The sequence below is a fragment of the Martes martes genome (genome assembly GCF_963455335.1).
Source record: "Martes martes genome assembly, chromosome: 5".
In the NCBI taxonomy this organism is placed as follows: Eukaryota; Metazoa; Chordata; class Mammalia; order Carnivora; family Mustelidae; genus Martes; species Martes martes.
This window is the reverse complement of record NC_137892.1, coordinates 53,013,530-53,157,708: the sequence shown is the minus strand read 5'-3', so window position 1 is coordinate 53,157,708 and position 144,179 is coordinate 53,013,530.

The window sequence follows — 144,179 nt, the reverse complement described above, 5'->3', positions numbered from 1 at the left end:
AAATGGCAAGGGTTCAATCTTTTTGATGGCTGAGTAATATTCCATAGTGTATATATGTGTGTATGTGCATATGTATGTGTGTGTGTGTATATGTGTACATATATATACACATATACATACACATACCACATCTTTATCCATTCATCTGTCAATGGACATCTAGGCTCTTTCTATAGTTTGGCTATTGTGGACATTGCTGCTATAAACATTGGGGTGCATGTGCCCCTTCAAATCACTATTTCTGCAACCCTTGGATAAGTACCTAGTAGTACAATGCTGGGTCCTAGGGTAGTTCTATTTTTAACTTTTTGAGGAACCTCCATACTATTTTCCAGAGTAGCTGCACTAATTTGCACTCCCACCAACAGTGTAAGAGGGTTCCCCTTTCTCTGCATCCTCACCAACATCGGTTGTTTCCTGAGTAATTCACAATCCTTCTTAAGAAGACAGCCCAGGGAGCAACTACCAATGGATCAGAGTTAACACAAGAGATAAAAATCTTTTTACCACCTAAGTGATTTCACAGAGATATGCAGAAATAAGCTCTCTGTAAGTAAGAATATCTCTAAGATATCTCCTTGTCAAAGCAGAATCCAACATATACGAGATACACACACACACACACACACACACACACACATATATATATATATATATATATATATATAACCCAGCTACATATCATACAATGTTATATGTGTATAGCTTTTACCCTAAATATAAAATAAATTCCTGTCAATCATGCTGTGCCTTCAAAGCTATAATCAGGAAAATAATCCACCTCAGTCTTTAATTTTTTTAATTTCTTTTCAGCGTAACAGAATTCATTGTTTTTGCACCACACCCAGTGCTCCATGCAATACATGCCCTCCTCAATAGTCACCACCTGGCTCCCCCAACCTCCCACTCCCCACCCCTTCAAAACCCTCAGATTGTTTTTCAGAGTCCACAGTCTCTCATGGTTCACCTCCCCCTCCAATTTCCTTCAACTCCCTTCTCCTCTCCATCTCCCTATGTCCTCCGTGTTATTTGTTATGCTCCACAAATAAGTGAAACCATATGATAATTGACTCTCTCTGCTTGACTTATTTCACTCAGCATAATCTCAGTCTTTAAATTTTAACAATACCAACAAATAGCCTAGTCATGGTATAGAAATATAAAATGCCAGAAGGAATACAGAAGGCTTCATTCCAGCTTTCAACTTCCTCTCTCCTGCCTCACCACGAAAAACTCAAAGCAGGAATTACCAGCTTCCCTGACAAACCCGTCAGCCCACTCCACGCCTAATCATGCAGAGAACAAAAATCTCCTGCTACACAATATTCTGTGGCTGGGGGAGGGGGGCAGGATTTCTGCTCGAGATCAGAAGAGCAAAGAATTGCATTTGTCCTAGAGAAGGCACTTGCAAAGTTTCTGCTGAATTGAGCTTTACATGCGGGTGGAAAACCTAGTGTAAGGCATGTGGTTGCATTAATTATAAGATTTCAATTTGACAGTTTAATTAGGAAAAGGAGAGTTAGTGTAGGGCTTGCAGAATTCATGATGAATCACATACTCCAACAGACTTCATTTTCATATTTCAATTACACACATTTCTAACTGATGAACAGCAACATAGCATTTTCTGTTTAATAAATGTGATATCTGTTGGAATTGATAACATTAGTTCAGTAATTACTGAGCCATTATTGTCAGGCTTTTAAAAAACATGGAAAGAAGCCTTAGTTATTAAAGTTTAGCATCAGCACAAAACTACATTTTCAAATGTTCATACTAAAGAGCTTTTTAACAGTGCATTAGCTATCCCTTACAGGGAGAAAGGTAAAACTCAATAGCAGGTATTTGCACGGAACTGATTTTGATCTAATCACATCTATTTGATTCCCTGACATACTACTGTGGTTATGTTCCTTCTAAATCTTTATTCAAAATTCAGGACAAAAAAAAACCCCCAAAAACAGGGGAGCAGAACTTAGATTTGAGTGACATAATTTAATGCAAAAATCATGCAAAGATTCTCATATTTGCTTAAAATAATAATAATGATAAAATATAACAAAAAACTTATTTTCATCAATCTAAAGATAAATGTAGATTCACAGGAGGGCTAACTTTAAGTGACTCCGTCTGTCAAAACATGTGGAAACTTGAGAGCTCTTTCTCAGAGTGCCGGCTTGGAGTTCTGGGAACAAAGTTGAAAAGCTGGGTATGTTCATGGATGCATTAGGGTCTTTTCTTTTGCATGGGGTTATGGACAAACAGAAGTTCATTAAATCAAATACAGATGTCAGTTTCCTCTGAGACTAAGAAAAAGATCATATCCTATAATAACACAACTGCATATACTAAAAGTGAAGCACAATTCTGTTTTTAAAATTACTTCCAAATTTGTTCATGATGAACTTGACTTCTATCTACCTGAAATACCTGCTTATTACTGTTTATCTTGCAAAAATCTGATGATATTTTGCTTAATAAAGCACATTTATGTGTTTGTGTGTGTTACATATATGCATGTATTTGTAAATGTATCAAAAGTGTTTCTAAACATTCAAGTCACAAAACATAGCTTAGAAAAACAGTCTTATAACATATCACCTATTGCATGTTAGAATTACACATGTAAAGGATCTGTGTTTTATAGTTTCAAAAAGGAAGTCCTATTTCTTTACATGATTGGTAATTCACTTCCATTAGTTTAGGGAGAACCTTGTGGAACTGAGTATTTTGTTGATGACGTCCGAATGTTACATGAACTCATGACCTTAAAGTAGCTAGCATACTGCCTAACACATTGCTCAATAAATGGTAACTATAATTATTGTTAGCAGGCCTGATTTTCTTTTATAAAAATTAAAATAATATGAAAATATAAAAGTATAAAAATTATAAGCACACAAAACTAAAAAGTTCAAAAATTATTTCAAATTTAAAAAGAAAAATCAGAAAGAAATGGCATTCCTATCCACAAATGGCACACCAGTAAGAAAATACTTTAAATGAACATTCTTAGTTCCTTTCTTGACATGAATTACAGCTTGAATAATGGGCAAAGGGCTATTTCCAGGACTTAGAATTGTTCTGCCGTGTCATTTAATGGCAATATGGAGGCAAACAGAAGAAAATCAGAAAAGTTTAGCATTTAAGGGCTAGAGATTTCTACTTTCTCTAGTTTCATAAATAACTGAGGCCTAGAGAAGCAAACTCCTTTTTTCAGAATCAAAATAGCTGATAAATATCAGTCTAGATTGTTCTGTCCACTTTAGCAACAGTTGCCAAAATATGGCCCACAGAGCTCTGGGAATCCCTACTTCCCTTCAGGGTCCATAAACTCAGAACTAGTTTCCTAATAATCCTAAGATATTATTTTTTAAATTAACTATTGGCATTTGCACTAATAGTGTGAAAGAAATAACAGATAAAACTGCTGTACCTTTGAATCAAAGCAGTGGCACCAAACTCTCCTAGTAGTCTCTGTATTCATCACTGCCACACTCACTATAAAAGAATAAATAAAAAGCCAGTTTCATTAAATTTCACATTTTGAGTACACATTTTTTTTAATATTCTATGTGACAAAATGGGAAGCACACCTAAATCCCTACTGCATATTTAAGATGACCATATAATGGTCATCTCTCAGAAAAGCACCACATGATTGTTCAAGTTTCCACTAAACTAGCCACTTCTCTTAAGGGAACAATTTTTTTTTTACCTGAAAGAATGAACTCTGGTTATTCAGACTTGCTTATTTGGCAGACATTGTTTTGGAATTGACAAAAATGACACTGTCACTTCAGGGAAAACTATCTGGACAGTATTTCTTGCCAAAAGTAAAATTTAAGCTTTCAAGCAGAACTTACAACTTTGGAAAATTTGCATCTGTCATCATGACAACATCCCAATACTTAAAAACTTTTCTGATTAATTGTTGGTGACATCAATGAATGCACTTTATTGATATTATAAAATAAAATGTGTCAGCCGTTGGTAGATATATAACTTAGTAGACCACTGTTTTCCAAATCATCAATAATGATGTTACAAATCATGTATGGGTAAAAGATAAATTTAAAGTATAAAATAGTCCAGTAGAACTTAATTTAATGAGTACAGAAAGTTCTTGGCATGTTTTCAGATTCTACAATTCAAATGACCTTTAAGATTATTAGCACTTGTTGAGTTTTGGTGTAATATCAAAGAAGAATAACCATAATTGTCTGAAAATGCTATTAAAATATTCTCCCTTTCTAACTATATATGTGTATAATACTAGATTTTCTTTATATAACTTTACCAAAACAATGTATAACAACAGATTGAATGAAGAAGCAAGTTATGTTTTCTATTAAACCAGACATTAAAGATATTTATAAATATGAAAAAGAATGCCATCCTTCTCATTAAATGTGCATGTGTGTTGAAAAACATAGGTATTTTCTCATAAAAATATGTTATGCTACTTTGTACTTATATCAAGCAATGGCTTTAAAGTTATTTTTAAATAAATCAATTAAAGTTTTCAGCTTTCTTAGCTTTAATTTCTCATATGGTATATATTGATACTTCTCACAAAAACAAAAGGTCTTTTTGATCTTCAACCATTTTTAAGCCTATAAAAACCTCTTGAGTCCAAGAAGTTTGAGAAGCACTGCACTGTGCTTTCCTGTAGAGCTGACAAATGGGTTTCAAATAGCATATAAACTTGGATCAGTTGGTAATGACTGCATGGAATTGATAGAAAAGGACCTTAAACCCATGTTTTGAGCTACGAAGATAGAAAATTAGAAAATGTGGTGTTCAACATTCCAGATCTTTCAGAACATTCCAGATAGTCCAATGTTCTACTCAACTTTCTCTTCCTCACAGTGTTAAACACAGTACATAGAGCAGATTAACAAATACTTACAAATTTAACTAAAACTAATAAAAATCATGCCAGTAACTCTTTTTTACAAACTCTGATACAAGTCAGAGTGCCTATGGTTATGGTTCTAGGAAACAAATGCCAAAGAGGAAGTCTTAAGATGAGGAAAAAGAGTAAACAACTACATAGGTTGCATGGTTTTAAGGGAACAGAATAATCTTAAGAAAACTTATTTTTAAACCTCTTAATTAGTACCTGAATTCATTTTTATAATTGGAGAGATGGCCTTTCATTCCACAATGAAAATGTCAAAATACAAATATTCTATGGAGAGGTAGCATATCATTTGAATTCATAATAAATTAAATATTATTGATATTATCCAGGTTTCAAAGTGTCACGATCAAAAGTAAACCCCAAAAGAAAGACACTAAGGGAAGGTAAAAGAAATGACACTAAGTGGAAAAATCGAAGGTTCAAAAGAAAATTTTATTTATTTCATAATTTGATACAAAGCCAATTGTGTTTTCAGATTCCCTAGAATAGTAACAATAAAATTCTAATCATGTATTTTCCAGCCCATACAAAATACTGTAACCTATACAGAATAAAAACCTACTCAATAACATCCCAAACATAAATCTAGCCTACTAGACCCCTACATGGCAGCTAACATTCTATCAAGTTACCGCGCTGCATGTCTAGTATGCAGACTTCAACAAGACTTCCCTCTTGCAATGAAAGGAAAGAAGGCAGACTTTCAAATACGCAGTGATAATTTAGCATAATGGAAGAGAATGAGAGTAGAGATAAGTAACTTGAGTTCAATCCAACCCTGACTATCCATAGTTAGCCCTGTGACTTTGGGCAAGTTTTTTTATGCTCTCTTGGTCTCAGTTTTCCCTTAAGGGAAAGGATCTAATGATCTTTTTTTGAAATATAAAATGCAATAGTTTTAAATTTAATTATTTAGATAGGAAATTAACATTTCTGTCACAGACATTATTTTTAGCATGTCTCATTGGAATTTTGTAGAACAATATTTCCTTCAAGGAAAATCAGAATACAGAATATTAAAAGCATTTTAATGAGACAAATTATGTGAGGAGAAAAATCTATATTTAAGCAACTCTTTTGTTTATCTCAATTTTTCATTAACCAGTTAAGAACATATACTTTCTCACTCTGCTTTCCCAAGCAATGCCCAAAGGGCTATCACCTGAATAATAAGAAAAATGCTTATAAAGAGTTTAAAATGGGAATTTGTTTCTATCAAAATCCATCTCTGGCTATTTCCTAAGGGAATTTTAAGAGTTCAAGATGTCAGAATCATGCATTTTTCCAACCTTTATAAAAATGTTATACCATATCGAATGAAAATCTACTCTTTTCCTCTTTCTGTTACCTCAAGAAACACCAAAAATAATTTTGTATGGTACAGTGTTTGTCATTTTAAGTCTGTTGACAACTATGTTTAGACAATGTTTCCCCCATTGTTTGTTGAATATGACTCCAATCCTAGAGTCACTTTAGAAAGAGAAGTCTTTTTTATTGTAAGGGCTAGTGTCACATTGTGAACTCTTCAATAGCTTTAAAAATTTCCCTCCCGGGGCACTTAGGTGGCTCAGTGGGTTAAAGCCTCTGCCTTCAGCTCAGGTCATGATCCCAGCATCCTGGGATCGAGCCCCGCATTGGGCTCACTGATCGGCAGATAGCCTGCTTCCTTCTCTCTCTCTGCCTGCCTCTCTGCCTACTTGCGATCTCTGTCTGTCAAATAAATAAAATCTTTAAAAAAAAAAAATTTTCCCTCCCACTTTTAAAATGTGCTGTACCAATTTTTAAAAAAATACACTCTACCAATAACAGCTATACACTAGATTTCATGAGACCACCAAAATGACCCATCAACCAAATTCTCTACCTGGGCTAAGTGTGTCAGTTACTAACCCTAATCCTTCCTTTTACTTTTTACTTCTCTTTTTTATTTGAAACTCTTTGACATCTGTTGATATTTGTATGAATTTCCCTTAAGCTTCTAAAAAAGAAAAGGAAAAGAAAACCTAACAAACAAAATGTAATTAAACATCAGAAAACAGAATGGCTGTCAAATTATCCCATGATTACAATAGATTTATTGGGAGAAATTTTCCCTCTTACTTGCCAAAGGCTGTATGACTGACAGAATTATTGACTTGGAGTGTGAAATGAAGAACACTTGTCAATATGGAGCATTTTTTTTTAAGCCAGTTAATCAACAAAGATTCTTATTTGGTCTTCAGACAGAGTAGTGCACAGTAATAATATTTTAGGTTATAAAATTTTCTCTGTGTGCTGTACTGCATATGGGCCATTGTCTTTGTGCCAAAGATCTCATCACTCACTTTGGGTTGGGGGAGGGAGATGACTTTAAGAAGATAAAGTCTAGAACTGGGCTGGTCACCATGGTAATTCACATCCAGAATAATTGAAATAATGGTCTCCAGACTTCATTTGTTTCTTACGTTCTTTTTTTACTTGAGTTTCTAAATTATTTTTAAAATTCCAGGAAAAGCATTTGAAACAAATATAGAAGGCCTCTAAGATTTTGCTGTCCTTTAAAATACAAGTCAAGGATCAATTATCAAAACAAACTCATCCCCTTAATCAGTTTACGAAGGTGCAAATTATTTGTTCAGAATACAATGCCAGGGAGGCTGCTTTGTTTAATGACAATCCTAACAGCAAGAATCCCTGGGGCAGGAAGCAAGTAATCAAGAATCCATCTCTGAAACTTTGAGAATGCTGGCAACAGTCTATTATAATGCATAGTTACAGGGAGACCTTGTACAGAAAACAATACACTGAAATAGACCAGACTTGTTATGAAACAATAAACTTAAATATAGCTCTGGACCTGACACCACTATGAGATTTTTGCCTTCTAGGATCGAATTAAACACTCTAGGCTAAACATTTCACAAAGATTTTTTACTGTCCACTTCGTATGTTTGAATGTATATACCTTAATGACATCTGGCATGCAACTTTAACAACCGTGTGCCCACAGGGGTTCGTGACATCATTAAAACCCAACCTGAATGGCGAAGGAGCTGATGTAAAGATTGTTTGGTCAGTGAAACAGACTATTTGAATGCTTCCAGTACTCAGTCTATATTAGAAGAGATAAAGGAGAACAAAAAATTGTTTTAATACATTCCACAAACACGGCAGCAGGAAATTTGTATGCACGTGAAATATCAAGTGAAAAGAGTCACAGGAAGGGAAAGAGTGAGGCTGAACTGAAGAGTTGGGTTTTGATTGATCTTAAACATTAAATAGGCAGAGAAGCAGCTGCAGCAGACATTGAGGAAAGGTGTACAACTGCACATTACGTAGAACACAGAGTGAGTCTACCACCTGGGCTGAAAGAAAGGGTCCCAGAGAAAGAGTAGTAGAGGGCAAATCCAGCAAGGCAGGTTGAAACGCCATTGTGCTGGCCTTCTGAACACAATTTCCTTTTTTTTTTTTCCAGCACAGTATCTCATGGCTTTGGGAGAATGCTCTGAGGGTTACATGACAAGTATTATTTTCCCCAGCTCAGAGGTGGGGTCAGGAATGCTGGGAAGAGGTCAGGGTCACACAGAGAGTGACACAGGGAATGACAGAGAGTCCTGTTTCCCAGTCCAGCCATCTCTCAGCCAAGATACACTACAATCTCCCTGCCTCTTTCCCAGGTTCCAAAATACTGAAATGGAATGACCGTGCTGGAATGAGCTAAAATGCTGGAACCGCCCCTTATTTTTTCCTTTCTCTGTGACGAGAAAGAAAAGAGAGGAGGACTACTGAACTTTAAACTTCCTGATAAACTCTAATGTGGGAAAGTGCCATTTTTAGGTTTACATGAAGGAGTTACCTCTGAGAATGGCCTCTTGCCCTGTGAAAAACTAGAAACATCCCAGGAAGTCACTGAAATGTTGTAGCACTGTGAGAATTTGTATAAAAATAAACACTGGATTATTTCAGTCCTTCTCCCTTGAGAAAAATGAACCAGAATTACTCAGAACTACTAGCCTAATCTTGACGGAACAGAGGAAATTAACAACTGAAGCCAGATTTCTTTTTTCCCTTCAAAAAAAAAAAAACAAAAACTATTTGTGATATTTTGGAAAATGAAAAAAGAACCAGGTTAACCATGTGATTCAAATGACCCTGAAACTAAGATGGCTGAGTTTCCTGATGAGAGAATGCAGTGCAGACCAGTGCTTCTTAGAAGGTGTCAGCTGGAAGCCACAGAAGCAGGAGAGCTTCAATTCATGGATTCAAAGAGCCGCATAATTCAGCTCTCTGTAAACTCTACTCTCTAGAGCCTGGTAGATGTTTTAAAGCTTTGCTCAATTTCTTTTTTTTCCTCAGGAGAAATAATGATTCAAAAGCCAAAAGAAGCACACACTATGTCACTGTGGAAGCTGCCCCCAAGTTGGACTAAAGTGCTTCCTTTCCACTGAAAAATAATTTCCCACTGAATCTCTGGTTTGAAAGAAATCTCTTCTGGGTTGCCAAGTCAGCCCACAATCTAATTCATATTTGTAACAAGAATGACTAAACAGCGGCTCAGAGTCATTTACTGAGATGTTGAAGACAATCACTTCTCAGCAACAGCACATCATATGGTTTCTTCCGTTCACTCAGTACAGCAGGTATAGCTCCATACCTTCTAGTGCCCAGCCCTGTTCCTTCAGCTATGAAAGTGTAAGCCACAAGCCTTCTGTTCAAGAAATTGGCCACTTCTACATATAAGCAGAACTGTTAGACCCATAGCTTCCTGATTTGCACCTTTCTGGAGCCACAGAGACAATCGAGGGACATAAAATGAAGCAGAGAAGGAAAATGAAGTCAAGGCCATGCCCCCTTATTCCTTACACCTAACTAAGAGCTCTTTATTCCTGATGAAGGAAATTAACTCATGAAAGAGAAAGAGATCACAGGAAATGCCACAAAAGAAGACTGAGCTTCTGCTAAGACTAAATGATTGGCCAGGTAGTTTGGGGTTATTATGTTTAATCACACAGAAAAATGAGACCATAGGTGGCTTTTTCCTTTCCACCCTTGAGTGTGCCCCTGAGAAGAGCATGTTCCATTCAGGAACCAGGATCTCTACCATTGAGAGCTCAGGTGCAAGGACGTCTCTGGCTACTTCTTCCAGACAGAGTAGGTAACCAGGTGCACCACTAGAAACTCTAACAACGGAAAAGTTGTCTCCTACTACTGTCTGAGTATAGCTTGTAAAGCAACCACATCCATTTTTGGTTTGACCCACATAATGAACCAGTGTATTTGATTATTTAGTGAGGACTCCATTCATTATTTGGGCTTTTTCCTCTTCCTTCAGCAGCTTAAAGGACATCCCCAGATGACCACAAATACGAGCTGAGGAAGGGTTCTGGCACAGACAAGGGGGGAGAGATCAAAGCTATCTGCCCATGCAGTTTTCTTGTCCTTTCTGTTCTGCTCAGGCTCAACACAAATTTATTATTTATTCTGACAGTTCCACCCAACTTAAAACCTTCAGGCACCTGACAGAACCCAGCTTATATGGGTCTCTGTCAGGATCCAGTAACATCTCAGGAGCTATTTCCCCACTGCAGAGGGCAAGGCCTTGCTCTAGAATTGTAGGGCCTTCAATATGATTCTCCCAGTGGGCTTCCCATAAGCTGTGAACTGCATCTTTTCCCACCACTGACACCTCAAGCATCCTAGAGTCTGCCAGAAAGTATACCTCAAGAGGATGTTTACTTGCCCTATAACCTTAATACGCCACAAAGACCTTTCCTGTTCTAGGCCCCACACAAAGCTAAACCTTTTGTATCATTTACATATCTGTTGGGACATATTTCAAATATGAATGTATCACCTCCAGAACACAGAGGTTTACCAAATATTATGCCCTGTTTGTGGTGAGAGAATAAGTAGTCATTTGTCTTTAATTTTAGATGAAATATCCCAGCATGCCCTTGACTACTGTATCTTTAAGATTTTACTTATTTATTTGAGAGAGAGAGTGAGAGAGAGCATGAGAAAGGAGAAGGTAAGAGGGAGAAGCAGATTCCCCATGAAGCTGGGAGCCCGATGCAGGACTCTACACCAGGACTCCGGGATCATGACCTGAGCCAAAGGCAACTGCTTAACCAACTGAGCCATCCAGGTGCCCAACTATGGTATCTCTACAAACTACAGACCTATCAGGTCTCTGAAACTTTGATGGGTTTGTTTCCCACCCTTTGAGGCACATGCGTCTTACTGAGACCTCCAGCATGCTAATCACATCTCTCTCATTCTTCCTTATCAACATATTATTAATATAACATAGATCAATGTGATGCTTTGTGGCATGTCTAGATGTTCCAAATATCTTCTGACTATATCATGAAGAGAGTGGGAGAGTTAATATATACCTGGAACAAAACATTAAATGTATATTATTGCCCTTTCCACATTACTACAAACTATTTCAAATCCTCCTTTTGACTACAATAGAATAGAACAAATTTGCTACATCAAGCCACATGTCATATACCTGAGAATGTATTCCTTTACTTAAGCGAAGATAGCACATCTGGCAGAGCAGTTTCACTCAGGTCTCTACTTGACTGAGCTTCCAGCATTCTATAGTCATTCTCAAAGGTCTATTGAGTTTCTGCAGGGACCAGACTTGTGAATAGAAATATGATACAGACTGCCACTCCTGCATCCTAAGATACTTAAGGGTGATTCTAGTCTCTGTAATCCCTCCCAAAAGTCAATACTGGTTTGGATTCACTGTCTTGGTGGCAGGAGGAGGCAATTCCAAAGGCTTCTACTTGGTATCCTCCACTGTAATTGTGCTTACTGCATAGTCCAGGGATTCAGCTGGTGTTATTACAACTGCTAATTATCAATGTCAGTTCAGACCCTGTATTAAATAGCCCTGGAAATATCTCACATTTCCCTTTCCCCAATGCATGGGCACTCAATTAAATATCCATAGATCCTCTTGGGGAAAGATTAGGGGAATTATTGCAGTATATACTTGACACTGTGTTGCCAAGGGGTCTTTGAGTGATCCGGCCACCTCATCAATCATTGGACTCTGTGTCTGGAAACTAACTCAGGTACCAAGATTGGGTAAGAGAATACAGCTTCTGTCTAGAGCAACCACCATCAGATACCTTCTTATCATCCATTCTTGTCTTTTATGGCATATATTAAGTAGCTCACATGAGAGCTATTTTGACCCCAGAAAGCCATGTTCTATTAACCACAACCTTCCCTGTGGACAACCTCCTTAGCCTCTTACCTTGCCTTAACCCCTCTTAGCTTGCCAATTCTTAAAATAATTGCGACATCCCTGGCTTTTAATGGTTAAGCACTGCTTATTGTCTCAGAGATCCATTATTCTCATTATTATCCTCATTATTCTCAAGAACTCATGAAGATCCCAGATCAATGACTCCTGCCATCAGCTCCAGCCTACAGAGAAAAGCTACCACTAAACCTCAGGGATTCTGACACTCCTCTCACCAATGAGTTTCTGATGGCCTTGATGAATGGGGTGTCCCCTGGAACCTCCCTGCAACATAATTTTCTGGTGGGTCTTTTGACGTCACATAATACACACATTCCAGCATGCTCACTTCCCTGAGCCAATTCCTTCCTGCACCACTTACCCCGGCAATTCAGGAATTTTATTTTACTAAGTAAGGGCCATTACTGCCTTCAAGCTTGATCAAACACCCTCAAAATCCAATCCTGTGCCTCCTACCAGTACACGCTAGCTCATCCCTCAATAGTTCCCTCAATATGACTGCTATAAAAATGCCCTTTACCCTGATCCTCAAATCCCCAAAGCATCTTTTATTTGCCCCCAATGGCATTAAGATCAAGCCATCAATCACACACTTATAATAAAGAACACAGCCATTCAGTTTTGCCACAGAAGTATTTAATTTTAATTCAAAAAATTGTATCTGTTCAGATACTTTTAGAGCAGGCCACGGATAACCCAAAATGGCTGTGGCACCTGGGCCAGGCTGCTGCTTTGTTTATATCTAGAGGGAAAGAGATAGAAAGAATTTTTTTTTTTTTTTTCCTGTAAGCAGAGATAAAAGCCTTGTTCTCCAGCCTGAAGAAGGCCACTTGGCCAACATACCCACCACTGACACTGGACCATGAGAATAACTGGGAACTGCTGTGGCATGACTGGCTTTGCTTTGATTAATTCATTAACTCCAATCATAGTAGGTAGGTGGTTTTGTCTTTTTATATAGCTTTTGTTTATTTGTGATATTTTGGCTTTGTTGTTTTGTTTTATTCTATTTGCACAGCTATATTCCCAGTACATTGAGCAGTACCTGACCATAACTGGCACTCAGTAAATATTTGTGTAATGAATGAATGAACTGATTGATTAAAATGCCCTTCTAAAGCTGAGGATAGGGTGAATTCCTGAACAGAATTGAGGAACTTGTTAGGGGAGGTAAACAGACATAGAGCAGCCAACAAACATAATCTGCCTTTCTGTTTTGAAGCAGACTTTGAGTAAGTAATTTTTTTCTCAAGCTGAGGCTGCACATACCCATCTCAATAGGAGAAAAACACCATTTCCACTGATGAGTAGAACTAATCAAACAAATGTTCTTAATCCCCACGAGCTAGTTCTGCCTCCATTTGGAAATATTCAGTTTTCTTGGTATTAATTAAAGTTAAGGTACTTTTTTTTCTATTTAAAATAACTGGTACTTACAATGCTTTTAAGGAAGTGTACTTTTAAGACTATCATATACTCATATGTCTGATAATCAAAATAATCACTCTCAAGCAATATAATATCTAATGTGAGAATTCAATATCTTCTGCCATTAACAACATCATTAATAACAAATGTCTGTTTAATTACTCTTGCTAAGATTAAAAAGGCCATTATTCTTGTAACTTGAGAAATTCATTAGCTGGAAAAGACTGTTTAATGCCAAATGCATTCCTTAAAGATGCAGTCTTCGATATTTGAAGGTATTTCTGACATTCATGCATTTGCATTACTTTAAAAAAGCACTACCCAACTGTGCTGAAGATCATGCTGTGACAATAAGCAAGCACTGTAACATTTCAAAATCAGAAATGAAGCTACAAGACATTTTACAATACCATACAGAGTCTGTTCTTTGGAATATTTAAATTCCACACACTGAGCCCATTATTCATCATTCACCTCTCACTAATTCTGTGCTCAAATGAGTCTTGTACCAACACAGTGCATCCTAAGGTACAGTTAATATTCATAAGCACCTCCTCCAAAGGGATTCAGAGCCATAACTTAAGATCTCTGCAAGTCAATTTTAAAGTTTGAGACTTCAAGGAATTTAGACCCATTAAATGAAAATTACAAGATGGGATTTAGAACAACATCTTTCTTAATCCACTATTTCAGCTCAATATATTTTTAGCACAAAAACCTGCTTAACATTTAGTAAAAATTAGATCAGTGACAGTATACTCACAGAAAGCAATTCAAATTGCTTCAGTAGTAATGGTTATATACAATATGTTGTACAATTCTTTCACTTTTTTGCCGTGGTGAACAATAAATCAGAGTCATAAAAGAAGCTACAGTGAAGCATATCTTCTTCCTTCTAGGACCTATCAACTTACTGAATGTGATTTACATTTCATACTCATGTTTTGGGCTCTAAGAGACAAGATTTCAACAACAGAGGGGCAGGAGAATGGCAGAGTTCCAGCCAATCAAGGTGAATTATTATCTGGAAGGAAGTTGCTGTTCAGGAAGAGGAACAAGTGTCTTGCAATAAGGGAATGCTTCCTCTTCTTTCCTTTCTTCACAAGTAGAAGTAAGTAGAAATTAAGTACCTCTTCAGGGTCAGGAGTCAGCCCACCACCTGTTCAGAGCTGAATAAGCCACGGTGCCTGACATCGTGGAGCTCTTACAACCTGGGTCAAGTTGCTAAACCTGTAGGCCAGTAGATGCAATCGTGTTTTGAGTGCTGTGCTAGACATGTGTGCAGAACATAGTAGGACACAAAAAGGAAGGGAGGAGTTCTGTAGAGTCGATAATAGCATATAAAAAAAGCACAGAAGAATTCAATTTAGATGGATCTTAAAGGATCAAAGAGAGCTTTGGTTATTTTTTTCTTACTTCTCTTTTATGGGATAGGGAAGAAAATGTGAAGGGAGAGTCTAACACTAACCTCGAACTTTTTCCAGTGAGTTTGATTCCTGCTCCTCCTTGACACAGGAGCAGTTAGTCTTATTTTGTTTGTTTGTTCATTTCCATCTGTTTGGAAAGGCACTAGACCCAATAAGCTCATGGTTTTAGCACCATTTGCCACATTTCTTCTTGGGATGCTTCCCTTTGAGAAAGGCAGGGTCCTTCAAACTTTGTCTAATCGTTGCTCTCTGTTGTGGTGTCCTGGTGCTCAAGGTATAAACTTACAAGGATATTAACCAAAAACAAGAAGCTTGTTTTTCTTCCTTTATCTGCTTGAAAATACATGCCTATGTGATTTTAAGCACTTGGGAGGATTAGGTTCAGCAGTGATGTTGTAACAATTTGTGACAATAGTCAAGTGAAAGTAACATGTACCCAATTATGCAGAAAATAAGAATAGCTCATTTTAAGAAGGAAACTGTTAAAGTCAGCTGTCCATGGAAAAGACTGCTTTCTAATTTGCTCAATTCCCTTATATTAGAGGTAGGAAAGCCAAAGTTCAATGACATTAATTAGAGAAGTTGATAAATACCTCTATTTTAGAAAGGTTATTTGAATGACATAACCTGCCATCTCTAAGATTTTTACCATTCTTCAAGTACTTAAAAAAAAGGAATTCCTATAACAATAATGTTTTGTTTGGGTTTTGTTTTTTTTGTTGTTGTTCTGTTTTTTGTTTATTTTATTTTATTTTATTTTATTTTATTTTATTTTATTTGAGAGAGAGAGAGAGAGCACAGAGAAAGAGGGAGAGGGAGAAGCAGACTCCCTGCTGAGCATAGAGCCCAACATGGTGCTCAATCCCTGGACCCTGACTGAGATCATGCCCTGAGCCTAAGGCCGATGCTTAATGACTGAGCCACCCAGGTGCCATAGCAATCGTCTCCCTGGTCATTAAATTTTTCAAGGCAGCAATACCGGTTTTCTCAAATACAAAATGCAGGTAACAAGAAAAGTACATTACTCTTGGCATGTTTTCTTACTTGGAGCTTTTTACCAACTTAATGCTTATGAATTTTAATGAATATAAGTAATTAGGGCCAAACATAAGATACTAAGTGGCATTTTCATCTGTATTGACAACACTCTAATAAACACACATACAGTGTTTTTAGTTGATGACATGAATTGCTCTTTGACCCTGGCTGGAGCTTAATGTCTGAATTTAGCTATGCTACCCATTCCTGAAAGAAGGCCAAGAAATAATAGATAGAGCTTTATCAGGGATACTTCAGCAGTTAGAGTTCTGATAGGGAATCAGAACAGTTTATGGCCATGGAATCCCCTCAGGCTTTTAAGATTGCAAATAAACACAATCAGTCCCTTAGGACTGAGACACCACCCTCATGAAAAACGTCCAGTATCTGAGAAGTGTTCGCAGATGGGCTTGAGTCAGTCCAGGTATCAGCTTCGTTCTGCTTTTGTTCTACCTTATATTTTTATTTTTGAAGTTTCTAGTGAAGGAAATCATATACAATTTTTCAAAGAATGAAAACTTCAGAAGATGCATTAAAATAATTCAAATATACCACATGTTTTCTGGAGAATTTCCCCTTATTCTGCTTCAACTTCCAACAATCCTAACCCCTTGAGCTTGCTCCACAGAGGACAAAAGCATCTTTCTTGCCAAACTTAATCTGATTTCATTGTCAGAAACAGAGTATTAGCCTACATGACTGGTGCTTTACTCTTAGCATGATTTTCCTCATACACATATACAAACACATGCACACAGATATTTTAAACTTGAGTTTGCATTTCCATGGGAACTAAATAGACATTTATAGTACAGATAAAAATGAAAAGAGATGAGATTTTTTTTTCTTCTATAAAAGAATCATTTTTATTCTGTGAAACTCTACTGGGAAAATTTAAAAGGTAAGAGTGTAACTTCTTAAGTGGAAAAAAAACTTCAATTTTTGCTATGAACATTAAAATTCACACCAAATTGGTTGAAAGTCTAGCCTAGGAGAAGAAAATGTGTGTGTGTGTGTGCACGCGTATGTGTGTATACATATGCATATATATTATAAAAATAGACAAATATGTAATGTTCCAAGTTATTTAAAAATTGTGAAGTTTTTACTTTAAAAAAATCCATAGTATAAAACATATTGAAATATTTTACATGGAAATTAATTTTCAGAGAAAGTGATCAAGCTTTCACTTCATGAAATAAATAACCTCACAAATAGCACAAAGAGCTTCATATTTGATAAACCACCTAGAATTTGATGTTTTGGTACATGGTTGGAAGACTTTGGAGGAAAATTTTGACCGAGGGTCACAGCTTTGTATTCAAGATACAGAAATAAAAAAAGGATAGAATGGACAATGTGATTGCTCGTATAGTTTTAATAGAAAACCTTTTAAGCTAGCCTCATGAAAAAAGGTGACATTTAATATAAGGTTAAAGGAATTCAAGAACAGAAATGCAACTGAGCTTCAGGAAGAAATACACTGAAAGCAAGGACTAAAGTGTTATACGTAATGTGGGAAGTCATATCTCCTAATCTCTCATTACCTACATCTTTTTACCCATATATTTATTCTAGTCAAGATCTCAGTCAAGACCAACTCTCTTGGCTTCCTAAATCATTTAAATAAAAAAGTTCCCTCCAGTTCTTGATTTTATAAAAGAGCAGTCAGAGTGAAACACAACGTAATAGGTATAAGGACATGGTCAAAAACTCTGATTGAATATTTTGGATAACATACCTAACTTTGGGCCAGTCAACTTGGCAAGGTGACAAGAGACATGTATGCAAAATGGTTGCCTCTGCTGTTACTAGGTGGGCTGAAAGGAGATAGCAGGGTTCAGAAAAGTGGCAGGCAATAAATTCAACCATCATCCTTGTGCAACACACAGATTTCAAAGGCCATGTGAGTGAGAAGTACACTCAGGGGGCAATCATAATAAGCAAGGAAGGAGTTATGTGGCCAATTATTTAGCTATGGATTAAGCAGAAAGTCAGAAACCTATGCTGGAATCAGAGTACTAGGAGATAAACTATGGCAGGGAAAATTAAGCAGTTCTAAAAAATTACCTGTCAACTACTTAAATAAATAATGGAAGGAAGAGCACAAATATTAATGTATACAGTGATGTCAGAATGTCACCTGGGAAAGTTCTCATGGGAAGCCTCAGAATCACATAGATTGTCTTTGAGAATTTTCCTTAGGCATGGCCTTGTTCCTTAAATCTGCAGGCTCAGACACTTAACTTTAACTTTTTGCTTTCAGGATCTGAAAGCAAAGTCATCTCTCTAAGGCAGATGCATGTTAAATCCTCCTCTAAATCAGTCATGAGACAGTTATATAAGCTCCAGTGCAACATAACATCACAATTCACATATAGTTATTGATATATAGATATACAGTGTGACATAAACCCAAATGCAACACACATTTACATGTGCCATAATACTCACGTGAACATGATCGACATATTCTTTCTTAAAATTAAGACACATGGAAAGCAACTTCTTAAATTTATCTTATGGACATCATTACAGGTGTTTAGAAAATATGTAAAGGAGATGTTTATAGCATTATCTGTATAGCAAAACATAGGAAATAAATAAACAACATGTTTGTTAAGTAAGCAAAGAAAAAAAGAGACAAAAAAACAGACTCTTAAAATACAGAAAACAAGCTGGTGGTTGCCAAAGGAGAGATGGATGGGGGGCTGGATGAAATAAATGAAGGGGGTTAAGAGTACACTTATGGTGATGGACAATGAGTAATGTATAAAATCACTGAATCATTATATGATCATTGTACACCTAAAACTAATATGATACCATATGTTAATTATACTTCAATTAAAAAAATAATTCAAAAAAGATGACACACATACACACAAAAGTAAATAGAAAACTATACAACCATTTAAGAAATAACTATATATTCCAAATCAAAAATCTCCTTCTTTTTTAACCATATGCAATACTACCTTTTAAAACAGACATGTGGGAAATCAAACCGTAATCAGAATACTAAGTTATTAATTTACAGTGAGAAATATATTTATTTCAGCAATAGAATCTTGTCCAGATAACCAGTCAGTTTTCTGCCTAAAAGCAGACCTATATGGAAAACCAAATAACAACCAAGAGTTTGCTCAATGAGCATGGAATTAGAACAAGAGAATTTAGTTAGATCAATGTTTAATGGCATCAGGATAACAGAACTTATGTCTCTATTTGTAGATAAAGCGGATGGTCTTATATCAGGCTTAGAGTATATGATGGTTGTTGTTAACTACAAGTCATTGCAGTCTTTCTCTCAGAAATTATGGTTTAGTAAATGGGACCACACAACCCCAAAGCCCTTTAGCTAAGGAAGGCTCCCTCCCTTGGGAAAGCTGCGTGGACTTCCAAAGTTTATCTCTGTGACTTTCCTTTCCTTAAACTTCACAGCCAAATACTACCTTTATTGTTAGACAATTTTTTTCTTTAGTACCTTCATTCAGAATAGAGTTTCCCATGGTGTATCTCTGAAGCAACTTAAGATTCCCCAGTTTTGATGCAGTTGTATAAAAATGTTAGTTTGGAAGGCAAGGGGAAGTTGGTGGCAGAGTAGGAGGACCCTAGGCTTGCCTCATCTCATGAATACAGCTGGGTAACTATCAAATCATCCTAAATACTCCAGAAATCAGTCTGAAGACTGGCAGAACAAACTCCACAGCTAAAGGTACAGAAGAGGCCACACTGAAGAAGACAGAAGTATGGAGAGAAATGGATCACAGCTGCTGTGGTGGGGAGGGAGCCATGGTCATAGAGAAAGGCAAAAGATGGACTAGCATACATGGAAGTGCATGGGAAATGAATCCCCATAGCAATTAGCTTGGAAAGTGAGAAGCCTGAATTTTCTGAGTTCTTGTAACTAGCGGCATTTAAAGCCTGTAGTTTTAAAGGTCACTGTGCTGGGGTCTGGGAGAGCTGGGAAGAGATGGGAGCTACTCTTAGAGAAAAGGCAGGGCAAAGAGCCTGCATGAAGACTACAATCTGAAGAGTGCCTGGGGCACAGAGTGGGGAGGTTAATTGCTTATCTTGGAGTATGTCCCACAGAGGCAGTGTTCACAGAGCCCTCTCCAGGAACAAAGGAACTGGAAGGTGCCATTTCCCTCTCTTGCCTGTCAGTATGAGCATAAGGCCACCTTCAGGAACCAGTGCAACACCAACACTCCCTATCTAACTTGCTTAGACCCCCCACCTCCCACACTCCGAAGAACCACCCTTCCTACTCATACTTGCCTCAGTCTCAACACAGCAGGCCCCCTCCCTCAGAAGAGCAGACCAAACCCCTCCCAACACTGTGTCGGGAGTTTTGCAGGGAGTTTTGTAAGGCCTAGGCGTTTTGCAAGGCCTCAATTTGGCAGCAACCAGAATTGGTTGCAACCAGGTCTCATTTCACAAACAGACCTAGTTTAATACCTAATTAAAATGCACCACATTCAGGCCTGGGACCAAACACTACCCACAACAGGCAAAGAGAGCTTCTGCAGATGACTTGCCCAAAGGATAAAGCACCCAGGACACAATAGAAGATTTTAGGCAGCACACATTAGAGACACTCTGGAAGTGCTAGACCTTGGGGAATAAGGGAATTTAAATGGCAGGACAACAAAGGACCTCTTCTTCACAAGGCCATTACCCTCAAGACAGAGATGTACCTGACTTTCCTAACACATAGAAAAAGGCACAGAGACTTAGACAAATGAGAACACATAGGAATTTGTCCCAAATAAAAGAACAAGGGAAGGCTAAAGCCAGAGAGCTAAGCAAAACAGATATAAGTAGCATGCCTGGTAGAGAATTTAAAACAATGATCATAAGGATTCAGTGGACTTGAGAAAAGAGTGGAAGACATGAGTAAGACCCTTAACAGAGAGATAAAGAATAACATAGCAGAGATAAAGGGCTCAATAACAAAATGAGAAACATGTTTGATGAAGAGAGCAGCAGGATGGAAGAAGCAGAGGAATGAATTAGTGATCTAGTAGATCGAGCAATAGAAAGTAATCAAGCTGAGTAAAAGAAAGAAAAAAGAATGATGTAAAACAAAAATAGACTTAAGGAACTCAGTGATTCCATCAAACATAATAACATTCATACTATAGGAGTCCTAGAGGAAGGAAAGAGAGAAAAAGGAGGCAGAAAATTTATTTGAAGAAATAACTGCTGAAAACTTCCCTAATTGGGAGAAAGAAACAGATCTCCAGATCCAGGAGGCACAGAGGATTCCCATCAAAATCAACAAAAGCAAACATATTATAATTAAAATGGAAAAATATAGTAATAAAGAAAAAAATTTTAAAGCATCAAGACAAAAAAAAAAAAAAAGTCAGGAACTTATAAGGGAAAGTGCATAAGGCTAGCAGGAGATTTTTCAACAGAAAGTCTGCAAGCCAGAAATGAGTGAAATGATATATTCAAAGTGCTAGATGAGAAAAATCTGCAGCCAAGAATACTCTATCCAGTAAGGCTATCATTTGGAATAGAAGGAGAGATAAAGAGTTTCCCAGACACACAAAAACTAAAGGAGTTCATGACCACTAACTTAGCCCTGCAAGAAAAAAGAAAGAAGACTCTCGAGTGGAAAGGAAAGACCAAAAATGTCAGTATGGAGCTAGGAAATAGAAAAGCAGTAAAAATGCATATTTCTGTAAAACATCAGTCAAGGAACTAAAAAATAAAAGGATCTAAAATATGACACCACATGTGTAAAACTTGGGGAAGAGTAAAGAATAGGATGAAACGTAAATTACCATCAACTTAATATAGACTGTTATATGCACAAAATGTTATATACAAACCTAACGGTAACCACAAATCAAAAACCACTAACAAATTTGCAAAAAGATAAAGAAATCCAAATATATCACTAACGAAAACCAGCAAACCATTAAAGAGGAAAAAGACCAGAAAGGATCATAGAAAGTCCTCAGAAACAATCACAAAAGAAGCATTAAATAGCAATAAATACATATCCATCACAATTACTTTGAAAATAAATGGGCTAAATGCTCCAATCAAAAGACACAGGGTGACAGAATGGATTAAAAACAAGACCCATCTATATACAGTCTACAAGAGACTCATTTTAATACCTAAAGTCACCTACAGATTGAAAGTGAGGGGATGGAGAAACATTTTTCAAGCAAATAGATGTCAAAATGAAGTCAAGGTAGCAATACTTACATTGGACAAAATAGACTTTATACCAAGAGACAAAGAAGAACATTATATAATAATAAAAGGGTCAATCCAAAAAGATGATAGAACAATTAAAAATATTTATGCACCCAACATGGGATCACACAAATACATACAACAGTTAATAACAACCATAAAGGAACTAATCAATAATAATACAATAATAGTAAGGGACACGAACACCCCACTTACATCAATGAACAGATCATCTAAACAGAAAATCAAAAAGGAAACAGTGGCTTTGAATGACACAATGGACCAGATGGATTTAACAGATATATTCAGAACATTCCACCCTAAACAGCAGAATGTACATTATTTTCAGGTGCACATGGAACGTTCTCCAGAACAGATCACATATTAGGCCACAAAACAAGCATCAACAAACTCAAGAAGATCAAAGTCATACCATGCATCTTTTCTGAACACAATGCTAAGAAACTAGAAGTCAACCATAAGGAAAAAATCAAGAAAGACCATAAATACATGGAGGTTAAACAATATGCAACTGAGCAATGAAAGGGTTAACCAGGAAATAAAAGAAAAAAATAAAACAGTAAACAGGCTAACTAGAAAATAAAAGAAAAGAATAAAACCATACATGAAAACAAATGAAAATGAAAACACAATGGTTCAAAACCTTTGGGACACAGCAAAAGCAGTTCTAAAAGGGAAGTTTTTAGGAATACAGGCTTCTCTCAAGAAGCAAGGAAAAAAAAAAAGCAAGAAAAATCTCAAACATCCTAATGTTACACCTAAAGGAGCTAGAAAAAGAACAACAAACAAAACCTAAAAACAGCAGAAGGAAGGAAATAATAAAAATTAGAATAGAAATAAATGATATATAAGAAACTGAATCAATAATCAAAACACTCTCAACAAATCAAAGTCCAGGACCAGTTGGCTTCACAGGCAAATTCTATCAAACATTCAAAGAAGAGTTAGTACCTATTCTTTTCAAACTATTCCAAAAAATAAAAAAGGAAGTAAACCCAAATTCATTCTTTGAGGCCATCCTTACCCTGATACCAAAACCAGTTAAAGATACCATTAAAAAAAAGAACTACAGGCCAATATTCCTGATCAACATAGATGCAAAAATCCTCAAAAAAATACTAGCAAACCAAATCCAACAATACATTAAAAACATCACTCACCACAATCAACTGAGATTTATTCACAAATCAATCAATATGATACATCACATCAATAAGAGAAGACTAAGAACCACATGATTACTTCAATAGACCTAGAGAAAGCATTTGCTAAAATACATTCATTCATGATAAAAATGCTCAAAAAATTAAGTTTAGAGGGAACATATCTCAATATCATAAAGGCCATATGTGAAAAACCCACAGCTAATGTCAACTTTAATGGGGAAAGATTGAGAGTCCTTCCCCTAAGGTCAGGTATAAGACAGAGATGTTGACTCCCACCACTATTATTTAACATAGTACTGGAAATCCTAGCCACAGCAATCAGACAACAAAAAGGAAATAAAAGGTATTGATATCACTAAGGAAGAAGTCAAACTTTCACTTTTTGCAAATGATGTGATACTACACACAGAAAAACCCAAAAGATCCCACCAAAAAACTGCTAGAACTAATAAATGAATTCATGGAGTCACAGATTACAAAACTAATCTACAGAAATCTGTCATATTTCTATACACCAATAATGAAGCAGCAGAAAGAGAAGTTAAGAAAACAATCTTATTTGCAGTTGTACCAAGAATAATAAGATACTTATGAATAAACTTAACCAAAGAGGTGAAAGACCTATACTCTAAAAACTATAAACACTGATGAAAGAAACTGAAGGCAACACAAAGAAATGGAAAGATATGCCATGTTCATGGATTAATGGAACAAATATTGATAAAACCTCTATACTACCCAAAACAAACTACATATTTACTGCAATTCCTATCAAAATACCACAAGCATTTTTCACAGAGCTAGAACAAACAATCCTAAAAGCTGTACAGAACTGCAAAAGACCCTGAATAGCCAAAGTAATATTGAAAAAGCAAAGCAAAGCTGGAAGTGTGACAATTCTAGACTTCAAGTTACATTACACAGCTGTAGTAATCAAAACAGTATGGTACTGGCACAAAATCAGGCACACAGATTAATGGAATGGAACAGGAAGTCTAGAAATAAATGCATAATTACATGGTCAATTAATCTTTGACAAAGCAGAAAAGAATATCCAATGGAAAAAAGACAGGCTCTTCAACAAATGCTGTTGGGAAAACTGGACAGCTACATGCAAAATGACGACACTGGACCACTTTCTTACACTATACATAAAAAAACTCAAAATGGATGAAACACTTAAATGTGAGACTTGAGAACATAAAAATCCTAAAAAAGAGCAAAAGGAGTAATTTCTCTGATATTGGCTGTAGCAAATTTTTTCTAGGTCTGTCTCCTGAGGCAAATCCCTCCTGAGGCAAAGGAAACAAAAGCAAAATTAACTATTGGGACTTTATCAAAATTAAAAGCTTCTGCATAGCAAAGGAAACAATAAAACTAAAACGCAACCTGAGGAATGGGAGAATATATTTGCAAATGACAATTCCGATAAAGAATTAGTATCCAAAATATGTAAGTAAATTACAAAACTCAACACCCAAAAAACAAATGATCCAATTAAGAAATGGGCAGAAGACATAAATAGACATTTCTCCAAAGAAGACATCCAGATGGCTAACAGACACATGAAAAGATGCTCATCATCACTTATCATCAGGGAAATGCAAATCAAAACAAAAATGAGATATCACCTCACACCTGTCAAAATGGCTAAAATACAAAACAGAAGAAAAAAACAAGTGTTGGTGAGGATGTAGTGAAAAAGGAACTCTTGCACTGTTGGTGGGAATGCCATTCTGTTGGTGTAGCCATTCTGGAAAACAGTATGGAATTTCCTCAGAAAGTTAAAAATAGAATGACCCTACAATCCAGCAATTGCACTACTGGGTATCTACCCAAAGGATACAAAAACATTAATTCAAAGGGATAAGTGCACCCCTATGTTTATATCAGCATTATTTACAATAGCCAAGATACAGAAGCAGCTCAAGTATCCTTCGACTAATGAATGGACAAAAAAAGAAGTGGCATATTATTCAACCATAAGAAAAAATGAAATCTTGCCAATTGCTACAACATGGATGGAACTAGAGAGTATAGTGTTAAGTGAAGTACGTCAATCAGAGAAAGACAAATGCCATATGATTTCATTCATATGTGTAATTTAAGAAAAACCCCAAATGAACAAAGAGGAAAAAAGAGAGAGGCAAATCAAGAAAACAGACTCTTAACTATAAAGAACAAACTGATGGTTACCAGACGGGAGGTGAGTGGGGGAATGGGTGAAACAGGTGACAGGAATTAAGGAATACATTTGTTGTGATGAGCACTGGGCATTAAAATAAAAATATAATTGAGTGAAAAAAGCAAATTGCAGGAAAAATATTTTTGGTTTAAGTTTCTAGGGACAATCTTACTTCCTTCTCTTCCAAATTCTTCAGGAAGCTTCACTTTAAACCTCATGTAATCAATTTTCAGATTCTCTTATACTTTATTCTTTGGTTCCATGGGAGTCCATTTTAAATGAGAGAAATTGGATAACTGATTACAGGATGTTTAAAGTTTCACATCTCACCCTAGCTGACTCAACTACAAACCATCCAAGAACCTTCACGGTGAACCACAAGAAAAAATGTAGAACCACCTAGAAATAAATCCAAATATAGAACATAACCCTGAAAAAGACAGTTCATGATTCACTTCCAGAGTGGGCACGACATCAGGAAGACGCAATATTTAAAATAATATGGATGGCAAAATCATAGTGCTGAGTGGTATATCTCACCTTAGATTAGGAACTCAGTCAGTGGCTAGATAAATGTGAAAAGGTGCCAATTTTCAGAAGGAAAGTATACTGTTAATTCCCAGTAAATAGTAAACAAAACAAAGCCGACATAGCAAGACCAATAGCAGACCAAATAAAATTCAAGGCAAATAAAATAGTATTATAGATATAAAAGGGAACCTACATAATATTAAGACAATTCACCACTAAGATATTATTGACTTTACATATACCTAAAAAGACAACTTTGAATAGAATTTTAAAAAAATACTTACAGAATTACAAAAAAAATACTGACAAAACCTCAATCAAAATGGGATATTTTAGCATTTTTCTTTCTGAAACTGACAAAACAGACAAAATAAGTAAAAGAGATATATAAAACTTGAACAACAGATTTAGATGACTCCATTTGATAAATTTAGAAAACTGTACTCCCCAAAATATAAAACATATATTCTTTTTAGGGACAGATGGAAACTTTTACATATATTGATCAAGAGTTAGGTCACAAGGCAATCTCAACAAATATAAAAAAAAAATTACTACCACACAGACCATGTTGTCTGACCATAGTTGAATAATAAATGAATAATAAAAATACCATACAATATGTGTTTGGAAACTGAAAACACATTTTTAAATAGCTCTTAGGTTAAACAATAAATATCTACATTAAGCATACAATAAAGAATAAATCATGAAATAATGCATTAGTTAAAGAGTAAAGGGGAACTTATGAAATATTAAAAATTGAATGGCAATGAAAGAATTGCATTAAAAAACTAGTGGGCTGCACCTAATGCAAAATTTAAAGGTTAAGTTTATAATCTGAGATAGATTTGTTAAAAATAAGTATGATTCAAAATAATTGGTGTAGAATTCAGAAAATCAGCAAAAGAGTGAAATGAAGTTAAAGAGCTAGGCAAGATGGTAAAAGTTAAAAGAGAAAAAACTATAGAAATTATCAGTGAAAGTTGATACATTAGAAAAACTAGTAGAAAAATACTTAGAAGACTAATCAAGAGAGAAAAAATTGCAAGTACTAGAAGTTTAAAGGAAGATGAACATAGAACATAACCATGGAAAGAGTAAAGATTTTTAACATCATAATGCTATAAGCAAATAAATGATAATATATTTTAAAATTTCAATGAAATTTAATTTTTTAGAAAAAGATACATTATTGGGGCACCTGGGTGGCTCAGTGGGTTAAAGCCTCTGCCTTCGGCTCGGGTCATGATCCCACCGTCCTGGGATCGAGCCCCGCATCAGGCTTTCTGCTTAGCAGGGAGTCTGCTTCCTCCTCTCTCTCTCTGTCTGCATCTCTACCTACTTGTGATCTCTCTCTGTCTGTCAAATAAATAAACAAAATCTTTAAAAAAAAAAAAAAAGAAAAATATACATTATGAAAACTAACTAAGGAATAAACAGAAAGTTAAAAGGGTAATGAATATTCAAAAACACAAATCATTAATCCAAAAGTAGTTCCCATGAAAAAGATATGAACCAGAGACACTTTTAGAAATGATTCTACAAAGCCTTCAACAAACAGATACTTCCTATCTTATGAAATCTGTTTGAGAAACCTGGAAAGAGAAAAGGCTACCCAACTCATTTCATGAGGCTAACATAAGTATGATTTCCAAACCAGATAAAACTATTCGCGAAACTTGAAAAAAAAAATGGATTCTGAAATTCATACCTAAGAGTAAAGAGCCAAAAATAACTGGCAATTTTGAAGAGGAAAGAGGAGGAGGGGTTTACTGAACAATGGAACATAACACAGAGCCCAGATATGTGTGTGCACAAATGGCAACTTTATATAAACCAAATTTTACACTTTGGTGAGAAGAGAACAGATTATTTAATACAAGATGTTGTGTTACTTTGCTAATTAAATGGAAAACAATTTCCCATTTCTCCAAGTATAGGAATATCAAGTAGAATAAGGAAACTGGATCTCTCTACACAACACTTACAAAATCAATCCCAGACACCTTAAGAAAGTAGTATGTAAAGGAAAAAATTTGAAAACTTTCAGGAGGAAATTTGAGCAAATTTTTAAGGTCTTAATAAAGAAAAATATGTCTTAAATACCAAACATAAAACAGGGGGAAGAGTAAATTGACTACATTAAAAAAAATTTTTTTTAATTGACTATATTAAAGTTGAAAAAATTAGGCTATGACAAGAGTCCATAAGCTTAGCTAAAAGACACATTCATTTAATTTTGAGACACATGCTTGGAAAACATAATTGTATCATGTATAACAAATAAGACAAAAGCATCCATAATATATAAAATACAAGTATGAAAAGTAAAATTATCAAATAGAAAAATGGGCCAAAATTATATACATTCCCAAATGGGGAAAGCTCAATGTTCAATAAATACATGAACATGTACCTAACCTTCCTCTACTTGAATGAGGGAAATTCAAATTAAAAATAAAATGATGTATCAACATGGATAGGACTGGAAGAGATTATGCTGAGTGAAATAAGCAGAGAGAGTCAATTATCATATCGTTTCGCTTATTTGTGGAGCATAAGGAATAACACAGAGGACATGGGGAGATGGAGAGAAGTGAGTTGGGGGAAATTGGAGGGGGAAACGAATCATGAGAGACTGTGGAGTCCGAGAAACAAACTGAGGGTTTTGGAGGGGAGGGGAATGGGAGGTTGGGTGAGCCTGGTGGTGGGTATTATGGAGGGCATGTATTGCATGGAGCACCGGGTGTGGTGCATAAACAATGAATTCTGGAACACTGAAAAGAAATTTTAAAAAATAAATAAAAAATTTTTAAAAAACAGCAAAAAAATAGTAATAATAATATAGCATCTTACCCCAAAATACTGACAAAAAAATTTAAATGGATCTGGTACACAACACAGGTAACAGTATAAATTTGAAAAACAACTTGGTAATCTCATTAAGTTAGATATGTATATACAGGGGCACCTGGGTGGCTCAGTGGGTTGAGCCTCTGCGTTCGGCTCGGGTCATAGTCTCGGGGTCCTGGGATTGAGCCCCACATCGGGCTCTCTGCTCTGTGGGGAGCCTGCTTCCACCTCTCTCTGCCTGCCTCTCTGCCTACTTGTGATCTCTCTCTCTCTGTCAAATAGATAGGTAGATAGATAGATAGATAGATAGATAGATAGATAGATAGATAGATAAAAAAAAAAGATGTACATACATTAGGCCCAAGAATTTCACTGCTGGGCATATGTACTAGAAATAAATCTAAATGTACATACAAGGTGACTTGAACAATGATGTTCACTGCAGCACTTTTTGTAATTGAGAAAAATTGAAAACAAGTTAATACCCATCAGTTGGATAATGATATACATATACAGTAGTACGTTTCTAAATAGGACAACATGGGTTAAGCTTAGTAAAACAGATTACATGTATTAAAATGGATTGATTTTGAAAACATAATGTTGAATTAAGGAGTTTACAGAATGATGCATAATTCACCTATCAATCACACAACCAATATTCTGTTTTTCATAGATCCATACATAAGTAGTAAAAGTAAAAAAGAGGAAAAACATTCTTAGGAAGGATACAAACCAACTTAAGGAGAGTGGTGATTCAAGAGTGGGAAGGGAACGGTGTGTGCAAGGACTGCAGCAAGGAGGCCATCAGTTTTATCTGTAATTCTATTAAAGTCTGGAGCTAAAATAGCAAGTTATTAAGATGCTTAAAATTTGGTGAGTAATTATATGGGCGCTCGTCGCATTAATCTTTATAATTTTTTATGTTTTTAATATGTCATAATTTAAATAAAAATTTGAAAGCTTCAAAAAGAGAACAAAGAGATGTAAATGGCCTCTGTCTTAACACAATTCCTTAGGTATTGCTTATCCAAACCAAGGTACCCAGAACCCAGGTAGCACACAATACTGTCCTGGGGACTCATCAAAGCCACATAAATAAGTCACATCTTTCAGGAACATCAGTGTTGTTCAGGCACTGGGGCTGGTTCAGGCACATAATTATAATAGTATAAGAAATACAGATTTTCATGAGTAAGAGTTTGAGTTGCTTTTTATTGTCTCTAACCTTCACACAGGTATCTCTTTCATTTTACCCTTTCATTGCAAATGTCCTCATTATTACCTACAGCTACCATTGGAGGTATTTCTGCAGAAATATCTGCAAAAGTAATGCCTTAGAAGAAATCACATGATCCCATCAAATTCCCTTAAAAAGAAGAATCTATACCAAAATGAAGAGCCCAAAGGGAAGACATAGGCTCATATGGATTTACCCAACATTTGAACTCTTATATTAACAATCCCCTTTCTTCAGCTTCATAATTTTTATGTTTATTGGAGGCATAATAGCCTGACAAATGCCAGTGAATTTCTTTTATGAATTGTGTTTTGGTGTAATGGGCTAATCTTATATCGAGAGACATTGTAAACAATCTCACAAAATTCTAAGAACACTGCTGAAAATGTTCATGATATTACATAATGTCATTTTAAGAACACTCTCAAAAGTAATTTCTTTCTGATCTCATTTCAAAGAAATCTTTGTTTCCTCTAAGTCATTGGTTTATCATTACATTTTGAATACAGTGAATTGTGGCACACACCACACTTCTTTTTTGAGTAAGAGTGAAATGTGGTCACCCAGTGTAGGTAATGCTGTTCGGTGCCCTTTTCCTTTATTATTATTTTTTTAAATACAATTTTCATTTATTTATTCACTTATTTATCTTTTAAAGATGACTTTAACATTTTTCTATTTTGTTTAATTTTATGGAACTTTATAAACTCTCCTAAGTCTGAATAAACTATAGTAAATAGATAACTAATAGCCCATAGCATAAAAATACACACTTCATATGTATGAACTGCAGATATATTTTTTACTGCTTAATTAACCAGTTGGAATTTTTTTACATATGTATGAACCGCAGATATATTTTTTATTGCTTAATTAACCAGTTGGAATTTTTTTAATCAAGTAAATTTTATAATTTTTATCCTAAAATTCAGTGTTTTTTCCTTTTAGTTTATTTTTTATTTGTTCTTAATGTGACAGCTACTAAACTTTTGGGTCAAACGAACAATGTAGAAGGCATTGATATTTGAGTAAAAAGTCATGAAATCAAGAACTGACTCTGCCACAAATGAGTTATATAACTTTGACCGTCTTAGTGGGATTTTTATAAAGCACATTTTCCTTGGCAAAATATGCCCACAGGAATGTTTTTATATAAAGTAGATAATGTATATAAATCATATTTTAAATCATGAAGTTGCCTGAAAATATAAACCATAGGAAGGAAAGCAAATATCCCAAGTTTGACATATAAAAGCCTAAATTTAACTTCTGCTTCCATTATTTACTAGCTGTGAAGCCTTGGGCAAGTCTCTTAACCTCTAAAATCTCTGAAAAGTAAGGGTAACAAGCTACTTCAGAAATAGCTATGAGAATTCAGTAAGGAATATACATAAAAAGATTCTGTAAAATACAAAACTCCATAAAAATAAACCACTATTTTTATAAATCATCCTTCACAGAATACATGATGATTAATTTTGTATTGCCAGAGCTTAAGACATTGCTTAAAATGTAATTGCTATTTACTAATTAGGGTAAATTGAATTGAACTACTTTTTAGAACATAAAACACTTGTGAAATGGACCTAGTTTTTTAATATATATTTTATCTCAGACTGGTTTTCTGAAATAACTGACTGAAAGCAGAGAAAGAAAGAAAGAGAGAGAGAGAGAGAGAGAAAGAAAGAAAGGAAGAAAGAAAGAAAGAAAGAAAGGAGTTCTGTTTATATACACAATGATTTATCTGGTATTTTTCCAACTACGTTGATTCGTACATTAACTAGATTTCCAAACAATGTTAAAATAATTCTTCTGGAGGAAAAAATATCTAACACCATATGAAATAAAAGCAACCTCTGTGTTGTAAATGGTATTTTTGGAAATAATCTCCCTACACATATTTCCTTTCAGTAAATCAGTTTATCCTCCTGCATATCATCCAACATTATCATCTGTTCATCTGACAAATGTGTGTATGCATGTTGACTTCATATGTACATATGTATGTGTGCATATTCATTATTTCTTACTATGTGCCAGATACTATTCTACTACTGGGTATATAACATTCAATAAAACAAAATTTCTACTCTCATAGAGTTTACATTCTAGTAGGGGGAGACCGATAATAGAAGTATATATACAAGTAAAACATGATATTCAGATGGCTAGTACTATAAAGAAAGAATGAAGAAGGATAAAGGGAACAGAGAGTGGAGTATGCTAGGGGGAGGGTTCCCATTTTACCCAAGGTGGAAAGGAAAGGAGTGTATCACAAGATGATCTTTGAGCAGAGACCTAAATAAGATGAGGGAACCAGCAATGCTGGTATCTGGTACATGTGAACTTTCACATAATAAGTAAAAAGTCCTGAGGCTGCAGCCCCTTCATATTTTTGGAGAGCAAGAGGAGGTCCATCTTCTGAGAACAGAATGAGCAAGAGGAAAATTATTAGGACATAAGGTCAGAGAGGTGCTGAAGGATAAGTTCATAGGGCACTTGATGGAACTGTATGGACTGGGGGGGGTGGATTTTGAGTTAGATAAAATAGGAAGAATGTAGTGAAACTAGAAAAGAGTATAGAACTATGATTGTTAAGTTTATGCATCAAGTTGACTAGGTGACAGGGTACCCTAGACAGGGTATTTGGTTAAACATTATTTCTGGATGTGTCTGCAGAGGTACTTCTGGATGAGATTAACATTTGAATCTGCCAGCCTTAATAAAGCAGACTGACTTCCCCAATGTGGGTGAGCATGATCCAATCCAGTCAGGGCCTGTACAGAACAAAAAGTACAGGAAGGGAGAACTCATTCTTTCCATCTGACTACTGAATTGCCACATCGCTCTTCTTCTGCCCTGGGACTATGACTTATATACCATCAGCTCTCTAGCTCTCAGGCCTTTGGACGTGGACTAGAAGTTATATCATCAGCTCTCCTGGTTCTGAGTCCTTTGGACTAGGAATGGAACTACATCATCAGCTTCCCTAGTTCTCCAGCTTACAGATGGCTGAGGCAGGACTTCTCAGCTTCCACACTCTTGTTTTCCAAAGATGGATAGAAAGCTAGAGAGAGAGGGCAGGGGAGAGGGAGAGATACTATTGATTCTGTTTCTCTAGAAAACCTTAATATGTTGACTTACAGTAAATTATTTCCACATATAAAGAGAAAGTAGAAAGCCCTCCCCTGGTGGCCTTAGTGGAGTGAGGATCAAGATGAGAGCCAAAGGTAGAGAAAAAAGTGATCAAACTTGAGGAGGGGTCTATGGAAACTCTAAATGTCTATGAGGAATTTGGGAACATTAAAAAGTTGCAAGTCTTGGGCAGTGTGGAGGAGGAAAGGTAGTGCAGCACCAGTAAAGAGAGGTGGCTAGAGATATTAGCCAAAGACAGTGCTCCTAGTTACCAGTGGTCTGCATGTAGGGGCTTATATATGCCTTGGTAAGGAGTGATAGGGGTTCTGAGGGGAAAGGTGAAAGAGCAGAGGCCTGGGATCAAGATCAAGAAATTTTAGGATGTGAGGACAATCTGGCTATGACATCTGTCACCTCATGGATTTCCAGGGCTGATGTGGCTATCTGGCTGGCTAGGTAGGTGTCCCCTTCCCCCTTCACCACTCCTGTTCATCCTTCCCATAGCCGTGTGCTCAGTCTAAGAGGATGACCTTCCCTGACAGAGGAGGACTGTTCTTCAGTCAAGGGTATACCAGTAGCTGCGCTCTCCTGCTAGAACCTCCAAACAAGCTCTTGATGTCTATTTGTAGGAGAATAGAGGGTAGTCAAGCTTCTAAGACTTCAGACACATCTAAATGAGGCACAGTATATGGCAGTTTGCCTTTCTTTTTAAATACATAAATAAATGATTTTTAAAAAATTTAGTGAGCTTTTAATATGTTTGTATGCAAATAACTGGGACCATGGACTTTAGTAGTGGCTTCCTTCATGACAACCGTAGAGGCCATATGGGACTACTCACACTCTGCTCATTGTCATCTATCATTGCCAGACAGATGCCATCTGGGGGTAGAAGAGGAAATTCAGAGGACTAGCATTTTTACCAAAGAGACTATTAAATATGAAGAGGCCAGGAGACCACTGATTGTCAAGATTTCTTCCTACCACCCCTCCCTGCACACTAGTGAGTGATGGGGTGGTCATGAGAAAGATTACTTACAGACCACACAATTCAGTCACAATTTATCAATTGGGACCCTGCTACATACCACAATTTGGAAATCTCAATTTTATATATTGTTTATCAAAGACCTATGCCATACACCAAAATTAGTTTTCCACTTTATAAGAGATGTTATCAATAACATCTAGTTAAAAAAATATGTTTAATATTAACTTGACTTTATAATAAAATCTAATTTAATGGTTTGAAAATTTAATAGGGCATCTACCACATACACACATACTTACTAGGCAAAATCTGTTGCCATAGGTCATTTGCTAGAGTCCCCAACATTTCTCCCCACACCTCAACTTACTGAATGGGCCTACCAAAAGCATGAGCTGTTATTAGTCCCACAAGGGATTTTTTAAGTATTAGAGTAACTAAATGAACTGCTTCTAAGGTTTTTTATTTTTATTATTTATACTCAACAGAAAACAAAACACTGGATCTGAAGCTAAGTGAGGAACTTTATCAGTTTCTTCCTCTTCATTTAAGTTCAAGTCAGATAATATTTTGAAGGTGATATTTACTTGGATAAAATCAGAAAACCAGCCTAAGCGAGGTCCTTCTCGTGCTATTATTCCATTGCTATTTTTGTATGCATTTTTTCCCTCTTCCTTAAAATCCTTATAACTTAATCCTCACTGGGGTTCTTCTATGTTAAAGCAGACAAGCAAAAGTGAATCCTTTATTAGCCAGAAGGCAGCAGGCAAGAGAAGAAAAAAAGAAGTAGTGGTCACAATCGAAGGACATGCTTTTCAATAGCGATTCAGACATTTTAGAAAAGCTTACTCATCTCCTTTCATATCTGCTAGTATGACCACCTTATTCTTCTTTTTCAGATTGCCTCCAGGGTTATCTGCTGTTTGAGTGTCATTACAAAAGTCAGGTCTGCTCAGGATCATGTCAAATAATTTATCCCTGTGTCCTTATTTTAACTCCCCATTGCTTCTTCCCAGCCCTGCACTCTGGGTCCTAACCATACATCATGTAATATGTAGCCAATGCCTCCTTGCATCACTTTCTCTCTTATTATGAATAAAAATGTTAGGAAAACCCCTCCAAAGTGTCTTAGGTTGTGGTTTTGCTGGGACATCTTAACAAATACCAAACCTCTTATGGGAGTAAAATAAGGCATCCTTACAATACGTTACCTCTACAGTTTATTCCACTGGGATTCCTAATCACTTAACAAAATATAATTTCAAAAATTAATTATACTTTATAGATACCTCATAAATAAATCCAAACTTTTAAAATTACATGCTGCTTTAACTTGGTCTGGAATCTTACCTTCTGCCCCCCCAATTTAACAGCTTAGTTATCCATTGTCTAAGCACTTGCCTTACATTTGAATAATACAGTTTAATCAGATTTTCTAAAGCTTTTATTAGATTATTTTAGAGTGGCATAAATAATGTAAAGTAAGCCTAATTTCATATTAGATACCTTCTGTGGTTGCTCATGCAGCTCAAGTTCCTTTTTTTTTTTTTTTTTTTAATTAAGGCGATTCCAGCAGTCATTTCTGACTTCTGTGGCATCTTTCTACAAATCCTATCTACTTTACTGCTACACCGAGGTTCATTTGTGTCATTCAAATCTTTGCTCTTTAAATATCCACTTATAAATTTATTATGGCAATACATTCATATCTTTACATTTAATCTGAAACTTCGATAACAAGCAGGAGATGGAATAAATGAGTAGCAGACACACTTGACAAAATTAAAATGCTCTCCTGTCAGTGCCCATATGAACTATTACAATGACAGAAGAGCATTTTAATTTTGTCCAGTTCTTCTTTCTCCATTTCACTCTTCATTTCTCCTTCTCCAGCTTACTGTGGAACCTTTGATAAAAGACCCAGACTTTAAGTGCCCAACATCCTCACAAAAATGTCGGAGACTCTTTCAGAATCATGGATTTTGAATGACAGAGATGAACTTCGTTGCAGCACTGCTGCAGTGGGGAATTTATCATTTTGTTAATTAAGGAGGGTTTTCCAATAGTCACTCCAGAAATTGCCTCTGGAATATCATTAATTAACAATCTCGCTTCCACCGTGGGAGGGAGGGGGAAGGCCAAGCAGCAAAACTGACAAAAGGAGTAACTTAAAATACACACACATACCCATTTGAGAAGCACAGGACAAACTTGGAAAGGAGGCAAATTATTTAAAGCTGGTATTACAGGATCGACTGAGTTAACAAAAATCCAATTCATAGAATTAAACTATCTCTGTTCACAGGCCTTGTGCTAGTCTCTAAATAAAGTCAACAGTTTAGAAACTCTTTATCTGAACTAAATAATTGACCACGTTGTTTAGAATGTAGGTTTTTTTTTTTTCCCCCACGATGACTGTTACCTTTCTTGGGGAGAAGAAAACAACTCTGTCTCTTTTTTTTTTTTTTTTTCCCCAGTTTTCTTATTTGTAGAGTATCCAGGTAACAAACTACTTAAAATCAACCAAACAAAACTTGATAATTGTCCCCTATCCCCATCTGAGCCACAGAAGAATGTAACCATAGCAACCTGTCATTTAGAACAGACCATCTCATGTACCTTTCAGAATTTAAGTATGTGAGAATCTATCCATTCCTAAGTAGAATTATCGTGCCGGGAACATTTTGTTCTTTGTTGTAAAGGAAGTATGAAGCCAGGCTCCTAAATAGTTCTCAACAAGGCGTTCAGGTGAAAGAGAGGTTCAGTAGCTGTGAAAATGCAGATACATACTCTAAACTGAAGTTCTCTCAGTTAAGGGATAAACAGGAAGTGGACTTTATGAAAGGGCAGCAATTAAAGCCACTAGGGCAGTAGCAGGGCAGCCTGCTGAAACCTTAGTTTCCAAAGGAAGAAGCTTTTACGGTTAGAATGCAGTCACAGCCGGACGCAGAAACCAACTCGCCTCAATTTAAAGTAGTTCATCTTTAAATCCAGTGGGCACATTTAGCATATACCAGTAAACACTGTTCACCTCACTTTTGTTGCTCTTCTTGTTGTTCTTCAGCAAATCAAAACTACAAACAGGACTTCCATCTGTCTGGATTTCATAATACATGAGAACAACTGTTATTTCTAGTGACAGAGCTTAACCTGCTGGGGAATGATTCTTCAGTTGTCCCAAGTTGGCTAAAGAGTTTGAAAAGTGGTCCCTTCAGGTTTATGGGTGGCTCAGTCAGCTAAGTGACTGAGTCTTGATCTCGGCTCAGGTCTTAATTTTACAGTCATGAGTTCGAGTTCCACACCGGGCTCCATGTTGGGCCTGGAACCTACTTAAGGAAAAAAAAAAAGTGGTCCCTTATTGAAGAGAGCAAGTCTCTTCTCTTTAACCATTCAAATACTGTTAGTTATGATTAAAATCTGTGATTGGTTTTACTTCTCTCAATGATACCGGCAGCCAACTTCTCTATTTCCACTAGAATAATTTTAGAGAGTAAGAACATAAAAAAAGAACTTAGTGAGTGTATCTCTCAAATTGTGAGACTAGCAGGAATAAATTAAGTTTTCTCAGAGATGGCTATATTCTCTTTGTAGTCTCTACCTCAAGGGGCTACAAAGGGGTGTCAGAAGAGAAATCAAGGGTGGATTTTGTATTTTATATTTAACATGCTGTCAGCAACTTTCTAATTCTACATCACAGTTATATGCAGATCACTGAGAATACAGCTAACATTTTATCTATACACAATATCAAAACATCTGTGATAATTCTGTAATTCCTATTCAAGTCAACAAATGTGTATTGAGCACCTATTGTGTGAAAGGTACTTTGCAAAGTGTGGCAGGGCACTCAAAGGAGCATGAGTTGATTTCCCAAGAAGTGAATGTAATTTTAGCACTCTTCCCATCTTTTCACAAGAATCTGTTAGGGAAACTGGCAATTTTTAAATTCACAATTTTTCTTATTTTCTTTAAAAATTTTTCTAAAATGGCATGACCTTTAGGTTCCACAAACCTAGAAATGCATCCCTATCATATTCCACTGAAGTTTAACAGAAGTTTAATTTTAACACTTGCACATTTCCATGTGGAACTACTGCAAGAAGAGTGGTGAGGTGCTGAATGGTAGTGCTCCTAGAGGTTCACAGACTTTTCAAGTGGAAGAAGAAATTTGGCCTGGGTGACATAGCAATGAAACCTATAATAATTTAAAAGAGTTCTGTTTTACTGTTTGGGGCATATACATATATATATATATTTTTTTTTTTTTCGTAAAGAAGATTTTATTTATTTATTTGAGAGACAGAGAGAGACAGCACAAGCAGGGTGAGGGGCAGAGGAACAAGCAGACTCCCCCACTGGGCTCGATCCCAGGACGCTGGGATCATGACCTTAACTGTAGGCAGACGCTTAACCAAGTGAGCCACCCAGGCACCCTCAGGTTATCTATATTTAAAATTACTTTTAATATGTACAGGTTGTTAACATCGTTTTTTAAAAGATTTTATTTATTTATTAGAGAGAGAGAGCAAGAGAGACTATAACCAGGAGGAGGGGCAGAGAGAAGTAGACTCCCCATTGAGTAAGGAGCCCAAAATGGGGCTCAGTCCCAGGACCGTAAGATTGTGACCTGAGCTGAAGGCAGATGCTTAACTGACTGAGCCACCCAGGTGCCCCCAAGTTGTTAACATTAAATTAAAGAAACCATTTTGGAAACTCCTTCTTGCTAGCAAATGTATGAAGTCTAAAGTAAAAAAAAATATAAATGGAATAATTTGTGTAATACATTGGCACTTATAATCTTAATAACTACTATTTGTTGACTATGCCTTTTGTATTGGCACCATGCAAAATATTTAAAAATTAAAGTCTCATAACAAACCCATGAGGGAAAGCCTATTATATTCTCCACTTTACGGAGGAGCCTGGGGACAAGAGAGATTAAATAATTTTCCTAAAGTTATATTACCTTTAACCTTTTAAATCTCACTAGGAAAAAAAAAAGAAGACTGTTCAGTCGCTATTACACCACAATAAATACAGGCACTGTATTTAAATCTTGATTTGGGATTATAAATGAATAAAACTGCCCTTGAAAGTAATTTGACAACGTGAGTTTTTTTTTAATATAAAATTTTCATACCTTCAATCCAATAATTACATTTCTAAAAGATTAACCTATAGAAATCTGAAATTGGATAAAGATTTTTATCTAAAAATGCTCTTTTTAGATATAAAATGCCCTTTAGAATAAGAAATAGCAAATATGGAAAGTTACTAAAGATATATAAATATAGTGTAATGTAAGGAAGATTTATATATTAGAATGATATATAGCCATCAAAGTTTTATTTAAAGTTTTACCTAACATTATAATATAAAAGTATTAAACATATAAAAATGCATTTTTTAAAAAAAGACTGGAATAAAATATGCCAAATTGTAATGCTTGAGTTTATGGCCATCTAGGTAAAAAAGTTCTGTGTCAATTTAAGGTAGGAGACTGAACCTGGATCTCAAGCTCCAAAGGAGAATCATCAAAATAATAATGAAAATAAAAGTCAACAATGCAGCATTAGATAATATTTACATGTATTTTTTCAAGTTTTTGAAGCTTTTTGAAATTTAAAAATCTTCTATTTTAAGTCTATATTATGTTTATAATAAAAAAGATTTTTTAAATGGGGGATCATTGAAAACAGAAGACATCAAAGAAGAATTTCAAGAGGCACTGAGGCTTAGGTTGGATTTTGAAACACCAGCAAGATTTATATGAGGAAAGAGGAAATGTTAATCCAGGGCTAGTCCTAGGAGCAAAAGCTTGGAGTAAAAAGTGTGTTCAGGCTGCATCTGTGAGGAAATGTCTTAATTTGATGGAATGCAGGATTCCCTTTGGAAAGATAGGAAATAAATTTTAGCTAATAGCATGAAACCAGATTATTGGGCAATTTGATGCCATTTTGAGGATTCTGAATGTTATCTAATAATAAATTGCAAATCAGTATCAACCACTGAGCCAAGGACTAGCATGTAAAGCTGTAGGAATACACGTGCAGTGGCTGTGTAGATGAGACAAGAGCTCTGGTGGTCTTGAGAGGAGGAAGTACTCTGCTATAATCTTCAAAGCACATGATCATTAGTTTTGAAATTAGTTTATTCATAAGGATAAGGGCAAAGAATATACAGACATCAGAGAAAGTTTAGGGAAAGAATCTACAGCATTTGAGGAAAATGAATGTATGAGATTAAAATGATGGGAGGGTATAGACCTTGAGTTCTGGTGACTTCAACTATCATTTTTTTTATATAGAAAAGAGAAAGGCAGAGTTTATTTGTAAAGAAAATGATCCCAAATTTTAATATGTTTAAAACAGTTTGAGGAGCTATAGGCAAGGAAACAAGGGAACAAGTCCCAAAAGCAACTGAGATACCGACCTCTGAAGCTGGGGTAAATGGAACAAAAGTTTCTCTTATGACTCAAACAAAGCTATGAGCCAGAAGAGAGGAAAAAATAATCAACTCTGCCTAGTACCATCAGAGGGTGTTAGCAGTTACTCATTTTAAGTGTCACTTTGCAAACAGACTTAAACCAACCTTTTGGAACCTAACCAAATTATAAATAGAAGAAGTTCTGTGAAGAGGAGGGCCATCAACATGGAAGTGAAAGTCAAAACCATGAGTCATAGTTGATCCAGGGAAAGTATATAAAAAGGAAAGAGAAATGGCCAAGAATTAAACTCTGGGAATGTTCACAGATAACTAAAAAAAAAAAAAAAAGAATATTTTAACTCCAAAACACAGTGCCTTTAACTATTTAAAACTCTAAGATGTAAGGCCAAATTTGCTTTTCAGGTCAGATGTGGGCAACACACATTGAAACTCTAGAATAAAAAGCCAGAGTAAACTATCGAGTCAGAATTCAGAGTATGTTCTTTAGTGAAAAACACGAAAACTCTTCCAATCAACCAGTATGACTGTGTGTTTCACAAAAAATCAATCCATTACTAAAATTCCCTAGGGAAAATAATAAGTAGGTAGGTACATTTTGGTTTCAAACTCAATGACCAAGATATTTAAGACTAAAGAATAATTAATATATTTACCTGGGAAGTAGCCCAATTAGCAGAATTAACCTGTAATGCTGAAATTTTAGTTACATTTTCCTTCTGAAGACACACATGTAAGTCAAAAAGACATTAAAAATAATTACTTACATAAACTATCCAAATTTTAAATCATTTAATACGTGTTTTTTTAAGAGATTTTTTTTTTAAAGATTTTATTTATTTATTTGACAGAGAGAGATCAGAAGTAGTCAGAGAGGCAGGCAGAGTGAGAAGGGGGTAGCAGGCTCGAGGCTGAGCAGAGAGCCCCATGTGGGGCTCAATCCCATGACCCTGGGATCATGACCTGAGCTGAAGGCAGAGGCTTTAACCCACTGAGCCACCCAGGCACCCCTAATACGTGTTTTTTTTTTTTTTTTTTTTTAAGACGGCAAACACAGTGACCTGCTTTCCCTTTAAATGTTCCTTCTCTAGCTATGACTTCAGAAAGATAATCTCTACTCTTACAGAATCTCACATTTATGGGTTCTCAAGATATGATTTCACTTTCACTTGAATTAGAGCAAACAAGTTCTTTTTCTTAAAGGCCAAATCCCAAAAGGCTCAGTTAAATTGAAGCTGGACAAAGGTATCAGGTCTTAAGAGCACTTACTGGGAATCCAGACATGTCTTGTCACCATAGTCATAGTAAAATACAGCACCAACCATCGAGGTAAGAGACTGTGAGTCAAAAAAACAATTAAAAATGTTAAACTTGTAAGGCACCTGGGTGACTCAGTCAGTTAAGCATCTGACTCTTGATTTCATTTCAGGTCATGATCCCAGGATCCTGAAATCAAGCCCTGAGTCAGGCTCTGCACTCAGCAGGGAGTCTGCTTGAGATTTTCTCTGTCTCCTTCCACTCCTCACCCCACTCAAGCACCCACAGCCCACATGTGCTCACACGCACTATCAAATAAATAAATAAATCTTTTTTGGGGGTGCCTGGGTGGCTCAGTGGGTTAAAGCCTCTGCCTTCGGCTTGGGTCATGATCCCAGGGTCCTGGGATGGAGTCCCACATCGGGCTCTCCGCTCAGCAGGGAGCCTGCTTCCCTTCCTCTCTCTGCCTGCCTCTCTGCCTACTTGTGATCTCTATCTGTCAAATAAATAAATAAAATCTTTAAAAAAATAAAAATAAAAATAAAAATATATATCTTTTTAAAAAATGTTAAAATTATACACAAACAATGAATCATGGAACACTATGTCAAAAACTAAGGCTGTACTGTACCGTGACTAACATAACATAAAAATAAATGAATAAATAAATAAATATTAATAAAACTTAATGTTAAACTTGTTTTATAATGTGAGATTCAAAAGAAGCAAGGCTCCTATTAACATATCTTTACTTAAAATTAATAATCACCCACATTTTTCTGTATCTTTTTTCAAGTCATATTTTAAAGAAATAAAGCAGTGCAGATAAACCTCAAGTCCTCCATGGTCACCTCTTAATTCCCATTTCACTCCTTTCCTCCCTAAAGGCAAACTCTCTAGATAGATTTTTATTTCAGAAACCTTTAGTAAATGCTCAACCTCACTAGTAGCCAGGGGAGTGCAAACTAAAATAATGAGATAACAATATACATACAACAGCTTGGCCAGAAATTACAAAGTCTAACAGGATCAAAGCCCAGGTGAATCTTTGGGGAAGCAGGGATTTTTTTGTACATCTGATGGGGATATAAACTTGAAGCTATCGCTTTGGGGAGGAATTTACCAATATCTTATAAATGCAGAACGTGTTTACCCCATGACAAGACAATTTCATGGCTAGGTTATGAATATAAACTATTCTTTCCTCTTTCTGGGTATATAGAAGGATTAGAGTCCTCAGTACCATTGTCTTCAGGTCTGGCTAGCTCTGGCCAGTAACTGGGAAACAGAAAAGGATGTCACATGTTGCTCGATATATAATTGTGAGTATAAGACCTTTAAGCTCCTACTTGCTTTGCCAAGATGATCTTGGAAGCATATGCTAATGTGTAGGGAACATAAGACCAAGGCAATCAGGGGAATGCTGAGCCAATCACATGGAGGAAAGCTACCCTGGGGAGTCATCTGAATCCATAACAGATTTTATATGAGCAAGAAACAAATTTCTTTTCTGTTAAGCCACTGAGATTCAGAGAGAGTTCTGTATGATAGCACAAAGAGCTTACCCTGACTAATACATAAATATATACATCAAACAAAAATTCTCACATATATATACAAAGAGACATGGATCTTTGATGCAACAGTGATACAAAAAATAGTAATACAAAAGTGATAAATATCTCAATGTTTATGAGTAGTGAGACTCATCAGTTGTAGTGTATTGACATAATGGTATAGTAACTGAAAATACAGAAGAACTTAATTTATCTATATATGGATTAGTACTAAAAGCACAATTTTGAGAGAAGCAAGTTTCTGAATAATATGTATAATATGATAATGCTAGACTATAAACTCAGGCAGGAAATTTACTATCTTATTCCCAGTCCTTAGAACATCCTGGTAAATAACAGTAAAGACTCAATAAATATTTGTTAAGTGAATAAGTAGGTGGTTATTATTCTGGAAAGTTCAGAAATATATTTTATACTACATAATAACTATGGGTTCATACATGTAGTAAACAGTTTAAAAACATGTACTGGAAATATCATTTTGTTAACTCATTTTCAGCTCAATAAAGTACCTATGAGTTCAGAGCCTCATGTGGGACCTGATCTTAGGACCCTGAGACCATGACCTAAGCTGGAATCAAGAATCTGATGCTTAACTGAACGAGCCAGCCAGCGCCCCATAAGCTACTTAATTTTTCATTGCCACAGTCTCCTCATTAGTAAAATGAAGATTAAAACATAATATTCATAACACTCTTGAGATGATAAAATATCTTTTCTATTTCTCATTGACAACTAGTTAGAATTCTAATGTGAAGGAGCACCTGGGTGGCTCAGTGGGTTAAAGCCTCTGCCTTCAGCTCAGGTCATGATCCCAGGGTCCTGGGATCGAGCCCCACATCTGGCTCTCTGCTCAGCAGGGAGTCTGCTTCCCCCTCTGTCTCTCTGCCTACTTGTGATCTCTCTCTGTCAAATAAATAAATAAAATCTTAAAAAAAAAAGAATTCTAATGTGAAGACAAATTGCTCATATTTAATCTTTTGTAATTTGTAATAACAACATTGTTAATTCCTACATTGCTTGGTTTTATCTGGAGTCATGTTAAAAAGTTGCAATCACCAGTAGACATCTGTTCACCACACAGTATTTCTTCAGATAGCATTCCTTTTGGAAACATGCATTAGTAAGAAGTGATAGTGGATATCCAAAACAAGCATCATTTTATAATGCCCTACTTTAAATGAACCTGGTAGTTTTACTGTTTCACATGGAACAACTTTTTGACTACTCTGTAACTCCCTGCAATTAAAATAACAGATATAAATTACAACTCCCAAATATCGGGCAAAGAATTTACCTACAGCTAAAGTTCAGTGTGGGAACTAGTAACATAAACATATTCTTTGTCCACTGTACAGTTTTTTTTTTTTTTGTATTCTTTAAATCCTCGGTGTTCTATGCTAATCCCAATAATTGATAAGTATGTTTGTTGAAAATAGAGCAGATAAATATTAGGTATTTTAATTTTCAGAAAGTAAATACTTCCTTGCCACTAAACTTTATCCTTGGAGAGTTTTATATCTTGTAGATTTGGATAGAAATAAAAGCTCATTAACAGAATATTTTTTTACCCAAACCATTACAACTTCATCATTTTGAATCATAGCTCATTAAAACAATTATAATCAAATGTTTCATTTCTTTTTTCCCCCTGTGAGTAACAGCTGAAAAGGTTATGTTTGTTTTTCTTTATCTAAATCTCTAGGGTGATATAAACTGGCTAGATAGAGTCATGTGCTGTTTTTCACTTATGTTTCAATGTGTCTCTGATGCTAGTTTGAGTTATTTCATATTTATTTTAACATTATTTCAACACAATCTCAGAACTTGGTGTTACGGGCATAGTTAAATTAACAAGACATTTAATACCATCCTCTCAAAATTCAAATATTGGCAGATGATTGCTTAATGGGATTCAGTTACATTCTCCTGCAGGTGTATTCTATTTTGGATCTCTCTAAAGTTGTAAGAGGATAAATTCTCAATGGTTAGTTTTAAGTCTTCCTTATACTTTGAGGTACAATGTAACACACCATGTAACCTGGGCAACCCTGGAAAAAAAAAAAAAAAAAACAGGCCAACACCCTGAGCTACCCTATAGGTAGCTCAGCTAATCCAGAACTGAACAGAGCCATACATATTCTAAGAGCCTCAGGGATCCAACTAGAATATACCCAATCTTTCCTTGTATGGTCTTGTTGTGTCTACATAGTCATTCTAAATACATGTAAATAAAGTATAAGTCTATACTTAAGATATCATTCAGATTGATCCACCCCAGGTCTCTGAATTGATGCCTAACAAGAAACTTGCCACTAAAAAGACATTTTTAAGCAGAAGTTTGGCATCTGACTGCAACTTCTTCTTCTTTTTTTTTTTTTTTTAAGATTTTATTTATTTATTTGAGAGAGAGATCGTGAGCAAGGGCTGAGGGTAGAAGGAAAAGCAGACTCCCCCCTGAGCAAGGAGCCTGATGCCAGGACCTCTGGATCACGACCTGAGCCAAAGGCAAACACTTAACCAACTGAGCCACTCAGGCGCCCATGACTGCAACTTCTCAAATGAATGGTATTCCACTATATTACGCTACATTTATAGGATCATATCACCTTTTTTAACCACTCCAACAATATGTATAGTTAGGGTTTTAATTAATAATTAACAAGTGCATGATTACTGACTTAAGTGGACAAAACTCCAGACGTAAAGCTAAATATTTTGTGTTATAACCTGTATAGTGTAGGCAAATCTTTTGTATTCTAAGATTAAATATTTATCATTTAATTGATACTGATAAAGAAATGATTCTATGAAGAGTACTCTTCCAAGTGTTATGGAGAAATATAACAGAACAAAGTCATCTTTCTGAAGCTCATGTGCACAAGCGGAAACACATCAAGTTTCTTTAAGAATACTGCATGTACAATTTCACTTCCTTTTCCTCAGTTCTTTCCCAGTGACATAGGTTACAGACATGTTAGTCATACATGAAAAAAATTAAGAAAAGTAAAATTTTCTTCTTATGTAGGCCAAAAAATATTGTTTTTTGACTTTTTTTTTCCTTTAAAGTGTACCCAATCAACTGAATGATTGTGTAGGCAAGTCAAAGTGTATAAAGCAGATTAAATGAATAAGACAAAAATTTCAGATTACTATTATATACTGGATCCATCTTCCTTTTGAAGTTTCAAATAATGAATAATCAAAGGGAAATTATACTCTACCATGATGTTTAGGACTTCAACTGAGTTGACTTTGCTTGAATGACATGTATTTATTACTAATGCACCTATTTTAAATGGTCAGTGAAAACACTAAATGATTTTCTGTGATATAACCTCAAATTCTTGACAGCATCCAACTGGTCCTATCAATGTATTGGACATGAAGCATAAAATGGTTCCATAAATTTCTTTCTAAAGGTAATAGGATCCAAAAGGACAATGAAAGCTAGCTGAGTTTACTTTCCAGAAGTCAATTTGTTTGTCATGTTGTATCAGTCTATACAGCTCAAGTTATTCAGGTAACAAGTAAGTCCAAAGACCCCATATAAAAACTCTCATTCACCTTGGCTTTCAATGTGACATATTGGGGTGCCTCGGTGGCTCAGTGGCTTAAAGCCTCTGCCTTCAGCTCAGGTCATGATCTCAGGGTCCTAGGATCGAGCCCCACATCGGGCTCTTTGCTCCGTGGGGAACCTGCTTCCTCCTCTCTCTCTCTCTGCCTGCCTCTCTGCCTACTTGTGATCTCTGTCTGTCAAATGGATAAATAAAATCTTTAAAATAAATAAGTAAATAAATAAATGTGACATATTTATCATTACATCAATCTTTTCTGTAATCAAGACATGTAATTGACCATTGATTAATTAGACCAATTTCTATTAATTTTTTTAAAAAATGAAATTAATCCATGTGTACCTTCATGCCAAGATAAATGTCCATTGCAAAGTTTACCTAAATCACAACAGATACTTAGATAAGTTGACTTAAATGGTAAGGAAAAGAAAACCGAAAGAAATTGAGAACCGAAAGAAATAGTTTCATCATGTAAATGAAAAAAGTGAGGCTCAGAAGGCAAATAACTTGCAAAGGTCAATTCGCAAGCTATAAAGATGGTACTTGAACTCATGTCTTCTGATTTCTAATTTGGCATTTTTTCATTCAAACTATATGTTCCAGTTAGCATGACTATGTAACAAAGGACCCCAAGACCAGCAACTTCCTTCCCACCCACTAAAATGGTTATAATAAAAAAGACAAACATTAACAACTGCTGCTAAGGATGTGGAGAAATTGGAACCCTCATATATTGCTGATGAAAATGTAAAATGATACAGCCATTTTGGAAAATATGTTGGCAGTGCCTCAAGGCAATGAACATACACATGCCATATGACCTAACAATTTGACTTTCAAATAGCTAAAAAATTAAAACAAACCAAATACCCATTAACTAATAAAAAATAAAAATAAAATAAATAAAAATATGGTCTATCCATACCATGGGATATATCGTGGAATACTATTCAGTCATAAAATGAGTGAAATATTGGTATCTGATACAACATGGATGACCCTTAAAAACATTATGCTAGGGGCACCTGGGTGGCTCAGTGGGTTAAAGCCTCTGCCTTCGGCTCAGGTCATGATCTCAGGGTCCTGGGATCGAGCCCCGCATCGGGCTCTCTGCTCAGCAGGGAGCCTGCTTCCTCCCCCTCTCTCTGCCTGCCTCTCTGCCTACTTGTGATCTCTGTCTGTCAAATAAATAAATAAAATCTTTTTTTAAAAAAATTATGTTAAGTTAAAGAAACAAGCCACAAAAAGGCCACATCCTATATGATTCCATTGATATAAAATATACAAAATAGACAAATCCACAGCAATAGAAAAGAGATTAATGTTTCCTAGAGGATAGGGTGAGGAGAAGAATGGGGAGTGACTGCTAATGGATATAGGGTTTCCTTTTCTGATGATGAGATGTTCTTAAATTAGACAGCAGTGATGGTTACACAAACTTGTGAATATACTGAAAACCACTGAACTTTATACTTTAAATTGTGAAGCTGATGGCATGTGAATTATATCTCAAATAACATAATTAATATAATCAAACAGAAATATCTCAATGAAAATTAATTTTTAAAAACTTGACTTAAAACTACAATAACATCTATTTTCCTCAAGAAACCACAGGATTGTCAGGGCTTTGTGTGAAGTCAGGCTTGGCTAGTACTGCTCAAAGACTAAGCTCTGAAGTTATCTGGAGGCTCACCTACCCGTTATGTCTGATGCCCGGCCTGAGACTTGCAGAGCTGGGGCTGGAACAGTTAGAGATCCTGTCTTTACAGGAGCTTTAAGGCAGCCATACTTCCTACATGGCATCCTGTGCCATACATCCCTCAGAGATAAACACTCAGAAGCTTTTTATGACTTAGCTTCTGTAGTCCTGCTGCATCACTTTCAGCACTCTCTTGGTAGACGCAGTTTGTTATATAGGTTGGCCCTGGCTCAAGGTGGGGAAGAACATGGAACCTACCTCTCAAGTGGCAGAGTATCAATGTTACATTGTAAGAAAAGCACATGGGCTGGAATATATGCTGGTGCAACTCTCTTTGGAAAATGGAATCTGCCACACCATACTTACTAGTCATTACAAGAAACCTAAGTCAAGTATATTAATATGTGCACATCTTCTGGGGAGAATAGAAATAACAAAGGCATTAATTATACAGAAAAAAATGAAATGAAATATAGGCCACTTTGAACCAACTTTTTGGTGATGCCAACAAAATAGTTCCTGCTTCCCTCTTTCAAATGTCTGCCCCACACATACACCCTACACCACTCACTCTGCACTAGTTTCTAAAATTTCCTTGACAAGGGAACAAGTATTTAGTAATTCCTGTTCTCGGCTTCCTTTTGTCTCTTTAATTTAAGTAACTACATTTTAGCATGTTGGGTTTGAAGCAGTTTTCTTTTACAAACTGCAGAAACACAAAATAATCTTTAGCAAGGTGGAAAATTATCTAAAATATGGATTATGAGGGAAATCTTAGCTCCCGTCCCCAAATCAAAAAAACAAAAAAAAAAAAAGAAAGAATCAATAATAAAAATAGAAACTCATCTTTTCTTACCAGCCTGAATTCTGCTTCCCTGCTTCACCCATACATATAATAGTGATAATTTGAAAGCAATGGGAGAATGAAGATAGATACATAAAGCGATACCATGATTCTAAGTTTTTGCTTATTTGGTATTTTTTTCTTTGAATGTGAGTAATTTAATCATCCCCAAACTGAAGATATGTTTAAACAAAAATCGGTTTTTTCTATAGTAAGTAATTATTTAACCCTCCACATCACTGAAGATATGAAAGGCTATGTTGTGATAACAAACGAGCTCAAGATCTCAGTGGCTTAACACAATAAAAGTTTATTTTTTCTATTATGCTAAGCCTCCTACAAACCCAGGCAACTCTTGACACAGATATTTTCCAATCAAAAACCTGGAAATCTAGGCTAATCTGATTTTGTGGTTTACCATCTCAATCCCTTAGGGTCCCAGTGGTTGCTTCCAAAATTCCTCAGACAGAAGAGAGTCTAGAGATGCCAGCAGGACCTTGCACAGCCTCAGACTAGGAGCCTCACACGTGACTTCTGCTCATGTTGCACTGGTTAGAATTAGAAACTAGTCCTCCTAATTTCAAGGTAACTGAAAAGTATGACCTTTCTTAAGGAGAAAAAGGAGAATCTGATATTAATAAATCATAGTGATGTCCATCACAATTTATTCTGGTTCCTAATTCAACTAGAAAAGGAAACACTTAAGTAAATTCATAGATACCCTCTCAACCACCCACCCTGGAAAATCAAATGGTCTGAGTCTTTCTAAGATTCACACTCTCTACATTGAATACTGTAGATATCTCCTTTATGCACACCAAAAGAAGCAAAGGGTGAAAGGGTTATTAGATGTCTTCTACCAGTACAGAGATGGTGTTTGTAATTTACAATGGCTCTAGAATTTCTGCATAAGAATACTTTAAAAAATAGCAATTTCTTGGAAGAAGGAGCTAGGGCATTTACCTTAAAGGTGAATTTTCATAGCAAGCACATTCTATTTGCCAAATTGTATGCTGACAGAGATTCAGAGATGCTAAAGTGTTTTCACTGATTGCAGCATGTGTGAGGTTCTGACATCTCTTATTTTAACCTTCCAATTTAATTTATATTAACCTGCAACTATTAATTTTTATTAACCTTTAACATGTTCAACAAAAATATTTGTCTCATCTATTAAGGTTAGATGTCACACAGGTTACTAAACGACCTATGCCCAAAGGGATCACAACTTTCTTTCCATGATTCTGTCTGCTAACTCCATCCATTCTGTCTTTCTGAAGTAATCTGCTATAGTGCACTCTTACTACTGATATTCTATGAACCAGCTTCTATACTATTGTAAATTACAAACCACTTAGGTATGTAAACATAGCTCAAATGTCTCCAATATGGCACACTGTAAAAGATCAGTGGACATGATGATTCTAATTCTGTAATATTTTAGAGCTATAAAGTCACCAAACTATAATGGAAATAATAATACCTACTGAATAATAATTTCTAGGATTTACTGAGCACTCACCATAAGCCATGCACAACTTTAAATATCTATCAAGTACCTACCAGTATACACTTCAGAGTTACTAATCAGCACAATTCTGAGATACGTACTAAGATTTTCTAATTTTATAGAAAAAGAGGTTATGTAACTTGCCCCGAATATAGTTAGGTAATGGTCAAGTCAAGAGTTCAGATCCAGACATTCTATTGAGAGACTTCCATCCTCCATACTACATGCAATGTATATAAAGTGGCAGTTTGCAACCACAGGAAACATTTTGAAGTGCTGGTTATGCCTTGATTTACTGTTACAAACCTCTGGTATGATTTATTTCCTTCTCTCTTCTTCTCTCATTTCATCCTTCCCACCTTAATAAATTCTAGAACAATCTACTTTTTCACTTCCATCCATCATATCTTGTTTGGAGCCACCAGGATTTAGAACTGAAAAAACAGCTAAACAAACAAGCCATTTACTTAAGGAAGCTTAATGTATTTCCAGACCCTGATCCCAAACTCCAGTTAACTACTCTGGAAATGACTCACCAGCAGGAATATAATACCTTTGATTTGTGAACATATGGAAATGAATTAATACCTTATTGTTCCTTATCACAAATGTCATCAGGACATGAAGATAGAGTAGAGTAGAGATATTGAGAATAGCTGTGTTGGGGTATCAGGATGGAAAGATGAGTCACCTGAAAGCCTCCTGAAAAGGACAGAATAGTTCTTCAGTAAGAACTCTTGCTACATTTTTTCCATTATTCTTCGAGTTTGCAGTATTTCTAGAAATTTTAGGATAAAATTTAGGATAATAGATATTTTAATTTCCTTCCGATGTCTTTCAAGATATGGCTTCCTTAAATCCTAACATTATCATTAGGCATCCACATATTTAGGGTCAAAGTGCATGAAAAAGGAGACATGAGAGTCTAAATGTAGCAGGAATATAAACACAATACTCGGATTTTCTTCAGAAATTGAAAGTACAAAAAACTGTGCTCTATGGAATTCCTTATTAATTCAATAGAGCCAAGTCCAAGTCTGCAAAGTGTTGATGTCTAATACTGCAGACATCCTTATGGCCCTAACTTGATTATTCCAACCTTCTTGTTTCTTTATGATTTTCCCCAAAGCCTTCCTGTTTTCTTCGCTCCATTCATCCAAATTGTACCCATCACTTAAGACTGGTTTTTCTCACCACTTCCTTGATGGAGTTGTTTCCACATCTTTGAGCTCATACTAGTTTCCTCTTTTTCATAAGAATTCTTGGATGCTTCATTGCCTCAACTTATAACAACAGTTGTTATGTTTACCTGCCATGATAAAATCTTTAATTTCTTTGTACTGGAACACTTCAGTTGTTCTAGTATCACTCAAAGGATATAATACTGTGTTTTCCACTAAGTTAGATCTCAACAAGTATGACTTGAATTTAATTGAATTTTTGCTGTTGTTTTGCTAATCTTCCATATTTGGAAGTATGAGAAGATAGCTATTGTAATTTTTATGATCACACAGTTTTAGCAAAATTATGTGTCACGTACTTGAGTTATACTTTACTCTGGGGAATGCAGATAATAAAATAATAGATTTTATTTATCAATCTAGCTTCTCTAATGGGAAGGCAAGTCTTCATTTAAAAGTAAACTGACTTGTATGTTACATTTGAATTTTAAAAATAAAATCATTGTACGTTTATACTTTTGAAAATCTGGATTCCTTAAAAAGCAAATTGGGATGTCTTCCAGTGAAAACTACTTCAGAAAGCACTACTTAAGAATAGAGTTTGAACTGACCCTAGATTTTTAAAAATACCCAAATTTAAGAAACTGTCACAAAAAATAAGTTATCATAAAACTCTTCTGACTAATTCTATCTTTCTAGGTTATTATTAATTATACAAATATAAGCACTTATTAAACAAGAACAAAGTTCTGACATATTCAATATGAAGCCTCTGAGCCACTGGACATTGAATTTATTCCAAAAATGAATTAGTTTATCTAGCAATGTCAAGCTGTCAATCAAATTGTCATTCATCTATCTAAAAGTGTCAAATTTGATGAGAAAAACAACTTCTAAAAGAAGGCAAACTAGTAAGAACCATAGGGCAGTGGTAAAATGGACTTTTGATAGTGGCATCCTTAAGAAATGTTCTATGGATCACTAATGCCTATCTTTATTTCCTTACCTGAAACTGACATTTAACAATCTTTCTCTGAGCTCTGAGCTCAGGACTTCTTGGGCTTAAGTTTTGGTTTTATCTTAGGAAAGTTTTATTTAGAGAAATGTGGCAATTGTGGCAATCCATTCCCATCACTACATCCTAAATTGAAGTGGAATCTAGAACTATCTTTAGTTTCTCTGCTCTTTGTCAAAAAAACTATTATCACATTTCCTTTTCCAGCTATGATATAATTATAACCAGTCATATTCTTTTGTGTCAACTCAAGTTCTACTGTTTTTTGAAACAACATAAGCAATCTGGCTATTTTAAAATATATGTACATATATGCCACTTTGAATTTGTAATGAAGGTGTTAGGTCTATTGTTATTGAGATTTAACTGAACAAATCACTTTTGAGAAAAGAACCTCCAAAGTGTGCATAAGATTAAGAGGTATGCATGGCTTCTATTATTTTTATGTTAGAGCTAATTAATACCAGCATGAGCTATTAGCAAAAAGTAATAGTATCCTGCTTCTACTATACATTTCTCATGATACACTGATTCTAATATTAACCACTGACACTCTGTCACACTTGATATGTTTGCTCCAAAACTGAAAGAGATTATAAGGGTCTAAAACACTAATAAACCTGACAAACAAATAAAAATGGTCATGTTCCTTCATTCCTTCAAATTTCCCCCATAATATCACATATATCACATTAGATATATTTTTGCCTTTTATCTAGAAGCTTTAATATAATGCATTGTATGACCAACCTTAAAAAAAAAAAAACGTGAAGGTTTTTTTGTTTGTTTGCTTGCTTGCTTCAGCTGCATTTATCAATGAGCAATGCATCATCCAAATACATTTTTTGAAATTAGACCTTGTATTCCATTACACATTTAGACATTTACAGCTGGATGATAAACCTGTGTGCATCTCTGGGGGTTGGACTCATAAATCAGTGCTCATTATAAAAATACTATACCCCTATTTGAAACTATTGAGGTTCTATATCTTGTTCTTCTGGCTTTTCCCAAAAAATATGAATTCATATGAAAGAAAAAGAATTTTTTTTTCTTAGAGGTAACAGATATGTTTATTATCCAGAGATAATGTTGGTGAAAATAGAGTAACATATTAATGAAATAATCAATTATATTCAGTAGCTATATTGAGATTTGGGGAATTCTAATTTAAGATGCATATTTCACCATATAAAAATGAGAACTGGGAGTGCCTGGGTGGCTCAGTGGGTTAAAGCCTCTGCCTTCGGCTCAGGTCATGATCTCAGGGTCCTGGGATGGAGCCCCTCATCGGACTCTCTGCTCAGCGGGGAGCCTGCTTCCCCCTCTCTCTCCGCCTGCCCTCTGTCTGCTTGTGATCTCTCTCTGTGTCAAATAAATAAATAAAATCTTTAAAAATGCGCACCGTTTTATTATTACTTTTAACTTAACTACAGACGCAACTCGTCTATCACTGGTTACTAAGCAAACAAAATGATACCAACTTCGTGTTATCTATCTGTGTCAAAAAGATACAAATAGTTGATTTGATGTAAAATGTACTCTTTCCTTTATTAAAGGATACTGAGTTACATGGATCTCCTTCTAGAACTCTAGATGATTTACTAAACTCTCCATTAATAAAAGATTCAAAACAGCAGTTTCTTCCACAGTTAGAACTCTTATCATCATGAACCCTACCTACAACTTCCTTTTAATTACTCTGAGAAAATGTGTTTGAATAAAATTGTACGGAAATAACCTATATATCTACCATTCTGTAGCTATAAACTTATCAGCGTTGGGCTTTTCAAACCTTGCCCATTCCAAAGGAAAAACTGTCTTAAGACTGGCCCTTTGGCCTGGCTCCTGGGAGATAATCTCTGAATGCTGGGAATATTCTGCCTGATAAGAATGTTTTTTAATGACTGAAGCCTTGGGCTACTCTTATTTCAGTTTGATCTAGGGTGGCTCTGAAGTCTGACTAGCTGAGGTCAGTCATGAGGATGCCTACATGACACATCCCTAGTAGAAACTCTGGTCACCAAGGTTTGAGTGAGGAGCCCTGGCTGGCAACACTTTACATATTTTGTTACACATCATTTCAGGAGCATTAAGTACATTCCTATACAAATACACTGGAAGGAAACCCCAGAAGCTTGCCAGTCCCTGGACTTTGCCCCATAAGCTTTTTTCACTTTGCTGACTTTAATCTATACCCCTTCACTGTAATAAACCATCACTTTGAATATAACAGCTTTTCTGAGCCCTATGTGTCCTTCCAACCTCAAGCATGTGGATGATCTTGGGGACCTTCAACATAAAACCCACGGCCAGTTTTCAAAAGAAATGTATTGATTTCAGTCAGATCCCCATTAATCTACACTGGAATTTCTAATCAGAATTTGGAGAGCCACCCATCCATTTTGTAGGCTTTTTTGATTGCTCTCCAAGCCAGCTACTATGGCCATATTATTCCCCTCTCTGCCATATTTCACACTTCGTGGTATGTCTGCATTCCTAAACTTGCTGAATTCCTAAAACTTCCTGGTTGGATAACGGATTGTCTATCATCAAAAGTAATGGGAATAAATTTGTCTTCAGAAGTGATTCACTAGTAATTACAAGTAACATCATATAAATTTACAGAGAATAATGTTCAGGATTTTCAAGATATTTAAATCCTACCAAAAATCTTCATTATGACCAGAATTAAAGAATTTGCCCCTTATAATTGACTTTAAAAGACTATTTTTTCTCTCTAAAGTTGAGAGTCATCCATCATTTCATCATGTCATTTAGGCAATATGAAGATTTTTTTCCGAATGACTTTATATCAACTGGATACATGCTTCTTATAACCTAGATAACCCATTTGTTCTTTTAATTTTATATAAAATGGTAGGCATTCATATATTACTTTATTTAGATGCTATTAATCTTTCATACTAAAAACTAACCCCAAGTCTCAATGAAAATAAATAATATTTACATTTTATTCTAATTAAATGACATTTTAAAAATCATAGGTATGTAATTTTTAGTGATTCTTCATATTATTAATTTCTATTTTTACTGAGTTGCTGATGTTGGGTTTGTTGGGTTTTCTAAACTGATTAAGAATTTCTAATACCTCTCCAAGGATCCTAAAAGGATTTGTCAGACTGAACTAAGATTGAGGACCAGTAAAATGTATTTGAAATTGAGAATTATATACAACATCATAATTTTTTAAAGCCTGTGTCTAAGTTTTTAAGTATAAGCAAACCAACAGAAAAATAAAATATTCCCCTCTCTGCCAAAATTAAACAGCCTAGGGGTTGTTGTTTAGATATTAATATCAATAAATAAAAGAAATAATAATTATTGAATAGTATGGGTATGTATGAACAACTTCCCTTCATCAGGTCTCTCCTTCATACATTTGTATAAAGTAAAGCCTGTAGCTATAAAGGGACAAATGATGATTATATCTGCAAGATTCTGGAAAATGGTGAGGGTGTTTCCATTTGTATAGAGAAAGAGAAAAGTCTCACAATTCAGGGACAGGAAGCTATGATTTACATAATGAACATGGCACAGAGACCTATAAAGAAGCAAGACTTAGATGGCAGGAAAATCACACTGGCTTAATTCCAAGACACCAGGCACATCCCTGGAAAATTCTGATGTGCCGGAATATAACAGTATGTACTTTTCCCAGAGCCAGAATCAGTGCAATATTTGGCTTTCCTACTTATACTTGGAACATCGGATTCTTTTTCTCAGAGCCTATCAGGGTTCCATTTATGTTTAGCACCTGCATGCAGCCCAAGGGCTCTATGAGGGACTTTTTACATATAGGTATGAATTTCTTAACATGCAGTCATTTTGCAACTTAAAGGTGTTCATTTTGGTAATCTCCACACTCTAATATCTGATAATCATGAAGATGAAAGTGTTATACTTACATAATTGGAATAATCCCCTTTAAATGAGTTTCTACAAAATTTTCACCATTATAGAGAGAAATTGCTCAGTGATGTCAAATACAATGATAAACGTTTATCAGTTATAAAAGCCAGGCCACTATGTATCACCAGGGTTAAGAAGCCAACATCTGAAGTGTAAATTCCATCTCTATCATTTACTAGCTCTGTGACACTTAGTAACTAAAATAATCTCTTTAGGGACGCCTGGGTGGCTCAGTGGGTTAAAGCCTCTGCCTTCGGCTCAGGTCATGATCCCAGGGTCCTGGGATCGAGCCCCACATCGGGCTCTCTGCTCAGCGGGGAGCCTGCTTCTCCCTCTCTCTCTGCCTGCCTCTCTGCCTACTTGTGATCTCTGTCTGTCAAATAAATAAATAAATAAAAAATCTCTTTAAACATCAGCAAATAGGGATAATAATCTATAAATGGGGGTAATAAATTCAGCTAACATAAAACTCAGGTGAAACTGAAAATATGAATGGATATAAAACACTTTTTCACAGTACTTTACTCAGAGCAAGTATTCTATTAAGGCTACTGTTGTGGGATAGAGGCTATGAACATGAGAAGGGCCACACCCTTCCTTCTCTCTCTTTGCCAGTCATGTGGGAAAATGTATAAGAAAAGAGAACTAAGTACATACAAATTCATGGTTCTCAAAAGAGAACCATGGGACAAACGAACAACTTTTCTCCCAGAACCTCCACTCATTGAGAGAAGATGGGATCTAGCAAGTAAAACAGCAGAGACAGGTAGAGACAGATGAGAGTGCCATATGGGATAAAACTGTGAGAAGTTCCCAAGAATTAGGAATGTTCGAAGACAGAAAAGGACAGGAGATAAGTGTTAGTGTTGACAAAATTATCAGACGCTTATTAACTGAAAAAAGTATGATAAAAGACTGAAATTTTTTGCCCGAAGTTTACTTTTTTAAAATGTAACACACTCTAGAAAAGGGTTTCTGGGGTCACAGATTTCAGAGGTGTGAAGGCCTGAACTATATCCTTCCAAAATTCATATGTTGCAGCCCTAACTTCCAGTACTCAGGATGTGACTGTATTTTGGGTCACAGGATCATTAAAGAGGTGACTAAGTTAAAATGAAACCCTTAAGGTAGGTGGTCCTTAATCCAATCTGACTGGTGTCCTTATAAGAAGAGGAAATTTGAACACATAGAACATACCAGAGACATGTGAGCAAAGGACCATGTGAGGACACAGCAATAAGGCAGCCATCTGCAAGCTAAAGAGAAAGGCCTCAGAGGAAACCAAACCTGCAGACAGCTTTGATCTTGAACTTCTACCCTCCAGAACTGTAAGAAAGTTTATTTCTGTTGTTTAAGTCACCCAGTCTGCAGTATTTTATGGTAGCCCAAGTAAACTAATATAAGAGGTAAATATTTATACTAGCTATCAAGGGGCAGTAAAATGCTTAGTGGTTAAAGTGGTGAGAGAAGGGGTTTGCCTGAAATCGAACTGATTGACTTCTCAGTTCAAATTTTGGTTCCATTACTTTCTGTTTATACAACTATAAGCAAGTTATTTACTCCCTCTCTACCTCGGTTTCTTCATTTAAAAAAGAGGGATTCACTACAATGGTGTCTACTTCATTTGATTGTTACCCAGACTCATAGGAGCTAAAATGATTAATACCTAAAACAGCGACTGGCATATATTATTGATCAACAAGTTTAACTATTTTAATTAGCAATAATAACTTTTTTCAAGGTTCTCAATCCTTCTGACCTTCAGCATTCTCAAAGACTACGGCAACATTTTGGATAAAGTCTCTGGGTCAGCAGAAGCAATTTTGGCTGTGGAGCCTTCAAGGGATAGCTTACCCCAAGTCACATATCTTCTTTCACTGGGGTTACAATGAGAAAGGGTCTTCTCATTTTATAATGCCCAAAGGCTGCAACTGATTGTAGGAAATGTATCCAGTAAAGAAATCTGGATACAAATCAAGTTAAAGAGGTAAGAGAGAACATTGGTCTTTAGATTTCTAAATTTTGACATTCTGAAATTTGTTTGCTCTATTTTTAATAACTAGTCTTTATTTTTCTATTAATTTGCAGTTTCAGATACTGTTTTAAGTGCTTTACATATGTTAGCTCATTTAATCCTCCTTATAAACATGTGATAGATAGCATTTCTAAATTAGGAGACAGAGGGAAGTTCAATAATGTGCTCAAGATTAAGGAGCGAGCAAGTAGCAGGCAGGATTTGAATCTTGGTGATCTATGGCCAGAGTCCATCCTCTTATTTATTCTATATACTACCTCAAAAGTTTATTAGGTAGACAATAGGGGTTTTTTTCTTAAATAGATTTAACCCAAAATGTTCACTCCCAGGATGCTACAGTGTTGTCATTTCTTAGGGGAAAAAATGGTGTGATTCATTCATTTGAGCATTAAACAAATATAGATGCATAATATCATGGTAGTTAAAACAAGATTTCTGGTCTTAGGCTTATATTCCAGATCCATATAAACTTATGGCAATTTATATATGCTCACATATCTGGAATTGTTAAAGGTTATTTTCAAATACCATGAGCAAAGGTGACCTATAGGAAAAATCATATCATATACCAAAAACATTATTGTGCAGTTTTCCTAAAGCCATTTTATGGTAAACTGAAGTGGAAATAACTCTAGAAATGTAGTTTTGGGGTCAGCTTGTAAAGACCCTTGAGTTCCAAGAACTCAAGTATGATTTTCAAAATGAGACTCATTACTGGTTCTTGAGCAAGAATTAATCAGTGTTCTAGAGAGGACGTGCAGAAGAAATTGAAACTGGGGTTGTGAACAGAAACACCATCACCACCATTTGCAGGTATTAGACAGTAAGGACATGAACTTGGTTTGTGACAACAGCCTTGCAAAAATAGAAAGCAATAAGAAGTGTTGCAAAAGAAAAGTCAGATCTGGCCACTCATTAGATGGAAGTAGAAAAGAAAAACAAAGTAAGATTCAAAGAAGACCAAGGCTCCTTGAGTCTAAGTTCATTGGCTCATTCAAGTGCTATCAAGATAAAGTGGTAGAAGAAGATCCTGGTTTAAAAAAAAAAAAAAAAAAGATTAAAAGTTTGATTTTATGAGATAAGACTGAAGTCTGTTTTCCATCCATATAAATACATCTGTGCTATTTCTACCTTAAGAAAGTAAAGTTCTAATGATCTAAAATAACAGAGACCCAGGAGAAACACCTGTGAATTAAAGATACATAAATTCACATTATTTGATCTTCAGTGAGCGAGGCAAACACATAAAGAGATTCTCCTTTAGGCAAACCATTTGCTATAGACATAAATGACTATTTAACAAGAGATTAGAAAAAAGAGTTGCAAGAAAAAAATAAAATGTAAACAGAGATTTATCCTCTTCCTTTCTGCCTTTTTTTTAGGTGCCTTACAAATTGTGAGCTAACTCTGTTTTCAGAGTTTTAAAAACAGTTGCTTGATATTAGCTGTTTCTAGAGGCAGACTGCACTCGCACCAAATTTTCAACTTTCAAATTTGTACAGATAACGTAATTTAGGTGACTTGGGAATCGCTCTTCAAATTAGAAGTAGTTTTAAAATACCAACATCAAGTTAATGAGATTTTACTGAATTTTTAGGAATTTCAGAAACATGGAAGTTTTTACAGAGGCACAGAAAAGTATTTACTAAACCTTCAGCAAAATCTCCAGAGTTGTTTTGTTTAATTTTGTTTTGTTTTTAATAAGTCATTATGCTTCTACAGAAGCCAGCATATTCTCTGGAGTTTTAACAGATGACATTCTTCACTTTGCCAGCAAAGTACTCCAGGATGTACAACAGACCAATGAATTACTTCAGCAGAACAATAAATGGGGGCCTGAAAAAGTTAATGCATTTTTTTAAATACTGAATTTTTATGAAGTGGCTTATTTTAAAAGATAGATGTCAACTGAGAGTATTATACACATTAGATCCTTAATGACAGATATTACTTAACAATATAAAAGTAACAAAGAAAAGTAAACACACTTCGGGAAATAATTTGTTTTTATTTTTTTGACTTTTTGGGAAAATAAAAGTCTGATAAAGTCATTAAAACTTTTCACCTACCCCCTAAAATATAACTAAATGCAGAGGAATGTTAGTAATTTCTGTGTTTTGGTATTTAAGTTTAGCCAAGTGCAGAGAGCAAAGATTAATTTACATGCTTTTAGTTGCTCCAATATTATAAACAAGTGAATATATATATATAAATATATATGAAAATATATAAACATACATGTCTATATACATACATAGATATGCATATATATATATCTAGTTGCTTATGTTATTTGACTATTGTACTTCATATATATATGAAGTATATATATACTATATATATTAAGTATATATATTATTGTACTTCATATGTATATGAAGTACAATAGTTTACAATAGTTTTAAAGTTTCATATGGGAATATATATTCCCATATGAAACATTAACGCATTTCTTTTAAATACAAAACTTGGTGTTTTCAGGGAAAATGATGTATGAGCTGGGAGGTCAGCAGATCTGGAGTCAAGAAGTGGCTCCACTGCTTCCTAGTTTTGTAACTTTGCAAGTTACTTAGTCTCTCCAAACCTCATTTACATCATCTGTAAAATAAACACAATAATAAGGTTGCTAGGGATACTAAATGATTATGAAATTCCTTATCATGATGCCTGGACATTGTGGCTTTGATAATAGCAACTTTATTGTTCATTTTACTCTTTTCATCAAATTGTAAGTATCCTGAAGGCAGTTATTATACCAGACTATGTTTCTGTAATTCCAAATATTATCTAACACTGTATCTACCACTCCCAGCCTTCGATGACTGGTTTTCAAGATACCCTTTGCTTTATCCTCTGTATGAGGTACTGACGTATTCTACCATCCACTACATTTGGATGTCTATAAAACCTATGAGGAAAGTCAGCCTAAAGTGAAGCTGTCACCAAAATACACTTTGAAATTTGAAAACAGAAACAGAGGCAGAAGCAGAACAAATGTTTTGCCCAAAGAAAATGAAAACTTCTCAAGTTAGAGTTTCCATCCCTGTAAGTTTCTAACATACAAAAACCATACTACTGGGAACACATATGACCAGGGTTAGCATTTCCTTTTTTTTCTTTTTTTAAGATTTTATTTATTTTATTTGACAGACACAGATCACAAGTAGGCAGAGAGGCAGGCAGAGAGAGAGAGGAGGAAGCAGGCTCCCTGCAGAGCAGAGAGCCTGATGTGGCGCTGGATCCCAAGACCCTGGGATCATGACCTGAGCCGAAGGCAGAGGTTTTAACCCACTGAGCCACCCAGGCGCCCCAGGGGTAGCACTTTCATTCATCTGATAAAATAGCACTGTACTTTTTTGTCTTGGACAGGCAGTTGTCTATCCATCTTCAGGTTTCTTCTTTCCACTTGTAATGGAAAGAATTTATCTTTCTGAGTTGGGAAGATAAGACATACACATGAGCTGGTTTACAAGTTCTCTTAGAAGTAAGACTGAATATCTTTGGTATGACCTTAATTCATTTAGAGGCTAATACTCTGGAAAACCTTGCTTTGCTGCCTGCCTTCTCTTCTGCTTAGCATATCCTCTCTTCTCCCTTCATAGTCACTCTTCGTCATCTTTCAAAACCAATTTCACAGTAACTTCCATAGGAAAATACTTCTGACATCCTGAAACTGAATCAAATTCCGTTCATTTGACCATAAACTCAACAAATATATGAGCACCTACTCTGTGCCAAGTATGTCTTACACATGGAAGTACAGCAGGGATCCCATTAACTAAAATTTCTCCTGGAGCATACCTCCTAATGAATGGAGAAAGAGAAGAGATAAAACACCTAATAAACCACAGGGAATAATAAGACATGTAAGTGAAAAGAAAACATAGGATAGCAAAAAAATGAAGCAGGCTGGGGGAGCTAGGACACCCCAACCCGCTGGGTAACTGCTGTTGAATAGGAAGGTCAGGGAAAGCCTTAATGATACAAAGGCATTTTAGCAGTAATTCCCAGGAAGGGGAACAAACTTCTGTGTAATCAGAGGAAGAATGCTCCAGATTGAAAGAACTGCACGTGCAGAAAGCCTGAGGTGGGAACATACTCAGAATGTGTTAAGGAAGGATGCCTTCATGCCTGGAGCTCTGTGAATGGGGCAACGTGGTGAAGACAGGCAGACATGTGAGGCCTTTCACCTAATAGACCTTGAGAACTCCTGCATTTACTCGAAGTGAGTTGAGAAGCCACTCAGGAGTTTGAGCTGTGACTTACGTTTAAGTGAATTACTCTGATTTCTGTCTCAAGAATGGACTATACTGGCAGATCATTTAAAATTAAAGATAATAGGGATTCCCTATGTGTTCCTTTTGCAAGCTGGCCACAAGTCCAGCCTACCATTAGCTTTTGTCTTGATAAAACTATGACATCCCTAAAAGGAGAAACTGGTCTCTTATCTATGTATCATCAACATTTTACCAAAAACTGGGCATAGTACAGTGCTCCGTAAATGTTTACTGAATGAAAAAAAAAATCTATTAACATAGACTTTCAAAAAAATTCAGACCCTGAAGAGATCCAAACATCACAGCTTTTTAAATGGAAATATTTATGTAAAAAAATAATTTGGGCTGATTCACTGGAGGAGAAAAGTATTAGTATTATTCTATATTTTTTGAGTTACTGCTTTCCAATTCTATGCAGTAAAAATGGAAAGGAATAAAATTAGGGCTGTGAGCCAATCCCAGAAATGGCAACTAAAGTAATGAAGGTAATGGATTTTGATCAGTACATAAAATGAAAATCATAAATAATGTGCATGCAAAATGTAAAGTGACATTAATAAATAAACATCTGTTTAATATTATTAAGGTCAGTGGAGAAAAAAACTAATTGTAGTAAATATTTTAATTAGTGTTTTGGCAAAAAGCACCTGAAATTTGAATGATAATAAGGCAAATTTTATGAATAAAGGCAGGTTTTTAATATTCCAGACCATAGTGAATCACAAAAAAAGCACTTATCTATGTATTAGTTTGCTATTGCCGCTGTGACAAATCTCCATGAACTTAGTGAGTTAAAACAACAGAATTCTGACACAGGTCTCACTGAGCTAAAAATGAAGGTGTCAGCAAGACTGCACTCCTTTCTGGAGGCTCTAGGAGAAAATATGGCTCCTTACATTTTTTTCAGATTCTAGAGAATGCCTTAAGTTATAATACATCTATATGATGAAATACCATAGGGTCATTAAAATTAGGGTTCTAGAATTTTTAGTTAAATGACAAAATATTAAAAGTGACAGGTGTTAAAACCACATTATAAATGCAATATAATTTCAACTATACCAAAATACATATGCATGGACAAATAACTGAAAAAAGGTATTATATGACTGCTTCTAAATATTATATTATGAGTAATATCTATTCTTCTTTTTGCTCTTTTCCTAATTTTTAAATGAACTTGTATAACTTTTAAACTAGTATAATTTTAAAAACAGCATCATGCATTTAAATTAATAGCCCATGTTTTCATACAAATATTTCATTGTCTCCTTCTGACACTTTATTTTTTTCCTCCAATCAAGCATGGAACTAAGACTTTGTATTAATTTAAATAAAAAAGGGCAAAAGTTGCATTGTACTGTTCCCCTTTTATTCATAACCTAAATTCTTTAAAGTACTATACCCAATCCATTTGGATTTCCTGATTTAAGTTTCAAAGAGATTCTATTTCTATGAATTCTCCTATCTTATTCTCTAGCTAGACAGTAGGTAACCTTTCCAGAAAAGACAGGATTTTTAATTTTAACTCTGCAAGGCATTCTCTAACTTTCAGATCTGTTGAAATCTTATAGCATCGTATGATTTTCTGGCACATACAAAATTGAAAGCGGTGCAAAACTATGAAGACAGTAAAAAGATCAGTAGTTGTGAGGTGGAGGGGTGGGAGGATCAGGAGGGAAAAGTAGACAAAACACAGCGACTTTTAGGGCAGTGAAAATATTCTGTATGATATTAGAACAGTGGATATATGTCACTGTACATTTGTCCAAACTCACAGAATGTACAACACCAAGTGAACCATAATGTAAACTAAGAACTTTAAGGGATACTGGTATGTCATCCTAAGTTCATCAATTGTAACAAATGTACCACTCTGGTGGGGAATGTTGATAATGGAGGAGGCTCTGCATATATGGGGATAGGGGTACATAAGAAATCTCTGTAGCTTTCTCTCAATTTTAATGTGAACCTATAACTGCTCTAAAAATATAAAATCTTTTTAACAATTGAAAGGATAGGTAAATTTTAAAAAAGGAAATATAAGTAAATGCACGCCTCCTCATCCATTTAAAATAACAGTAAAATAACAAAGCTTTGTCTTTCATCTGCCAAATTTAACTACTAAAAATAAAAAACCAACAAAAATCATTTCAGTTACTTTTTTTCATACATGTTATATACATATGTATGTTTGTACATATACATACATTACCTTCAAACAGGAAATAAATAGCCCATTGTTAGATAAATCTGCCCAGGAATCAAACATACTCTCCTCTTCCACTTGCCTTTTGATATTCACTCTTCTCCCACTGTGAAAAGAAAAAGCATATTTTTTTTTATCCATCTTGAACCTCACAATGGTGCACTGCACTGAAGTGTACATTTCCCTGGCATCCATCAAAGGAACAATTTGAAACACTGATATCTGTGAAGACTTCTTAAATCAAGGCACAATATATACATGCCACAGCTTTGTGTCCATCCTTATAGTATACCTATTTCCAGTAAGGGCTAAAAGTGAAATTAAAGATGGCAATTTGGCCCACTTTGGAATCATTTGAATTTAGATAAATTCTGAGTAGGGTAGCCTGAGTGAAGACAATTTTTGTTGCCTACTCCATCTTGCCCCTCCACTGCCTATTGACACTACCCCTGAGGGAGAGCCCTGTGGGCACACAGGCACAAAATATTAAAGGTGCAGCCACCTTACTAGCAAATTCATGTTAAGACTCAATCCCTGCTTTACCCATCAGAGTCGCTTCTGGAAATCCAAAGCGATGTGGTTATCTGAGAAAGATATCAGTGTTTTGTAAATTTAAAAAATGAAGTTAGACATTCTGTGACAGCTTGCCTTGGCTGATTTATTTGACAATGAAACTGAACTTTCCAATTAGGTTTAAGATGAACATTTTCCATGAGCTGAAAGAGTTAAGTCTATAACTCAAGTTTTGATAGAAATAAATATAAGATACTTTATAAGAAAAAAGTGCTTTATCATAAATTACATTGGCATAAATGTATTAAAATAAATGATATTTTTATTTCACCAACCTTTTCGGAGTATATTGAGTTAAGCAAGGTGTCTTTATGTGAAAAAGTAATAGGAATTATTATTACTTGAAAAGGCTTCAGAAAGCCTTTATGTTGTTGACAAAGTATATGACTAATAACTGGATAATAAATTCTTTTGCAAGAGAAATGACTTCTAATTCTTTGCTTACAAGGAAATTGAAGGAGATCTTTATCAAGTTGACAACTGAAATATAATTTTAATAATATATCCCCATATGATTTTTGACATAAGACTGATAAAGAACTTAAAAAAGTGACAAAACCATAAAAATTTTTCCACCTACTTATTTAGGTGAGAATATTTATCAATATTTTCAACTACAAAAACAAAAAACAGGAATAGAAGGGGTACAAAACTTGCCTCATTCTAGTAATATATAATATGAATCCATGAAGATATAATACCTTTCATCCAAAAAAAAAAAAGAATTTTGTCACACAGCAAAAATTGATAGGCTGAGTAAAATTTCTTTCACAGAAATTGTGATAAGGGTCAATACATTTTACCACCCATTCTCTCAGTGCAGAAGAAACTTCCTGTATATGTCATCTGGTGTGAATTTGTTCTTTCCACTTTCCTCAGTTTCCTCACTGACAATATCAGAAGCTGTGTTTTTTCCTCATTTTAAATGACCTAAGCTTCCCTCCTTTGCCAGTGTCCAGAAGTATATTTTTTAAAAGCCTCTTTCATGCATTTAATTTTTACTTTTTATTGAGATATAACATAAAGTGCATAAATCTTAAATGTACAGCCCAATTAAATTTTGAATAACATATGTCTATGGAACCTCCATCCAGATCAAAATGTGAAATACTATTTAACACTACAGAAGCCTCTTGCCTCTTCTTGCATCTTCCCAGTCATTACCACTCTCCCTCATACACCAAAGGTAAGCAATGTTCTGACTTCTATTATTATAGGTTAAGTTCCGCCTGCTTTGTGAACTTCATAAAACAGAATCATACAACATATTCTCCTTTATGTCTGGAAATTGAAAAAAAAAATAAGTCACAGGATGACTCCACCCTTGGTATTCCAGAACTAGATAACTCTCCAATCTGAATTACATTTCACAAATTACTGTATTTTCTAACCCTTAATCCTGATACCCTACCAACTTCATTCCTCACATCTACCTGTAAACCTTAATCTAGCATTTTTAAGGCTTAGATCACTATCCATCATCTTTTCTTTCTCTCTTGTTTCTGTATGTCATATCTGGAACCCGTGCAGTCCTCAGGTTAATAGTAGCTTCATTTATATGTGTCTGTTTGTTTGTATTTTGATTTTGGAATTTTTTCTTGGTGCTTTAAATCCACGTGCACTTCCCCAAAACAACAATTAGAACTCTGGTCTTGCTCTTGAGTTTGGACTCCTGGTTTTTGCTCAATTCTGAACCACCTCCACTCTCTAGATTCAAGGCTTCCTCAGTCTAGCCCATCTTACAGTACAGAAGTGCCAGCCACAACAAATGAAAAGAGGAAAGGAATTCTTTAATAAAGCACGCAATGGACACAACCTATTCTTTTCACATTAGGATATCAAATTTTAAATTGTTGCATCTCTTATGCACATGTATTTCATGAATTTCCCTTATGCTTTTGTAATACACTGAGTCATAACCTAGCAGAGTTTTCTCAAAATCTAGCCTATCTGCATCAGAAAATCCTAAGGGTACTTAGGGTGTTAAGATTCTTAGATCTGGCTGAAGCCTACTGAATCAGAACCTTTGGACTGTGGCGTGTAGGTGGCTCAGTCAGTTAAGCGACTGCCTTCTGCTCAGGTCATGATCCCAGGGTCCTGGGATAGAGCCCCACGTGAGGCTCCCAGCTCACGGGGGGGGGGGGGGGGGGGTGTGTGTGTGTGTGTGTGTGTTTCTGCTTCTCCCTCTCCCTCTGCCCCTCCCACTGCCTGTGCTCTCCCCTGCTCTCTATCAAATAAATAAAGAAAATCTTAAAAAAAAAAAAAAAAAGAACCTTTGGATCTTAAGTTCACACCTCAGATTTTTTCCTAAGAAGCTCCAAAGGTGATTCCAAAAGGTGGTCCAAAGAGTCCAAAGTCTTAAAACAACTGAAACAGAGCAATTCCATGAACAAAGTGACCAACAACCAATTTAAGGACTTACTTTTACCTAATCTTTGATAAGCACTATGGAAGAAATTCCAAGAAACTCTCCTAAAGAAGCAGGGACTCCTCTGATATCATGTATGAGCCCAGGATAGCTTCCTTGAGGGATGAAAGATCACATGTGGAGAGAATCCAGCTTTCCCTTCTAAAGCACTTATGTGATTGAGACCATCCTAGACCATCTATTCCAAGCCCAAGCCATCTCAGATGAGAAAAACTGCCCTACTACTACACAGAATTATGGAAAAAATTTTAAAGTGTGATGTTTTAAGCAACTAAATTTTGAAATGGTTTGTTATATAGCAAACCCTGACAGACCCAGTAAAATTTCTTTCACAGAGACTTGGTGGTAAGGGTCAATACATTTTACCACCCATCCTCTCGGTACAGAAGAACCTTCCTGTGTATTTCATCTGGTGTGAATTTGTCTTTTCCACTTTCCTCAGTTTCTTCTATCCATTCAAAAAAGTCTTGCCACTTGTTTTCTCCTTAAGAGGTTCTAATCATCATTTAAATTGTGTTTACTACATTTTAATTGCACTAACCCTTCATTCACCATCAAATATATATAATTTTTATAACAGGGTCAAAACATTCAATGAAGTTCTCTTTATAAGAGCACAAAAATTGGGAACTGCCTAAATCACCAACATTTAGAGGATAGCTAGATAAATTATGGAATTTAATGGAAAAATATTCATGAAAATCACGTTTTTTTAAGAATATTTAGTGGCAAGGAAAATGCTTACAATGTAAATAGAAGTGAAAAGAGCAGGATTAAAAGCTTTACATGTAGCTTTTCATATACCCATATTTAAAAGTGAAGCAAATGCACTGGGATTTTAACAGCGGTTATCTCTAGATAATGATGTAACAAATGATTCTGACTGTCATCTATACTGTTTTTCTTTATCCATCATATGAGAATTTATTACTTTCACATTAAAAAGAAGCACATGTTAAAAATACATAAATGGTATACCTGCTTTCTGCCACAGTTCTCCAAGTTAATCTGTAAAATATCTTTCCAAATCACATGAATAAAAGTAAAAAATAATAAGAAAATGTTATTTTTGGTCACTAGAGCTTACATTTTGTCCAAATTGAATCTAATATAGACACTAGAGTAGACAAAAAATTAAAAACCAAAAAAAATATATATATATAAAAGAAAGATCTTGCTACAGCCCCAACCACTCAGGCACATTCACTGTTTTTACATCAGTCACATGGTGTTTTTCTTGCTCAAAATGCAATTCTTCTATCTGATATGAAATAATGTATTAAATTTATTGGAGTTGGGATAGCTAGCTTAAGTATTATATAAAGCAATGCTTTGACTATATATACTGCTAGAGCAGAAGCACAAATATTTACTCTAAGTAATAACTTTATTTTTCATAGGAGTATAAGATTAACAATTGTGAAACTACCTCATGTGCCATCTAGGATTTGGCAGACAAATATGCTGTGGTATGTGAGCCACTTATCTCATTGTCAGAGTAAAGATTAATAAATAGAATAAAAGAGAAAGCTAGAATGGACTGGACAGTTTGAATTAGAATGGGTTAATCAGTATAAACTCTGTTGTTGCTGTTGTTTTTAATACAGGTATACCTAGAAATAGATATAAATGTGTATGATGCATGCATGCATGTGTATGTGTGTGGATATATATATATTTTTTTTCATATATTTATGTTCATCCATGTGAACATGTGTATGTGCGTATGTGTTTTTCCAAGTTCTGTCCACTAGGAGTGTCTAGAAGAGGGGCACCTGGGTGGGCTCAGTCAGTTAAGCGTCTGTCTTCGGCTCAGATTATGGTCTCAGGGTCCTGGGATGAAGCCCTGCATCTGGCTCCCTGCTCAGCAGGGAATCTGCTTCTCCTTCTCCATCTGCCCGCCCCCCCTCCTCCTCACTTGTGCTCTCTGCTCTGTCTCATGCTCTCTCTCAAGTAAATAAAATCTTAAAAAAAAAAAAAAGTGTCTAGAAGAATGACTACCCAATAGTAATGAACATGCCTAACACCACATTTTTTTTTCCCCTCAAACACCATTTTCCAAAAAAAAGTAACCAGGGCTGGGCTAGGGGAAATGGTATCAGAACTTAAAGAGGGTCTTGTGACATGATGTATGGAGAAGGGCGCATAATCATTTCTCCACTATTTTTGGCAAAAATGCATTATATCAACTTTAGTATGAGATAACATCAGACTGACTCAATCTGAAGCAGATTTATTCTACCAAATACTGGCTAGCACTCTTTCAAGATGTCAAGATCACAAATGGAAAAGTATGACTGAGAAAATGGCCAATTAGAATTGACTAAGGAGCCATATCAGGGTTAGTCCTCAGGCTTTGACCTTTGTATTACGGTTATATGAGATGTTATTATATGGTGAAGATGAGTGAAGGAACGCTTTATACACTTTTGTAAGAGTTCTGTAAGTCTGGAAATACTTGAAAATTAGAAGTTTTTTAAAAAGGATTTAATGTAGGAAAGGGAATTTCTTTTTTTTATTTTGGTATGACTCAAACTCCCTTTCAAAAACTATTCCTAATTCTCTAATAGTCATTTTATCTTTTTTAAAGACTTTCCTTATTGTAACATTAATGATCCTACTGGCAGCAAGAAGAATCAAGAATTAAATGTTCTGCAGTAACCTTTCACCCTTTCTTTTTCCATAACTTCCTTCTCTCCTTTTAAACTTAATTGTGTTATTCTCCCATTAAACCTGCAGGAGAAAGAAGTCCTTATTTATTTTTCTAAAATTTTATGTATTGTACAGCTTTTTATAAACTTCCAAATCACTGAAATACTATAATAATGCAATTCTGGACACTATGGTTAAATAATTGCTACTGTCTTGATAGTTATTCAGAATAATGTAGTTAAGGCATTATTCTAAATTCCCTAATTAAATAATTAGGGTTGTCTTGTTTGCATGCTATTTTCATTATTAGTTTGTTTTTCCTTATTTTTGTCTTCCTGAGGCAATGCTGACATATCTCTGGAATGTACTGGCTTTATTTATTTATTTATTTATTTTTTGAGTGGTTCCTGGAGTGGAATATCATGACAACTTTCAAGTGATTTTCTCTTCTTCTTTTTCTTTTTTCCTTTATTTTTATTTTGTCATTCCTTTTTCTTTTTTAATTGTAGTAAAATGCAAATAAGATAAAATTTACCATCTTACATTTTTAAGTGTACAGTTCAGTAGCATTAACTATATATTCACATTGTTGAAGAGTTCTAAAATTGTCTTTTTTTTTTTACTTTTATTTATACATCCAGAAAAGCAGCAAAGCAAAGATGATTTGCTTAATTTTGGAGGACTACCAAAAAGAGTGTATTCCTGGTTTCATGTACCACCTTTTCAGACATTATCTGGAATCATACACATGAGAGGTAAATAAAAGGATTAGAGCTGATTTTGATCTCAAATGATTAGGAACAAAAATCAAGCAAAGTAGAGAGCTAAAATGTAGTTATGTGACTCCTGTCCTATCTAATGAACTTGTCTATATAATGAACTCAACTCTCCAGAATACAACTTTACCAGAAAAAGTAAATATAGAAACATCTCCAAGGAAACAAAATTAATGTAACAAAATTCATGTTTTTAATTCTGTATACTTCAATCAAAAAAGTATTTCATGCCTTCATTCAAGACTTTACTCTTATTTGGGGCACCTGGGTGGCTCAGTTGGTTAAGCACTGGACTCTTGATTTAGGCTCAGGTCATGATCTCAAGGTCTTGAGATCAAGCCCCTACAGGGGCTCTGCACTTATCAGGGAGCCTGCTTGAGATTCTCTCCCTCTCCTTCTGCCCTTTCCATTCCTTCCCCCCCCCACACACTCGGCTCGCACGCTCTCTCTCAAAAAATAAATCTTAAAAAAAAAAAAAGGAGCTTACTCTTACTTTAAGGACAACACAACATACTTGGCTACTTGGTATCTAAAAATCACAGACTAAAAATAAATATGAAGTAAAAAAAAAAAGAGGAACACTTGTAGGCAGTATTAGTAATATACTGAAAATATGAAATTATATGTGGAAGGAAAACCATGAAAAGCAAAAAAATGATATTGTTAAAGAATAAAAATATCTTTCATATCTCAAAATTCCTGGAGGCTATAATAAATTAAAAAACGTTTTAATAAGTGATTCTTATAATGATATGTTCAGCATATTCTATTTTTAAATACAGGGCATGAAAATAAAATCATACTGAGTGATTTCTATGTGGCAGTATCAACAGGTTTAAGTTATAGGATATATACTGCATTCAGAATGTAAAAAATAAAGTGGCTTTTGCTTTATTTTTGTGGTTGTTTGGAATGTGGGTGCTTCACACTAATGTGGGGGAAGGGAAACATATTAATGTAAAAAAATTGCATCAGAGTCGTTTTTCCCCAAGATATAATGTCACACAACTATTCTAGTTCTCCAATTTAAAAAAAATGCTAGAAATAAGAATTCTATTCTTTCAGAGTCCATTTTCCCCTAAATGTTGACTTTCTATTAAAATGTTACTAAACATGTGGCATTAGAACAAGAGGGAAAGGCAAACACTGAAGAAAAGTAGGGAGAGATATTAGACTAGAAATGCTTAAAGATATTCACTGAGAACTGACCACAGGCATTCACAGAGCATTTTACGTCTCATAAAATATTGCCCAATTTGGCAACTGATAAAGGCTTAAGAGGAAAATCCTTGGGGCACCTGGGTGGCTCGGTGGGTTAAAGCCTCTGCTTTCGGCTCAGGTCATGGTCCCAGGGTCCTGGGATCAAGCCCCGCATGGGGCTCTCTGCTCAGCAGGGAGCCTGCTTCTCTTTCTGCCTGCCCCTCTGCCTACTTGTGATCTCTGTCTGTCAGATAAATAAAATCTTAAAAAAAAAAAAAAAAGAAAATCCCAATAAAAATTGAGACTATAATGGGGCGCCTGGGTGGCTCAGTGGGTTAGGCCTCTGCCTTTGGCTCAGGTCATGATCTCAGGGGCCTGGGATCAAGACCTGCATGGGGCTCTCTGCTCAGCAGGGAGCCTGCTTCCTCTCTCTCTCTGCCTGCCTCTCTGACTACTTGCGATCTCTCTGTCTGTGTCAAATAAATAAATAAAATCTTTTTTTTTTTTAAATTGAGACTATAAGCTCCATGAAGCAAAGAAACCTGTCTCCCTTCATCACTGTATTGCCAATGCTTATCATGTAGAGCAAAGACTTTCTACAGAAAAATTAGGATCCAGGTGGGGTGCTTTCTACATACTCTTACTCTTCATTTTCTCAAGTATTCCAGTGAACTAAGGAAAAATGACACCTGCAGTAGATAAACACAGTTTCTTTCTGGACTTAAAGTAATTTATTGTAACAGACCCTGTGCATCTAAAGTAGCATTATATGTCCTTGTTTTTGTTTTTAAATCAGCTTCCACACTTCCTCAAAGTTTTTGTGATTATAGCTTTATTAAACATTTCAGTATGCACACCAGCACCATATTAATTGCAATGTGCACAAAGAACCATTTTTTACCTAGCCCACCTCCTCTAACTCTGTCTGCTTTAACTACAGCCAATGAAAGAAATTTCAGAAATGAGGTCCCCTGTATTCTTGTAATGTTTTAAATTTAATATGAATAACTGACATTCTTCATTCATTTCTTTATCAAACATGTATTGGGTGTCTATCTTACTAGTTACTCTACTAGACACCAGAAATACCATGGTGTGGGAAACAAACAGCATTTTCTCTCATGGATATTATACTCTGGTATGAAAAGCAGGTAAAATATGCAAACAAATTAACAAAATAGTAAAAATCCTAAGAAGTACGAGAGTTAAAATATGGGATTAAAATAAGAATAACAGAAGCGGCAGGAGAGGCGAGGGGGAGGATCTGGTTTAGTCAATAAAATTTTCCCAAAGAGGTGATATTTAAGCAAAAATTTGAAAAATGGTGCATCACATAGATTGAAAAGAGATTGAGAAGATGAGCCTCTAAAGCCGGAAGGGGACTGTCATGTTAATGAATTGAAACAAGACTGGGATGGCCAAGACCTACTACAGAGGCCATAATACAAAGTAAGGTTTTTCCCTCAGAGCACTGAGAAGCCACTGAAGGAGGTTAAAGAGGGGGTTTATCTGGCCTAGTAATATATGATACATTTTTTTTTTTTTTAGTTCTTAAACTAAATTAAATAAATACTGCTAACTTAAATTTGATTTGCTCTGAAATTTTCCACAACACACTTGAAATAAAGGTTTCACCAACCTTTATTGTTTGAACCTATTTGTGCTCAAGTGAAGCTCAATTTTAATTGCTGTATTTCAAAGATCATTCCTTACTGAAGTCTCATAAACTCACAACCACTTAGGTCCTTAAACATCTTAGCTGGGAGTTCTGTTTTCCCTATTCTCATCATGACCAGGGAGATCTACAGTTTCCACTATAATGTGACAAAATGCATTAACTGTCTGCACCAAGGGCCTCCATTTGTTGTGTTGGCAGTTTTTGTTCTTCCTTTCACCTGCCTAATGAGGCCCAGTCCCACTCACTGATGTCCTATAGCAGTCAGACAAACCACCATCTCAAGTTCTGCCAGGAATCAAAAATAACATTAATTGCATTCTATATTGTCTATCTATATTTAATGATAATGGATAATATCTCTGATGACATTTTTTCAAAATTTGTTTCTGCATTTCCCCTTCATTTGGAAAAATGCCTTCCTGAGTACCTGTCTATCTAGCTTGTTTTAAGAATGTAAATCCTCATTCACCCTGTGATCCTATATTATAACCTGTCCAAAGAAGTGCTTTAAAAGATCCTGATTTTACCACCTGGAATGAGAGTAGGCCTCATAAATGTTCTGGAGAGTTAGCTATACAACCCCTACTGGGAGCCCATGCAACTAACATGATTCTGCAAATGGGCTCACAGATATCCTAGCATTTCTGCAAGGGAACAGTACTGTCTTCCCTAGACACAGGACATTTCAGGAAAGAGATAAATGGAGATACCTTCTCTTTCAACACTCATGAGGTTGCATAATTTATAACTTCTAGGACCCAACAGTTCTTACTTGTGGCAGGCATGGTTTCTCTAGATTTTATAGTCCCATACTCTTTCCAAAGTCACATGGAAAGGTGCCAGACCAAGATATAGGGCATGACTCTTTACAACATTCCCCTACAGACTCTTATGACCTAGCAAAACTAATTATCTCTCTGTCTGAGAACACAGAATGAGCTAATACATGAGAAAATACCTTGAAAGATATAAAGTAGTGTGCAAATGTAAGGTACTATGACCGTGACTTATTGCCTTTGAATTCCCAATGGCTAATACCATATCTGGTGTGCAACAACAGTCTCAGAGGAGACAGAAAGATAGATAGATTGATTGATTGACTTTTACATGTAATATGATATATATGATAAGTTAATATATATATGGAGAGAGGGTGAGAGAATGAATAAATCTAATTAACTGCATTTGTATCAACAAATTTAGCTAGGTAAACTTTGACATTTTTCTCTCACCTTATATTTTACTGTTATCATTATGAAAGTATCTGGTATTTGTGTTTGGAGTTATCTCACCTTATCTTTTGTACGATCTCATGTTACCCAACTTTCCCCAATATACACACATATATATATCCAAGGTCTTCCAGGTTGGCACATGTTGTCCCCCCCGCCACAGTCCTTAGTACCTTAGCTCGGTTATCTCCAACCTTTTTCTTTCCACATGCCCATCGCTATTATGCAGAAGAGCAGAAATTCAAGTCCAGGGCTGTTTGTCTCCAGCACTCTTCTCACTAATCTCTGCTCCTTCCCAAGGAATTTCTGGTTCTGATGACTTGATATTGATAGAAGGATTTTCCTGGAATTCCTCATACCACTCATCATGTGGCACTGCCTATCCCTCCATAGTAAATGCAATACTATTTAGAAGTCACCTTTATGTATCAGGAAGCAAGTGGTTTGAACTTTTAGAAATTTGAGTTTGGGGTGTTGAATTGAAAATAAAATCATCTGAAGATTCAAATGAGGACAAAAATCCTCTCCTGTGTTCTTAATTCTTGTGCTTTTAAGCCAATGAGTGTGAGAGTCAGACTTCAGGAGTATTTTAGAGATACAGCAAGTTGTCTTATCACTCACTGACTCAAGAGCAGCCCCTGATGAGTCACACATTGCTTCTGTCACAGCAAATCAGCCATGAGCCAAAAGTCATCAATTGCATGGAGAGCTGTGCTATCAGTGATTCAGAGCAGCTTTCCCCTGTTTCTTTGGAGGACCAGAAAGGACTCAGTTAAAGCACAAAGAATTAAAATGGATTTGGATAAGAACACAGAGTATAAAAATGGTAAGAAAGTGAAAATTTCCAAGTGGTAACATAAAGCAGGGGTCCTCTCTACCTTTTTTTTTTTTTTTAAATTAAAAGATGAGGCAGTTTAAGGTGGTGGAATAGAAAAATCCTGAACTCACTTTTTCCCATGGACACAACAAATTTATAGCTACATGTGGAACAATTACCTATGAAAAGAATCTGTGAATTAGTTAACAGCTACTCCACAACAAAGAATAAGGGTCAGATCAAGATGGTAGGACAGTCAGAGATTGTCTTGCCGAAAGCTCACTCCTAACACAGTGACCCACCATCGGGGCAGGGTGGGGCGTGTGGGGGGGTGTCTCACAAATATGGAACTCCACCCTGAGGAGTGAGGGTTTTATGCTCCATATCAGGCACCCCAACACTTGGGACCTGTACCAGAGAGATGAACCTCCAAAATGTTTGGCTTTTAAAACCAATGGGGCTTACACCCAGGAGAACCATAAGGCTGTAGAGAATGGAGATTATGATCTTAAAGGGCTCCTGAGCAAACCCAATAACCCCTGGACCCAGGGCAAAACCAGCAGCTGGAAAAATGCCAAGACCATATGTGAAAAAGATTCATTTGCTAATCTTAAAGCATCTGCCAGAGGGGCAAAAGCCTGTTGAAATTCTCTACAGAGATGGGAATGTTATCAGGCACCATTTTCACATTTTCTCTCTACCTTACTAGTGCTAGCACTGGTGGGAATCATTTTTGCACCCTTGTAATAACCTGCTAGTGCTCCCCAATGTGCTTCTGCCATGCCCCACTCCTGCCAAGGCAATGGGTGAATACCTTCCCTCCCACCCAAGACCTTCTAAGCCAGGGTACACATACAGAGACCACACAGGAGACATGCCTTTGAACACCTTAGAAGGGGTTGACTTTCTGAGACCCATGGGTCTAAAACAATCAACCTAATAGTTCAAGAGACAACAAAGAACTAGGGAAGGTTAAGCAATAAAGTTCATCTCACTACACAGGGCCATCCCTTCAAGATTCAGAGAGCTATTTCACCTAACACATAGAAACAAACATACAGTTAATTCAAATGAGGAAACAGAGAAATATGTTCCAAATGAAAGAACAAGATAAAAATCCAGAAAAAACTTCAACAAAATGGAGGTAAGTAATTTATCTGATAAAGAGTTCAAAGTAATAATGGTCATAAAGATTATCACAACTTGGAAGGAAAAGGGATAGACACAGAAAGAAAGGACAGAAAATATAAGAAAGTATCAAAAAGAATTCACATAGCTGAAGAAAATAATAACTGAAGAGCAAAATATGCTAGACCGGTTTAATAAAAGACCAAATGAAGGAAAAGAAAGAATCAGTGATGTGGAAGACAGGGCAGTAGAATTCACCCAAACAGCAGCAAAGAGAGGAAAAGAAAAAGGGAATTTTAAAAAATGAAGATAGATTAAAGGACCTATGGGATAATATCAAGTAGAATACCATTTACATTATAGGGTCCCAGAAAGAGAAGAGAGAAAGGGGTATAAAGTTTATTTGAAGAAATAATGGTTAAAATTTTCCCTAACCCAGGGAAGGAAATAGATATGCAGATCTGGGTATCCCAGAGAGTTCCAAACAAGATGAACTAAAAAAACTCACACCAAGACACATTATAATAAAAATGTCAAAAATTAAAGAGGTAATTTTAAAAACAAAAACAAGAGAAAAGCAACTTATTACATAAAAGGGAATCCCTGTAAGACTTCCAACAGATTTCTCAGCAGAAATTTTGTAGGTCAGAAGAATTTGGCAATATATATTTAAAGCACTGAAAGGGAAAAAAATCCCAACTAAGAATACTGTACCCAGCAAGGTTATCATTCAGGACTGATCTTCCAGACAAGCAATGCTAAAGGGGACTGTCTCTAATAAATCAGCCCAATAAGAAAATTTAAAGGGACTTCTTTAAGTTGAAAAGAAAGGACATTAATTAGTAATAAAACATATGAAAGTAAAAATCTCACTAAGAAAGGTAAACATGTAGTTGAGGAAGTAAATCACTTATACAACTAGTATGAAAGTTAAAAGACAAAAGAAGTAAAAATAACTATTAACTACAATAATTAGTTAAGGATACACAAAATGAGAAGATGTAAAATGTAACATCAAAAATATAACAAAAATATAACATACCATGGTGGGAGTAAAAATACAGATTTAAAATGTATTTATTTTTATTCTTTTAATACAGATTTAAAATGTGCTTAAACTTAACTTGTTATCAGCTTAAAATAAACCATAAGTAAGTTTTGACAACCACAAAACAAAAACCTATAATACATACATAAAAGATAATGAGACAGGAATCTAAACATAATACTACAGAAAGTCATCAAACCACAAGTGAAGAAAACAAGAGAAAAAAGGAACAGAGGAGCTACAAAATAGCCAGAAAACACCAAAACTGCAATAAGTACACAACTATTAATAATTACTTTAAATATAAGTGGGCTAAATTCTCTAATCAAAAGACATAAAGAAGGTCAGTGGATTAAAAAAAACCTATATGTTGCCATAACAGACTTATCTCTGATGTAAGAACACACACAGATTGAAAGTAAAGGGATAGAAAAAGATGTTTTAAGCAAATGGAAAAAAATAAAAGAAGAATAGCTGGGGTAACTGTACTTAATACCAGACAAAACAGACTTTAAAACAAAAAATATGTAATAAGAGACAAAGATGGGCATTACATGGTAAAGGGGTCAAACCAACAAGAGGATATAACAAATGTGAATATCTGTGTACCCAACATAGGAGTACCTATATATATAAAGCAAATATTAACAGACCTAAAGAGAGATATTGGCAGTAATAATAATAGGGTACTTTTATAGCCTCCTTATATCAAATTAAAGAAATTAAAGAAACATCAGCCTTGAATGACACATTAAACAAGATGTACTTAATAGATATATACAAAACATTCTACCCAAAAACAGCAAAATACACATTCTTCTCAAGTACATATGGAACATTCTCCAGGATAGATCATATGCTAGACCACAAAACAAGTATCAAAAAATTAAGAAGACCAAAATCATATCAAGCATCTTTTTCTGTCCAAAGTGGTATGAAACTAGAAATCAATTACAACATGAAAACTGAAAAATCACAAATATTAAACAGCAAGATCCTGTACAACCAATGAGTCAATAAACAAATGAAAGAAGAAATTTAAAAAACAGCTTGAGACAAATGAAAGTGAAAACACAATGGTCCAAAATGCTTGGGATTCAGCAAAAGCATTTCTAAGAAGAACATTTATGACACAGGCCTATTTCAAGAAACAAGAAAAATCTCAAGCAATCTAAGTTTACACTCAAAGGAACTAGAAGAAGAATAACAAAGCCCAAAGGCAGTAGAAGGAAGGAAATAATAAAGATGAAAGGTGAAATAAATGACTGGAGACAAAAACAAAAACAGAAAAACTCAATGAAACTAAGAGCTGGTTCTTAGAAAAGATAAACAAAATTGACAGAACTTTAACTAGACTCATTAAGAAAAAAATAAAGGGCACAAAAATAAAATCAGATATGAAAAGAGAGAAGTTATAACTAATACCAAAGAAATACAATGGATCATAAGAGACCACATCAATAAACTGGACAACCTAGAAGAACTGGATAAATTCCTCAAAACATGTAATCTTCCAAGACTGAATCAGGAAGAAACAGAAAATCTGAATAGATTGATTACCAGTAAGGAGATGGCCTAAGTAATCAAAAAACTCCTGACAAATAAAAGTTCAGGACCATATGGCTTCACTGGTGAATTCTACAAAACATTCAAAGAAGAGCTAATATCTATTATTCTCAAACTCTTCCAAAAAACTGAAGAGGAGGGGATGCTCCCAAACTCAAGGCCAGCATACCTTGATATCAAAACCCAGACAAGGACATCACAAAAAAAGAAAATTACAGGCCAATATCCCCAATGAACCTACATGCAAAAATCCTCAACAAAATAGCAAACTAAATTCAACAATGCATTAAGGGCATCATACAGCATGATCAGGTAGGAAGTAACTTCAGGAAGCAAGGATGGTTCAACACCTGCAAATCTATCACCCTATTGTAACACATTAACAAATGAAGGATAAAAATCATACACTCTTCTCAATAGATGCATAAGAAGCATTTGACAAAATTCAACATCCATTTATAATAAAAGTTCTTTTTTAATTTAAATTCAATTAGCCAACATACACTACATCATTAATTTCAGATATATGATAAAAATCTATACAAAGTGGGTATAGAGGACACATACCTCAACATAATACAGGCCACATATGACCAGATGAAAACTAATATCACAAAACAACAAAAAGCTGAAAGCTTTTCCTCTAAAATCATGAATAAGACAAGAATATCCATTCTTCTCATTATAATATTGGAAGTCCTAGAGAGAACAATTAAGCAGGAAAAGAAATAAAAGTCTTCCAAATTGATAAGTAAGAAGAAAAAGTATCATATTTGAAGATGGCATGATTTTACATTTAAGACCCCACCAAAAAAAAACTGTCAGAACTAATAAACAATCCCATAAAATTGTAGGGTACAAAATCAATATACAAAAAAAAAAAAAACAAAAAACAAAACAAAACAAAAAACCCTATTGTGTTTTTATAAATTAACATCTATCAGAAATGGAAATTAAGAAAACAATTCCATTTACAATTGCATCAAAAACAAGGAAATACCTAGGACTAAATTTAACCATGGAGATAAAAGACCTATACACTGAAAACTATAAGATGCTGATGAAAACACTGGAAGGCAATACAAATAAATGGAAAGATAGCCAATGTTCATGGATGAGAGAAATTAATATTATAAAAAATGTGCATATTACCCAAAGCACTAGAGACTCAGTGCAATCCCTATTAAAATTCCAGTGGCATTTTTCAGAGAAATAGAACAGTCCTAAAACAAAACAAAACTCATGGGTACAGAAACTAGATTGGTATTTACCAGGGGGAGGAGCATGGGTGGGTTGGGTAAAATGGCTGAGTACAAACTTCCAGTTACAAAATAACTAAGTCATAGGGATGAAATGCATGACATGGTGACTAGTTTTGGTCAATAACATTGTATTGTAAATATGAAAGTTGCTAAGAAAGTAAATCTTAAAAGTTTACAAGAAAAAATATTTTTCTTTGTAACTTTGTATGTTGAGAAACAGTAACTAGACTTTTTGTAATGTATAAAATGTCATATCATTATGTTGTACACCTAAAACTAATATAATGTTGTCTGTCACTCAAACTTTCATTTTTTAAAAAAAGAAAAAGGAAAGGAAAGGAAAACTACTCATTCCCCTAAACTTTTATCAGGTGGAGCTGGGGAAGGTACTGCCGAAAAACCTATAGGCTGAAAGCAAGATAGCCAAACTCTGGAGCCAAGTTCCAGAGCTCCTCCCAAACCTCTACCTTCAATTTAAGGAACTGTGATGGCAACAGTCCAATACATGTGTGAGACCTATTAGTATAGTTTGATGTGTTAGTTGGAAACTACTGAGACAAAAACTATTTCTCAAAAGAATTTTTTTTTCACATACACAGTTTCCCAAATGACTGAAATTCTATTTTACTTAAAAGCAGAGAGAGAGGGGCTCCTGGGTGGCTCAGTGGGGGCTGCCTGGATGGCTCAGTGGGTTAAAGTCTCTGCCTTTGGCTCAGGTCATCATCTCGGGGTCCTGGGATCCAGCCCCACATCGGGCTCTCTGCTCAGCAGGGAAACTGCTTCCCTGCCCCCAACCCCCGCTCTGCCTGCCTCTGCCTACTTGTGATCTCTCTCTCTCTCTGTCAAATAAATAAATAAATAATCTTAAAAAAAAAAAAAATGCAACAATAGAAGGGATGTCTTGACATCTTGAGTTCTCTAGCCAGCTATCTGAGTTGGACATAAAGGCTAATAATTTCAAGCCAAAAGTATTTTATAGAGATAAATGAATATCTATATTCATGTTTGCCTTCCAATACCTTGAACACCATCTAAAGGAACTAATACAACTCAGTTGGTCAAGAGTTATTTAGATATTTATGCAACTAAAATTAACTTTACATTAATCTAGCATTTTGAATGCTAGCTACACCTGAGGGTTTTTTTAAGGTCTTCTATTTTTTGTAGTACAGCATAACTTTTAGTAGCTGGTATTAGGTTCTCAAAATGCACTGCAGTGGGGGAGGGGTGACCGACAAACCTCTCAAAGAGAGTAATACAATGATCATACATTTTTTCATGGGACTTGTTTATCTATCCTCTCTGGAAGAAGGATTTTATTTCCTACTCGCATCCAGGGCTAGAACTTTATCAGGTCCCTGCCAGAGCTGAGTTCTGCTGGTTCCAGAAGGAACTCTTGTAAGTAGTTTAGTAAACACTAAATGGAAACCCTGGGAAATCTGACTACACAAAATTCAAAAGTAATAGGTTAATAATTCAAAACAGAATTTCTGTGTCTCTCATACGGTATATTAAGCTAAGTAGAGAGATCTCTAGAGTTTTAGCAACTCTAATCATGCCCTATTTGCCCATATTGCCTATAAGCAATGTTTTCTCAAGAACATTAACAAAACAAAGTGTGACCTATTTGCATATTTGATCACAGAAGGGCCCAAATCTTACTTATATGTGTTTGTTTCTTGGAGCCCTGATCAAAACGGTTTCAGTAAGTGTCCAGTCATAATACTACACATGAAAATAGTTTTGATTTTTATAGTCATAGAATAGCTCCTAGAGAGTTTCCTTGGAATTCAGTATGTAGAGAAAATTCTGTTAAGCAAAGACTCTCAGCCTCAGGTTGTACAGAATATACAAATTATGGTAGAGAAAAGAGAATATCAATAGAAGGGCTGTTTGAAACGTAGGCTCATAGACAGCAATAAAGATTTTAAGCGTGATTGAAACAGACTAAAGCATAACAGTAGACATACCAAAGGCTTACAAACTCCTCAGGGAGGGGGGCTCTCTCAAGCTTCAGTGTATGAGGACCCAAAGCATTTTCTAATTCTGAATTTGAGGGAAATAATTATGGCCTGGGTGTTCTTTTAAGGAAGCTCCAGAAACATTTCACTACTTTGAAGATATTTTGTCCTCAAATTGTTGATTTTTTTAAGTGCAATTCTCATAGAGTTATGCTTCAGTTCTGTGGATAAGTCATATATGAATTTACATGAAATGCTATATGTCCTGATAATATCAAATAATTTGTATTTGTATACACTGAAAGTTTCTGTGGTAGATATACAGATAAAGGACAGATGATAGACATTTCAGGATGTATTCAGTCATTCTCAGGAACTGGAACAAACTAAAGAGAAGAATTCAAGGGTTAAATCCTTCAGGTTTTTATCTTACATCTGCCTTCATTTGCCGTATTCCCCATACACAAATGTTTCTGGAAGGCAAAGTGTTTCTTCTCTTATAATCTGAGTCCTGGGACTCTAGTAGCATGGCTGCCTAGGGTCTGACAAAATTCTTTCTAAATGTTGTATCTCAACTTCGCCGAAGAAATCACTTTGGATTTCCCATGTTCAGAATAATTTATCTTATGGTTTATACATGGCCAAATTTTAATTTTGGCCTGTTATTGCTTTTTAACTGATAATCATAAAGGAAAACTTCTAAATAGATAATAATCAACAAGAGAAATCCATGTTATACCTCCTAAAGCACAGTATAACTAATTTGCATATATGCATTCTACAATATCTACATCATTTGTTACTGGCAAGAGGGATAATAGAGGGCGCCTGTGTGGCTCAGTTGGTTAAGAGTCTGCCTTCAGCTCAGGTCATGATTTCAAGGTCCTGGGATCAAGACCCACATCAGGCTCCCTCCTCAGTGGGGAGTCTGCTTCTCCCTCTCTTTCTGGTGCCCCATCCCCCAACCCCCCAACACTCCCCTAGTGCTTGCTCTCTCAAATAAATAAATAAATAAAATCTTTTAAAAAAGAAAAAGATGGATAATAGTTAATTTAACTTTTAAAAAAGTTAACTGACATAAACACAGCCATCAAAATTATGCAATTCTGGGGGCACCTCGGTGGCTCGGTGGGTTAAAGCCTCCGCCTTCGGCTCAGGTCATGATCTCAGAGTCCCGGGATCAAGCCCCACATCTGGCTCTCTGCTTGGCAGGGAGCCTGCTTCCTCCTCTCTCTCTGCCTGCCTCTCTGCCTACTTGTGATCTCTGTCTGTCAAATAAATAAATAAAATCTTTTTAAAAAATTATGCAATTCTGAAGTAATTCTAGCTCAGCTTTCTTAGACCTTTTAACTGTATTAAACAATGCTTATCAGTAATAAAATACCCAAAACTTATCTACATTAATTGAATTAGTGGGTAATAGCATAGGTTTTAGAGACAAAAGCTGAACATGCCACACACTGCCCTGTTTTGATTCCAGTGTTTTGGAATCCATGATTTGTTTGAATTTGTTTAAAAGATGATACATATGGGACAGTAAACAAAAATGGTTTTCCCTTCTTTTAATTGTCTACAGTTGAGGTGGCAAAAATTTATAGGTTGTTAAAGGGAAAGAGGTACTTTTTTTTTTTTTAAGATTTTTTATTTATTTATTTGACAGACAGAGATCACAAGTAGGCAGAGAAGCAGGCAGAGAGAGAGGAGGAAGCAGGCTCCCCGCAGAGCAGAGAGCCCGATGCGGGGCTCGATCCCAGCACCCTGGGATCATGACCTGAGCCAAAGGCAGAGGCTTTAAACCACTGAGCCACCCAAGCACCCAAGAGGTACTTTTCTTTTTTTTTTTTTTTTTAAAGATTTTATTTATTTATTTGACAGACAGATCATAAGTAGGCAGAGAGGCAGGCAGAGAGAGAGAAGGGAGGAAGCAGGCTCCCCGCAGAGCAGAGAGCCCGATGCGGGGCTCGATCCCAGCACCCTGGGATCATGACCTGAGCCAAAGGCACAGGCTTTAATCCACTGAGCCACCCAGGCGCCCCAAGAGGTACTTTTCAAACCCAAATCAGCTAAATAATAATGGGCTGAAGCTAGAGTATCAATAATCAAAAAGATGTCACCTTAAGGACATTTGTTCTTATAACCAGTTGTTATTTGTTGAGTTTACTTGTTATTTTTGTCTTTAGAGAGGAAATTAGTGTAGTACTTTAAAAATTACCAAAAGAATTTAGATGATTGATTTAGTTCTATTTTTCCTCCTTTATAACATAATTTCTGAGGTTTTATCTTGATACTTACATTTTAAAACTCAGAATCTTTTTGCTGGCACCAAAGTCGGCCAGTAACGTATCTTTATTTTCTTATGGGTCTGTTTAGTTCTAGACACATGCAGCTTTCTCAGCTCTGTTAGGCTCATATTATTTTAAAACACACCTGTTCTTTGTAGCAACTTTGAAATATCTTACTGCTCCTGAATCACCCCATATATGCTAATTCAGTTTCTCGTAAATACGGAATTTAGATGGTAAGGCAGTCAATTGAAATAAGATTGACAAATCAAATCTGAGGCATTAATATAACTATTTCCAAAGAGCATTTAGAAAGGGTCCTCATTTACCCTGTCTGGACAGAACTGGTCAATAATTGGAAAGACTTTCTCAATCCTAATATTAGTAGCCCAGAGAAGTGGGCAATCTGAACCCAAAAAAAGGAATATAATAAAAATCAGGAAATTTGAGGTTTGGAAAATGGACAGGTTAAAAGTATCAAAGACAAGATTTGTAGCTGGCCAAATAACTGAACGTTGAATAACTCCCAGGCCTTGTTGTAACAGTATTTATAGGACAATCACACACTTGGAGAAAAGGTATAATTGAAATCCACTAGGCTACTGTGTCCCAACTTTCTTTTTTCCCCATTGTATTCCATATGTCAGATAATGCTTACAAGAGCCATACAATTCAGTGGGAAAGAAAAAAGTGAAAAAAATCTGGAAATAAACCAAATAATATGAATGTCTTATTTTCATTAGCATAGCATTCAAAAAAGTACTTATAAAACATGAAAATTAAATCATATTTTTAAAGGTGTCAATATGGTTTTTATAGGGAAAAATAAGTGACTAATATTTTCTTTAATATTAAACCACATTTCTTAAATATGAATTTTGAACTTTCTAGAATTCTACTTAACAAGTAACATTAATAAGTTGAGCAACTATGTAACACTAAGGGATATTCATAAATAAATATAATTCATTTTTATTACTCTATATAATGTATAGGCTGTAATATATTTTTATATAAAGAACATCATTCTTAATAAGACAATTAACTGTATAAAACTCTAAGCACCGGTGTTTAATCTGGTCTCACCCTTTCACTAAAAATGTATTCATGGGTAAAATTATAAAGACAATGGAAGCAACTGTAATGTCATACTTCACAAATTCTACAAAACACTCCAAGCACACAACTGTTAGTCATAGAGCACTAATGGCTGGTCGCTAGAGGTTGCTGCATAGTTGTGGCTCTACTCGTGATTTCTCTCATCCTCCTCAAAATCATATTTGAATACATACGAGTACATGAGTGCAAGTGATAGCATTAGAGGAATAACATTGACTCCTTTTCTTTTTTTTTTTTTTTTTGGCATTTGGAAATTGTTTTGTTTTGTTTTGTTTTTTCATTTTATTTTATGTTATTTCTTTTCAGTGTTCCAGAATTCATCGTTATGCACTGGGTGTGGTGCATAAACACTGACTCCTTTTAGACAGATGAAAAATTCATGTCATTCACAAACTTTAGGTCTTTGACTATTATTAGCAACAGAGTACTTGCTACACACACCAAAATAATACAAGTATTCTAGTATCTGCCCTCAATCAAAAACATCTTGATGTTAGCTCTTTGAGTTTCCAGCATTAGTTCCTATTTAAGTTCCCAGCATATGGCGCAAGGAGGGCATGTTGTCAGCATTCAATAATTGTGGGTGAACTTCAACTTGGCATTGGTTAGGTGACCCTACCATTGAGGAATGGTCTCCCTTGCTAATTGCAAATGAGAACTGCCAAACACAATTTGGTCCTCCAGGCTGGCTGTCAGCACTTTTAATCCATATTAAAGTAAGCCTGCTTACAAAGGGAAAAAATAGCTTACTTTTATAAAGTTTTAGAATGATTGATAAATTTTTTATACATATATGGTATTTTAGTCTTCTTATTTTGTCTCCTTATTGAGATTCCATCATGCAGAGGAAGTGGGTGTGGTTACCTACATTTGAAAGTTTTGTGTTTATAAATGTGTATGTGTGTATATGTGTGTTAGAAAAACGTAATATTGTTTAAAAAGGTCTCTGGAAGAAATCCAGGAGAAGAAAGATATAGATTCTATGCGACAAATGACATGATAGATAAATCTTAAAATGTGGGATTCACAATTTAAATTCTGATTCTTGGAGAAGACAGTTTCTGTCCAACTATGCTGTCTCAATCTTTCACAATTCAGATTCCTAAATAAGTTTTTAAAGCTAAGTTATAATAATAGATGGGCCCTCATTCTCCAATCCTTTTTCCCATTCAAGAAAACAAAGTTTTCAATTCCAAATCTCTTTCTCAGTTGAATGCTTAAAATAATCAATACATAACATAACACGTACTATCAAATTTTTACAAAAACTTCAAAATGTTTATAAAACTTTGCAAAGAACAAAGCTACATTTATTTTTCTTTTAAAACATATTTTACCTCAACGAAGACATGTAAAAGCACCCCAGTGGAAGTGGTAGCTACCAGATCATATTGTGCAGGTCTCTTTTGTTATCTACGGATAATTATGTCCAAGATTAGTATGAAAATGTTTTTTCTCCTTTTTGCCACAACTGATCTGGAATGCCTATTTACATTAGGACAAAACACATTAGCATTTCATAAAACTCCCCATTTTTTACAATGCAGCAATTTCCTAAACTTCTACAATCTCAACTGCAAATTAAATTTCTATGTCAGTGCCAGGTTAATTTTCCAAAAACACTTTTTGAAAAGAGGTTTACTGAATGTTTCTTATGTGCTCAGCACTATGTAAGCAATTTTCAGACATTATCTCATTAATTCTCATACCTATGAGATACATATTATTAAAATCCTCATTTTACAGATGAGAAAAAGAAGCTTGGGGAGAGTTCACCATTTCCTCAAGGTTGCAACAGCTATTACATGGTAGAACTATATTTTAGACACAGGTCATTTTAACTTCAAAACTTCAAAACTACTTACCATTGTGTACTCTTCTGTGTGAAAAATATTCAACTGGGGCTCCTCCTTGCATACTAGACAAGAAAGAGCTTGTAGAATCTAACGTTAAGAAACAACTTTGGTGACCTTCTAGTCTCCTACCTCTTACTTCTCTAGTCTCTGATGGCTCCAAGGCTAGTGTAGACATTGACTGTTACGAGGTGAGGACAGTATCTTGCTTTTGAATATTTGTAAATGCACAGGACCTTGCATTTAACACAATAAAAGGGCAATTGGTTTTTGATGCAGACACATTTTTCTCCCTTTCAAAGCAAGGTTTTTCACAGGATGGGCCCAATCTGGGCTTATTTAAGTTTTAGTCATTCAAAAAATACATTTTTTATTGATCATCTATTGTATGCTTTTCCCATTTTCTTTACAATATTCCAATTCAGGAAATTTTTGAATGAATGAAATACACACATAATATATTTCCTACCCAGAAAGTAGAAGTTACCCAAAATTCAAGAGCATTCTAGAGGTATAGGAAGTTCATTTACAATCCACACTGTTCAATAATTTAAATGTAAAAGGAAAGCTATACAAGTTTAGAGGTTCCTTAGTTTTAAAGGCATCCAGTTTTGTTAAGGCCATATAAAGTAGGAATAAAACCATCAACTTATTTTTATCATTCTAATGGAATATCTGCTTTAAAACACTCCTAGAAAAGGCTAACTGTAATCCAAAATATAAAATTAAGAGAAGCATTTATTACTGCTTTAAGCAACACGATATCCAATGTTTTCTTTCATCTCACATCCTGAAAATATATTTCCTCAGCATCAGTCATTTTTTTAATAAGTTTCTCATATAAATGTGTGTGTGCCTGTGTATATACGTTTCTCACTATTTTACCATTCCAGACCTGATTACATTGTTATGGTACCCTTTGGCAAGGTTTACAAAAAGTGAAACCTCATAACCTCTTGACAAATTTTCCTCTCTCTTCTTAACTGGTAATGAAAGAGTGAAAATTTGTGGTGAATGAGATCCAACCTGAGGATCTGTCTACAAAAGAGAAACAGACATTTCAAACCCTTCTTCCTCTCATTTTCTCTCAAAATATAAAGAGGACAGTTCTCCATGGGGACTTTTCCTTTCAGAGGAACAATACTTGAAAGTTGAGAATTCATCCACTTTCACCACCTGTTTAAAATGCCCAAGCCTTCCTTGGCCTATTGCAGCAAGTGGTCTGTAAATCTGAACAAACTCAGATTTCTTACATTCCTCCCACCTGCCACATTTTCTTAACTGAAAGCAAAAAGAGTTGCAATTGTATATATTCCTGCGAGCCTGCAGAGATTCACAGAGTTCTAACAGACATTGCTTTACATTTTTAAAATAGGACAAAGCAGTCTGAAAATAGTGAGGTTTTGGGGTAGATCTGTTTTTAAAAAGACTTAAATATGGTAAAATCAATCTAAAAACTGTTCTAGGCAGCTGAGAGGCTGGGGATAACACGAGCAAAGGGAATAAAGAGAGCGCAGAAGAGCCCGTACCAGTTGCTAATACTTAATCTCTTTAAATAATGAATTAGCTGCTCATATCTAGTGTGGCTGCTAAGAGAAAGCACTTTCTTTGTGGAGTGAACTAAAGCTTGAATACCCATGAATTATTCAATATAAAGTGTGCCGGTTAAAATGCCTTGATATTGGAAGTCAAGTGTAAGATTATCTCTCGTCTGTCAAAAAGCATCTCTACCGTGTTACTGAGCTCTAAGGAGGGGCCCAAGGAGTGGGAAAAGAAAGAAGGAAAGCCACCTAGAAACAACATAATAAAGCATTAAGCATTCAAAATGAGCTGGTAGCAGCTTCCTCACTGTGGGGAAACCTTTATTGGCATGCCCTCTTTAAACAGAATTTATTGCTTACTGCTTACGGTCACTACCTCCCTCTGTCCTACGGGATGAAACAAGGAAAAGTTGACTAACTCTTTTCCACTGAAGACAATACATACTAGTTCACCAGCCACTGCTGGCTTAAAGAAATAGTTTCCCTTGGGGCTCCTGGGTGGCCTAGCTGGTTAAGCTTCCTACTCTTAATTTAGGCTCAGGTCATGATCTCTGGGTTATGGGACTGAGCCCTGCATTGAGCCCTGTGTCAAGCCCCAGGTGGCGCTCTGTGCTAGGTGAGGAGCCTGCCTGAGAGTCTCTCTCCCTCTTCCCCTCCCCCAATCCTGTGTGTGTGCTTGCGCGCTCTTTCTCAAAAAAGAGAGAGAGAGAGAGTGTTTCCCTCCTATTTTACCTTTTGATCAACTTAGAATTTTTAAAGCAAAAGTGATTAACCACAAAACATATTGGAATATAGACCATGGCAAAATTTCAAGGTACAGTATTGCATTATTACTCTATGAAGTGATTTCATATTCAGCTGGATTTTTTTTCTTAATTTCCTGGAAGTTCTTCAAGATTTGCCTTTTTTTAATAACTTGGAGAAATAATTTGGTACACAAAGAAATCAAAATCCTAGTCATTGTGCTCCTTTTAAAAATAAAGTACTTGGAAACTGCATATGCCGTACCTTTAAAACGCATTCATTAAGCACTAGTTATAGGAAGGCACTGTTCTAGGTCCTAGAAATAAAACGATCAATACAGGCAGCCCTTACCCTCAAGGTATCTGCAGTGTAGAAGAGGAAACAGATGCATGCACATTAAACCCATAAAATGTCATAGATGATAAGACGGAACATCTCAAAGGATAAGGGGCAATCTATTTGAGCAAGGACAATCAGAGAAAGTTCACAGAAAATACAATGCTAGAGATTAGGCTTGAAAAAAACATGAAGGATGTTCATTCAGGAAGACTGGGGAAGGGGCTTTTATTATAAGGGATGAGGATGAGTGAAAGCAATGCTGTGAAAGTCACCTGGCCTGTTTGGATAAGAACAGCCATCAGGGTGTGAGAGAAGCATCATTTAGAGGCTGGCAGGTAGACGACAGGCTAGGCTATAGGCAGAAGGCTAACTGTGGATACCATGCTAAGGAGTTGGAACGTTATTCTCTGAGCAATAAAAAATAAAAATTAAAAAAATTTCAAGGGGTTGAGTAGAAAATGTACATCTTAAGGTTCTTATTGAGAAAGACCTCTCTGATCCTGGAGAGCAGACTGAGAAAGTACAAACTGGGAATGGGAGACCAGCTATGTTGCAAGAACTAATACCAGTGCAATGAAGATGAAAAAAGAATAAAAAGGACTGGTGAGATATGGCAGCAGCATAGGGATCTAATTCAACTTCGAGGTATCTGATTCAGATGAAAGAGCAGACGGTGATACTGTTTACTAGAATGGAGTAAATGGAATAGTTAGGAAATAAAAACAATGAGCTCAGTTTGGGACATGTTAAGCAGAGATATCCAGTAGGGATTTCGACACTGTAATCTGGGGCTCAAAGTGGTCTTGGCTAAAGATGGAGATGTGAGAATCATCAACTTACAATCAGTGAGTGAAGACATAGGGATGGATGAATGAACCAGAAAAAGTGCAAAAGACTCAAAGGAAACCAGTGAATAAAGGACAGGCAGAGGAAGAGTACAATACATAAAAAATGAAAAATTTAGAGAAGTACAAGAAAATTATGAATGTAGATTTGAAACAAAGGGATGAGGAAGTTTCAAGAGAAAAGAAGTGGCCAACAGATTCAAATGTTCCTTTAGAGGTCATGTATGATGGGGACTAAAAATTATCTGAAGGATTAGCACTTAGGGAATCATTGGTGATTTTTTTCATGGTAGCTAGTTGGTAGTGATAGGAAAAGAAACCAAATTATAGGATTAAATAGGATCATAAGAAATTCAAAATGATGAGTATAGGCAATTCTTCAGAGAACAGGAACAATAGATGGGACAATGTGTTTCCTCTAAAAATATATATTCAGATCTGAGTTCTGGAACCTGTGAATATGACCTTTATTTGGAAACAGGGCCTTTTGAGATGTAATTAGTTAAGCAGGTACTTAGCACTCCTTGGCCTTTAGCTGGATCACTCCAATCTCTGCCTCTGTCTTTTCATGGCTGTCTTTCCTCTGCAAGCCCCCAAATCTCTCTCTCAGTATAAGAACATCAATCATATCGGATTAAAAGGCCCATTCTTCTCTAGCATGACCTAAACTTAACTGAACCAATTACATTTGCATGACCTTATTTCCAAATAAGGTCACATTCTGAGGTACTAGGGGTTATGACTTTCAACATATCTTTTGGAGGGACACAATTTGACCTATGACAATATCATAAAGACAAAGCAATCTATCAAATAGATATAGATACAAACAGGAATATTAAAAAGGATATAGATATAAATATATTTATGGACGCATGAAATAATTGAGGCCCAGAGGTATTTTTTACTTTTCCAAATCATACAGCAAGTTAGTACCACAGCCAGCACTAGACCCCAGATCCACTGATTCCCAGTTAGCTGCTATTTCTATAATGCCAGCACCCATTACAACTCATCAAGTGGTTTCATCTGGCCCTTAGATAGTGTCCAAACTCCTTAATATGGTCTAAGGATGTGTAACATCTGGCCACAGCCTTAATTCAAACCATTCCTCCTGCTCTCCATGCTCAAGTCACACTGGCCTTTTCCTAATTTCATAAACTTGCTGGCCTCTTTCCCACTTCAGTCCCTCTGGCACAGGCTAATTCCTCTATCAAGAAAATGATACTCATTCATTGGTCCCACTCACTTCTCTTCATTCTTCACATCTCCAGAAAGTCATTTTCTTGAGAAAATCATTGCTGAGTGTGAGGTGAAGTCAAATCTCCTACTGCATTCCTCTGTGGCATCCTCACACTTCAGAAAACATTTCACAGGCATAATTAAGGATTTTAGGTGTTTATTGCATATTTTTCCCCATAAATTATAAGCTCTAAGCAGTCAGGATACATGTTAATCTTCCCAAAAGCTCAGCAGGCATTTGCTATGTATTTACTGAATGAAGGAAAGAGTCTTGACTTTCCACCTTGTCAGATGATAAGGCGTGCTAGGTGTGGAAAAACACTTGGGTCCCCGCTGTTCCTGCAATACACATTTCAACGGGGGCATTCTTTTGGGGACATTCATTCATTCATTCATTATGGAGTCCCCACACCCAATGTGAGGCTTGAACCCACAGCCCTGAGATCAAGAGTCGCAGGCTCTATTGTCTGAGTCAGCCAGGTGCCCCATTCTTACCCAAATGATCTTCATGGCCATAATCCTTACCTTCTTCAATTTCTTTTCCCCCAATGTCATCCCAGTGAGGAGATGGCCTGAACTTAACATAATAACCCAATCCTCCTGACCTTGCTTTACTTTTCTTTTATCCACAGCACTTATCACTTCCTAACATAGTATAAGTTACTTACTTATTATTTGGCTATTATCTGCCTTTCCTGCTAAAAATGTAAATTCTAGGGCAGAGATCCTTGTCTTCTTTATTCAATAATGTATCCCAACCACAATGTACTGACATTCCTGACATTCAATAGACCTTTCAAAAATAATTATTAAATAAATGTATTCCAGCAACATGAAGAGGCATTATTAAAACTATCTTCTATAAGGAACTAGTACAGATGCTCTGCTCCCTGCATCAAAATGTAAAAGAAATAGACACAGGTGTATGGCCTGAATTTCATTTGATGCAAACTTTTTTTTTTAAGAGAAAAAGAATATGGCTATATTTTGTATGCTTTGTGGTCCACATAAAAATGTCAATTGCAATCAAGAAGAAAAATATTAAAGTAAGAGTAATAGCTAACCTCTATTTTCCAGTATTATTTTGCAAAAAAAAAAAAAAAAAAGGAAAGAACTAAGCATGAAATTCAGTAACTGAACTAATCTCCGATCCCTCCTGACAACTTAAATCACTTGACATACTGCAATATTTTCTGCAATTTTCAGTGATTTGCTTAAAGCCGCCTCCTACCTACTACTCTGCACATAAAGTAACGCCAGCTTAGATGTAAGCACTTTGTGGACATTTCATAAATCTAACAAAACCATAACAATGAGCACTGCCCCAGTGTTTACATTTAAATTTAAAGGTGTAGCACAAATTGTGGTAGAAAAAAGAATCTTGCAGCAATTAGAGCTAATATCCTAATTCATGTGGTAACCTCCCTTTCATGCTCATGGTCTCTTTTAATACTCAACTGCCTGCAACTACTCAGTGAGGACAACACCATAATGTACCAGTTGAAGGCACTCCAACTGCCTACTATACCATCGTTGGCTCATCATTTCAGCAGCTGCTTCCAAAACTGTCTTAATCTGTTGAGGCTGCTATAACAAACACCATTGACTGGATAGCTTATAAATAACAGAAACTTACTCCTCACAGTTCTGGAGGTTGGGAAGCCCAAGATCAAGATGCCAGCAGAATGATTGTTTCCTGAGAACCCATTTCCTGGTTCACTGACTGTAGTCTCCTCCCTCTATCCTCACATGGCAGAGTGAGAGAGCCTTCTGGGATCTCTTTTATAAGACTATTAATTCCATCCTCCAGGGCTCCTTCTCATGACCTAATGACCTCCCAAAGTTCCACCTCTGGCTGTCATCACAGCAGGGATTAGGTTTCACCAGAATGATTTTTGAGGGAACACAAACATTCGCTCTACACCAAACACCATAGATAAGCAATCTTGAACTCAGCCTCCTCCAGTTATTTTGCTGCTTCTGTCAATATAGCCTTCTCTTTCTCCTTCACTGATTCTACTCCCTGACACTACCATGATCAACGCTCCACATTCAAAAACACCAACAAATGCTACCATTGTTATGGTCCTCCAGAGCAGCACAGTATTTGGACACGATTTGATGGTGCTCTGGAAAGTATTCAAAAGACTGCTGAAAGTTATTTTTAATGTATTTTACCTTCTATAGATAGACATTATGTTTTTAACATGTTATTTTCCATTTGTTAATAGAAAAAAACTTCTCAAATGTTTGGGCAAGTTTTGAATTGCAGAACTCACAAATGTTTAAATAATAAAATGCAGATTTACTACCTTTGATGCTGGTGGGAGGAGGATTCCAGATGGGAAGAAAAGAACAATAAATGAAGAAAAGAGAAAAATAAGGGATAAAGAGAGGAAGGGAAGGAGGAAGAAAAAGAAAATAAAAGACTATTTGCCAAAGGAACTATCCTGTTATAAAGCTGAGTACTTCACAGAGCTTTAAAATTACACCATTGTTGAGAATAACAAGCAAAAGAAATCCTTATCTTTTAGGTTAGAAAACATCAAGGAAGAGAAAGAAATTGCCCCCCCCCCAAAAAAACAAGGATTGCAAAATGTGTAAGATCCCCCGAAGGTAGTTGCACATATGTGTGTAACTGGCATTTTTCCCAGTTTAACCCATGAGGCTGCTATACTTCTCACTCAGTAATAAGAGATAGGCCTAACTTACCATGATGAAAAAGAATTCCCTTTAACTAAATATTAACACATACTAGATTTCAACATCTCCCTCATTGCTGACACTCAGTAAATATTTATTTTTACAATTAATCTAAATAGATCTTGGAATTATGTTTGCTCAGGGATACAACAAATCTTAAAGGAGACCTCCAGGTAAAAATTACGCAGCCAATACATAACTTCCTTTTGGATTCAGTTTCAAAAAGAAAGAGTTGGAAGCCTGGCAATCATTTTAGGTATTATGTTGTCTTTGGATCTTCCACGATGCTTCCAAAATTAAGTGAAGTTCTTTTCTTGCTCAGAAATATGCATCTTTAAAAGACTACTGTAAAAGAGGTTTTCAGGCCATTTGAAACTAAGTCCCCTATATTACAATATAATGACAAGTTGCTATAAATTCGAAAGGATATATGTCAGGAATCCCAAGTTTGTATTCATGACTGACTTTTTTTGTTTTTTTAAACAACAGAATATATGGATAATTTGCAAAATGCATCTTAATTATTCTTTGGTTTTTCTCTTAGTTCTCACAACATCATTAGATAAAATACTAAAATTAATGCACAGATTAAAAGCTTCACTTCAAAGATATACCAATGGGTACATACGTATCTTAGAGAATCTTCATTCCCTGCAAATAAGTCTATTCAGAAGTATACTGGGGATTTTCTAACAGTCATTTAATTTTTTTCTTTTATTTTCTTTTTTTCAGGTTTTTATTTATCTGACGACATTTAAATAAAATATTTTTCCTAGACCATTACTTTTGACCAAGGTATAATCATCAGAGATTTGTAGAAAGAGATATTAACATTAAAAAAGAAAAAGATTTATGCATCATGTCATATAGATCATAACAATCTAGCTATAAATGCCTTTCTCTTTGATTTCCCAAACTACGTGAGTTTATCAGTAAAAGGTTAGGCAAAATCTTTTGGATTGGAAATTAAGAGTCTCCAAAAGCTAGTATTACAGAGATCAGCAAAGCACAATGTTTCTTTGAAGCCAATGGGACTTTATTCTGGCAAATCTCCAAATCAGAAATGACTTAGTGAATATGAAGACCCCCTAATAATACAGGGAAAAAAAATAAGGTCTTATCATAGAGAAATATACACACACACACACACACACACAATCTCATGTACTTTGCTTATTTAAGAAAGTAAACCTATAACTTTGGACACTTATGTGCCTGCATTTTCATATTGTACCAGATTTTCTAAACTGTACACATACACACATATACACACATATATATAGGATATATATATGTGTGTATATATTTTACATGTGTGTATATATATGTATGTATGTATATATATGTATTTTATGATTCATATGAATTATATACATACATACACAAATACAGTTATGGTCTTAGTAGGATAGGAGGTACACACCGGGTGTGAATGAAAGCAGCAAGATACCAGCCAAGTATACTACCAACTAATCACACCTCATCAGAGACCAGCCAGTCCTCACCCATGGGCAACACAGCTACACTGTAGATAAGATCAGCACAAGATCAAAGACCCTCCACCCGTACCCCAGTGCCCTAAGATCATTGGTATTTCTCCTGAACCCAAGGGCTACCTTGGGAAAAAGAAAAGGGAAGAAAGAGGTCTATGGACTAATTAATCAGAGGACCAGTTCAACTGGAAGAGGCTGAAGTATCACAAACACTGCAAGTTTAAAATTATAGGTTAAGTGTTTTTTCTTTTTTTTTTTTTCCCTCCACCACATAGCACAGTCAGGGTCAGATGGGGGAAATACCAGTGAGCAAGATTATAGGAGTTGTAGAAAAAAGAAGTAATGTTTTCTTAGGCCACCTCATAGACCATGAATATATCTTTAAACCACTACAGAACCAATACACATTTGAGATTTTAAAAAGATGGTAAGTACATAAATAATCTTTTTTTAACCTTTCCCCCTTGGTCTACTCTACTATATTTCTTTTCCACTCTCCTCCCCTCTTGGTTTTATTTGCCTTTGAAATAAGATAACATAAAAACTCAAAAAACAGAATGAACCTTGAAGTATATGAGTATTTGTTCTGGTCTGCTGTTTACTCATTTGGGCATCAAAGCAAGAAAGTACATCTTTCTGCACCTTAACAAGCTCAATAAAATGGGGATATATACACATTCACTTCAAATAAAGTTGAGAGCAAGAGCTTTAAAAAAATGCTTGTGAAGCACTTTGTAAATGTTATACAATATAAATAATTCTATATTTTCCCAACTGTTCCCAAAAGAGAATCGGGGCCTTGTCCTACTCTCTAGAGGTCAAGAAAGAGTTAGAACTCCCTCCTGCTCTGTTACATTTCCTGGTACCTATTGACCGAACCAGATGTTGGCAGGTATAAAATCTGAGACAGCTGGTTATCCAACCCCTTAGGGCCAAATGCTCAAAAAAAAAAAAAAAAATCACTTTTTTTGCAGCACACATCCTGATTCAGAATCTCTAAGCTAATTATCAGGGTTGTGATTCTCAGCCTAATCATTTCTACTATGCCTCCAGAGTAAGAGGGAATCTCAAAATTAACACTTAGTATGCGGAATTGTACACAGACAATATGCAGATGGCCCACAGAGGTTTAAATCCTTAAGGCAGTTTCCACTTCTGTTTACGCTCCTCTTAGGTTTATAAAATCATCAGAAACTATTTACTGAGCTCCTATCGTATGCAACCCACTTCACAGTGACACCAAGAAGCAACCTGTTTCTTACCCCTTATTGAACTCGGGATTTGAAAAAATGACCATGCAGGCAAAGATGCAACAATGCAACTGACATTGCATAGAAAGTAAGCAAAAATCACAAGCATGCAGGCTTAAGTTCATGACTTTGGGCAAAGCGCAACTGGTAACAAGAGTTACAGACCATATCCTTTTTTTTCTGGTCTATACAGAAAGACTATCTGGAGTTATGTTTCCAAGTGTAAGGGAAGAGTGAAAGAGGTGGGGTTTGGCAGAGAAGAGTATGAACTTATCCTGATCATAGCAGACAGTGACTGCAAAAGCACAAGGAGGAGGATCAGAGAAAAGATTTTTCTGACAGCTGCTGAAATTTTGCATAGTGCTAAGAAGATATACAACCCATATGCAAACATTCTATATCCATATAATCACACATACTGGGGGACAGGGCAGCATAATGGTTAAGAGTGGAATGATACTATCTAGGGTCAAAATGTGGCTCTCCCACACCTCAGCTTCATAACCTTTGGCAAGGCACTTACTCTCAGAGAATAATAGTGGTACCTACTTACTTCATGGGGTTGACATAACAATTAAGAGATAACACATATGAATTTTTTAATATGATGTCTGTCACGAAGTTAATTGTTGTTAAAGTTAATTGTTGATATTAATTGTTGATGTTGTTTTATTGTTATTTAGAAATGGATTTCCTGTAGCAGTCTTGGAAAAATGCAAATTCCAATCCTACTTCCAATCTTGTTATTGTGTAGTACCTGATATTGACAGTTTATTTATAAAAAGTAGAAAAAGATTGCTTACTCACCCCTTTAAATATATTATTCATTTATAAAATAAATATGTTAATAGTTTAGATCAAAATTCTTTGAGGATTGTCATTATCAATTATCATTAACATTACAAATTAGGCAAGGAAAATTTGGGACTCATGTAAAAGATATGTTACCGAGAAGAGCAATGAAAGGAATGTGTGGAGGATGTTATTTTTCTCTACCTACATTCCCAACTGGGAGATGTGGAATTGATTCTTACTGGGATACAGAAGAGGCTGGGTAATTGATGAAACTGAGACAAGCAGGAGTCTTGCTCTTAATCCTAGAAGGAATTATGAGTATGCTTTTAACTATGTGTGCCAAGCACTGTGCTAAGCATTTTACAAACATTAGCTCTTGCGATCCCCACAGCCACCCTGTAAACTAGGAGCTACTGTCGACCACCTCTGTATGATCTATGTGCATTTTAACGACTGAGCCACCCAGATGCCCCAATCTATGTACATTTTAGTCAGAGAGGGGAAGAGTCTTGATCAGAGTTTCATGACTAGCAGGCGGCAGACTCAGCACCTGAACCTAGGCCTACCCGGTGCTAGTTCAGTTTCCTACCAACAGTGTGACACTGGGAACTTTGAAGGGGGAGCTGGAGAGAAATAGGAGGAAACAAGGGAAAAGCGTCTGTGAGACAGTGTTTTTAACCTAATAGCCAGAACTATTCAGCATTCTCCTATTACAGAGAGACCCATTCTTCTAGAAATGTGCTTAGTTTTTATCAGTGATACTATGCACATTTCAGAATGTTCTTCTGAGAATTTCCGTCTTGAAAATTATTCTACTCACGCTGGGAATCTACTAGAATATTTCATAGAGCTTAGTTTAAACAATTCCCAGGTGAAAAGGAAACTCAGCTTAATTTTGAAAAATTAAGCCTCGTCACCAAAAGCAAGTACATAAATGAGTAAGATACCAAGGAAACACACAGACATATGAATAAGTTAAGTATGTGTGACAGGAAATCAAACTTTTTTAAAAAGCTATGTATAACCATGAGATACTTTCCCATATTCCATGGACACTGTCAATTTTTTCACCAATAAATGTCAAAGGTTGAAAACACCCATATCTGGGAAAACGATGATATCTGAATATTAAACAAGAGTATATTACACTGTCAAGAGGACCCACCATTGATGAAACAATAAATCATGTGAATATTTATCTTTAGGTATTATTATATTAACCATAACTTTTTTGTTTTTGCACAAGTAATAAACTATTATATCCTCATTGTAAACAAAAAATTGAATATGACACGTAAGGCAAAAGTCCCCCAGCACATGCACCTTGATGCCTCTTCAGAATGAGATTATCAGGATAGGCATATCCTTCTAAACATCTTTTTATGTATGACTCAAATTGTCATGCCTGGATCAGCAGCAGCAGCAGCACCTGGGAACTTCCTATAAATGCAAACCCCTGAGTCCCATCCCAGATCAAACCCTTGAGTCCCATCCCAGATCTAACGAACTGGAAATACTGCGGGTGGCACCCGGAACTGCTTCCACAGGCGTCAAGGACGCCGATGCTCGGCCCAATATGAGAATGGGCCCAGCTCCCCATTGCCCAGGAAACTGCAGTGCCCCTGGACTCTCGTCCTCTAGGCTCGCTCATGTATCCTTCTAGCCTCACCCTCCTCAAACAAGCCATCCTACCTTCTCCCGCCAAAGTGGACACAGCCTCAGCCCTGGCTCTGCCGCCGCCATCTTCCTCTTCCAAGGTCTGTCCCTAGATGCTCTGGTTCAGGATGCACAGCACGGTTGCTGACTGCGCGGGCGGGCAGGACCCGCGCCGCCTGGAGGGCGGAAGCAAGCAGGGCCGGCCTGGGGGAGGCAGGCAGGACAGCGTGGCCTGGCAGCTCCCGTTCAGGACTCCGGGGCCTCGGCCCCTGACCTGGGCGACCGCAGCCTCAGAATTGCAGCCTTTCTCCTCCCGGAAGCGCAGCAAGTCAGAGATCGGAGGCGCTCCACGTGGGCGGCCAAAGATCCCGAGGCTGTTGGTGCCGGAGGGTGTTCCCACAGCCAGCAAGGGGCCGAGCAGTGAGTGGGGTCGCAGGGCCGGCAGCAGCTGAACCAACCCTGGGGACGCCTCCACCTGCACCAGCCATAACTAACTTTTAAATAATTTCAATTTCTCATCTTAAAAACTTCTGACAATGGAAATCTAAAAGTATGGACCGTGCAGAGAACTTTTTTATTTTTCCACCTTTCGTTCATTTTTTTTACACTCCAAGTAAATGGGTAGAAGCAAGAATTGTAACTTATTTTACTAAGTACCAATAACTATAGAACACATATTACAGATCCCAGTTAAATTAAAAGTTGAGTCAGGTAGAACACACAATTACATTTCTCCACCGCCCTCATTAAATTTCATTTCAGTGGGGAATGCTGTCATTTCTTCCACCGTTTTTCCTATTATACGGTTATTTTAGGCCAATACCATCGTACTCTCCAGCAAGTACTTGCAGATCGTGAGCAAACAGCATTATATTACCAGGAAGCGGAGTATTTAATCGTTTCTAATTTTTCTACACAATTATTGCTCTGGTGTGAATGATCACAGATTGTTTCACAACAGACCCAGGTGACTACTTGGCAAAAGTCAATAGGCAAAGCTGAGGCCTAAAGTTTTCTCTTAGGGCATCTCTGCAGTAAATTGTGTTCCTTATAGCAACTTCAACTATCTAATTTTTCAAATCTTGCTGGAACAACAAGTGGCAAATTAGTGTATCTATCACATGAATGTTACCTGCAATTTTCTTATAGTACACCCTTACTTCACACTCAAGTTTTGTCTTGTTGTTATTGACTTAACAAGCAAGTATTTATCACACTTACGGCTGGAAAACATTAACTACCTTTGATCCTGCTGAACCTCACATCCACTTATTTAAGAACATTTGACCTGGTTAAAGTGTTACTTAGATAACTACAACTCATCATGTATTAGCAATTCCTTAGTATAGAATGTTGCATCCTTAAGAGTCCCACAAACTTATTCAAACATATCCAGAAATGTGAAGCAAAATACACTTATTAACAGTAAATTACAATAATCCGGAAGACATTAGGAGATGGAGAGGAGAAGGGAGTTGGGGGAAATCGGATGGGGAGACAAACCATGAGAGACTGTGGACTCTGAGAAACAAACAGGGTTTTGAAGGGGAGCGGGGTTGGGGGCTGGGTGAGCCTGGTGGTGGGTATTAAGGAGGGCACGTACTGCATGGAGCACTGGGTGTGGTGCATAAACAATGAACTTTGGAACACTGAAAAAAGAATTTAAATTAAATTTAATTTAAAAAAAAAAAAAAAAAAAGAAACTGGGCAGTACTATGAAAGTAACTTCCATAGTTATACCTTTTCAAAACCGATGAAGCTGAAGTATTTTATAGTGTGGTATCATGTGTCCGTGTTAATGTGACCAAGGTCCTGATGGGGAGATGCAGAACATCCTTCTTAATTAAAAAAAAATAATAATAAATAATAAATAATTTGTTTTAATAAATAAAATAAAGACCATGTGATCTTTAATTTCTGGGAGAATCTAGATTTTACATTTTATGGTCAAAATTCACTGCTAATGAAGAAAAGTTAAAAGTTGTTTCAGATGTTAGAAGTGTTCTGAACACAGTGAATAGCATTAAATTACCTCATTTAAAAATTATGAGAAAGTAAAAAATCTATTCTATACATATATGAGTGTATGTTCAATGGAGTCATGGCCTAAGCTCATTTAACTTATGCAAAATTAATTACATGAATTTTAACAATTTAAAAAATAAAGGGAAGAGTGATTCTCCTCACTTTTCCATTCAAAGAGCACACAGACTGGGATGTTAGAAATGGGAAGTGTGGCTTCATGTCCCCTCAGTTGTCATAGTTTATGTATGCCTTTCATAATCTGAGCATCCTATCATGCTGAGTATGATTCTGGGGTTTAATAGTATGCATTTTGAGCTTTGTATCCTATACACAAGTTATCTAGTCATCTGTTTCTCAACTAAGGGAAGAACTTTTTTTTTTAAAGATTTTATTTATTAGGGGCACCTAGGTCAGTTAAGCGTCTGCCTTCAGCTCAGGTCATGATCCCAGAGTCCTGGGATCAAGCCCAGTGTCAGGCTCCCTGCTGAGCGGGTGGCCTGCTTCTCCCTCTCCCTGCTCATGCTCTTTTCCTATCTCTCCCTCTCTCAAATAAATAAGTAAAATCTTAAAAAAAAAATTTATTTATTTATTTATTTATTTGATACAGAGAGAGAAAGAGCACAAGCCAGGGGAGAGGGACACAGAGACAGAGGGAGAAACAGACTTCCCAGCAAACAAGGAATCTGATGTGGGGGCTCAATCCCAGGACCCTGAGATCATGATCTGAACCAAAGGCAAATACTTAACTGACTGAACCACCCAGGCACTCCAGAAAGAGCAATTTTTTTAACATTAGGAAGAAGATATGGATATTTTGGATGCAGTGAGATAATAGCTCATGTCCAAGTCCCATGTAACAACTTCTTAAGGGAATTATAGTGTTTTTTTTGATTCTATGTAATTTTTGCCCTTTTTATTCATTGAGGAATCTGGTCTACATATAAGAGAAGAATCCACTGGACCTAAAACTCACTGAAGCCATCTATTATCACCTGTTCATACCCCAGTAGTATGAAAGCAGTACTGAGCAGTAGTGCCAAGAAACACTTTACCTCAATGCAGAGTAGATTATATTTGCATATTTATAACTGACATGGAAGCATCACATACCCATAATGCACTGCATACTCATAATGCAACTGATTTAAATATGTAAATACTGATAAACATGAATATTTAAATCTCGAAGAAGACTTCACAAGGAAATAGAGCATATCCATAATGTAACTTGATATTTGCCTAATATTATAGCACAATCAAAGAGTTAGTGCTATCAGTTAAAGATGCCTAGGAAACAAGGCTTTCCCCACCACACTGAAGAAGCCTCCAGAGGTCTAACATTAGTATGATTCCATGCCAGGACGTTCTCCAGGACTGAACACAGAGGAGAATTCAATCAGACTTGTTCCTGGAAAGATCCACATGGTTTAAAATATTGATAAATATTTACTGAGTCCCTACTATGTATAAAGAGCTGTCCTGATTACTATAGGAAATATAAGATATTTTTATGAGAATTCTAACTATCCACTTGGAAACAGAATTGTATCCACATGAAAAGTTACAATAAGTTGTAAGATAGCTGGAAGTCAGTTGTACAAGTCTAAGGAAAAAGAGATGATGGCCCAGAGCAGGACAGTAAACTGGGTATGATGAGATGAGCCTTTAGAGACACCTAAGAACTAGATTAGTCTTAGTAACACCAATCAGAGTGTGAGAGAGGAGTTAAAGTGGTCTCAATTCTACCTTGGGGTAGATGGTGATAACGTTAACCAAAATAGAGAACACAGGAACAGAAAGGGTTTAGGTCAGGAAAGATAACTCTTTTTTTTTTTTTTCAACTTTGTTGTTTTGGGTTTTGTTTTTTAAAATGGGGATTGGGGAGACTTTCTGAATGTGAATATTTCAGAGGAAGCAGATCATCTATCTAAAGTGAATATTTCAGAGGAAGCAGATCATCTATCTAAAGTGATATAGCAGGATCTACTGATCTATAAATCAGTCATATAGATAATTATTCAATCAGTGGATATAAATGAAATATCCAGTGAGAGAATAAACAGTATAGAGAACTGGATCTAGTGGTGTCCACATTTAGGAGCTTACAGCAGAATAAAAATGGTGAGATGGAGTAAAGAAAAAGTTGTGGAATAGAAACTGCTCAATCCAAGGAAAAGGATTCAAGAAAAGTTTCAAGAAAAGTGGGCTCAGTAATTTCTGTCTGCTCCTGTGTTGAGGTCAAAGAAGATGAGAACAGAAAATATACTGACATTTATTTTAGTAATTAGGTCATTTGTACCTTGGAGAAGATAAGAAATGAGCAGGGGATAAAGCCATATTTTATGCTAACAAGATGGAATTGAGGGTTAAAAAATGGTGTTAGAACCATAGACCAATCATCCAAACAAGAAAGGAAAGATGAGACGGTCACTACAACACGCTAAGAAATGCATTTTTCAAGGTAGGGGAAAACCTACCAAAAGGAGATGATCACGAATCACACAGTATCTCTCAAGAGCAGTCTAAATCATAATTTCTTCAAACCCCTCCCACTCCTTCCAATCCCACCCTCACTCACACTCTCACCACCAGAGCCACACTTCTCTGGTGGAGGCATGCTAAAGTTTGACATGTTAAGTGTATGTCACGTCTGTCTCAGTGCATCAGGACGGCCAAGATGCCATCCAGCCTTCCTTAGGGTTCATCTTCATGAATAGATGGAAAAAGTTGTTCCTGTTCATCTAAGAACAGAAGGTGTGTGCTAGGATACAGGTTCTTCTTGGTTTAGTAGAAATGCAAACCCCAGCTCTAGCAAGGGGTCTAGTTCCGTCTTGGAATGTTGATGAAGAAATAGGATACTGAATCACGTATCCAGAAGGCACAGTCCCAGGCCAATTGGAATATGAGTATTGTCTAAGTAGAAACTGGTTAGCAGAAGCTAGTAAGGGGGAGAAGCATGAAAGTTCAATTCTTATTCATCATCGTGTACCTGGAACCTAACATAAAACCTAGCATGAAGCTTCCATTACTGTTTGTTAGATAGAACAGCATTTCCTAAACACTTATCCAGTCTAAAGTTACTCTACCAAACAACTTGTTATTGTGACTAGAACCTAAGACTAGGACACTGAAGGTTAGGGTTTTAGGTGTGCTCTGGAACTTTTTTTTTTTTTAAGACTTATTTATTTTAGACTGAGTGTGCAAGCCAGGGGCAGGGGAGGGAGGGGACAGAGGAAGAAGGCAGAGGGGGGTCGGCAGAAGGAGAAGCAGACTCTGAGCTAAGCACAGAGGCGCTACGCAGGGCTCTACCTAGGGACCCTGAGATCACAACCTGAGTCGAAATAAAGAGTTGGGCACTTAACCAACTGAGCCGCCCAGGTGCCCCTGGAAATTTTTGATAAGTCTTTTATTTCTCCAATGGTTCTCTCATCCGTATTCCCATTCTGCCATACTCCACAGGTTTCAGAGGGGCACGCATGAAAAAATGCACATGAAAGGGCTTAGTGTATTTTTCTATACCACACAAATATCAAGGCACTTTTTACTATTACTATTAATATATCATTTAAGGTGATCAGATGTTGACGTAAACTGCATTTTTTTTCTAAGCTGGCTTCGGTACAAGTGTTATTTCATTCTTATTTACCCCTGTTTATCTAATCCCTGTTTGAAATCTGCTAAACTATTTGCCTATTTATCAGGGTGGCCCTAATTTGGAATACAGAGACTAATGGCATTGGAAAATTGCACTGAAAGGAGTCACCCATGTATTATGATAGATCATAAATATGGATGACTAGAAAGTAAGATGCTTCGCTTAAGATGCAAATTAGCAGAGAATGAGATGCAGTGAGTTGTACACCAGAGATTCAAATCCTGATGGAGAAGTCCCTGTAGGGTCACCGACAAAAAGCAGGTTTCTGCTGTCACTCCCCAGCGAGGCTGTAGACACTCCCAGGGCCTGTCATGCAACACTAATTGAACAGGATACTAATAGGAGAGAAAGTGTGCCAGCCACATCCCCGAGTGCAGAGCCACCAAGTCGAGTCTAGGGAGGCACTCCTCGCAAACAGCATACAGGCACAGAATTACAACCCAGAAACCCACAGCCAGGCCCATCCTAACAGCAGAGTGGCTGAGAAACTGAGAAAGGCAGAAAAGGAGAAACGGAAGCTTTACAGGGAAAATGCAAATAGTCACAAGGAGGATAAACAGATCTCGAAGGAACTCGAGGGCTCTGTAACCCAAACTCTCTTCCTGCCCTCCCATAACTTGCAAAGTTTATCCCCAAAGTCCCCCATCCTGCTACCCTTCTGGATAGGATTCAGATGATGAGGTCCCTGGTGTAATATATCAGACACCAGAGGCTTGGAGTACGTGTCTTCATGTAGACATGGTAACAGCGTACGAATACATAATCTTGAGTATGGCCAATAGCAGAAAGAGGGAGAAAATGTAAAAGTCAAAGAGGAAGAAGGTCACCATGTAAAATACAATTACAAAGTATTTGCTCTAAGAGTCCCTAATAGAGGCAGAAAGTAACCAGAAGCATAGCTTTAGTTTCATATGTACCCAAATTGCCTTTTTTTTTCATTGTTATTAGTCCACATACCTCCTCTTCCCTGCCTGTGTTATGAGTCTCTTCTCAGAACTAATGTTACAATCTAAACAGGGCACGTTCTATGTGACAGTAAGCGGGAAAGGAGAAGGCCAAGAGAAAAAGGAGATATGAGGAAATGGAAGTGGGAACAGAAAGAAGGAATGACAGTGAATTTTAAAAAAAGAAAGAAAGAAAAGAACAGGGTTTGGTTTTTATGACACCTACATACCTTTCACAAATTCTAAAACATACGCAGGGCCACATCATCGGGGCTATAGTCTCGGGAACACCAGACTGGGTAACAGGCAACTCTCAAGTCTGTCTTATATGAGCCTCTTCCCAGAAACATCATCTGTTAAACTGAACTGCAAATTTCTCAAAAGCAGGTCACTGATCCTTTCTGCTTCTGGTCACAGGATGAAGTCATAAAAGGAACTGCCTCTCTACAAACACAACGACTTCAGATTTTTAAAAGCCAAGAAAGGAAGATAAACAAAAACATATTTAGAGCTTCTACTCACTTGGTGAATCAGATTTCACAAACATCTGGAGTATCCCTTTAATAAAGGAAAAATTTCGATCAAGGAAATTTATAATTTACACAAGTCTTGTTTAACACAAATACATTCAAAGCACTTCCAAGCCAACAGGCAAATCATTCTCTTAAAGACATGAATGGATATATCAAATAATATTTATCAGTTAAGAGATCTTCATTGAGCCTCACCTATAATGAGCCTCAATAAGTTAGAGTCTTGCCATCAAGAACGCCATCTTTAATAACTATAATCTGGGGGTGGGAGTAGGTTGTGTGGGGGGTCCACATTAAACCAAGATACCTGCTATAAAATCATAGGCAAGATAATTCCGGGTCCATAATCAGCATGGAACAGATGCCAGGTCACAGAGAAAATTGACCTGAGTGTGATCCCCATGTAAGGAGCTGTCAACAACAGCTACAGAGCATGTGTCAAAGGAGGACAAGTAGTCATAATAATAGCTCACATTTATTGACCCCTTACTATTTGTCGGACATTAAGTGTTATCTCACTTAATCCTTAATTCCATAGCGTAAGATAAGCATTATAACTAGGAAACTGAGCTCAGAGAGATTAATTTGTTTAAGACCACACAGTAAATAACTGGGTAGATTTTGAACCCAGGTACTTGACACCAGGGCTTTTAGTGACCCCCATGCTAGATATCCAAAGGCTCACCCTACAACCTTGCCCTTCATTGACAGATCTTTCTATGAACTTCCATCATTTACTCGTCTACATGCGTCTCTCATTTTCTCTCCTAAGAGTCCTTCCTTCTTTGCGGCCACTTTTGTCTCCATTAATTTCTCCCTCTGTTTTAATATTTCTCTTTTCTCTCCTTCTTCTTTTTCTCCTCCCACCCCCGCTCTCCCTCTCTCCCTGACTATCCCTTTCTCTAAATCAAATTAGATATGGATTTCAAATAAGTTCTTAAAATGATGAGTATTTTGTATCCCATATTTTTAATTCAAAAGGCATACTGGCAGTATAGGAAAAGGAGTACCCTTTTCTATATCTAGGTCTCTTACCCCACGAAGAAGAATATTAAAAATACATAGCCTTCTACTTCTTTGTGGCCCTTGAATGATCTGTCTCTTGAATTGAGACTTACATCGAAAGGTTTCACACTACCCACAACTGGCTCTGTGGACTGAATTGTGTCTTTCCCAAAATGTATATGTTGCAGCAGTACACCCCATGTGACTAGAAACAGGGCCTTTTAGGAATTATTAGGTTTAGAGGAAGTCATAAGGGTATAGCCCTGATCCCATAGAACTGGTGTCCTTGTAAAAAGAAGAGATACCACAGATCCCTATCATTCCACCGTGTGAGGACACAGGGAAAGGTGGCTGTCTGCAAGCCAGGAAGACAGCTCTCACCACGAACCAAATCAGCTGGCTCCCCAGGATCCAGAGCTGTGAGAAATAATTTTTGTTTTGTTTTGTTTAAGCCACCCAGTCTACGGCATTTGTAACGGCAGCCCAAACTAATCCAATTGGTCTTAAAAATACGGCTTTTCTTCAGGTCAAAATTTCATTGCTTAAATTGTTAACACTATGATTTCAGTATGGGCATTCACATCATTACTAAATAGTTGAACTTACTGAGCCTTGGTTAAGATGTTTCCTGGACAAAGAAGAAATGCACCCCTAGGATGCTTATATATAAAACATGTATTGTTTAAATCACACCCATAATTTACCTGGCCACTTAGGAGAGAAAACCATTTCTCTGAAAATCCAAGAGATGCTGACAGACGTAACCTGGATCCTTTCTAAAAAAAAACAAAAAACAAAAAACAAAACAAAACAAAAAACCAACTTTAATTTTAAAGAATGAAAAAACAAGAAAGGAAAGAGAGGGACCCCGATTTCCATACATGTGAGTGTGATAATTTTTCATGTTATTTTAGTCAATATCCAATAGATGACCCTGCTACCAATTCTATCCACATCTGATAAAAGAAAAATAAAGCATTCATCCAGCTATCAGATACCAGAAACAACCTAACACAAGAAAGATACTTTTTCAAAATCTTTTTATCTTCCATGCTAACAGCAGTGTGAAAGCTATAGCTATGGAGCTAATCATTAGAGCTGTTGAAACATTAAACAGTATTAAGAAAATACCAGTAGTTTTAATTAGTCCTCCGTTGGAAATCTTTGGCTTCACTGAAGAGGGTATATGAGTTCTTTGTTTTTAAAATTTTATGTATTTATTTATTTATTTGACAGAGAGTGTGAGCACAAGTAGGGAGAGCATCAGACAGAGGGAGAGAGAGAAGCACAGGGAGCCCAATGGGACTAGATCCCAGGACCCTGGGATCATGACCTGAGCCAAAGGCAGACGCTGAATGACTGAACCACCCAGGCGCCCTGGTATACCAGTTGTTTAGTGGCCAAACAGCAAAGTAAAAAGCAAACAATACAGAGAATTCCTCCACCAACATCCTCTTCTAGGTTTCATGAAACTTCAACAAAATAGAGTCTGATGGCCTCTTGGATAACCTCTGAGAGTTGGAGAGGTACTGTGAATCCCTAACTCTTCTTCCTGTGAAAGAAGCTGAGAAATTTGAGAAGAGGAGGCCTTGTATTTGAGCCTGACTCAGACATGCTTTTTCTGATTCAGCCATAGCTTTGTTTGGAAACCTGTACGTCATGGCCTTGGCGGGCCCCCAAGCATCCTCCTATGCAGTCTGCTATTTTTCCTCTAGCTACCCAGAATAGCCGGGCAAAGATTTAGTACAGTTGGTATGCCGGTGTTTATAGGCCAAAGTGTTGTCAAGTTTCTTTGTGTGGGCAAGCACAGGTTCTTGCAGACTGGCAAGAACAAAAGGAAAGGTGCTTCTGGACTTCTGGTTTTGTTTCCTGGAAGAATTAGGGATCCACTTTCCCTCTTCCAAACAATCCCAGGACTAGAAGACCCTTACCATGTTGAACCTCCCTCCTTATCTTCTTTCATTCCCTGAAAAATCCTTATCTCACTCTGAAACCCAAGTGCTTGGAATTATAGTATATCACTAAGTCATGTATTTAAACATATTTATTACCTAGGATCCTGCCCTGGCAAGACAGGTATAGAAATTTCCTTCTGGAGAATTTTCTAGAATATTACTTCTACATACTCTATTTTAAAATGCAAAGTCCAATATTTGGGAGGAGAAAGGCAAGGGGTAAAGAAAATAGATCCCATCCTAAGAAGAAAAGAAGGAAGAGATTTGCTAACTTTTAACTCTTCTATCTAGAAGCCCTGTTTCTTTCTACTTACGATACAATATTTACACCTCTGTTTCCTGGTTTTATAGATATGGAGATCCCATTCCTCACTTCAGTTTCCTTTTTCCTGCTCAGTGTAGCCCAGTAAAATAAGAAGATGGTCCAGATCTTTCTCCCCTTTCATAGTCTCTTTGGCAAAATACTACTCCTTCTGCAAGTCCCCAGTTATGCCACTGCTGATCCATTAGGCCAGGCTACAAAATAAGACTCAAGTCGGTGACTCGATCCAGGTTTCACTCCTTGAGCACCCAATTATAGATCAAGCATATGTCTCTGCCATGAAGAAAAAAAGGCAAGAACAAAATTACAGATGACACTCAGGAAATCTTCCCACTTAGAATCCCTGACTTTTTCCTGCAGCCACAAGAAAAGCCACTCCTGGCTCTCAGCTGCTATTTCTCCTGGACAGGGCAAGATTATGAAGCTTGGATGCCTAGGCACTCTCTAGGTCCCTACCCCTGACCCCAATGCATCATTAGAGAAAAAACCCATACCAATCCACGAATGATAGTTTTATAGTTTTCAAATTTCCATCCCTATGTATGCAAACATGTAACTAGGTTCTGCCTACATCTGCTAATGTGTGCATTATGTATCTATGTTTGCTTTTCTGGGCTTGTAAGCACTGGGGTGTAGAGCATGACGGTGTAATGTAGCCATGCTCAAAGCTCCTGGATCGGGTGCTTGTCTTCTTACTTTACATTTGTATGAAATGACTGACCCAACCTGACAAGGCTCATCCCTGTGGAGAATATCCCAGGGAAACTGTGAGGAAAAACATCAGAGAGGATCAAATACCAATGTTTTGTCCAGCTGCCAATGTAGTAGCTCCCTAATAATAGGTTGGAGGCACCAGGAACACTAAATGTTTACATTTATTTTTAAAACGCCAGCTCCGAAAGAGCTCTTCTTGGCACAGTACACAAACATTTATAGTGAACTTTCATCCCCAGCTCTTTTTAAGCCTTACCTCGTTAATCTTCAAAGCAGCTACATAAGGCAGGTAGAACTATTTGCTCTGTGATTTTAAATGTCCCACTTAATAGGAGTACGAAAGTGTGCAGTGACAGCGTTACCAAGGTAGACTCCCAGCAGCACAGGCCACCCATCAGAAAGGGGGAGCCTTTCCGGCAGCTTCATCTGTCCAAGCCTTCGCACCCATTTCCATCTCTCCAGAACCCTTACCTATCTCTTGTAGGGCTGCATCCCATCTATAGGAGCTTCCCATCATCCCTCACCCCTAAGCTCCCTTCCAAACTTGCCCATTTTTCTAGAATTCCCATAACTTTGCCTTATTCTGAGCAACACTTTTTTAATCCAAAAAATGTTTTGTGTTACATAGTCAGTATGCCCTACATGTCACCCTTCTATTTATATTTTGACAGAGACCCTATGAAGAAGACATCTTAATATAAATATAACGAAAAGAGGATCTCGTGAGTGTCTCTTACATGACATTAGACCTTGTAGGGTTTACCTAATCATTGAGTCTGTCCAGTAAAAAGGTAAAAATGAATAGATTAGAATGAAACTTAACCACCTTTCACTCTTCTTTATCATCTAAAACATTATGTGTTTGTGAGTGTGTGTGTCTCTGTAAGACTAATACTTCCTACATCTCTAATTCCGCACTCTAACCTTTATCAATATATAGATCCTCTGTGTTTTCTTTTACTTTTAGATTTTAGATACTAGTTTGATTTTCAGATATTCCATTTATTACTCAGTCAAGGGATACCTGGTGTTCTGTGCTTTTACCTTTAAGAAAACTGATTATCCACAGCAGTTCTGAAATGATTAAAGGCATCAGAAATATTATTATATCCTTACCGTAAGCATTTAGAAATATTAGCTTCGAGAGGCACAAGAGAGTTATCTAATACTATTTATTGGTTTGTGTGTGACTTCCTTCCTATTCTAAAAGAGCACTAGTTCAGCTTCATTAAATCTTCTCCATACTTACTGAGATTTCTCCTTAATGGTACAATTTAGTTTTAATCACCCGACTAGACAATATGGCTTGTCAAAGGCAGAATTTGCCTCCTAGTGTACTGAGAACATTTGTTGTATCTTTACTTAGATTATAGCTCAGAAATTACATTAGAGGCTAACATTTAATCTATATAATGACAGTTCTGTTGACATCCCAAGTCTCTCTATGCAATTTGCATACAAAGATACCAGCTAATCCAGGAGGATTCCTCCAGGGACAGCTTGAGAGAAAGCAAATTTTATATTAACCTAAGAAAAAAAGTCAAGTCCCCACCAAGAGTAGACTTCTGGGAGAAATGAAATATAGGACGAAAAACAGCTTCTCAAAAGCTTCTCTACTCTTTAAAATTGTACCACTAACATTTTTTTCTAAGATGAAATTCTAAATTGGCTTCCATGTTTATATGCAGATAAACACATATATGTCCAGTGCCCAGCACAGGGTCTGGCATATAAGATGCTAAGCAAAGTTTTGCTGGAGAAAAAAATGAGTAGAAAAACACTCAAATGTCAAATATTAATCATTTTTGGACTATCCTCCATTTTATATTACGCAAACCTCAGCTTTCTTCCATTAGAGGAAATCATCAGAATTGGCAAGAGTTTAGTTATATTTGAGAAGATATACAATATCATAAAATCTGCGCTTATAAAACATGAGCCAAAAAACATCTAGCAGCCTAAGTATGGCCATTCTCAACTGCCCTCCATTTCCTTCTTAAGCGCCACTTAAATGTTCCCTTATTGCCAATTCCAGATACGTGTCTTAAATAAGTAATAAGATAATTAGCCCTGAAATACACACACTCAACAGGCTAACAACAAAAATAATAGAAGACCTTGGGAAAAAAATAATGCATTATAAAAAGAAATCATAAAGACCCAGTGGAGAGTGAAAACAGCCTGCTACAGGGCAGGATCAAATCAGATAAGCATGTATTGTGGTCTCCATGATTCCACTTCAGCATGGCAACTTCTGGACAGAGCACGGATTGTCATGGAGATCAGGCGATCTGGGATCTGGCCAAAATGTAAAACTACCTGCTCTGTGAGCCTGAGCACATGATAGCCTCCGGTCTTGGTTTTGTTTTGTTTTATTCTGTTGTACACTGCAGACACTGAAGAAATATTTGACCCAACTTTCCTCATCTGTAAACATGATCATCTCAAAAGCCCTCCTTTCCAAAACCAGAATTCAGTGATTCTAACATTCTAGGTTTCATTGGCATGAAATCAGACACTAACTCCAACGAGAAGGGAGAAAAAAAAAATGAGAGGAAACTGCTGCTTTCTGAAATGCATCAGCTATCTCTAAACACAAGATCCAGCCCCAAATCAACGTGAAGGCTTCCTATTTTCTCTAACACTTAAGTGCCTTATGTCCAAAATGTTTTATTTCACACTGAAAATTCGAATATTTTGAATTTTAAGAAACCACATGGGCCTGGTTCCATGTTTGTACTTGAGGAAGTTCTTTATGTGAGAACCAGTGCTGGAAACCATATCAGAGTCTAGCAATCAACTGGATAGATTGGGCTAGATTGTGTCCTTAAGCCCAGTTCTTTCCCATCCCAGAAACATGTCTAGAACAGCATCCCTAAAGTCATTCAAATTGAGATCTTCAAGTAGCCCCCCTGGCTCAGCTGAGTAAGACTGACTAAGCCCAGTCACTATCTAGACCCATTTACACCAGACCATTCAATAACTATCTTTTGTCTTCTTCCTCTGTACCTGGTACTACATTAGGCAGTGAGGATTCAAAGGTGAACATTACTTAACCTTCCCTTCAAAGTTCATAGTCTAGCAGTTTATATTTATATGAATAAAGAAGTGAATAGAGAAATATAAACCATGTTATATGTGCTAGGATGGGATAAGGACAGAATGTACAGTAGCACATACAAGACCATCTAACAGTGTTTGGAGATGAGAGGAGGCCACACCTGAGATCTGAAGGTCATCTGGAGTAGGATAAAGTGACAAGACCTTTGGGAAGAGGGACCTACCTGGTAGAACAAGAAGCACAATGTTGGCCGGCAATGGTGTAACAACAGAAAATGGGGCAGTGTTTCTCTCTACCCACCTGCAGAGTCCTACCTAGAGAAGCTGCAAATCAGAATCTCCTGCGGGTGCAACCCAGAGTTCTAAATTATAAAAATTCATCAAGTGATTTTGATGAAAGTTGAGGTTCAAGAACCACTGCAATACCAAGTAGCCTCTTGCCGCATGTGGCTGCCAACGTCCAGAAGCTGAAAGTGGTCACATGTCTGTGCAGGAAGATAACCAGTAAGAGAGTATCTTGAGGGGGCTTCCCAGCCACCAGGTTGGAGTTTTAGAAGAGATTCAAGTTATTAAAAAAAAAAAAAAAGACCATGGTCTTGAACAAATTACCAAGCCAAAACTCCAGCACAGAGGAAATGCCAGCATTTGGGTTCCAGAGCTGGAAGACAGAGTAGGACAAAGTCACAGGAATAAGGAAAAAGTTCAAATGATAACTCGATCTTAAGATCAGAGATAAAATGACAGCATGGGTGATCTCATCCAGAGGGCCAGAATGTTGGGTCAGTCCTGCATCTAGGAGCCAACTGGATTCCAATGATGAAAGAAGACAGTTTCTGAGGCTGATAAATCAGGTAGACCCATATACCCTGGGAGCAATAATATGGTGTGCAGTTCCAGCTGATGTTATAGCTTAATATTCTAATAAAATCATTGAAACCCTTTTGCCCCATTATCATTCTCAGTTCTTGTAGATACACGGTTCTCAATATTTCAACATTCCTGTCCTTTATAATTAAGTGGAATCTGTTCATATTCCTATGAACCTACCTAACCAGACCTAAAATCTCAAATTGAGGTGTCCTCCAACAGGATTAAAGACCCAGTTTTTTGATATTGAGATCAACATGAGTTTGTGATTGTAATTTGGAATCACTGATCAATGCTGGCCTTTCTAGTGCAAAACAAACAAACAATCAAAATCCTTTTATTCAAAGCATTTTTTGTGACTTAAGCTGCATTTAGAGGGTAATTAATTTCTCTTGTTGTTCCTAAATGATTAGCATAGTTTCTGCAGGTCATAGGATCAGTTGAAGAAACTATGAGCATACTGAACAAAAAGCCCCAGCTGTGTCCTGTTATATTAATGAATCCAACACTGGTATTCATGCCCTTCGTGTAATAGCCTGGTTGACATTCAACCACTTCCAATATTCATGGTAGTTCTAATCAAAAGGTGTACAACACCCTCTTCAGCTAGGTTTTTTTAATAAGAAAATAAAGTGTAATATATGGAATGGGCTCTGGGATCAGAAAAATCTGATTTAATCTTGCCTTACATTGATTAACTTGTGTGAACTTGTACATGTTATTTATCTCCAAGATGCTTATCTGTAAAATGATGGTATTAATATTACCTAGCTGTCTAGCTCATTGAACTGCTTTAGAGATTGAGATAATTGTACAGAAAGCATGCAGAAGAGCACATGATAAGTTAACTGTTATCATTCTTGGTCCTATTATTATTGAGGCCACCCCAGCCTCCAGGTACTCTGAAGTCACTTCCACAGGAATCACCTGTGTTTTACTGGGACATGTCTCCTCTTGATTATACAAAGTGTCCCACAGACTTCCCTTGGGAACACCTAAGGGAATGTTGCCTCTACTCATTACCAAGGGCAGTCTACTACAGTATGGTCTTTATCATGTTCTTCTCTCCTGGTTGGTGCCCTGAGTCATGTCGAAGGTCCATGACTTGAGACCACCGTAACTGCAACCTACAATGCTGTCTGCTGATACTCTCAAAACCCCAGTTCACTGAAGACCCATTGATGTCACACTCCATCACCTGAAGCAGGGTGATTGAGTACCAGCCACCCACAGTTTCTCATGAGAACAATTTTTTCAACTAGTATGTGCAGCTCCACCCTCCACAGAGTTCAACTATAGCTCTACACACTGAGCCAAGGTAACTATTTCTGAAAGAAACCCTCAGATGTCCTTCTTCCTCATTCTAACTTCTTTTTGCCAATTTCCCACAAATAAATATGCCAATAAACCTTGATAACAGTGATTTCTGGAAGACAGTACAGGTCAGTTGCTAAAATTAAGGAATTGGAGTCAGACTACTTGGGCTAAAGAGGGAAATGACAGTCCCTATGTACCTTGGCATTTTTTTTTTCCTTTTCAGCAATAAAATTGATTTTAAAAAATACATATACTAGAATCTAATTAACATAGAACTCTGGGGGGCCTAAATGAGATGAAGCATCCAAAGATTTTAGTATGGTACCCCATACACAGCATTGGCTCAGCAAATGGTATAAATGGACATTACCTATTATTCCATTTCTGGGAGTCACATGTTATGGACAGAATGTCTGTGTCCCCTCAGAATTAAAACTTTGAAATCTAGGTGGCTCAGTTGGTTAAGCATCTGACTCTTCATTTCAGCTCGGATTATGATCCCAGGGTCAGGAGATCGAGCCCCCTGTTAGGCTCTGCAATGGACATGGAACCTTCTTAAGATTCTCTCTCTCTCTGGGATGCCTGGCAGTTAAGCATCTGCCTTCAGCTCAGGTTATGATCTCAGGGTTCTGGGATCATGTCCTGCAACTGGCTCCTTGCTCAGCAGGGAGCCTTCTTCTCCCTCTGTCTGTCACTTCCCCTATTTGTGCTCTCTCCCGCTGACAAATAAATAAATAAACTCTTAAAAAAAAAAAAAAAGATTCTTTCTCTCTCCCTCTGCCCCTTCCCCCACCTTGGGGGCTCATTCTCAATCTCTCTTTCTCTCTGAAACAATTTTTTTTTAAATTTTTGAAGTCTAATTCCCAGTGTGTCAGTATTTAGAGGTGGGGGCTTTGGGACATAATTAGGTCATGAGGGCACAACCCTCATGAATGAGATTAGTCCCCTTGTAAGAAGACACCAGAGAACTAGCTCGCCCTCTTTCCACTGCATGAGGACACAAATTGGCAGACTGCAACCTGGAAGAGGGCTCTTGCTAGAAGCCAACCAGGCTGGCAACCCATTTCAAACCTCCCAGTCTCCAGAACTGTGAGAAATCAAGGCCATTTAAGCCACTCAGCCTGTGGTACTTTGTTATAGCCGCCCAAATTGGCTAAGACACTACTGTTTAAGACAAAACTAAGACCTCTTCCATAACCTATCAGAATCACAAATGTTCCTATTCCCATAGGGCTTTCCCCCCTTTTAATGTTTACTATGTACTCAATAGCTATTGAAATAAAATCTCTTAAATTATGAGAAAATCATATGGCACTTTGTTTTTCAAAACCAATAACCAATTGTACCCTATATAAGGTTAAAACATCAGGTTTATAAAAGATGCATTCTTCATTTTTTATAAACTTGCCACCCAAGCAGATTAGTTGAGGACTGTGACACATTGATTTCATTACAGTTTTATAACCATTGTTCCCCAGAATTATTCCCTTGTTGAAAAAGTGAACCATGAAACGTGCTCATATAAATACGTATTAAAGCAGCTCAACCCATAGTAATAACATTTATATATCACCTAATAATATAAAATGTTATTTTACTTCTGTAATTTAATTTAATCCTCAAAACAAACATGTAAGGAGAGCACAGCAGTTACTGTGCCTGTGTTATAGATAAAGAAACTAAAGCTCAAAAAAAAAAAAAAAAAAAAGAGAAACTAAAGCTCAGAGAGGGGTAAGTCATTTGTACTAGTCACCCAGCTGGCAACAGTGAAGCCAGCACTTGAATCTGAGATTTTCCAAATCCTATAGAAATGCTGCTTACTGTGATACTGTTGGTAAAAATTGTTTGCTTTGATTAATTCTGCTACGTATGTATTTTGGTGTGCCAATCCACTACCCCCCCATTCTTCCCAATTCACTTACTACACACGTAAAAAGAATCCATTCCACCATGTATTCCAATACGATACCAGCTACCATCAGGATTCCTTACCCCTTTCTGACCTCTCTTTTGAGTTTCTCACCTGAGAAGGATTGTGGACAAGGAGAATCCAGAAAGCAGTTTAGGCAAGAGTCAGGAACCATGGACCACCACCCCGGAGTTCACCTGAGACTGGCTGCCGTGGGTTTTGTGAGGCTCTTCGGGGACCTGTGGAGAAACATTAAATTGAGGATGAGAGCTAAGGCAGAACTTCAAATTGTGATCTATTCCTTCTTCCTTCTCGACCATAGGTTCTTAACTCAGAACTACCTGAGGAGCTGTCCAAAATTCCCAAAGCCTGAGCCCCACCCAGGCCAATGAAATCAGAATTTCTGGAGGAGAGGCCAGCCTATGAAGAGTTTGTAATAGCTTACTGGGGCTGCCAATGTGCAGCCAGGGTTTGAGAACCAGGGCAGCGGGCTAAATTCCATATCACAAGGGCAAGGGCACAGTGGGAAACAGCAGTGGCAATTGGGGTGAGCGCTCACCACTGTTATGGAAAAGGGTAAAGACCATGAAAGAACAGTTGTGCCTAGTCTGTGGAAGAACTGGAATCTGGGTAAAAAGACAGCCAGATGCAGACTCACTGTATCAGCCCTGGAAACAAGTGCTAGAATAATAGGGGGAACATTTTTGCCTCGCCCAAGGTAAGTCTCCATTCCTACATGTTGCCTGAGTTCTTTCTACACAGAGAGATTACCCTATACCCAGTTTTCATGGTGCCTTCTATGACTGTGATATTAATGTTTGGGGGTTTTTGTCGTTGTTGTTAAGGTGATTGTTCATTTAAAAGAAATGATAATAATTCAAAATTCATTCTTTAGAAAAGAATCCAGAAATGTAAAACCTAACATTTTTGTCCCCACATTTTACTCTCTGAAATTTCTTTCAGACCTGGGTGGTTTTTGTGAGGTAAAAGCAAAGACCAGTCTTAATGATAGGTATTAAATGTTAGAGAAATAAATATAACAAGAAAAATGCATTTTACTTTTGTTTTATAGTACGTTTAATTTACAACTCCTATCCTCTCATTGTTGGAACTGTTGACGTTTACACTATAATTAAGGTCACAGCGTTTATTGACCTTCCTCTAAACTTAAGTGACCCATTGTTTTTTGCACCGTAACTCAGATATGAGAAAAATCCTAAATTTGTCCTTGATTTATATGACTAAAAATATTTTTCGATGTGAAATCATTCTTTATGTGTTTGCAGTATATTTCAGATGAAGATGTAGTTTTTTTGCCACTATTCTGAACTTCTCCCATCTGCCCTGATAAAAATACAAGTTATAGATTCAAGAATCTCCATAGGAATTCTTTAACTCTGTATCAACAGACAAAGAAATCATTCTTGAAATACATCTGATGACATGATAGACTGGTAAAGTCAAATCTCTCCAGAAGCAAAAATTAACTATGATTACTTGATGTAAGACATCACTCAAACCAATCAAATGTTATTTTGGGAAATCATAAATTTATATCCAGCGTCAGTTTGTCACTCATTAAGTTCTTATAAGAATGATTAGGAAATTATCTTAATAAGTAAACGTTAGTCTTAACCTCTTCTTAGTTTGATGGCTTAAAAATATAAGTTTATATCAATCCATTGAGTCTCGTTAAAAGTCTCTGCCTGCTTGGAGAGTTATTTATTCTGATGTTAATAAAATTTATCCAAGATGGAAGAGGAAACTCTTGCCTTGCTTCATTCTGCAACAAATCTACCTCTAGCAGGTCAGCAAAAGCCTTCAAAATGTGATTTTCTAGTTAATATTAATAAACATTTACCAGGTACCTACTATGTTCCAGGCACTGTGTGAGATGCTGAGAATATATGAAAATCTCATTATCTAAAAGTGTTGCCATACACAGAAACTCTGGGAACAGATTGCAGTCTTGCCAAGGTGTCGTTTTAGTGACTGACATGGATCACCACCTCCAGCAGTCAACAGTGACAGCAGGCAAAGCTGCTGAACAGGGAGTTACTGCTCCTGCAGCTGTATTTTGCTTGTCGCTCCTTTGAAAGATGCTCACTTTGAAGATCTCGATCATGTGCAAGAGAGGAAGCACGGTATAACCTATAAATCAAGGATCAGAGAGGTTTTAGAGCTACAAGTAAATCACCTTGCCAGTAACTCAAAGAGATCACAGGGGAGGTAACTTAGTGAAGAAAATACAAAAAGATTCCGCCAACTTAATGACGAAGGAGTCAATTTCTTCTCCAATAAACATTTTTTAAAGTGCTGCAGCAAGAATAGAACTGAAGAGTCTCCCTCTCATCCCTTGCAGAAAGGAAGAAAGACCCAGTTAAGGGAACCTCTCCAGGCTCTTTAGGCACCATGAGGAATCGCCGGTAACATCCAGCTTCTCAGGAAAAGGAGACACTCCTTAGATTTGCTTCCAGATTATGATCAGTCGTCTCTTCCACCCTTATTGAACCTGAAGAAAAACAAATTTCAGATACATTACTGATCATTTATCAATTCCCAGGACTGATAATAACAAACTTTCTTAGGTTGACAATATTAGGCCTTGATCCTCAGGATAATGCAGGATGTGTATATGAGGCTCTGGGTTTTATATCTGCAGAGAGTTCCCCATTTGCCATAAAAATCATATAAAAAGATGGTGATATAATTTACAGTTCATCCAATTTATTATATCTTAAATATTTTGAACATGGAGATAATGAAGAGGCATGATCATAAAAATTGTCTAAAAATAGGACTATGGTTAATGACTTAATTTGGCCTAATCCACCTAAATTGTAATAAAGTCTCATTTAATTGGACTTCACTAATTTTAAATGTGACAAATCTATGTGACATTTGGCTGAAGTTGCTCTGTGAAATTAGATGTAGATTCAAATACCAGTTTACCACTTCTGTAAAAATTGGCTAATCTCTCTCTACTTACTTATCTGGAAAATGGGAATAGTTTCTTATCTGTTTTTACTTTTGCTAATCACCCATACTGTTAACAATTACTGCAATCCATGAACATCTTGTGCACAAAATTACACAAAAGCCTCCAATTAGAGCCTTCTGCCTCCATTCTTGCCCACTTACAAAAAAAAAAAATAGGCTATTATATACACGTGGGCCATAGGGATATCAATAATCTAAGTCAGAGAGTATTATGCCTTTGCTTAAAACACTGTAAGGACTTCTCACTTTACTCAGTGAAATCCAAACTCCTTCCCATGGCTGACAAGCCCTATCTGAACTCCCTGCCCACACCACTTCTCTAACCACCCTTTTTTTCCAGCTTAGTGAGATATGACTAACAAAAATTGCACGTATTTAAGATGTATAAGGTGATGTTTTCATACAGATATACATTTTGAGGTGATTACACTTTGAAATGATTAATGAAGCTAATTTAAAAATCCATCACCTCACACAGTTACCTCTTTTCTTCATGTGTGTATATGATGAACACTTAAGGTCTCCTTTTTAAACATGTTTTGAAATACTACACCGCATTATTAACTGTAGTCCCTAGGCTGTACATTAGGTCTCCAGAGCTTACTCGTCTTATATCTGTTTATACCCTTTGACCAACATCTCTCCATTTCCCTGGCCCTACAGCCCCTAGTAACAGCCATTCTGCCCTGACTTTTACTTTTGTAGATTAATTCACTTAGATTAATGTTCTCCAATTTCATCCATATTGTCACTAATGACAGGATTTCCTTTTTTATTAAGGGTGAATAATATTCCAGTGTGTAGGGGTATCTCCTAAATGTTCACTGATGGATGATGACTGGGTAAGAAATGGATACACACACACACACATACATATGTCAGCTTCATTTGAGACCTAAGAAGATCCTAATCATGATATCGTGCCCTTAATAAATGTGGTTAATTATATAATAGCTGATACAGAAGTTCTACTAACTTGGTGTTAAGAGTTATAAACTTAAACTTCACAAAAGCTAGGAGTGGTGATTTTATAATATGGTCCCAGATTCTTTGATACTTCTCACATTGGGCAGGTTTACCTCTCCTCCACTTGAATCTGTGCAAACTTGTGCCTTCTACGTATCTATGGAGCTAGGTCAGAATGGGTCATGCAGCTTCCAACCCATTTTCTAGGAAAATTCACTGTGGGGCAAGTTAAGCACCATGTGAAAAGTTTGGCCAACCCAAGATCTCCATGGGGAAGAGGACACATGTAGGTGCTCTCATTAACAGCTAAGTTTGCCCTGATAACCAGCATTAACCATCAGGTGTCATGGATCCCCAGCCCAGTCAAACCTGCTGATGACCACAGCCCTGGCTGACATCTAACAAAAGCTGCAAAAGAAACCCTAAGGGAAAACCATCCAAACAAGGCCTGCCAAAATTTCTGACCCACAAAACTGAGAGTAAGATCAAATAGTTATTGAGTCGCACTTTTAAGTTTGGAATCATTGTATTACAAGGCAACAGAGGCTCTTATACAAGGAAATGTCAAAATTGAGTTTCTTGTCACATACTATTTTCACCTGTATTGTTCTGACTCTATTTGCCATGTGGTAAGAAAATGATCCACGTAAAACTTAGCCTTCTGTAAACATTGACTTTGATTCATGTAACAAGATAGAAAAATATTAAAACTGGAAAGTGTTGTTGATTTTGGGTCTCCTAAAAATGGAGCCCATGAAGGTTGTGGCTTATCAGGCTTATCACCCTGAGAGCAGGGTGGTCAAATCACAAGACTCATACCAAGTCCAGCCCACCTCCTCTTTTGTATGAAATAAAATAAGTATGGCCCACAATGCCTACAGTGTTTACTGGCTTGCCCTTCACCAGAGAAGATGCCAATGCCTGAGTTAGAGAATGACAAAATTGAAATAGGAACATAAGTCCTCTGATTGTTGGACCAATATTTTTTTCTCATATGCTGTCCGACAATTTTTCATCAACATCAGCATCTTTTAATGAGCTTATTTCATGATCCTATGAGTTTAATTCATATCAGTAAATTTTCTAAGAGCTTTTTCTTTTTGGGGGAGCAGAGACTTTTGTTCTCATACTTTGTTTTACTTTAATTTTGCATTCGAAGAACAGAGCAATGCTATCCACAAGAGGCTAAATATATATTATTTAAGGTTTTCTGTGGTACCATCAGTGAGGAAAAGAGAAGAAAACTAATATCTTGGACTAGGGAGTCAGCAAATTTTTCTCTAAGGGTCAGAATACTTTTTGCTTTGCAAACTGTACAGTGTGTATCACGAATACCCTACTCTGCTTTTTAACACAAAAGAAGCCATAGACAAGGCTCAAATAAATGGGCATGACTGTGTCCAGAAAGATTTTCTTTGCAAAAACAAGTGGTGGGCTAGAGTGAGCCTGCAGTCCTAGTTTGCCAACCTGTCTCAGATAATTTGGGGAATATAAATGCTCAGGAATGTGATGCTGCTGCTTATAGTAAGATTGTACTTACAAATTCTACCCAGAGAATATTTTGCCTATGTACTACACGTTCTGTTCCCTATACTTTAAAATAATACTTAATATCCAGTCTGGGCATACTATTGAATTAGAGTTGAGTTAGTATTACTGAAAGACCTTAGAAGTTAAATTTCAGTCTTTATTACTACCACTTGAAAGTCTTATATTTTTACAGATTTATTTCTCCAAGAAATGAAAGAAGACCATCTAGATGTCAGTAGCCAAACTTTCCCAAATGCTGTATTCTCAAACTGTGTGAGATTTTTCCTCCTAATTTGCAGAAACCCTGAAGTTCTCGCAATACAAAAAAAAAAAAAGGCTTATTCTTACCAGTAGTAGAGGACATTCCACTTTCAAAGGAGAGAATTTCTATCTTCCATAGGACTTTACACCATCATAAATTTCCTGGACATGTTGTCACCTATATAAAAAGGACCAATGCCGTCTAACTGCAAACCACTCTGAGATAAAGTGGATAAGGTGAGGAAGACAGTAACCCAGTCACCATCACACTTAGTTGAAGGTGATATTAAAATAGACTTTTGGGGGGGGAATGTATGCTTTATTTTTCAGCTTAAAGTAAATGCCTCCTTGAACAAAAAATACATATAATTTCTTCCAGGGCTAAAAGCAAATAAGTGGATTTTCCAGAGTTTCAAAAAGAAAAAGAGTATTTCTTTTGTGTCTAAGATGTATGTAGATTTCAGAAAGATTAAAAAATGCATTGATAAAGTAAGCAACTAATCAACCACAAATTCATAGTAATGTTAATTACATAAATATATAAGTGTGTATATATAGTAATAATTATGAAAAGCAAAATACAAACATAATATTACTTTCAACCATTTCAACTTCTAGAATAGGAAATTTTGAAGCGTTTGCTTTGTAAACTCAGAATTATCCACATGTGAAAAATCCAAAATTGCTGTAAAGTGTAAAAATTATCCTTTTCTCCACCTACAGGTAAGTTAAAACTGCTCTGTAAATTTTCTTCAAACTTCTTGAAAAGGAATTATCTGTAAAGAAAAATCTCTGAAGCTACATAATAAAAACTTCAGAGACAGAAGAAAACTCCTCCCGGTATCTCCATCTACAGAGCACAGGCTAAACAAACCAACCCTACACACACACACACACACACACACACACACACACACACTCTACAGCATATGTTTGTTAACTGATTCAACACAATTTTATTGCGTGCCATGTACATTAGTTTGTATATGATATACATGTATGAACATGCATATGTTATGTGAATATAACCTTACGTGTGAATATATCTTGGAACACAAAGCCAAGAGAAAGGCCTAAGGGCAAAGAGGGCATACACAGGTAAGATGACACCCAACTATGGGAGGGCAACAGATATTATCCTCTGAAGCAGGTTATACATACATCATTCTTCTCAAAACCTTTTAATTCAACATTTTTTAAAGACTTACTTATTTGAGAGAAAGAGAGAGAGATAGCATGAGTGGGAAGAGAGGGAGAAGGAGAGAACCTCAAGCAGACTCCCCACTGAGCACAGAGCCCCACTACCCATGAGATCATGACCTGAGCCAAAATCATGAGTCAGATGCTTAACTGACTAAGCTGCCCAGGCGCCACTCAATTCAACATTTCAAAGTGAAATTATTTAAAAATATTTCTGAAGTTGCATGGAAGACTGCTTCAATTTGTGGATTTTCAGGTTGCAATTTACAGGGCAGCTGCACCACTATTTTCACTTACAAAGAAAGAGACAGAGGGCTGGATATTCTCTTTTTTCCTTAAACTCTGCAAACTTCTACTTCAGCAGCCTTTCAGATTCAAGAAAAAAGGTACCAAATTAGGGTGCTAGGGGTGAGATCCTGCGATTGTGGGAAGTAATTCACACTGACACTAGAGATAAGGACTGCTCCTGTTGGAGCGACCCAACAATCTTCTAGCCTAACAGGCCACCATATTTGTTTTGAGTTAGCAGGCGGGTACAGCCATCGTAAGAATGCAACTAGGAAAAATCCAGCATGGTATAATACTAAGCAGAAACTTCTGCAGAGATGAAAACAAACTAGTAATTATAAAGGCAGACCCTAGATTTCCAAACTAATAGAGATCCAGTCTTAATTCTGATTTAGATCTATGATGCATACATTTCAGAAGTTATTATTTCATAAGAGAAGCAACCAGGAAAACAAATCCTCTGGGTCATAGGAATCAGGAAGGAACAGATTAGTTTTTAAAGTGTCAAGAATGATACCTTATAGAATGCATGGGGGGATAAAAGGGGAAAACAGAACAATCCCTCCATTGCTGCTCCCAAGGAAACCAACACTCCCTGTAATAACAGATAATGGCCCCCTGTGAAAAAACAGAGCCAACGATGAAACTGAAGAACCAAGTAGACCTGAGTACTTAAGACCCAAAATCTCCCCAAAAGACAGAGCACTGAAAAGAAGGAAACCCAGTGAGTCCAGAAAAGCATCAGATAAGAGCACACAGGCTTAGAAGCAATTGCTTTACCACCCTTAGCTCCAAGCTTCCTTGCAATATGTGACACTGAGATTTAGAGATTTAGAGATAGCTCCAGACCAAGCCTGCTCACCTGGTCATCCTTTATTCCCACCTAGTTCAGCTCAGGACCTCACTGCTGATGGCCAGATAAGGCTACCTTCTGGGCACAGAAGGAAGGATGGCTCAGGACACACCATCTGTCCGTAAAATACACCACTTCGGTATACTGACTTATTGTGAACTGAAGACACTCGAAAACAGCAAATGCAGAGAGGCTTTCTCTGAACTTCCCTTCATTGCCTAAAGACAGATCCCCCAAAAGGAACTCAGTTGTTATAAATCCACTCCCTGGGAGTTTAATCAACCAGGGAAGATTGATTCTGGTCACAGAAGAGACTAGAAGTTGACACCACCTCCTGACAAGCTTTGTCACAAACTGTCATGCCTCCTGTCTATTCTAAGGGCCCATTCATCTTTGTTAAGTGGCCTGCAATCCTACTCCCCTTCCTCTGTTAAGACAGTCCATAAGCTCTCAAATTTCGCCATTTGGGGGAGGGTATCTATTTTTCCCTGTGACGTCCCTATGTATGTAATGTTAAAAACTAATAAAGACAGTAAACTTTCCTCTTATCAATCTGCCCAGTGTTCATTTATTCCATAGACCCTGCTATGGAACCTCAGAGGATGGAGGGAATAACTTCGTCCCCATACACAATCTCCTCTCAGCACCGCCTCATCTCTGCCAGGCTGCAGGCGGTCTGACATAGGCCCTTCAGAAGGAATTTTAAGGGGAAGAAAATGGCCTTTAATATTTTGCACAAGATGATAACTTCTTGGTGGGTTGCGCTGTAATAGCACTTTTGTTAAATAGTAAGCATCTCAATGTCACATTCATTTTTAAAAAGCCCTTGCCAGAAAATCATTGGGGTCATCATCACGATTATCATAATAACATGGCATAAAGGGATTTGTTCCATTACCAAAGGACGGGAATCCTTTACCAAAGGTAAGCTGTGCGGGTCAGGCTCTCCTGAGCCTCTGCACGGTGAGCTGTCAGTTCTCCTTGACTCAGAAGCCGGGGATCAGGGAGCTGGAGCATTCTAGGCCTCAAATCATAGAGTGCTGAGAGTTTGGCCTTTGCCTCCACCAGACCCCAGCCCCACTTTCCCCACCAGAGGCTGCTGATAGCAAAACCACCCTGCTCAGCCATCACAACTGGACCACAGCCAAGTTGACTGAAACTTGTCTATACCATACTCAGTAGGGCTAACAAGAACCTTTGTTCCCAGTACATTTGATCATCAAAATAGCATTGCATTTCCCCCTAGAGAAATGCAATTTTGTCTCTATTACAAGTAGTTTGATGTGTGGTAATCGAAAGGAGACACATTTTAAATTTGAGCTTTACGTTGTGACTAAACTTAATTTAAATACCCTACATCAAAGGGCTGTGCTATTTCTCCAAACTGCTTTAAAACCCACCATGATTTTTTTTGTTGTTGTTTCAGAAACCCACAGTGCAATCTGCAATGCATTATAAATTTTGAGCACAGAATCTTATCTATATTTTCTTGTGCATTCCAAAACCCCCCAAAATACTGATCAGAGACGGTTCCCACATTCCAAAACTGTGCCACAAACTTGCTGCAAGTGGAGAGAGAAAAGATTGAAAGTAACAGATGTTTGGGTTGCCTGGTCTTGTTATTTTCAAGACTTCATCAACAATGCAAAGTTTTAAATTAGAAATGTACTATAGTTCTATTGTTCCCTATGGAAATTTCTAACTAAAACCAGAGTCTAAGAATTCATTTTCAAACAAAAATTCTAACTTTGGTGTTGGGGGGGAGGGAATATCCCTCCTTAGAAGGGAAGGGAGTTCAGGCTGATGAGCCTCCCCACTCCAGTCAGCACCGCAGAGGAGAGCAGGCTTCAATGAGTAGAAACGGTTCTCCCACCTCCTACAGACTTGGTGACTCCATGGAGTGTGCTCCCTGGGCTCCTGCTGTCCAAAAGGGAGGCCGTAGGGGATGCTCGCAGCCCCACTAGAGGAGGAAAGTTTTGCGGGTCTGTTCTCACTATACTCAGGATAGTTCCACATGCGGTATCCTGACTTGCTTCAAAGAGCAGAGAGCTTAAGAAATCCCTCCAGAAGGCTTGCCTACGTCGACTCTGCCATCCATACTGCTCATCCCCTGCCATGTTTTGGCGAACCAGGAAGGAAAGTTATTAGCTCCCTCCTGGACTCAAAGGGAAGTGTGAACAAAGTCCCTTGTTTGCCCTCAGATCTGCATCCCTGGTGGTGGTTGGTTCACATATTAACCTACTTCAAAGAGAAAGAGAAACACAGGGCTTAAATTATACAGGATTTCGGAAGGGCTCAGATCTGGGGGGTTTTGGCTGAGAATGGACCAACAGTGAAACTGATAGAGCAGAGACAGTTTTAATTGAATATAGATTTATAAAAGGATGTCAATACCTTGTTGTCATTGTTTTTCCTAAAATCCTCTTGTCCTTTTATCCCAAGCCTTACATGAAAACACTCCTTACTACTCTAGCCCACGATGATTCCTCTGTTCTCTAAACTCTTAAAAATACATATGGCATCTGCTGCCAACTAAGCACTTTATTATATACCCACCTGTATTAGTGTCTGTATTATATTTTTAATACTGACTCCCTAAATTGATTTTGAGAGTCTCAAGGGCAGACAAAATGTCTTACACTTACTACCAGGACCTATCATGGAGATAGTGGGGATGGGAGAATCCAAGAGAACCATTTGGCATAAGCCTCATATTCAAAAACAAGACTCAAATTTAGATTTTTGATATCTCCAAATGAGATTATACCTAGACTTTCATAGACATACTGGCAAGAGTTTTAAAAAAGAAGCACTCCATCCAACAACTTTAAATTCATCACAGTTTCTATGATCCTTTTTTGGCTTTACTTTATTTTTTAATATCCCAGGAGCCTCAGAGAGAGAGATAGAGCAAGAGCGAGAGAGGTAGTTCAGTTTGCCTCAGATTTTCTGTATTTCCTGGCACCATGTTACAAAGAATATGCTCAGAAAATATTTCCTAATGGTCAACAGACAGTCTGTGGCTGGAAGGAGAAAGTGCAAACCTGGCATGGCACTTTCTAGACTCAGGGCAACTGAAAAGGACCCTAGGTAGACTGGCTAGAGTCCATCTCCACAATCTTCAATGTCTTCCCTCCTGTGGAGAGCAAAACATTACCCAAAAGAGGGAAGATGCCCTTTTCTTTTGCTAATGAGATACCCTTCAAAAACTTGGAGATAAGGTGGCCCTTTGAAATTTAAACCAGCAGGATCCAGAGACAATGGCTCTGCTTACTTAACCAGCTGTAGGAGTTAATCATACAGAAAACTGTTATGCATGGACAGAGGGATCTAAAAATCCAAGAACTCCAGTCAAGGTAGTCTCTAGAAGTAATCTCAGGGAAGCAGAACTAGAATGCGATTGTAGTCTTCAAAATCTCATATATTCTTTGAAGAAAGATACTGTAAAGCAAACGCGTAAATAGTAAAGGGAAATAAAAATTAGTCATGAGTTCATTGTGTGAGTTCATGTGTAATGAGACTCCTGGGCAGCTGGTCATCTTCTGGTGACATGTCCAAAACCACTGTTGGCTCTCTTAGGCACCTCTTTTTGTCCCATTCTTGATTTTAGCTGATGTGGTAAGCATTAGTCCTGTTTGCCAACTCATTCTGGCTCTCTGCCTTCTGGAACTTTGTAGAATGGCATTCCCTCCTTCTTTGCAGCTAGGCATGGTCTTGTAACTTGTTTCAGTCAATGAATTGTAAGTGATATAAGAGCCAGTGAACAGCTCACCACATCTCCATTGCCCTGCTTTGCCTAACATGGAGCATAAAGTGCAGAGAAGGATCCTCCCTCTGCCTGGGCCCTGAGTGAGAATGAGCTGAACTTCCCCGTTGACCAACCGGGACTATTTGCTATGAGGAAAAAAGAGAAACCTTTACTATTTCAAGCCACTGAAATCTTGAGATTATAACCTACCCTATTCTGATTGATAAGAGCAGGGATGAGCTAAAACGGTTATTTGCCTGCCTCCCCAAATTGAAGTAAGTTACAGTATTACATACCAGGGGTTTGCAGAAGCCTCCAAATAAAAGAGGCTCATCTTGTCAAAGCATCCACTGGACTTGTTAATTTTAAACGTTATTTTTATACTTGAAAGCTCCTAAGAGAGTAAGATCTTAAATGTTCTCACTACAAAAAAAAAAAAAAAAAAGTAATTATGTGTGGTGATGGAGGTGTTAAACTAATGGTAGGGTAGTAATCATTTTGCAATGTAAAAATGTATCAAATCAACACACTGTACACCTAAAACTTATACAATGTTACATGTCAAGTATATCCCAATAAAGCTGGAAAAAAACAAAGCAGGTCTCTTGTGGAAAAAGAAATAACTTGTTATTTTTATATTAAGACAAACATACACAGACAAGTGCAAAAGTCTCATAAATTTTTTTTTTTAAAGATTTTATTTATTTATTTGACAGATGGAGATCACAAGTAGGCAGAGAAGCAGGCAGAGAGAGAGGGGGAAGCAGGCTCCCTGCTGAGCAGAGAGCCCGATGCGGGGCTCGATCCCAAGATTCCCGGGATCATGACCCGAGCCGAAGGCAGAGGCTTTAACCCACTGAGCCACCCAGGCGCCCCAAAAGTCTCATAAATTTTTAAGATAAATTAGAAAACATTAAAGAATTTTGGAAGCACAAGTTTAGAGGGTGACACAAGGAATTAGAGCAGAAAAGGGACCTTTGAAAGGAGCAGCTTTCAGAACAGAAGGGGAAACTGAGATGCAGAGATTCTATGTGACTTATCCAAAGTCTCCAGCTTTGGATGGAACAGAAGGGGAAACTGAGATGCAGAGATTCTACATGACTTATCCAAAGTCTCCAGCCACTTAATGGAGTCCTAGTAGGCTGATTCCAATTCAGTATTATTTTGCCATACCTTGAGTATGTAAGATAATGATTCTCCTAGTGTTCTCAACAATACAAGGGAAGAAAGAGATTCTTATGCAACAACTAGGCATTTTGTCTTCACTGTTCACTTGCAGGTGATTCCTGGGGCTGGTGGTAATAAGATACCTATGGAATGGCCCTGAGGTGACCCACTATTAAATAGCCACTCCTCGCTTTACCTAGGTGGAAAGATTTTAAAAGTGGACAGAGTTGCCTTTCCCCTACCATATGCCTCCAAAATTTTCCAGCTTCTGACCTTTATTTTTTTAAAGACTTATTTATTCATTTGAGAGACAGAGGGAGAGAGGGAGAGAGAGAGAAAGTGCCCTCATGTGAATGGAGGAGTGGCAAAGGGAAAGGGAGAATCTTAAGCAGAGTGAGCATAGAGCCAGACAAGGCGCTAGACCCCAGGACCCTGAGATCATGAGCTGAGCTAAAACCAAGAGTCAGATGTTCAACTCACCGAGGCTCCCAGGCACCCCCCAGCTTTTGGCTTTTGATCTTTATGATCCAGTCAATTGCCTATGCTTTGGGGTCATTAAATATAATGAAATATTAAAATATAGCATCATCATGTAACTGCTTCATTGCACATAGCCTGGTTCTTTGATTTGATCAAAAGGTCATGGAGAGGAGTGAACCAAAAAATGAAATACATCAGGAAAAGCCTACATGGCAAATAAGATCTTTATATCTTGCCCAATTCTTAGTTCATCCACTTTCAGAAATATTTCATATCTCATGTACAATGTGTCAAGGAGGGAGACAGAGCTTTACCTCTACGCACCCACCACAATAGCCACCCCCAGTGGTTTGCCCTTTGGAGTCAGACTAAAATAAAGGCCAAAACTTGGATGACCCCAGTAAGCCACTCCGGCAAATGGACTATTTCACCAATGAAGCATTGGTGGTGGGGATTTTACAAAGCAGCAGACGGTGATGATGTGTCATCACCAGAGAAAATCAATGCCCAACCACTGCCAGCTGAGGACTCTGCCCTCATTCCTCTAGGTATAATCTACTTCCAGAAATAGTATGTGTCACAAAGATGGCAACAGAGCATCCTTGACACAGCAGATATATGATCTCAAAAAGTCATGTTTTTTTTGCAAGTTTTTCACGGTAAATAAATATAAATGATTACATATAAAATATAGATATAAATAAATATAAAGTAGATTTTTATTGCCTTTGAAAAATGCCATGTAGTTCTATTCCCATTGCAATGTTCCGCTGTGCGGTGGGTTTAGTAGTGGAGAATTTTTGGTGGTTTTTTTTTCTGCATTAGTCAATAACATTGTAAAATGACAAATCAGTTCACTTTTCCCAGCATCACAGACGTAAGCTACTGCATGTATGTGCACACATATGCATGCACGTGCACATACATACACACACACACACACACACACTCTTTCTTATACTTTACTTTTTTGGGTTAACATTATAGTCAATGTGCAGCACAGGTGGTCATCCATACAGAAGCAAAAATGCTATTTTGAAAGTTGCTTTCAGTTTGTTCCTGTTGTTCTAGAGCAGCAGTTCTCAACCAGGGGTGATCCTGCCCCCAGGACACATTCAGCAATGTCTGGAGACATTTTGGGTTGTCATGACTGGGGCAGTGATGCTAAACACCTGATGATGCACAGGGCAGACTCCCACAGAAAGGAAGTATTACGTCCATAATGTCAATAGTGCCAAATTTGAGAAACACTGATCTAGGGGTCAAAGCAATATACGATTTTAGGAAATCGCCTTAATTGCCTTTGTTTAATGCACAAGAAAAACCAAAGTCTTATTCTGAAATAGGGAATTTTAGACTAAGTTTGAATGATAGCTTTTATGAACAGCATCTCTGTGGAAACCAGGATGTTGTTAACTTCATTTTAAATTCTTTGGCTAGGATGAAAAATGAAGAAGGAGGCAAGAACAAATGTCCCAGATTTCCAGGAAGAACTGATTTGAGAGAACTCCCTTTTAAGGGAGATAAAACGACCCTGAGTAATGTCATCATCGGCAAAGGGGTAAGCAGAGTCAGTGAAAACGATGCTTCCTGTCACGAGCCTGCCAGATGGCATCTGGAACAGGTGAGATCTGAACCGGTGATAAGTTTTCATTTCTCATCTTAGTGTTCTCTTATACTACCCCCAAGCCTTCAAAAGAAGTGTTGTAAAGTACCACAGCCTAGTGTTTGTTGTGTGTAGGGCATCAAGATTACCACGCCCAGAATTTCATTAGGGCAAGTATAGGTAAAAGTAAGGAGAGAGCCAGGGGAAAATGGAAAAGTGGTGATATCCACGTGTAGGCCATTCCCCGAGGAGCCGGAGAGGGAAAGCACTCACCCAACAGCCTGAGGGAAGTTCTGCAAGATGGTGGGTAAGTCTATGAGCCAAAGGTGGCTGCCGGAAGAGTCCTGTGTCTCCCAGGAATGAGTCTGCCCTAGTAGGCCTGCTCAGTTCAGTTACTGGCTACGAAGTGTGGCCTCGGTGTGAATGTGGCAATAGATTTCAGAGTGCACCAGCTGGGGAACTTTGGTCAGTTATAGTCACTGCACTGGGAGGTCCGCTAGGTACATTCTCATGGTCATCTCATAAATACTACCATCACCAGCTATTTGACTGGGTCTTTGGGCACCAACTTTCAGCCCCATCAACTGTTCAAATGCCCTCCTTTCAGCCACTTGCACTGATGTTTTAATTATTGCTAAACAACTCAGTAGTAGTTTCTATTCAACTGAGAGTTGAAAGAAATAAAAGCCACAACCTCTAGGATCACCAGAGCAGTGGGAGAAAACTAGCAGACTGCAGAATGCCCAAACCAAGAAACCCTTCCCCAATATGATGCTTTTACCTGGGACGGACTCAGGCTGTGCTGCTCAGAACTCCAGCTCAGTATCCTTAGCAGGTCAGCAACCTCTATTCATACAGTGACTGCCAGCTCCCTTTCCAGACTTGGAGCCACTCCATTAGAGACCCATCATTATCCACTATAGGACTTCTAAGAGAAAATTGAGTTGAATAAATTATTAGCAATTTCATAATAAACTTCAAATCATCTTCCATACATTTTCCTCAAACTGCCAGAGTAATTTGTATATTAAACATTTAGATAGTACCATCCTTCCTTGTCAAGTCTCCCTGGTGAGAGATTGCTAAGCAAATAGGAGACCATTATATTCCAGGACAGAGTAAGTTCAGAAAGGCCTCAAGGCAGACTGTCACCTGGAAGACTTCTCAAAGGTTTGCCAGCTCTGTGATTTTATGACTTTATGATTTCAGATGGAGAACCCAATACAACACTGAGAAACTTTCCCCACAACAGAAAAGGAAGTCAGTGGAAAAGCCAGCATTAGAGAATGCCTGGCTTCTTCAGTTATCTCCTAAAACACAAAATATATTTTTGAACCACAGATAATCATGTGGTCCCTTTCTTCGGAACTTCTTGTCAAAGAAGGGGATAGTCGGAGATAGTATGTGTCTGCATTTGTAAACATTCCAAGGACAGCATGCAGAAGGATAAGTGAGCCTTAAGAGACCCTCATGAGATCTTTGGTTTGAGTGCTGGACAGAACTTGAAGCATGACTAGCAGTTATGTTTCGGGTAACAGTGTGGACCTAAGTTCATTTCTTCCTTGTATCTTACACAGTGTGTTCACACCTGCTAGCCCAAACAGAAGAAACATCAATACGGTGAGCTTAGACAAAGTTCTAGTCAAGTTGTCCTAAAACGCTAGGAACATCAGAAACTTCCTTTAGTGTGTTCTTCACACAAATCCATATGATTTTTAGTTGCTCTGACATTAGAATTACTGCACGTATTGTTTCCATCTTCTTCTGTTTGCCCAGTGCTAGAACACAGAAATGTTATTAACTCATAGAGTAAGTATCCATGCGCATGCGCCTACACACACACACACACACACACACACACACACACACACACACACGGGCATGCACACACACAAAAAAAGCTCAGCTTGTCAACAGCTTTGGCGGAGTAAAATACAAATGATAATTAGAAACATGTGTCCCCAGCAAAGAGGCACAGAAACTAAAAGGTCATCTTTTTCCAAATGACCTAATTAGAAAAGCCTGGAGTGCTGGCTACAGTATAATGGTTTTACACAGCTTTTAACTCAGACTTCCTGTTTTAAAACAGTGCAATTTACTGCTCCTGTAGCAAATATGAATTGTCACTTAATGCCAACAGAATTACGCCTCACAACACCACCTGCCTCCAGCAATCTCCTCATTGTGAGACCCATCAGCTGAGGGCTGCTGATTTACCATCCCAGAATGACCATTTAGAACCTAGTGCCAGGACTGCTGCCAAGCTGAGAACAAGGATTTCATGTAGAAGAGAGCCCACGAGGTACTTTACATTAATGCCGACTGAAATATGTATGAATAGAGCAAAGGGAAAGGCAGTTGTTTCGAATCAGACTATCAGTGAATGCTTCTTAGATTCTTTTTTCTGGTCCCAGAGCTAAGATTTTGATGCTGAATAATTTTAATTGCCCAGAGACAATAGACACACACTGGCTGAAAATGCCACGTGGTAGGAACTCACACAGGCACCCAAATAGAATTGTCGTTTTAAATAGATGCCTCTGTAAATTTGTATTTAATCTCTCTCATATTTATTCAATATGTTGTGATGTTTCATTAAGTATTCATTTTGCTTGTCTGTTTCATTGCCTCAGTTCTCCCAACTGAAACACCTACCTCATGCTATGAGGAAGATCGTTTATCCTAGAGTCTAAAGAATTTAAGATGCAGTGACAATAATGGGTGCCCAGCTATGAACTATTTTTCCCAACCTCTCTTGCAGCTAAGTGTGGTCATATGACTAAATTTGGGCCTATAGGACAGGAATGGAAGGAATGACTACAACTTCTGAGTCACCTTCATTCGTAAAGACTGTTTACCTTGAATTCTCTGTCCCCCTGTCACTGGCTGTGGAGTGGTGATGACTAGAGCCAAGGTGGGTTGACGGAGCTATTCTGACAGCCCCACACTAGTCATCACATATACACTTCTCCATGAGAGAAAAATGAACCACTAGCACTCTTAAGACTATAGAGCAGGTACACTTTGGGGTTTTTTTTTTTTTTGAACCCACACACATCTTTTATTTATTTATTTGTTTTTGTAGTTTCAAGTTTTTAAATTCCGGTAGTTAACATATAGTGTAATCTTAGTTTCAGGAGTAGAATTTAGTGATTCATTACTTACATCTAACACCCAGTGCTCATTACAACAATACCCATTACAAATTTAGCCATCCTCCCACCCACCTCCTCGCTAAGAACCCTGGTTCCCTCTCTTTTTTCCCCCTCTGTGTTCATCTGTTTCATTTCTTTTTTTAAAGGATTATTTATTTGAAGAGAGAGAGAGAGTGTGAGAAGAGGTAGGGGCCTAGATAGAGGGAGACAATCAGACCCTCTACTGAGCAGGGAACCCTCCACAACTCAGGGCTTCATCCCAGGACCCTGAGATCATGACCTGAGCCGAAATCAAGTCAGACTGACTGAGCCACCCAGGTGTTCCCACATATTTCATTTCCTGAATTCCACATATGAGTGAAAGCATATTGTGTTTGTCTTTCTCTGACTTATTTTACTTAGTATAATACAATCAAGCTCCACCCACATGGTTGCAAATGGCAAATTTCATTCTTTTTGATGGCTGAGTAATATTCTTTATCCATTCATCAGTTGATGGACATTTGGGCTCTTTCCATAATTTGGCTATTGTTGATAATGCTGCTATTAACGTCCTGGTTCATGTATTCCTTCAGGGCAGTATTTTTGTATCCTTTGGGAAATACCTAGTAGTGCAATTGCTGGATCATAGGGTAGGTCCATTTTTAACTTTTTGACTGTTTTCCAGAGTGGCTGCACCAGTTTGCATTCCCACTAACAGTGTAAGAATGTTCCCTTTTCTGGGCATCCTCACCATCTGTTGTTTCCTATGTTGTTAATTTCAGCCAATCAGACAGGTGTGAGGTTTTGATTTGCATTTCCCTTATGATGAGTGATGTTGAGCATCTTTTCATGTGTCTGTTAGCCATCTGTACATCCTCTTTGGAAATATGTTTATTCATGTCTTCTGCCCCCTTTTTAACTGGATTATTTAGTTTTGGGGTATTGAGTTTGATAAGTTCTTTATATATTTTGGATACTAATCCTTTATCAGATATGTCATTTACTAATATCTTCTCCCATTCCAAAGTTTGTCTTTTAGTTTTGTTGACTGTTTCCTTCACTGTGCAGAAGATTTCTATCTTGACGAAGTCCCAATAGTTCATTTTTGCTTTTGTTTCCTTTGCCTCCAGAGATATGTCCAGCAAGAAGTTACTATGGCTGCTGAGGGAGCTGCCTGTGTTCTCCTCTAGGATTTTAATGGTTTCTTGTCTCACATTTAGGTCTTTCACCCATTTTGAATTTATTTTTGTATATGGTGTAAGAAGGTGGCCCACTTTCATTTTTCTGGTATTTTGATAGGGATTGCATGAATGTATAGATTTCTTTGGGTAGTATAGACATTTTAACAATATTTGTTTTGCCAATCCATGAGCATGGGATGTTTTTCCATTTCTTTGTATCATATTCGATTTCTTTCATAAGTGTTCTGTAGTTTTCAGAATACGGATCTTTTACCTCTTTCATTAGGTTTATTCCTAGGTAACATGGTTTTGGGTTCAGTTGTGAATGGGATCAATTCCTTGATTTCTCTTTCTGCTGCTTCCTTGTTGGTGTGTAGAAATTCTACAGATTTCTGTGAGTCAACTATGTATCCTCCAGCTTTGCTGGACTCATGGATCAGGTACACTTTGTCATAGCAGGTTAGCCTGCACCTCAGCTGATAAAATGAATGCATCAAGAAGCTGCACCTTCTCATTGTGTCTTTGACTTTGTGTGTATCTTAAATTGTTCAGTTCATTAGTAAATCAGAGAAAAAGTGATTTTAAGCTAATCCTTGCTAATCCTTGAACCTAAACCAATCTTTAAGATCAAACATAATTCATGGGATCTTTTCTGTAAAATGAGACAGATGAGTGTTGTTGGAGTTTCAAAATCCTACGGTCTAAGGTTCTGTACTGCACAGTGACTTGAAATAGATCAGATCTCAATTCTTTTTCATGCATTATATCAAAAGAGATATATCTATAAATTCTATTTTAAAAATTTTCCAAATAAAAAGACTTTGATACATGCATTTCCCTCATTTAATACTTTCTTTGCAATATTTTTAATTCTTCTCTTTCTACTGGCTCATTCCCTGTATCTTTAGTCACATAAAGATCTATTTCAATTTATAAAATCTTTTTATTGGATTCTTCTGCCCCTCAGATAATTTTATTTTATATATTCCTTTCTCTGTCCAAATTTGTACATGCAACAAACATTTGTTGAGCTTCTCCTCTGTATCATGAAATAAAGGGATTGGGATACAAAGCAAAGTTCTTGAGGATCCATCATTTCATAGCACTGGGCTGTTTTAAAGAATTTCCTTGGATTTGCCTGCATTAAGATGGAAACACTATTCTGTTTCTCCTACTTTAGCTCTGACTATTCCATTATCTTCCTTGGCGGTTCTTCCTCTTCCAATAGCCCTTAATAGGGGTTTCCTCCCATGCTCAGTAGTAGGTCCTCTGTTGTGTCTCTCTACTGTCTTCCTTTGGAAATAGCATCAGCTCTCTGGCTTCAATCATTACCTCTTATGAATGGTTCTCATCAGTCTCTAGGCATAAATTTTTACCCAAATTTCATTTACAGATTCCCAATTATACCTCATTACCATGCTTCCCTTGATATCCCAACATGTTTAAAACTAACCTAAATTCAGTTTTCTTACACATACTCCTATGCCCACACTCTATCTAACATATTCCCCTACTGACATGTACACTAACTTCCTTATCTTTCCCTCTCTCTCCACACATTAGCCAAACCTTCCCATACAAAAATAGGAATGGAAGTTTCATTTGAAGCAACTTATTTCCTTGGCTGCTTTAATTCAAGCAACTCACTCATGGTTACTGGAGAACAAGCATTTGTTTTTTCTCAGAGCATGGTTTCTTCTATGTAGGGCCAAGTAGTTGGGAGAACAGATGAAGGAATGTCAATAAGCAATTACATAATTTACTACCAACATTAACCTGACAAGAATTAGTGGGAGAGGTAATATGCTTAATCCCCAAAGAGTTCGCAAATACTTAGACTTCAATGAATATATTTATAAAAGCATTTTACTGCAGAACCAATTAGATGAGTACTCCTTATTCCCTCCATTTTTGTATTATTATATAATGGGAAACAACAAGTTTCCTTTCCTTTGCTTGACTATGGTTGATGTTAACTTATTGTCCTCTTACTTTTGGTTCCACTTTTTGTTAGAAACCAGTTTTTCTTCAATTGTGTTACATGTATACATAAAAAAAAAAAAACCACCTATGAGACCTATTTTTGTCTTCTTTTATACTTCATTTCACACACACATATTTCTTGTTTATCATTTAGAGTTCTTAGATGCAAGCAAATACCGAAGGATTCTTAAAGAATGTACATAGAGTGTCCAAGATCACCTAAAGATCAGGTTTGGAGGCTATTTAGTTGGGAGCATGTCCTAACCAAACTGAAGGATTACCCAGGAAAGACCACGCCTACAGCCTAGGGCACCCAGGACAGGATACCAGAAATCATTCTACAGCTGCTCTGGAAGGCAGATGTCTCTGCCACCATCTTCACCTGAAATTACTTACTCATTGTGCCTACTTTTTCCCCTGCTCACTTCTGAACTGAAGTCTCACTGATGACTGTCTGATTAAAGATACCTCAATTACATGACTACGTCGTATCTGTAAGAAGTTGTGAAAGTGAATTACTGCCCTCAGCTTTAGAGAGGGATTAATAAAGTAAGTTATAGCATCAATCTAGAAAGGGTATTCAAAGAATCTGTGGAAATAAAAAGTCCTGACAAATGTCTACTACATTCACTGGCTTCCCTTCCCAACTTCTTTCTTTGTCAATATTGCTATATTTTACCAGATAACCAAGGCTTCTACTATCAGTCATGGGTGTATCTTTTTTTTCCCTTCAGCTCATGGATTCTACCAATGCACAATTATTTTCAAGTCATTTGCTACATGTCCAGCATATATGTATTGGTGCCAGAGGGTTCAAAAGAAGTATAGACATAAAGTCTAAAATCCAGAATTAACATATAGAAAAAATAAAGTATTATAAATGGTAAAATAAATAAATTGATTTACTATAACAGAATTTTGAGGAGAGATCTATCAGAATAAAGAAGTCAAGAAAGGAAAATTTTATAGAAGAACTTAGTACTCCATAGGGCCTTAAGTTAGGGCTAAAAATCAGGACTGTACACACAAACTTACTTGTGTTCTTCCCAGGACTTCACTAAAATAAGAGCCACAAAATAGAAAATTATGAACCTATAGCAAGTGCTACTTACTCAGGAACAATGATCAAACCAAGATGAGGTAATGTCCAGGGAAGATCCTCCAGTCCTGAAAGCCCAGGCTTTCAGCATAGAATCGAGAGAGGATCCACTGGCAGACAATAGGTTTCAACAAAATTATGGAAGATGTTGAGCAGAGAGAGATATAATAACTGATGTGAACAAAACCACATATTAGAAAGCTTTCACAGAAGGTTATAGTTAATAAAAAGGTCGATTAGTCCCCACAAACTCTACTCATTTGCCATGTACTATAGAAAACACTAGTGACTGGTCTCTATACCCTAGAAGAACAATGAACGTTTCACCTCTGGAAAAAACTGAATGAGGCTAAGGGCACTTGGGTGGCTCAGTGGGTTGAGCCTCTGCCTTCGGCTCAGGTCATGATCTCAAGGTCCTGGGATCGAGCCCCGCATCGGGCTCTCTGCTCAGCAGGGAGCCTGCTTCCTCCTCTCTACCTGCCTCTCTGCCTACTTGTGATCTCTCTCTGTGTCAAATAAAAAAATTAAAAAAAAAAAAAAAAAACTGAATGAGCCTGGAGAAAGACCACCACATTCTGACACATAGCACTTCTCTAGCCGTAAGTGTCAGCTCCCCAAACAATAACTTCAAAATAATCCCTTGCAGTCCATGAGCTGCATCCAAAAACACAGAATTCCCACTCAATCTTTTTTTTTTTTTTTTGGTCTTTCTTTTAAATATAAACAAGACCATCAGATTTGAAAAAAAAAATGTTCAAGTTGTAAGAAAGAAGTAAAAAATGAGCCCAAATATATCGCTAAATAAATAGTGAAAACAGTTTTACACCCCTTACATTATGTTGTGCCTATAACTCATAAATAAGGTGCTATTAAAAAAAAAAAGCAAGAGTCAGAGAACAAGAAAGAACACTTAAAAGTACTAATGAAATAAAAATGTAAATGATGGGTTAAAAGATAAAATATAGATAGACTGAAAAGATAAAGCAAAACAGAAAAAAAGATGGAAAGTCTGACAGAAACTATGTAAAATAAAAGGTTGTGAATTAAGAGATTCAACAAGTGACAAAAAGAGAACAGAACATATGGAGAGAAGGAAATTATCTTAAAAAAAAAGTATAAAATAAAATTTCCTAAGCTTATGGGATTGGTTTTTACTTTCAAATACTCTACCAAAAGAACAGAAATATTAATAAATAAATGGAAA